At 49.1% G+C, this 121,896-nt stretch overlaps 1 protein-coding gene across 2 annotated transcripts; it reads right to left on the bottom strand.

Moving 5' to 3' along the window:
- Positions 1 to 316: 316 nt before the first annotated feature.
- Positions 317 to 61,158, bottom strand: AR (androgen receptor). 2 transcript variants are annotated; one of them, XM_054839514.1, is made up of 8 exons: positions 59,539 to 61,157; positions 31,685 to 31,836; positions 22,306 to 22,422; positions 15,640 to 15,927; positions 8,191 to 8,335; positions 7,177 to 7,307; positions 6,487 to 6,644; positions 317 to 5,471 (listed from the first exon to the last, which is right to left on the bottom strand). In XM_054839514.1, exons 1-8 carry the CDS (start codon positions 60,537 to 60,539, stop codon positions 5,316 to 5,318), a joined length of 2,148 nt encoding a protein of 715 aa, XP_054695489.1. In that variant the 5' UTR covers positions 60,540 to 61,157; the 3' UTR covers positions 317 to 5,315. The 2 variants fall into 2 exon arrangements, with proteins under 2 accessions (XP_054695489.1, XP_054695490.1); XM_054839515.1 differs by lacking the exon at positions 22,306 to 22,422 and having other exon boundaries at positions 59,539 to 61,158.
- Between the last annotated feature and the right edge of the window lie 60,738 nt (positions 61,159 to 121,896).

The following is a 121,896-nucleotide window of genomic DNA, read 5'->3' as shown; positions in this document are numbered from 1 at the left end:
TTTTCCGTGTCACGCGTGGGAAGCTGGCGGCTTAGCCCCCGCCTCGGAACCAGGCCTAGGGAAACAACCGCTTCGCTGTACCGGAAAGTCTTTCTGCCCGGTCTGTAGGCTACCCGTTCTTTTTTTTTTCTTTTGGTAATCCTGCAGAGTTTGCTTCAGGACTTTACTCAGCTACGGTGTAAACGAGCAATTGCAGAGACGCGATGTTTAGCTACTGTCACGACTATAGCCGTGGGCTGGGAGTCCTCCCCAGGCAAAAAGGCACCAGCAATGAGCTTTTTGGCTTATTACAAAGAAAATAAAATATATCAATATAGAGAACTCTTTTTATTACAGAGACATGTTAACAAATAAAAACAGCATTCAATTGCCACAGACCACAAAATACCCGGCACAGAGAGCAGCTTATTATAAATTCGCTGTGGTTTGATGTGTGGTGCAGATAGCCAGTTACTTGTTGAATCGCCAGTGCAGGCTCCCCTGCCATTTTAAAAGCGAACGAGCAAGAGCCCCTCCGTGCCGCCTGGGAGCGGGTGAGGGGCGCAGGTGGGTGCGGGAGGGCTGCAGCCTGCCCCGCTCCCCTCCGGACCCGTGCCTCCCCCCCCAGCAGGCTGGGGCAGCCTCTCGCCGGTGGCAGCAGGTTTCGGTCCCGCCGCCGGTCCCCGCCGCCCCCCCGCTGCCGGTTTCCAGGTACGCTGGCATTTGGTAGCGGGCGCCGGGACGTGGCGGTGCCGAGTGCGAGTCGGCCAGTCGTTAACGGTACAGGAAAAGATTTCTGTGCTCCGAAAAGTCTACTTTGAAACAGTTAGAAAACAGCTACCGCTTTGGAATTCCAGCATTCTGCCCGAAAGTGGAAGGACACTTTGTGCAGTCAAAGAGGGCAGAAACAAAGGACGCTCCGTTGTCCCCCAAGTGCAAATACTATCCCTGTCTAACCAGAATCAGCTACAAGAAAGCTGGAGAAGCAGATGCCGACACCAGGCTATGCCAGTGTATGCTCCATTCACGCCGTGAAAGGATGGACGTTTGAAAACTGGGCAGTGCCTAACCAGACAAAACTATTCAAAGTTTCCATTAATATTGGCACATACTGATTCATCTCCTGAAGAACATTTAGTTGCAATCAGTGCAATCAGAAAATAAATCCTCTTAGAGCACTACATTAAACAGATATCTTTAGCAATGCAAAACGGGGCATGCCATTTTTTAATACATATATATACGTCTAACATATGTTATTGAAGCATCTAGGGAGAGAGAGATCAGTAAGTGGAGTGACAGCCACACACAGCAGGGAGCTGTGGAGACGGCCGGCGTTGGCCCGTGACTCTGCCCGGGGGCACGGCCACCCCCCTGTGACACCTCGGGTACAACCCAGCGTCCCCACGGCCCGTGGCAACGACCCGCCGGCGCCGCACAGGGCAGAGCCGCGAGCGTGGAACAGCACGTGGTGGTAAAGGCGGTCAGCGTCCTGCCGCCCCTCCGCAGCGCTGACTCACGCGGCGTTCACCTTGCGTGCACGGTGCGCGATGCTCACTGCGCTGGCTTAACGCGGTTCTTCCCGAAGCCAACGCACAGGGCCTTTTGACTTCTAAGGGAACAGCGTTCAGATGCTGCCCGGCTCCAGAAACGTCCGCTCAGCTCTTCCTCCTGCCAAGCGAAGCTCCCTGCTGACCGCGGCCGGGGCTGGCAGGAGCCTGTGGAGTGAAGGTGGGCGAAGGTGGGCGAAGGTCTGCAGGCGCTGGCCCAGGAACGCTGCCTGCCCGGGCACGGAACTGCACCGCGGCATCCGGCTCACGTCTTCTGGCACTACACAGGCTCGAGGAACAGTTCCCCCTGCGCGAACTAAAGGCCCCTCATCTCGTACCCCTTATCTCACGACAGCCTTCCGTGCAGAAACGCCGCTCCCGGGCCGACGCCAACGTGTGTGTTCCTTCTCTTCCATCTGCTGCCGTCGGTGGGAGCTGACGGTCCGAGCCACGACCCAGCTAAGCCAGCACGAAAGCCCACGCATCCCAGCTAAACCAGAGCAGAGCCAGCGAAACCAGAGGGGGATGTGGAAGTGGTTCGCTCCCCGGCTGCGCGAGCCAGCGATGCCGAAGGGGGGGGTCTCCTCTCCCGGGGCTCGACGTCCCGAGGGAAGCCTCAGGGACAGCTTCTACATGATTGTGAAGATGGTGAAAATCTCTTTGCTTTATTAAAGCAAAAGCAGACAAGAAAGTGCAGAAGAAAACACAAAGTACAGAGATTTATGGCAGGACCTGGACTTTGGTATTTCTTAATACTCTTTTTTCCCCGGTTCCTGCAGCAGCCCATGAAAATAACCAAGGAAACGGTGTTAACTCTCCCCGGCAGATACACACACAGGTGCCAGCGATCCTGGTTCCCACATCCTCCAGTCATCTCTCTAATAATATCTTTTTTTTTTTTTTTTTTGAATAAAAAGTTCCAGAAGTTACTTGGATGCAAAGAGCCAGAGGACACAACTCCCTGCCCCGCTCGCACGCATGGGGGCTCTGGGTCCTTATGGAGGGAGGCAGCCTGCCTGCTCCCCTGCCCCATCGCCCGGCGGTACTCCCGCTCCCCTCTTAAAGCGGACGTGGCTGGAGAGGCATCGTACACGTGAGTTGCACGCACCTGGCAGATGATGTATGGGCAGTATCCCCTTCTAAACCGCTTTTCATTTGCACTACGCTTCCACCAGCAAATCAGTGTATGCAAATCCCTGTTCAGTTTGATTTCTTCCCAGTCTCCCAGCAGAAAGGTACCCAGCAGGATACCTCCACCCTCATTAACTAATGAAAACTTTAGACGGAAGCTTGCGCAAAATGCAAAGCTCTCCAAAGGAGTTACTCAGTTTGCTCATAAACATCCTCCTATCGATGACAGATCGGGCATTACCAACCCAGCTGTTCATTGTATTCGTCTGCCAAAGGCCAGAAAATCTCTGAGAAGAGAGGAACGCACCAGCAGGATTTTTTTTACCAGTTCATTTGCAAATATTAGTAGATCATATCAACAATTAAAATGCTTGCAAGCCTCTAAAATAGGAAAAGCTATTGAGACCACCGTCCTGTTGGCTGGCATTCAGGAAGGTTAGCTACAGATCCTGTCGCCACCTGCACGAAGGGATTTCAGGAGGAAGAGCGCGATCAAAGCCATCTCTAGCAGGGGAGGAAAACTCATCACAAATAACCGTAAAGAGAGATCCTCCCCTTCGACAGTTTTGGGGGTTTTTTTTCTTACCCATTCCCTTAAGGAAAATCCCATAGCACGATCGAAAAGCGTCAGGAAAACCGTTTGTTCTCACCGAGCGCCCAGACGAGCCGTGAGCGCGTTCGCCTGCAGAGCTGACGGTGACACTCAGCTCGTGGCCGGGCCAAGCAGCGGCGGCGTTACCACTGCTCTCTGCACGACGCGTACGTGGAAATCAATTGGCCTAAACCTCGCTCCCTTCACTTCCAACGACATCTGGCAAACACAAGTAGCGGGTATCACGCGGGGGGGAACGCAGCGGCACGGGGCCCCTTGCAGACGCCTGTCAGCAAAGCCCCGAGGGGCAGCACTACCCTGGCCAGGGCCTGCACGCGCTGCGCTCGCCGACCCCCCGGCCAGGTCTGACCTGGCGGGTTTGGAGGGCTCACAGCTGTGCGGGATGGGGGGAGCTGAAACACGGCGGGGCACGCAGGCTCGGCCGCTTTGTGGGAAGCGGAGCTCGCCAAATAAACAAATCTGAATAGAGGGGTCGGGTGGGCCTGCGCTTCCTTCTCGATGGGAGGTACGACGTGGAGCCAAGGCAGCGCGTGTGCCTGACGAACCCCGCCGGCGTCTCTCAGATCCTCCCGACTGCTGGGGGCCGCCAGCAGTGCAGACCCACCGCTGCTTGCTGGCTGCGGGCCGGGCGCCCGTCACCCGGGGCACCGTCATCCGTCCTCAGCGCGCAGCTGCAGCCCGCGCCGTGCCACCACCGTGCCACCACCGTGCCACCACCGTGCCACCTGCAGCTGCTGGGGACAGCCGGTGCGCGTGGGACGCTGCACGCAGGACCGTGCGCGCGGGACAGTGCACACGGGGCAGTGGCTCCCCGGGCTGCAATCAACCACCGCAATTAGCAGAAGCCGCGCGCAGCGCTCGGAAGGGCAGGAGGTCGGCACTCGCCGCAGCCACCTCCCGAAGGACGGGATTAACAGCCAGCGTCCCGTGGCCTCGCAGGACCCGCAGATCCCAGCCCTGCTGCTTTGCTCCCGGGACGCTGGTCTGCTGGCATCGGAAAAAGTAGCTGGGACAAACGGAAAACGAGTAGCGTGGCTGGGGACCCGGGGGCTGCAGACACCCAGCGGGAGCAGAGCTGCGGGGGGGCTGGGCAGGGGCCTGCGGGTGCCCACTGGAGAGGGGAGAGTGTGAGGTCCGAGGATGTCAGGCACTTGCGGAGGTGGGTACGGCTGTGTCGGGGGAGCAGCAGCTTTCGAGGACGGGAATGTGACTGCTGAGCGCCCGGGCATCCGCGGGGCAGACCGAGATCCAGTTTGACTGGCTGCAGGAAAAACATCCCAGGTGGAAAACAGCAGCCATCCGGCATCTCTGGGGATTTCCAAAGGTCGCCTTCCCCTCCAGCCCTCTTGCTGACAAGGCTCCACCAGCTCGTCCGCGCTGCTGCGCCGGCGGGGCTGTGGGGCCGCAGACGGCAGTGGCGTGCTGTCCGGAGCAGACCCCACGACGGCCGTGTCGCAGCTTTCGGAGCCAGCAGCGGGTCCTGTAATTCATCAGGCTGCAAATTCATCTCACCCCCCAACTCTTCTCTGTTTCTCTACCGTAATATTTTAGCTCATCTGCATCCCAGCACCATAATGCAAATAAAAAGTCCCAAAGGAGCCCAGTAAAGTAACCCGCACCCAAACTTATAGGTTGAACCTGCTGCTTGTCTTGCTCTGTTTAAAAAATAAACCCCAACCCAACAACTGCTGGCGTTCCTCCCAATCTCCGGTGGCTCTGGGCCGTAAGAGTCACTGTGGAAAACACACAAGCAAGAGAGCAGAGACACGGTGCCCCTGCCACCGTGCCACAGTCCCCTGTCCCAGCACAGCACGCCAGCCAAATCCAGGCAGAAACCGTGGTGGGTAGGTCAGTCCAGAGGTACCTCAGGAAAAATAGAAATCTCAGGAATCCCAGCAGGTAGTCGTTCGTTACTGTCCGTCTTCTTGGCACGCCGCCCCCGTAGAGGGGATTCCCCAAGGCACTGCAGTACAGTAGTGCAGAAATAACAGGCAGGAGATGGCTGAGATGGGGATGGCAGAACTGGGAGGTCCCTCCGAAGATCACTGTGCGTGGAAGTAGATAGGCTTGACTTTTCCAGACAGGATCTTGGGAACCTGCACAGAGATGATCTCGGCCATCATTTCGGGGTAGTCCACGCTCACCATATGTGCCTTAATTAAAAGGTCAAATGTAAACTGATGCAGATCCTTGGCAATCTGGGAAAGGAAGAAAGTTTGTTAAGCAAGACGCCCCCGGGCAGCGCCTTCTCTGGGAAGATACCGAGCAGGCCTTGGCAGGCACAGCAGGGCCGGGCTGGACCTTGCTGCGGCGGGACCCGCTTTGCTCTCTGGCCACCGCTGCCCCGCTAACAGTTACCAGAGGGCAGGTAGGCGCATCCCAAGGATGAGCGAGGGAACCACCCAGCCTGGGAGCACGGAGCGTGTTTTGCCATGGCCCTTCACGCTCAGGCATTACTGAGTCCCACAAAACCAGGGATGTATAGAAAGGGCGCTTTACTACTCCTACAGAAACTCGGCTTACTGTGTGCAGATGCTGCTGACTTCACTCACTAAGAATTACTTTTTGCTCATGGACATATAGCTGTGTGGGCCTGGAGCTGAGCCCCAGGGAAGAGGAAAGGTCTAGCTCACGTTACACCGGTATGACTTTAAGTCACAAACAGAGAATTTGTTTTCACTGCTATAATCAGAGAAGATTCATCAGGGTCACTGAGATTTTGAGTTGTTCTGCTAGGCTGACGATGGAAAAGTATCGTCCACAAAGAGCTTTTCATTGCTAAAAAGGGAAGCCCATAAACCCAAGCACAAGAGTGGTTATTGCAGGGAGTGACAGACACCGATAACTTTCACTCCCTCGGTAGAGTTGGCATCTCCCTTTTCTCTGTCGCTTAACCTGGGAGCAGACTGCAATACTGTCCCTGCAAAGGTGTGCCAGGAGTTAAAAAGCAAACCACAAAGGGTGACAGAATCATCGAACAGCCCAGGTTGGAAGGGACCTCGAAAGGTCACCTGGTCCGGTCTTCCCTGGGAACGGGAGCCTGGATGAGACTGCCTAGCGCCCTGCCCGATCGCATCCTGACACCCTCCAGTGACGGGGACTACCACGACCCCAGGGAGGTTGTTCCAGTGAATGATCGTTCTCACTGTAAAAGGTTTCTTTCGTATATCGTTTCTTATGTGTATAGATAGACATTTCACTGTCCTCTCTTACAGGATGCACGGAGTCCAGGACCTTGGTGAGCTGGTAAAATCGCCGAGAGCAGGAGGTAGGGTTCTTCCTCTTGCAAGCGATGATACGGTCAAGTTCCTTAATGTAATTCATTCGAAGTTCATCAAAGAGCTTCTGGTTCTTCAGGCCATCCACTGGAACTGGGTGGGACACAGGCAGGAAAGAGTGAGAGTTGCCCAAAAAGCAGAGAGAACAGAAGAGCAAGAGGAAGGCGGGAGACGTGATCAGAGCAGAACTAACAGGAAAGATCTGCCCACCAGCCCCGCTTCCGCTATGGCCCTCATCTGATCAGCTTGTTGGACTGCTGCTAGCCCAAGGACCCTCGTTCAGCACTCGCTATCAGACATGCAAGGTAACAACGTGCAGCACTATCTTCCTGCTCGGCGGGTGATGCTCGGAGGTCCCCACGATGACAGCAGTCAGGCTGAGGAGCAACCTCCTGCCCGAGCTGCGCTGTGCAGAGGTGGGGTGGGCTAGCTGTGGGGGGTGGTGGCACCCTTGGGCTTGGCAGCTCGCTGTCTCTGAGCAGCTCAGCTCGAAGCAGAGAGGAGAACATCCACAGCCATCCCTTGGGGAGTATGAGCACATGCACGGGGAAAGCACCGGGTACCTCTGGGGCGATACAGTGCATAGCAACTGGAGATCTGCTGAGGAAAGGACGTGAGTACTTACTAATACTGAAGAAGAGCAGAGCCTTCATACAGAGAAACTCCTGGGGTGTGATCTGAAGCCACCCGAACTCCTGAGAGAGGTGCCGCATCCTGACACACTGGCTGTACATTCTGGATTTGTGCATCCGGTACCTGGCAGGGCAAAACGCGCAACGCATGGCAAGGAGATCAAAGCTCTGCTGAGTGATGTGTGGGGGAGGACACGCTCTGCCCAACCCGGTAATCCCAGCCTCGCCTGGCACATCCCCACGGCCAAGAACCTGAGCTCTGTCTCGGGGGAAGCTGGCAGCAACAGGCTGCGTGCGGGAGAGGAATGTTTTCCAGAATTCCCATGTGTAATCCTCTTCGTGTGGAAACGGATGACTACCTGGGATTTGCAGGGTTCGCTTGACCCTCTGCCTTCCCGAAGAACGACTGCAATGATTCACCAAATGTGGCTATCCCCGAGGGATCCGACGCTGAGCTCGGGGCTCTCAGCGTGAGGGTGTGCTTGTCCTTGCTGCTGTGTGCATTTACTGGTTCTAAGCTCTTCTACCTTAGTGCCAACAACCCCTCCCCAACTCTCAGCTGATGGTACTTCAGGGAGAACCCAGCAGGAACTTGCAATACGGGCTTGTTCCTGTCTCTGCTCGCTCCAGCTGACCAACCAAGCTGAAAACAGGAACTCAGACCCCTCAGAAGAAAGGCAGGTCTGTATGGACCAGCCCCCCACACCCCGCACCGGCACCTGCTGCTGCCTTGGTGGAAGTCGAACCCAAGGCAAGGTTGAGGGAAAAGGAAGAAGGACCAGGAGAGCCACTGCACCTCTCCTTGTTGCTCCAGAGACCACTGGAGAGCAACTAGAGGGGAGCAGCAGGGCCCCCCTGCGCGCTGTCGGGCAGCTCTGACAGCAGGCTTTCGCAAGCCGTGCGTTTCATAAGCAGCTGGGAAAGCAGATTCCTTTCCTTGTTCTCATTTCTCACCTAGTCTGACCCAGACAAAGCACAATATTAGATTGTTGCTATTTCGCACTTACTCGTTGAAGACCAAATCTGGAGCGAAGTAAAGCATCCTGGAATTGACGTTGGTGAAAGATCTCCAGCCCATAGCAAAAACCATAAGGCCCATCCAAGAGTACTGGATTATTGACATCTGGTCATCCACATGCAGGTTGCGAAATCCTATTAAAAAATGAGAGGGATGTTACAAATTACTCTTGCCTTCCTGCAGTTACCAGGGCTGTTTTCCTGCAGATTCCAGCTCTCCTGCAGCGCTCCTGTTATGACGAGGTGGTCCACAGCCCAACCTCAGCTCGTCCCAGGACACGCAGCCGGAGACACAACCGCAGCGACAGCAGCCAGGTGCTCACACCCCGATGGGAAACAGAAACGGCCAAAGCACAAAACTGCAGCTGGAAGAGGAGAAGGGGGGGTCCCCAGACACAAGGAGGGGATAAACAAAAACGCAAGCAGCAGTGTCTTGAAGGAAGGCAGTGACAAGTGGCGATGAAGGGCATCTTCCCCCGTGAGGCTCAACGATCTCCACGAATTGTAGCTGAAGGCTTTGCGAGACTCAGCGAGGTGAGCAAGCATCGCTCTGCAACAGACAGGACAAAAAAGGTACAGCAGGGTGGGATTCAGTGACGTCCTGGAGTCCCGCAGGATAATACACCCAAATTCGGGTGCTGAGCGGGTCCAGCCTCCCCAGCACCAGGCTGGCCCCGCCACAGCCCTCATTTCTGGCGCTAATTAGACACCCAGACTGCCCGAGTCTTACTGTGCCATCTGCTCTGCAGTCATTGCGTAACCCCCAAAGTTACGCTCCAACACGCTCGCAATTACCGTGTGGGACACTATGTCAAAAGTGAGTGAAATAAATAGGCGATGAGGCTTTGTCTGCTTTGTTCTGCTCACAGAAACAAATCAGCCGAAGAGGAGCGGGAGCCCCAGCAGCAATACAGCGAGCCGTATCACATTCCCCAGGCACTGAGGCAGAAACAAGCCCTCATTAACAAATTACCTCATTTGGTGCAATTCTGGCAATCGAGGAAATAAACTGAAAAACTTCCTTTATTTTCAACCCGTTCAGACTTCACCAAATTTAAGTAAATGGATTTTAGTGCATAATGCTCAGAGCCAGCAAGTAACCCCGAGGCCTCATCACAGGGTAACAGACTGCTCCGGTTTCTCTGTCAAATACACAATGCATTTAACTAATGACTGCGAAAATGAGTATGAAAACCTCTGCTGAATCGCAAGCTAAACAAAAATATCAATTAAATTCAAATTAGCGTTCCCAGATGGTGGTTCGCAGTTAAATCCCAGGCATGTTTACAACACAGGCACAAACATCACCTCCAACACTGTACTTTTTTCCAGATACTCGTCAGTAGTCAAATGTAATCGGGTTTCAAGAAAATCGTATGTTATTTCAATCAAATATTAAAGCAATTCTAGCACCTCCAGCGTATAATTATAATCCATTGAGGCGAGCATCTGTCTCTTGCTTGGGAAGCCGTCAACTGCAAATGAGCACAAGTCATGTTTTATGGCTGACTAAACTCACTTTACGTGCATACATTTTCCTTTCAGCTTTCATGTCACCAGATTAAAAAAACTGAAGCTCGTGCGCAAACCGGGTCCGACCGACCCTGGACAGGTAATTCCTATCCGGAGGGCGCTCGGCTCCCAGCTGCACATGAACCTTCCGACAGCCAGAGTGAAACTCGTTAACAGCACACGAGTACGGACAAGGCACCTGGGCAACTCAAGGGCTTCATAAACGGCCATAGACATCTCTAGGACATGTCTACGTTAGATTTTCCTATTTAATTACAGTACTCCATGCTATAAAAAAACCTTTCTATTTATCCAGCAAATTTGGTCAGAGATGAATTCACTGCCTAGTAAAACCTAAGCTGTTCACAGTGACCGCTTCCTTGAATTTCCTCCTGTGCCGTACTTGCCACTGCTCTTTTTCCTTGCCGAGACTTTCTGAAAAGGTCGGAAGAACTTGAGTTACTTGAAGAGGAACCATGCTGCTGGCCCCCGCGGTTGAGAGTGCCGCGAGCAGGCAGCGAGATGGTGCAGGGAACGCTCCCGCGCTGGCACTGAGTGATGAGGATGAACATTTCGTCAGTCTGCTGCACACCCATACCCCCCAAATCCATAAGGTTAGGGTTCTTCCTCTTTTTAAATTGCTCTTTGAAGGAAAAATGAATCTTGTCCTCAGAGGGAACTGGCAGACAATGCTCTATAAAAAACAAGGGTGAACGTGAAACGGTAGATCAAGCTAAAGACTGACAGCCAAAACTTCTTCCGCAGGTTGAAGGAAGCTCTGAGGAAGGCTCAGCGCAGCCCTCCCGACAGGACGGCGAGGACACGCACCCCAGCGTGCTCGGGAGGAGGAGGAGTTCCCCAGGAAAGAGGCTTCTAACCACGCAGACAAGAAGATCCGGGGAATACGAACGTGTTTATGACGGCAGATGCCCTGCCTTCAAAAGAGATGGAAGAACTTCCCAACGAGAAGATGGGCCCCAGAGGTGCTGTAGGGCCAGAAATGAACTGCAAGCCAGGGCACGATGGAGAGGATGAGCTGGGGGAGGAAGGCGGCAAACCAGAGGTCTCTGACGTTTGGCTTCCCTCGTGCCTATTTTCTGGGAGCCAGGTCCATAAATCCCACCTCCAAAGAGGAAACCTATACTCTGTAAGTGCCTTGGAGACAGACAACGTACCCCTGAACAGCCAAGTCTGTGCATTTAGCCCTAATTCACACAAATGACCCATCCCCCTTTTGCTGGGTTCAGCACCAACAGGACGAAGCCGTCGGAAACGCCAACGTCCGCGGCAGAACCTCCCCGTTCTGCTCGCCCCGCCGCGACGCTGCGAGCGCTGCCTCTGCCCGTGCAAACCAGCGCCGAAGCGCTCCGCAGGCAGCAGTTCTCATCCAGGACTGGCTTTCCCTTCCCAACGACTATCAGCTCCCCAGCGTATCTGGGGAAAGCATTTGCTGCGCCTAATATTTGCTATGAGAAGGATTTTGGTGCATTTGTTCATTACCTTGCAGATATGTTCACCAAAAAAAAAAAAAAAATATTTGTGAAAGCTTTATCAGTGTTTAAGGAAAAGTATTTGAACACAACAGTTTTGTTGTTACGGGACTTAAAGTTTCCTTTCTGCTTGTCCACAAAATCAAGTTCTAAAAACACAGTGGCCGACTTTTCTAAAAGAAATCACTGCTTCCAGTTTCTGAGTTGAAATGCCTTGAAACCAAACTGATTTTCAGAAACCAGATACCTATCATTTCCTGGAAACCTCCCCACTCCAGGCATCTTAGATGATGTACGATCAAAACCAGCGTGAAGAAAACAAATGCAAACCCAATGCCACAATATGTTGTTAAATTTTTAGCGTTGGCATAGTATGAAGAGACCCAAATGAAGATACCTTCTACAGAGAGAAATCATAGCAAAAGTAAAATTAAATTTACTGATGACTTGAAAAAGATCAATGCATAACCTTTTTCTTGTGAATAATCTTAAAGCAGCACAGTTTGGAAATAAATTCCTTATCTTGTCTCTTGACGCAGTGCTGTGCCAGAAGGCTAGCTATCTTCCTAAGAGATCAGCAGCTGAGCACCTCGCACGTTACCACAAACTAACATTTCCAATATAGGCGAATACCCATTTTGTATCCGGAGACGTTCTTGTCTGGAGAATGGCAAGAGATGCACAGTTCATTGTATCCTTACAGCTAAAGCGCGAGTCGGAGAAGGCAGCAGATTTGAAACAGAAAAGCAGGCGAGCGATGGCCAGGAGCCCCGTTAGCCCCAGGGAACGGCAGGTACGCAGAGGTTCTGCAATAGCTCTAGGAAAGAGGTCCCTCTCCGTGCGAGGGGGCGCGGGATTTCACCTGATCCCCCCTGCACCGAGTTGCTAAAACGCGAAGGCTCTTCGCCCGCCTTCCCGTCAGCAGAGCCGCAGCCTGCCCGTGCCCTTCGGCTGCGCTGCTCTGGCGCGGCCGCTCCCCGTGCACTCCCAGTCCCGTTATTTCTTACGGACTGATTGCCTAACGGCTTCCCGAATGAACTGAAGACTTTCCATTTGCTGCCAGTTAAAACGAGCTTTAAACTAACGTGTCTGAGCGCTGACCTAAAGTAACTGTAACACCTTCACTGTATTTACATACATGGGAAAGGGAAAACACATACTCCTTCCACTGACCTTGAAGTGGACAGATTTTAATGGATTTAATTAGATTCTTTACCTCTGTGTTTCAGCAGCTTTCTTGGCAAGCCGTGGTTATTTAAACTTTTCCTTCCAGGGAAACCAGAGTTTGATTCTACCTTCTCCTACGTGGAATTTCAAGTGCACAGGGTCCAAAGGGCTGCACACGACATTTTCTCCACTGGACAGACGCTGGCATTGCTACTGCGGGCACGCCGGATTCGGAAATGCTCCCACCCGACCCACGCTCGTTTTTAGGATATCACCGAACCCGCACCGGAAGAAGTGCCGCAACACCTTGCTGCATGTTAATCACTCTTGGTATAGCGGCGATGTTCGATGCAGGATGCAAGGTTAACAACCACCTATTAACCAGTATTAATCTATGGCCAGTGTTACCAGGCGGAGGCTATCCCCGTTACAGGTGCGGGTCCCCCCTCCTCCCACCAGCAGCAGCCAGCGGGAAGGAAAACCTTTGCACCTTTACATTGGTATTTATCTTAGCTCACGCAGGGCTGCTTAGGCTTAGTTAAGCCGATGCTTGTGCCAGATATGCTTCGTTAACGGGGAAAGGGGAAGGGGGCTAACACTTCCACCCTTCCTGCGGCCCTCCTGAGGACCACGCAGCACTTCCAGCAGCCACCCGACGCCTGCTGCGGGGCTGCCCTGCGGGGCAGGGACAGAGCGAGGTTTGCCTGCTCGGCACCAGAAACCCGCTGAGACGCGCTGCTTCGGCTCTCGGCCTCGGGCAGCGTTCCTCCTCACCGCCGAGCAGGCTGTGCCGCGGCACTGCAGCGGCCGGTCGAGCCCTCCGGTCTGCTCCCGTTGCACCTCGCCAGCAACGGTGTTCATTAAACAGCCTTCAGTCTCCCAACAGACCGCGCCAAGATCTTTCTGTTTTGATAAAAGGAACTACATCCTGCTGGTTTAAATTGCTTGCGGTTGTTTTCCCCACTACTTCTCCCCCCGCCCGCATTCGCCCACGTCCCCCCTTCTCCTGAGCCCGCCGAGCACCAGGCTGCCTAGCCAACCTGCAGACCTGGGAACCGCAAACCAAAATATAATTTCAATAAATTATAGATAGCAAACTACCTCTGGCTGCGGGGTAGGATTCTGCAAGTTTACCCAAAAAGCGAGGCGGCCCGGCGCTGCCAGCTGCGCGCATCCCTCGCCCGGCTCCGGGGAGGCACCAGCGCCAGAGCAGGCAGAATGCGGCCTCGCAGCGGCAGCTGGACCGCTGCCCGAGCGAAGGGGCCGCGCAACCACCGCCCGGAGCACCAGAACAGCAACGGTGCTGCAGTTGTTTATTCCTTTCCTGGAAAAGAGCAGGAGAATGACTAAGCGGCACGTTTGCAGTTACTGCTGTTGAACCCCGGCGCTGGCATGTGTCAGGGAACGGCTGGAGAAAGCCAGGGAAAACAAAGTGGCTCTGCCTCTCGCCGCGGGGACGGTGATGCTGACGGTCAGGCCCCACAGGACGGGGAGGGCAACCCGGCAGCATCCCACCGCAGCGCGCCCCGGCAGGGCTCCGAGGAGAGCTGGGCTCCGTGAGGGACCCCCTGGCCTGCGGAGGGGATGTGGTCGTACGGCAGCCGCCCAGAGAGCGGTGACTGCTCAGACGTACGAAGACTAGAATTAATTTTGCCCAGATGCTGCCGCTGGCAGAGCGGGTGCCGGCCCCGGGAGGCAGCGGTGCAGCAGCTGGCATCGCCGTGCCACCACGCACCGTGCAGGTGCAGTGCAGGAGTGTAAAAGCCTTTGACACGGGGGTGGTTACGATGAAAAATGTTGTTGGAAGCACTCCCCTTTTCCATTAGCGCTCCCGCAACTCTACAGCCTCAGCCCCCGGATAGCCGGTCAGGTTTGGTGGTGTCTCCGTAAACGTTTCTGAAGAAATCTTGATGTCTGGTGTAGATAAGCCAGAAGAGACAGCATGACTTGTCTCTGGCTTGACAGGCCACATGAACCTTTTCTGACTCAAGAACATAAGAAATAGAATGGGCTATTCTGCATTTAAGCGTATTCAGACTAACAGCCCTCCTGGACCACTGGTCAAGCTGTTTCCAGGGGAACTGCTAAATTTCTGGGAACATCAAACATCTGACTACATTTCATCACCAGGTTTCGGCATATAGTGCCAAACTTATTTTGCCTCAGTTCCCTCCTTTGGTCAGGTCACCCCGCACATGAACAGCAGGAGCCCTCTTTTCTGTGGCATTTCCTGCGGAAGAGGAACAGGGTGAGGAAGGCAGCTTGGTATCGTCCCCACATCCCACTCTCGGGATGCTGGAAGGTGAACTGGATCCCGCTAGACCCAGAGTGACCTCAGCCTTCTGTAACTTCACTCACTCACTTGGCAGGATTACAACATGCGACAGGCAGCGTGTTACAAGCTGTTAAGCTCTATGCTGAGAACCAAGGAGCGTATTCAGTGAAACACACATATCATCAGGATGTTTTCATTTGCAGCACCTGATAGCTATTACCGCTCGGAAACTTCCCGACTGTAACGTACTCCCATATCACGACTATGACTGCATCGTAAATATATTCCAGCAGCCTGTCGCACAAGAGCAATCCGACTGCTAGGAAAAACCCCTTTGGGATTTTTGTCTCTCTCTTTTGCTATTTTACAATTAATTGGCTTGTGAAATACAAAAACGGTGAGGAAGGATTTCTGCTGTCTCTCAAGCCTCAGCTCCACCCAGCCTAGTTTCCCCCATCTCACTCTCGCATCACGAAGCGGCACGCTTCTGGGGAATTTACCCTTTTCACCACTTCATGCGGGTGATGGGACGGGGCTAACGCTCGTTCAGAGCAGACTTCCGCGGGTCTGGTGGGCGCAGCCCTGGAAGTGGAGCCGAACCCCCGCAGGGAGAGCGGGAAGAGAGCAAGACCCCAAACCCCTGCCCAGCGCCAGCCCTTCCCGCGCAGGGAAGCAGACGCGTGCCTACCCAGCACTGCGTGCTGGGGGCTATCAGCGGGGACAGACCCAAAAGCACACGTTTCTGCCTGCTTTGTCACGCCTTAGTCACCTCTCCCATCAACCAGCCGCCCAAAGGAGCCAAACCTGACGCTGCTCGGTGCTTTACCGAGGTATCGCACAGCCAGGCACCCCCAAGGATGCTCCCCCAAGGAACCGCGTGACGGTGGGACACAGGCTGCAGACCGTCTCCTTCGAAAGCCACCCCAGGTGACGCACGCAGGGGACTTCAGGAACGTGCCAGGGAGGGGACGGGATGCGTTGGGGTTTTAGCTCACCTGGCAAGGCCTTTGCCCACTTGACCACGTAGACCAGCTGCCTCTCCCCGAGCTCGTTCAGGCTGGTCAGCAGGTTGGAGAAGGAGTCTGGCTGGCTGTTGTCGTGGCCGGCACACACCACGCCAGGCTCAATGGCCTCCAGGACGTTGAGGAAGATGGGCTGGCACTCATACCCATCAATGTGCGTTATCACCATCTTGGGAGCTTGCTCCTCTGTGGGGCTGGACGAGCTGGCTGCATCAGCGTCGTCTTGTGTCTTCAGGTTACCCAGCTTCTTCAGCTTGCGGGCTGTGGAAATGGCACATTTTAGTGTGAGACTTAAAAGAAAAAGCTCGAGGCTTCTTGGCCTCCAGCTCCACCACGTATATGTATGAGAAAAGGGGAACCAATGGCCAGCAGCAGCTAGTCCTTCAGCGCACGCCGCCCACAGAGGACCTCCCCTAAGGACAAAAGGGAGCACACGCTGCGGAAGGAAATCCATTTGCTCATTAATCTTACATGGAAAAGAACAAGCATCGGTTACATCCTCAGCCACGACCGGCCTCACATTAACTCCCACTTAGAAATGGAGAGGAAGAACTGGGGAAAAGAGAGAAGAGTGGCTCGATTCAAACAGCTACTCACATGCAAGTAAAAAGGGAACCAATGCAAGCAAATAAACTCAGTAGATAGACACGTTCCGGGGAAAACAGCCATTGTGCTCAGATGCTCAAGCGGGATTGTTCCATCCCAGGCCAGAGTGGAAGCAGGCTGCAACCAAGAGAAAAGCCTTCTCGCTGCCCGGGGCTCCTGCAATGCCTCCTGCCCTATAACCAAGCTTTCTCAGCTGGGTTGCTACTCTGCAAATATATTATGGAAAATACATTTTAAAAGCTAGCAGGTGGTTCCACGGCTGTTTCCCTGGAGTCTCCCCAGCTAGCCCACCGAGGAGGAGAAGACTCGAGCAGAGGTGGCCTTGGTCTGCCGGCCAGCTTGAAGAGGAACCTCAGCAGCGTGGGGTAGGGACTGCAGGCAGCCAACGACTGTGGCCAAGTCACCGTGACGAAGTGTCTCTCCTGTGCACCTAGCTCTTAATTACAGATGCCACTCTGCTAGCAAGATACACCAGGAGCTTCAGATGCGTGACTTCAGAATTCTTTGAAAGTCAGTGTTCACCTAATCTGATATCTGCATGACGGTGTTCAGCACGACACGGGTTGGCAGGCCACTGCAGATGGGAACAGCTTTCACCCCTTACTGACTCCAAAAAACCCTAATGAATTAGAGAAAAAAAAGCCGATCGTTTAATTCAAGCAGAGTGTATAACATCAAACCAACTGTCCTTGGGGGTTTGGCTCCTTCATTACATGATACTTATCTCAAATTTCCTTTCAGCTGTAATTAGAAAAATAAGCAGCGAAACATAAAAATGTCAAGTTAAAGTGCAGCTTTGTAAATCAATTCAAAACACTGATCTTTAAGTCATGTACTTTGGATGATCTACTGTATGAGCAATTAAGACAGGCTGCGCTGTAAAAAAAGGAGGAGAAAAGAGTAATAAAAATAAAAGAGAGCAACAGGAACACAGGGCTGCAGTGCAGCCTGACATGCTCCAGCCATCGCCGGCGCGGGTGGCAGGCCACCAGAGCATCCAGCCTCCCCTCTCCCAGCCCTCCCGAAGCCGCCAGCAGCACGGGCAGCACCAGGACCCGGCAGGATCCCCACGCTCTCCTCTCCACCCCCGGAGAGCCGATCCCCAGGACAGGTACGGCACAGCTCTCCCTGGAAGCTGCACTGGAAGCTGCACGGAGGGAGAGGAGCGCGGAACGCTGACCCTGCGTTTCCCAGCACCCGAGGGTTCATTCGGGAAGGAGGGACCTGTGCTGACTCCCGGGGCACAAACCCTGTCCCGTGGTGTGCTTGGCACTGGGCCTTCAGAGACGGCACTGCTGCCAGGACAGAAACGCTCCCAGGCTTAAAAGAAGAACTAAAAACCAAACTGTATCTTCCAAAGATGAATAATCAATGCCCATCGGGTCCTGCGCGTAAATGGAGCCAAACCCACACTGTGTAAGACACGCATGGTTTGGTTTAAATGTGGGTTTGTTTTTTTTTTTTTCCTTACAATTGAATTATCTAATACTAAAAGAAGTTGAGTGCAGTGGGAACACAAGCACCCAACCATGCTGGCTCTGAGACTGCAGCTGTAAACCAGACCCCTCCGTGCTGGAGAGCAGCAAGGCGGATGATAACCGCTCTGATGAGAGCAGCCCTGCGTCCGCGCTGCCCGGGAGCAGTTGCTCCTCAGAGCACTGAAATACTGATGTTACTAGATGGAGAAAGGCTTCCGAGGTAAAGAGTAGCTAATATTGAGTCACCTGTGCAAAACCCCCATTTGGGGGTAGCTCCTACTCAGCAGTTACTGGGAACAAAAACAGAAATAAAAAAAGACCTCTGTTATACTTTTATCCTGGGATGAGCCAAGCCAGGAGCGTGCAGCGTGCTTCTCCAAGCCAAGGCGGGATGAGCCCCAGCGCACGTGACTGGAAACGCGCGGCGTGCTGGCCGGGCTGTGACAGGGACGATGGCACTCGCAAGCCTGGAAAAGCAGCAGCTGGCACAGCACGGCCCCCGCTCGGCGTTAACTGAGAAAATACCGTACGCGTTTGAAAAAAAGCTTAGGGGACGTAATCAGATGGCATCACAATAAAAAATTCACCAGTGCAGAACCCCCGGGGAGCACGCTGCAGAGCGATTATCAAAGCGACACGCATTTTAAGCACTTTAACCTGCCCGCCCTCCCGCCAGGCGTTTCTGAAGCTCGGGGCTCCAGCACGGATTTTCCAGGAGTGCTGGGACCCGGAGAAGTTCGGGGGGGGCCGGGAAGAAAACTGCTTTTGCACTGGCAATGACAGAGAAACCCTGCCAGCCCCAGGCACCGCACGCTGATATCCTGTTCTTTCAACTTCTTATTAACATCGACGTGTGGCTTGTCGAAACCAGCTCCTGTCAAGCCATCACTCTTTTCTGGCACGATAATTTTAGTTGATAATTATAATAGTACTGGTACAGCAGACATGTTTAAGAGATGTCAGTCAGTTTGGCCCATATGAATTAAAAAACCTCAAATGATATAAAATCAGCCGGTACAGCTGAATGATTTTAAATCACCCAAGTGACACATCTCAAAAGTAATTATAAATGTTGGAACAACATCAGACAGGTTTGTTTCTTACGCGGGTTGTTCACGGCCCTTTGCTAGTGAATGTCTACATTCATTCCAAGGAGAAAATGAACTGTTTCTACTAAAAAAGTCTTTATGACAACACAAAGATGGGAAAACAATAATGAACATTAAGGACTGATCGTTGGACAGACTGACCGAGGTCTGCGGATAAGCTCAGTCTATTAAAGCGAAGTCCGTTTCCCTGGAAGTAGATATACCGAGCAACTGAGAAAGTGAGCCAGGTTCAATGAACGCCGAACTCCACCCTCGGCAGCCTCAACTCGCACCAAAACCCGACGGACAAACCCAGGGGCCTGAGCTGGCAGCGTGGTTCAGCGGACACCGGACTAACCGGACCCCGCGCGCGCAACGGAGGAAAACGCTGGCCCGGAGAGCACCTTACCGCCGCCTCTCAGCGCTGATGCTGCTGACACCGGGAAACTGGGATTATTACTCACCGTACGAGGGAGGCGTTCGCAAACTGCAGGAGCCGTAAGAATAGTAAAGGCTAGGCAAGGCACCTTGGAGCAAGGAAGGAACCGATTTTACCTAGGTGGCTGTGCAGCACGCTAAAGGGTTATTCAATCACAGCCAACAAATACCCACTGCGGGCACAGAAATTCAGTAAAAGTAGTTTTTTCAATCTAGCGAGCAAAGACGTAATAAAGATTCAGTTGCTGGAACTCAAGGACAGACAAGATGAAAAATAAGGTACATCTATCACTACACCGAACGTAATTAACTACTGCAACTGCGTGGCAAAATGTGTGTTAGATTCTCCGCTGCTGGGAATGCTTACATCGACATCAAACGTTTTTATAAGACATGAGCTCTATTTTATCCACAGCAACGGGACCGGAATTAGGACTAAATACAGGTATGACTCACGCCTTGGGCTTTCACAGGCCATCGGCAGTTACTACAGTTTTCTAGCCCTACCATCGATGATACCAACTGAATTCTGCATGTTTGGGAAGTTTTGCCCCAAGACAGGGCCCACACGGAGCGCAGTCATGAGGCTGAGGTGCACAGCAGAGCTGTTGGCCGAGACATCCTGCAGCGCAGGCGGGCTGCCAGCTCCGGCCGCGGGCAGAGACGCTTGGTTCTCACAACAGGAACAGCCTACGGGACCTCGCACGCCAAGATGAAAATGCACTGCCGGCAAACAAACAGGAGGTGCCTTAAATCCAGAGCTCGGCAGCGCAGCAGGAGCTGTGCTGGCTGAGCGATGGGCAGGATCCGGACTGGAGCAGGACAGAGGGGTGCGGATGCCCGTGTGCGCAGCGGGGGCTGGCGGGATCCGTGCAGCGCGTGTGCGGCAGCACGCTTCCCATGCACGGGGGCTGGCGGGATCCGTGCAGCCGTGCAGGCACCTGTGCTCGCAGTAGGAACTGGTGCTGTGGGAGAGGCAGGACAGTGCACCAGCAGAACCAAGCACACAAAACCGGCGTTATCGCTTTTTTTTTTTGCCTTTTTTTTTTTTACTTTTTTTTTTTTACTTTTTTTTTACTTTTTTTTTTTACCTTTTTTTTTTTTTCTCTCTTCTCCTTTTCTTGGGCTTTACAGTGTTGATCAGGAGAGAAGATTCTGTTTAATGGATTTCAGCTTGCAGGTCAGAGTGATCTCAATCAATAATGAAGTGCTTCGACATATTGCTATTCTGCGCCAAAGCAGAGGCCTAAATAAGGTATTCAGTGTGTCACCTCCTCCTCCCATTAAACATACTGAGAGCCTCAGGTCTGCTGGTCACAGGGGCTCTATTATACCCTACAAGCGACTGGTAATTAACAGACAGTTAAAATCAACTGTTTGGAGCTTGGAAGCATTTTCAAATGCTCAAATGGGAGAAATAACTGTGGACAAACTCATAGCATGCATGCTTTTAACAATTGCCTTTAAACCGACATTCAAAACAAATGTAAAACAGACCAGGCAGAACAGGTCAGGGTGACCCAAAGAGCCTAAGGAAAAAAAATAGGGGGGGGCTATCAGCATTAGCATTAATTTTGTCAGCTTGTCCTGCAGAAGAAGGTTACACTGATGTACGTCTTCTCTTACTTAAGGAAATGTCACCAGAAATTAGCAGTTAAAAACAAGAGCGTGCTTGTTCTGGATGGCATTATGAAGCGGGGCTGGCTGCAGAGCAGGGAGCTGGGTTTGGCTCCTCACCCCTGTCCCCCAGCATCCCCACGGGCAGGGCATCGGGGGGGACCGGACACCTCCCGGGGGGCTCCCAAATCGCGGTGTGCCTTGGCACGCGCCCGTACGCCACATCGCTCCCGAAGCGCCGCAGCAGCAGCGGCAGCAGCACCCCGACAGCTCGCCTGCAACGGGGCGAGGGTGTAAGTGCGGTCAGAGCCAGCGCACGGGGCTGACATCGCGAGGTTTTAGGACTCCATTACCTTTTGGGACGTTTGGTTTTTCTGCTTGTTACCAGGAGGAAAGGCGCAAGCTGCACGTCGCTGCATCACCCCCCCGCCCCAGGAGCTGGGTCCCCACCGCTCAGACTCGCTACCCGCTGCTGCCAAAGCAGCCGACCTGCCGACCGGGAGTGTTTGTCCGCGCCTGAGCCGTTACCACTGTTCTGGGGAGAAATAAATTTAAAGCCACTGTGCCCCAGTGAGCCATAAACCAGAACTTTTTCAGTAGCACGTTCTTCAAGACAAGGTTCCAGCAGCCCAGGAGCTCCGGGAGGCACTGCCCATCCCCGCAACAGTGGAAGTCTTTAAACTAAAATGTTGGCACATCTAACTAGGCAGGGCTCCCCCGCTTCCCTCTGCGCTTTCCTTTCTCTATCAGCCGTGACTCCCCTCCGCTTCGCTCTCGGGGGCATTGTCATCGTGCGTCAGATCCATCAGCCCTGGTTTTCTGGGTGTTTTCCTCCTCACTCTCATATCGAGTGAGCTCAAAGATGAGCCACCCAGTGATCTACATTGTAGCTTCTAGAGTTCGAGCGAGCAGAAAACGTCAGATTTTGGATACTCTGGCAGGTTTTGGTAGAGCTACAGCTATTGGAACAGAGACAAACGGTAACGAGGACCTTTACCAGTGATACAGGAGCAACTGCCATTTGGCGAAGAAAAATACCGGGGCTGTAATTTTATAAAGAAATATGCCCCTTTCTGCCTGGGAAAAATCGTCTTAAAATGGGAGTGCTCTGTTCAAAGAGGCTTTGGTCTGAGTGAGAATCCAGCTCACCCGGCTGTTTACATTTTTTCAGATTAACAAGGTTTTAAATTAAGGAAAAGAATGTTTCCTGAGACTCAAACAAAAATTTAATGAAATTCACAGTTTTGGTATTAGAAACCTGCAAAGGTTTCCCGAAGCTCATTACCCTCCATCAGCCTCATTTTTCCAGCCCTTTACTGACTATTAATATGCCAAGTACACCCGTTACCTGCAGGGTTAGCCCGGCTGCCCCGACCCATCACAAGGACCCGGGGACGTTACTCAGACAGTACCTCCGAGAGTCATCCCAGCCTCGTAGCACTTCCGCAGGCGGCAGGACGGGCAGTTTTTCCTTCGGAATTTGTCGATGGTGCAGTCGTTCCGGCTGGCACAGAGGTATTTCTGTTTACCTACAAACATCAGAGGAAACAGCAGATGGGTGGTGGGTACCGATGAGACCAGGTTTGCAAGGAGAAATGGGCTCACGCTTTCCCAGTATCACCAAGGTCACTGGCATCACTGGAGGAGAGGAGAGGAGAGGAGAGGAGAGGAGAGGAGAGGAGAGGAGAGGAGAGGAGAGGAGAGGAGAGGAGAGGAGAGGAGAGGAGAGGAGATCAGTGCTGGTTTCCCAGTTCACCCCTCAGCAGAAAATTCTTCCCCGTGAGGGTGCTGAGGCCCTGGCACAGGGTGCCCAGAGAAGCTGTGGCTGCCCCTGGCTCCCTGGCAGTGTTCAAGGCCAGGTTGGATGGGGCTTTGGGCAACCTGGGCTAGTGGAGGGTGTCCCTGCCCACGGCAGGGGTGGCACTGGGTGGGCTGGGAGGTCCCTTCCAACCCAAACCGGTCGGGGATTCTGTTCTACGACAGTAGCCTTCCCTCTACAACCACAACTCTCTTTACAGTGCTTTTTGGGCTGAATTATTTTTTGTGCCACCCATCAATACTAATTGGGCTTGGTGTCTGCAGGTTACAGACATCGGGCTTGGGGAACCGATTGCACGGGGAGCTGCCGCCGTGCGTCTCATGCTGGGCTGGCACCCATCACCCTGTCCCCTGGGCTGCCCGCAGAGCCAGCCGGAGGAAACCCCCCTGTAAGGGAGACCCTGCGCAGCAGCAGGTTTAGGGGGGCTTGCACAAAATTCAGAAGTTACTTATTGTCAGAGTAACCGGTATCTTAGACTCCCCTTTCCACTGGTTTAGAGCACAGCTGTTAGAGCTCCAGATTTCAGCTTTTACTTTACTGCCTCATTTGCTAGACATGCCAAGAGTGAACTTTCCTTCCTGACTCATCATTTGTTTTCTTGTCAAGTCTAAACACGTTTGCTGGATCAGGATTTATCTGATGTTCTTCATACCACTCCAAACTAAACCGGTCTCAGTAAATAATAGAGCTGTGTACCTCAGACTCTGCATAAGCAGCTTACATGGGAAGTCAGTCTATATCCAGCTTAACCTTTATCATCCTGCAAGGGTTTGCTTTCTATATTCTTACAGGAATAGCCCTTGGGAGTCATCAGAGATCCATTAAAAGGACGAGGTTGAATCTAACCTCTTAATGTACCAGTTTGGCGAGAAATGCACCGGTTTTGGTGCACTGATTTAACAACTCCCCACCTCCCGCCCACACATCCACAACTTCTGAGGATATTAGAATCAGAAAAAGCGGCAAATTTTTAGCAGCCCAGTCTCGCAGACCTCACTGGCACCGTCTGTTGCTTCCCCATTGCCCTCCCCGCTCCGGGGAGCAGCTTTGTTTCCTGCGCCCTGGGGAGGGCTGAGCCCACAGCCGGTCCCACCGTCAGCACCGCACGGCCGCGGCTTCGCCAGCTGCGAAATCCCACCTGCAGCCTCTCATCACAGCGTCGCAGAAAAGTCATTATAAGGCTCGGTTATAATCAGCTCCTTCTCACGCTGTGTGCGCACGGGGCTACACCAACGGGCTGAAAAAATACCATACGTTTCAACTTCTTAGAATTGTCCCCATTAAAAGCCGATTACATCATCCCCAGTTAAGACTGGAGACATAATGGGGCACGAGCGCATTACCTGCAGCACATGACACCTTGCTAAATCCTTTTAACACCATTCTCATCAGCACTTCTTCTCATCCCCCTCCCTTTGCTCGTTACCAGTGTTAAGGACACTTCGTCAAGCCTCAGAAGCAGCGATTACACCAAATCCCAGAGAACACAAGCACCGTCCTCCCTTTCAACAGTTCATTGAGGAGGATGAGTAATAAACGTCAGCTGAAACTGGGTTACTTGGAGTTATTTTTGTGCTATGGGAAACGAGTGCTGAGGCCATACTCTCTCCGCTCGATCTCTTTACGTGCATATATCGAACATGATGGATGCCCTGCTTTCTCAGGCACGGGCATGGAGGGCTGTAAGGAGATTCTGTTCTCCTTCCCCTCCAGCTGCACTGCAGGATTCCTGTCTCATGACAACGTCTGACGTTGGGATGCTCCAGAGCCCACCAAAACTACCACGCGTACAAACCGGCTGGGGTTGGGACTACTGGGAAGGCTCAAGCCCAGCCCACGGGGCCAACTCGGCCGCTGCAAGCAGTGCTGCCCCGGGAGCATCCACACAACCCTCCTGCTCTCCCCCGGCCCGCCGGCTCCTGCTCCTTCCCTACCTCACCTCCCTAGTCTAAACTACAGCATCTTTGCAACAATAATAGCTCAAAATCCTTAAAAAGGTCAAGCTTCTCCTGTGAATGGTTTTAGTAAGGGAAGGTGGCATGTTCACTGCCCGAGACCCCAAGGATGCTCCAGGGTCAGGCACAGCTCTATGTAAATTCCCGTGCCAAGACAGCAACACCCACCAGCCCCGGCTCCCTCCTCTCCCCCCAGCTCCAGGCAGCGCCCTGACGTGTGGGCTCGTCCCCCACCCCACTCCGTCCCCCCGGGCACCCCCGGGGACCCCCGGGAGGGGATGAGATTTGGGAACCGGGTTCGAGCCTGGCTCGGTGAGACAGCCGTGCCGTTTCCCTTCAGCAGCACCCGCCACCTCTGGCACCGCTGGGAAGGGGCGCGGAGAGGGAGCGATCTCCCACCAGCCGAGACCAGGCAGGTGCCTCCGTGTCTGCGGCCCTCCCGGATCACTGTGCGCGAAACGGGCACGTGAGAAGAGGCTCTAGGACAACTCTACCTCCCTGCTGATGGGCTCGGATGAATGCAAGCTTTTAAGTTGCAGTCAACAATTCACCCCACGGTCATGGTACAGTGATTTTGCTGAAATAGCGAGGGCCTGCTTCCTGGTTCACAAAATAAACTCTTTGGGGCAGGAACCGATTTTAACTGTACATGCATAGTCTAGCACTGTTTATTTTAAGCTGTTAGCCATTAACAAAAAGGGAGACAAATGGTGATGCAATGGCTATTCACGAACCTGCTTCTGCTCCGCATGAGAAGAAGCTGCTTGCTCATCCTGTCCTAATTCCTGGGGATGTAGAGATTCCCCTTTTAATTACTGGAGAAACCCGGTGCCCTCATCACTGCTATCCCCAGCTGGGGGTACAGTTTGTGAAACGAAGCCATGACCTGGGAGAGGGACCGCACCGTGTCGCTGCCTCGGTGAAGCCAACCGTCCTGATCCGCCTGCGCTCGCCCCATCCACCGCGGAGAACCGCTACGGCCGGGACGCCGTGGACTGACACACCGTCGGACCAAGCATCTCCGGTGGATACGCCAGCAACAGCAGCTCCTCTGCTCCTTCCGCACCGGTGCACGCCGTCCCTGGTCTCCCAGCTGGGAGCACGCAGTACTTGACACGGACCCGAACGGCTGCGTAACCTGAGCACAGCACGGGCGTACGGAGGAGAAGGTGCCACGGGCTGTAAAAGCCCGGAGAACAAGGAAGGGTGGCTGGGATACAGACGGGTTCCGTCTCAAGTAACTTCTCATGTACAGAGACCTGGTTTTAATTCCAGGATAATTTACTCTCTTAATTTAAGAACAAGCTGAGACATTTGCAATCAGCTGTTATCTTATTTAAAGATAAATGCACTGTTTTTTCTTTTATTGAGTTTAACGTTTGAATGATTTTTTTTCTGTTTTTCTTTCCAGCAAACAATAGAGATGCTTTCTCATATTGCTCCAAAGCAGAGGCTCTTGCTTTGCAAACCTGCGAGTGCAGGTCTACGCTTTGAACACACTCTCCTGTTACACCCTGGTCCTGCTCCTTGCAAAGCCGATCGCCCAGGCTGTCTTTACACCGGGGGTGCTGGCAAGGCATCAGCCTCAGGTATAATTACGCAGCTGCCGACACCGCAGATGTATGCCTAGAGAAGACCCCTCTCCTTCCCTGCCGGTTCAGACCCGGCTTGACGTGCACGTGGGTGAGAAGTGAAGTTACAAAGGCACTCGGCACCGCTCTGCTGTGTCAGAGCAGCACGGGAATCCTAGGTCAGCCTGTACGGCCGAGGCTCTGGCAGGCTGCTGCGGTTCCCCCTTCGCTGCGCACCACGAATACGCTGCCGTACCACCGCCCCCTTCGCTGGGAACCCCCCCCGACGGCCCCGGCTCCCCCCAGTGCCACCTCACACCAGGCAGGAAGATGCTTCTGCCATCGCCGAGTCCTCCTGCTCATCACCTGGGACTGCAGTGAACGTGAGGAGCAGAGGAGAAGAGCAGTTCTCCAGTCGGGACTACAAATAAAGACTTACGGAGAAGGATTAGTTGCTCAATCCAGAGAAGTTATTTAACTAAAAGCCTGTTGCCACATGAATTGTGGCACCTAGTGTAGCTTTCTCTTCCAGAAAGCAAAGTAATCTATACAAATGCCTGGAGTAAGATTTACGATTGTGAATTGAATAGGCATTAAATGCCTTTTGGATGAGAGACATATCCTCATATTTCAGGGCACAAGCCAAATTCTAATCCTTGGGGGATAAGGCCAAGCTTTCCGAGAAAGCGAATCCCCAGGGTCTCACGTAACCGCAGGGTCTCCAGCGCTCTGCTGTAAAAACAACTAAGCCACCACTAATGAACTACCTTTGCAAAGTCATTTTCTTAACAGTCACCTGCATTTATGAGAAGACTAACGAAAACAAAAGGAAAGCGTCCAGCCATGGGCACAGTGCAGGCTCCAGCACCGGCTCAAGGTCTTTCTGGGGCAGCGACTCGGGCAGGCTGCGGCAGCCGGGAAGGCAGGCTGGCTCTGCGGGAAGAGCAAGGGGGAAGCTCTCCAGGGAGCCAGCGACCATGGTCTGCAAGGGAAAACGACAGCTAGCCAGAGAAACGCACGCATGGAGGTTACAGACGCTGGCGAACTAACAGCACGGGCAGATAACAGCTCCGTACAGAAGACAACCTAGCAAGAAGCCTGGAGCAAGCCAAGGCTAAACGACGAGCTTTGAAAGTAAACAGCTCTGGGACTGGCCAAATTGAAACGGCTTTATTTTAAGGATGGTCATATCCAGCAAGCAAAAATGTTTTAATTGCTCAGCTCTCTGGCAACAAGACAAACCATAATGTTTTAACTCCTGAGTCTGTTGGAAGTCAAACTGTCTGCTTCAGCCTCCAACCAATGTCACATCTGACTCTTCACTGACCGATGGCCGGCTCGAGCACGGGCTGAAGCAGCGAGCAGCTGCCAGTTAGCAGCACAGCACAGAGCTGGCACCCCTCAGGGCACCCAGCGGAGCGGGTGCTGACGTACCGGGTCACCCACGGAGAAGCATCGCTGTGTCAGGCTGGGGGGAGCTGGTCCGCGGACGCCACGGGCAGGGAAAAGCAATCCCACCCGGCAGGCAGCACGGGAGACAGGCAGCAGGCTGTGCCAGGAGGGCCTGAGCTTTCAAAGGTCTGGTTGTTCCACCTTCTGCTCTTCCCACAGACTTTTAAGGCCAATGATACCCAAAGGGTGGTGAGAAACCCACCACCGAAGCAGAGGCATCACGGTGCTGCAGCACCATGGGAGGCTTTTGCAGACGCGACTCTTTTGCCTACCATCCGATCAGCCTCGAGAAGGGGAAGAAAGCGTTTTAAAACATGGTGATGGTCTTTGAAAATGGTTCACTTTAACTTGCTGTCATCTTGAAAACTGGCAAGGAACCGTTGAGCTGGCCCAGAGACATTTCTCTGGTGCAAGGCTAATCCTCAGCAGGCCAGGATGCGGAACAACAATCCATATGGAGAATGACTGAAAGAGAACCAGAACAGACTGCACAGCAGTCTGGCTGTTAGCCCTCTAGGAAATTTGCCAAATACTGTGTTATTTTTTAGATTTAGCTCTCCGCTATTTAAAGGCAGTCCCGTCCCACCAGGAATACAGCTGAAGGTGTCCCAGTCCTGCGCTGCCAGCAACACTGCACGGAGGCAGCTCTGAACTGGCCAAAGTGGCCATCAGACCTCAAGCGAGGGACGAGGAAGGTCTACAGTTTTTCAGGGAGGGATGCAGGGGACACAAAAACGACTCCCTTCCTGGATGGGATGGTACCACAGGAACCCCTGGACTGCCAATCGATGTGGAAGTGTGTCGTGTTTGATGCGTTTTTCCGTTTCAGGGACAAGTGTGGTATCACGAGGACCAAACCCTCCAGTCTGTAACTCATCCGAGCCATCCAAACCACGCGAAGTGATGCCCTGCCTACGTGTGTCGAGTAAACACAAAACCTGTGCTGAGGTGGATGCACTTTTTGTTTACCAAACCTTTGCTGTTGTAGGAGGAAGAGGAATTAGGAGTCCTCCTCGCTGGCAGGCTGCGAGCACGTCTGGCAGCAGAAGAGCAGCAGTGCTTCTCGCCGGGGCAGCGAGCCCCCACCCCTGGATCCCTCAGCGCTGGGACCCCAGAGCGGGGTGACAGAAAGGGAGAGGCAAACGCCAGGTTTGATGACAAAAGTGAGGCTGGCCATCGTGCAAGTGAGGAAGTCCACATCAGAGCTGAAGAATCTGCAGGGCGTGTTTTAGAGCTTGCCTATATATAACCTGGACATCTTGAGAGGATCTATAAATCAAGAGAGTTGACAGAAAGAGATCAGGAAAATATTCATGCCTTTGCTGTTAACTCTTCCAGCATCTTTCTGGAAGAACCAGTTGGACATAAGCTTGAAAAAAACCCCAAAATTGTCAAACGTTTTATCAAAGCAGGAGTGATCTGCTGTACTGGAAACCACACGAATCCCTCAGCGTGTTTCAAAAGGGAAGAGGAATCAGTGTCGTAATTTTTCCTTTTAAAAATATCTTTTCCCTTTCTAATCCCTTAGAAGCCAGCGTATGTCTATAAAACTTTCTTCAATATCTGCATTACTGTCAAATAAGTTCAGTATTATATTAGGCAAAGAATACGATAACAGAAAAACCACGTGTCTAGCTGCTCTCCATTCCCTGCGAGGCGATCTGTTTGTGCTCTCCCCAGTTCCCAGCCCACTGCCCCTCCTGCCCCTCGGAGCCTGACGGTTTGCACCAGCGACACGAAGGCAGCGGCGGCACAAGAAAAGTTTCCTTTTCTCATCAGAGAAGCTTTCTGATCTGCCATTGTAAAGAGCGTCCAAAGGTGACCTAAGGTTTTCAGAGGCGCATTTTATGGACTTTAAAACATGAGAACACACTGAAATATCAGCTTTCAGTATTGCTCCTCAACTTTAAGAAGGAAAGGTCCGGCTGGAAAATCACTAAGAGTTAGGGTAGAAATCATCACCTACCGCTACCCCGCATTCAGAGGAGTCTGATTTATTGTCCCTTCCCCGAAATAAAAACTCTATCCGTGTACCTCAGGGTAACATAAGATGAAACCTCACACTCAGGCAGGTCCCCCCCACCGCCGCCGCTCCTCACCGCAGACGCACTCTGCTCCACGGTCTCGTCCAGGGGAAAGGCAAGGGGCTGCTGCCGCCCGATCCTAATGCAACCCAACATTTCCAACCCTCTGCAAAACCTCGAGGCTTAAAAACTAAGAAGAGGCATAAACACCCTTTAAATTAATGATATAACACAATGAGGGGAGGGAGCACCACCACAGCACTAAGAGCAGCGCGAGCAGCCCAGGCTGCCTCCTCTCCCCCCGCAGACACCCCACGGCCCCATCCGCACGCCACGCAGGACGGAGCCCACCCTGCTGTGAAAGGAGGACCACCGCTCCGGGACTCGCCAGCTGACACGGGGCATTTCATCAGCAGTTTATCTGACAGAGGGAGCCAAGACTCCACTAACTATAAATCAACAATAACTTGCTGACTTAAACAAGCATCTGTTATTTACTCTGGCTGCACAAGGCAATCCATTCGGCCTTACACAGAATCGGTGTCTAGCAAAGAGACATGTCTGTAAATTATTTACTTGGAAAAATATGCCAAACATTATCTATTCATATTATTTGACTGTCCCATTATGGCAACAGGATGCTGTTGTCCTCTATGGCACAGCCCCGATTCCTCCCTGACCCACTGCTGGCAAGTTCACTCCTGGCACGCGTGGCGAACGAGGGAAAATGTGACTCCGAAAACACGCAGCATAATGCTACAATTAATCAAGAATCAGTGCTCTGACAACGGCAGGTGAGCACCCATCGGTTCGGGACCTCCGCTCGACAGCGGGATGACGTGAGGCGCAGGACGGGAGGTCAGGGCGAGACAAGCCGGAGGCAGAAGCCTCCATCCCTGCCACTGGCCACCGGCTGGGAGCGCGGTGCCTCCCGATCCCGGGGGTGCCACGGCTGCCAACGGCGTGCCGGTGCACCGAGTAAATTACGTTAGCACCGAGGAAGAATGATGCTTTGTATTGGTTCATCCACTCCAGAAAACAAGTCGGATGTGTGATTTACAGGCACGTTACATTACCAGACAGGCTTCCACAACAGGGACTCTCATCTGCTGCCAAGGAATCATGACTCCTAAGTGCAGTTAGAAAACAGACATTGCTGACCCACAGCCCAAGGAAACAGCTGGGCTAGGTCCTTCTACAAGCTGATTTCCAAGGAAAGATGGTGGAAAGACCTTGCTGTTGAGAGGGAACATCGGGGCTCACACTTACCCCTGGAGAGCCTGGCACTACAGAGCTGGACATGAAGGAGAAGTTGTGTTCTCAAGGGTTGGGGAGAAGGATCATGGACACCAAGGCCAAAGCACAGCTCTTGATGGACAGATGGTTCTGCCATACTGCAGGTATTGAGAGAAGTGACCCTCTGAAAGGGGTACAAGAGGGGAAAAGCATCCCCTAAATTTGGGCTGGGTCTGAGATCACAGGAGAGCTCATGGGAATTTAAAGCACCCTTCAGAGTCAAGAGCAGAAGCAGGAACTGACTGCTCTGGGGTCTCCCTAGGTCACTAAGATAATCGGGCATTGAGAAGGATTGTGATTCAGCAAACCGGTTGGGCTACTTTTTGAGGGCAATCTCTAATGTGGAATGATAAACATAGGACAAAGAAACCAATTTATCCCTGAATTTTCTCCTTTACTAGTTTAAGAGACCTTAGAAACCCCCCACACCTTGTCCCCACCACTCTTGCCTCAGTCCCCTTGGCTTGGCAGGCTCCCCAGAGCAAGGCTGCTTAACCTTGTTCAACAGGAGGAAAATGCCACGATGCTGCAAATGACTCCAGCACTTCTATGTTAATGACTTGACTGCCAGCGAGAGAACTTGTCTCAGTGGCACCTGACTCGGGCTACTTCGGTAGAGAAAGCCAATGCTTGGCGGTGGGAGCGATTTTCCCTCCTCTCTCTGTAGGCATTACCTTCAGCCGCCCGTTTGAAGAAGACTTTGCAGCTACCACAAGTGAGGGCTCCATAGTGGCACCCAGATGCTTCATCTCCACAGATCAGGCAAGTCTTCTGAGGTGGAAAGTAATAGTCAATGGGCAAGACGTGGTCACGGCCAGTCTCCAACCTGCAGCGTAAAACAGAAAGAAAGCAAGGGAACGGGTCAGCAAGTGAGGTGAGGGCGAGCTATGGGTGAGCACAGCGGATGGCACCTGGGAGAACGTTCATGGCAAAGCCCAAAATTTCGGTGATGGGACAAGCCAAGCGCTGATCAGGAAGGAGGCAAGCAACGACTAAGCCAAACCTTGCTCTGGCAGCGCAGAAGACCATGCTGGGTGCCCCTCCTGACATTGCCCCTAGGAGCAAGGTGTGCCAACGTGTGACAGAGTACAGGCACGGTGACAGCACAGCCGAGAAAGAGAAGGTGACTGGCACTGGCTGTTGCAGCGTTCATGTAATTTTGGCTTCAATAGCGAGGCTGGTACATCAAAAAAGGACTCTGCATGCTCATCAAGTTACGTGATCCCACTCCATTAAGGTTGTTGTTGTCACTTCACTACAGATTAATTTATCCTTTTGATTCTTAATTTAAACAAATTAATTTTTCCTAAGCTATCAAACTCCCTGAAGCTATTCTTTTCTTCTAGCTTGTTTTCCCCCCATTCCCCCTTTCAATACCTGGCAACGGCTGGACCGAACCTTCTTCCAGGATGCCTCCTTGCTCATGCACATGACTACTAAAACCAGCCAGAAGCCTCTGGTGAAAACATAAAGCAGTTGCTGAGAACGTGTCCCAGTCGGCTCCTGTTTATACCTATCCCATGACCGAAGGCGCTGCCTCTGCGTCCCCCAGTCACACAGGGTACATTGGGATGGAGCCACCGAGATCCCTGCCCTGGGATGGCCCCGTGGGCAGAGCACAGCGCTGGCAACCACCGGAGGGTGAAAACAAACCTCAGAGCCAAAAATAAAAGTCGCTGGGTCTGCCATATAATAATTATGATTAAAGGCTGGAAGTGGATCACTGTGCATTATGGAGCTTCACGTTTTTGCACTCGCCAGCTCAGTGGTCTGGACGACCCATTTTGGGGTTTCAGTCCAGAAACCTGGAAACAAGGATGGGGATGGAAACCAGCTGTTAGCAGGGGCAGAGCACCGACTCCCACGAAGACCTGGGACCGCTTTCCCCAACGCCCAGTGTTGGCATAACCCGGCTCAGGTTCTGCTGGGGGAGCACGACTTGCCTCCTGCAGCCCTGGGACAGCCCAGGCAGGTGCCGAGCACAATGAGAGGACTGCGGCGGTGCCGGGGTGCTCAGGAGGCAGAGCTCCCCACCTCCACCCCTCCTGCCACTCCACGGCCAGCACGGCCCGCAGCACGCATGTGCTGCAAACGTGGGACCCCGCGAGCCGGGACCCTGGGGGAGGACGGCACCGCCAGTGCCGCGCCGCACCGCGCCGCCCGCGCCAGGCTGAAGCAAGGTGCCAACCAGCCGCGTCCAGCACGGCATCGAGACGCACCCGGAGCCAGCCCTCCTCTCTGACCACACGTTCCTCGTGCTTCCCTCCATCCGCCTGCCCAAACCCTTTTCTCTCGGCTGGTACCTGTCCTGCCGCCTCCCTCCCGACACGCTTGCTCGATCAGATCTATGGAGAAGCCGCTTTTTCGGAAGGCATGGCAGCAGGAGAGGTGCTTATCAGAATCACAAGTCAGCGCGTGTCCAGGCAGTATAGGGAGCAATAGCATTTTAAGTTATTTGCTGAAACTGGCTTTTTGTCAAAGCACCAGATGAGGCCATTAGCTTCTAACAGTCAGTAGGTCACTGCAACTTTTTGCTCAAAATTAAATCTGCTTTTGGTTTCTGGTATTGTTTGAATGCTTGCGGGTGAGCTCTTAGAAATCAAATTATATTAAGAGCAAATGTGACAGTGCTGGGACTTCTTGGAAAAAAATCTTTATACTCAGAAAAGCCCCATTTGGGGCCACAGTGTGAATAAGGCCCAGATCCACTGAAACAGAAAATAGCCCTGGGAGAGACGGCAGCTGGAACCCGTACCATGAATCTTCTGAAAAGTCTTGCAACTTTTAGAAAGAGGGGTCAAACACCAACACAGACCCCAGGGCAGGGGAACGCTGTCCTGCTTCTCAGTCCCCGAACTGCTGCCTGTGGCCAGCACCCCTCTGCGCTCTGCAAGCGAGGGGACATCTCACACGCCGAGAGAGCGGCTGGCAACGTGGAGGTTTAATTGAGGACAGATACGCACGTTGTCTGAGCTAATCACCAGCTTTTCCACCGAGGTGTCCATCGCTGCAGTAAGTTGCAATGCACGGCACCGCTGCCCTGCGCTTGCTGGGCTGGACTGCAGCAGGCACCGGGCCAGGTGGTCCCACACGGCCCCACACGGTCCCACACGGTCCCACACGGCCCCACACGGCCCCACACGGTCCCACACAGTCCCACACGGCCCCACACGGCCCCACACAGCCCCACACAGCCCCACACGGTCCCACACGGTCCCACACGGCCCCACACGGCCCCACACAGCCCCACACGGCCCCACACAGCCCCACACGTCCCCACACGGCCCCACACGGTCCCACACAGCCCCACACGGTCCCACACGGCCCCACACGGCCCCACACGGTCCCACACGGTCCCACACGGTCCCACACGGTCCCACACGGTCCCACACCACGGTCCCACACCTCTCCCATCTCTCTCCCACCTCCTCCTTTCACTATTGCCAAAACATCCTGCAACCTGGACTTGCACAAGCAGCAGCCCCAGGGACATCAGGACTTAAAACTACTTGTAGTGCAAGAGCTTAAAGAGCAATCACTGTTCAGGAGAACTGTGGCGAGGACAAGGATGCACTCGCGTAGGGGCAGCTGCCTGGTGATCATCTTTTGCTCGGGTATTTCCAATTCTGGTAATAAGAGCAGCTTCTTTAGTCCAAACTATCCATTCCCTTTTGTTCCGCTTCCCAAGAGACATAAATTAAACTGAGGAGAGCGAGCTTTTAAATGAGAAAAAAGTGTTTCCTCAAGAACAGATGAGGAACCAATATTTGACAGGTTTAAATCATACCATAGGCTGAAAAATACTTTCTGGTGCAGACAGGACTTAAGGACTGCTGCCGTCGTCGTACGAACAATGAGCCGGGACGCTTCATTTCAACCAAAGGCCACCCCCGTTACCAGAGCACCGGCGCGGGTTGCCTTTCCCCCAGGCCGGGGCTGTTTGCTGAGGTACGGCTGTCTTCTCCAAGCCCTTGAGAGGAAAGCATGGAACGGCACGGCCGCTGCTGAGACAAACCCAGGCTCACCTCCCTCCTCTGATCTTCCTGTCGGTTGTGGCCTTCAAGAATGCCGCTATCTTCTATTCCTCATGTAAGAGCTATGCAGATCCTGCCTAAATTGCAGGTTAATAACTGGAGCAGCAATTTTGTCCTCTGTTCTTAAGGCAGGAAACATTCTGAGTGGTTTCTCATCTTTTTAGCAGCAGCAATCAGACTCAGTGACTCATCTGTAGATGCTGCTCAACTATCCTTCCCTGACAATCTCAATTTCCAAGGCTTTTCTTGAATTACTGATTAAACAGAGGAGATACGGTCGGCTACAACATACCTGCCATAGTTAGGTCCTGATGCAATAAACATCTCCCTGCCTCGCGGTGCCCAGCATCCTGCCCGTCCTCCCGGCGTGCCCCCCCCCGGCCCCCCCGCTTCCCCGTGCCACGTCTGCACAAGCGCCCTACGCTGCACGGCCGTGGCACTCAGTCTGAGGTGCCACTGCGGAGCAGACGCTACGAAGAAATAACCAGCAGCACATATAAAAGCTTGGCTAAAAATGCCTTATTTATCCAGCAACGTCTAGATTCCAGCAGTACCAGACGTCTCCTCTAACGACCCGTTACCTTTTTTCTCCTCTCCATGGAATCAGAAATCTGAAAAGGGCTCATTTAGCTTTTCCCACGAGGCCTTCCCTATTCTTTGCACTATGTATTTCAGATAGGAAATGAGCAAAAGTGACTCTCACAGTAGCAGCTGTTAACAGAAGCAGGACCCCCAGAAGACCTTGGAGTATTTTTGAGGCTTAATTATTTAAAGCTGCAAAGTAGCTTAGCAATTAAAGCTTGAGAGGCTTTTTAAACAGCTTTTTAAATAGCTGCTTGCCCAGGAGAAGAGTTGTGCAAGCACAAACGTACCTTCTTGCATGTGTGTATCTAATGTACCTCCATACGTGCACCTGCCCACGCACGGTGCTGAGCAGAGCGTCCCAGAGGCAGCCGGGCTCTCCCCGCAAACCTGCGCCCGGCCAACCTCGCCCCCCGCCGCCCCTTTACGGGTGGAAATCAGAGGGAGCTGGCAGACTCTACACGTTAATCCTGGCTGTGAGACAGGCTCCTCCCGGGTGTAACGCTCCTGCCTTCGGATTTTGCCCAGGGGAGCTCTCAGCCCCCGCGTCCCGTCGTGTCCCATCGCGTCCCGAGATGGATGTTTCGGCAGCTGTGGAGCGGCTCAGCGGCTGGCTGAGCCCCGCGGCACCAACGCGATGTCCGGCTCTGTCCTGCACCTTCACCACCGGCAGCCACCATCCACAGAGCAGAAGGATTTGCCCAGGAACGCCCTTGATTTTAAAAAGGCACCAATCTGCCTTTTCTTTTTTATTTTTAGAGGGAAAATTCTAAGAAAAACTTAACTGGAAACGTGGGCAACTCAGAGCGAGTTGTGATAATGGTGCCTTTAACGATCTATTTTCCAGTTTCCAAGAGACCTTTTAAGGGTGTTCTCCAAATACGTAGGTAATAACACTGCAATAAGCCAAAAGGTGGCTTACGGAGCGTGGGGGCGTGCGGAGCAGCAGCTTTCTGGGCAGAGCCCCAGACACCCACCTGCACGGGGGTCCCAGCAGCAGCAGCAGCAGCGTTTGCAGCTCCTCCGCCCCTGCGCAAAGGACCGGGGGGATGGCTCGGCAGCAGGCTCACCGTGTGCCGCTCAGCAGCTTCCCTCTGAGCGCACGTTTTCACTCCGTCGGTACCTGCTGATTGCACCCGCTCCGCAGAGCCACAGAAATACTGAGGTGTGACCAGAACAAGCACCGAGCGCGCTGCGGAGGGCCGCAGAATACGCCACCATAGTTTGCACGATGTACGGCAAGCGTCACGCTGCCTCAGAAACCCAAAGCAGGGCGATAGCGCGGCGCGGGCAGACACAACTGGGGCGGCAGTGACGTCGGGCAGAGATTCCAGCCCTGGCGCGCGGCTTGAAGGCCAAGGTCAGGGCTGCTCACAAAGGAGCACGGCGGTTTTCGGGGAGGGGGGGGGAAACAACCTCGGTATCTCTCTTACGGCTACAGAAAGAATTTTACTGTCGTTTCAGAAGGGTTCTTTAAGGAAACAAATAGACTCTGTTGAGCTTCTGCCACATGCCAATATTTCTGTAGAGTAAGAACTACAATTTTGCAATACAAGCACTTGTTTGTCAAGTTAATTTCACCAAACAGCCCAGATTTCACAACACACCCAGAAAACCAAGAGTAATCACGGGTAAGAGAAAAGTCAACCACTTCTCATAACCCGCAAAGGAAGTTTCCATCTCCGCAACAGACGGCACACGCTACCCAAACGGAGCCCTGACACAACCGTCCCCCCGCCACCGCCCAGAACTTCCAACTGCGAAGACAGAGCACGACCACGTACGCTTGCTGCTCTATCTGCATGGCTTCCGCAGTCCGTGCCTACCTGCTCGAGTGAGATTAATTCGTTAAACAGTTCACCATGCTAATGTAACATGACACATACTTGTTACTCTCCCTCTGTTTTCCATCAGTCTGACATACCTGAATGAGCACAACTTCCACCTCCTTCACTCTTAAATCTGACTACATTTCCCACGTTAAAATCACTCCAACGGTTGCAGCAGAACAAGCCACCAGACTGAAGCAAACCGCCGCGGTGGCGGTCCCGGCACGGCTGTGCCCTGACGGCTGGCACAACCTCCTCGTGCCGTCAGCTCACCGCGCGAACTGCTCAGCGTCAGCATTTGCACCAGCGGGCTCGGAGCCTGCTCCGGGATTCAGCTGCCTTGTCCAGAAACACGTCTGCTAAAGCACAATGCGGTGGATTTGCACACACGGGGACTCAGCTGGACTGGCCTTCGGAGAATCCCTAACCGGGATTTGCCTGCCCAGCCCCGGCGGCAGCCACGCATCCCAGCTCATCCCGGCCCGACGGGCCGTCAGCTGGGAATGCCCGGAGCAGAGCACTTTTGGGCACACAGCCTGCCTTGGGGGAAGCGGCTGGTGGTTCTGCACCTGTACAACGCTCTCTCTAAAAATCTGCCTGGCCATAATGCTCAAGACGAAGCTGAGCCATGAACTGAATTAGCACTTGCACACTTGGACGACACAGAATCCTGCCCAGTCGTTTCAAGTACCGTCATTTCTGAGATGCTGGGATGTTGTCAGTAGTAAACGTTGCCTTTAAAATGCATCATCTGTGCATGACATTTTCAAACACAATATTAAAGACAACTGGCTTCCCGCCAATGGAGTTGCATGGCTCGTGCCTTCACGAAGGTCTATGGCACGCCGAGGCTCCAGCCCCACGTTCAGCTAAGAGCACGACTGCTCGTTGCAGGCACGAGCCTCCTGCCCTCTTTCACAGTCCTGTTTCTGTGCCGCTGGCTTCGGCCAGAGCTGAACTGGATCTTCAATCCGCAGCCATTAAGCCACGCTGATTCCAGTAACAAGGCCTGCACAGAAACTTTAAAGCATCCCATCTGTTAAAATGCTTTGAGCAGTTTAATCTGTAAACGTGCAGCCTCGTATACTGAATTTATTTCCTTTTTTCTAAATAGCCTTGAATATGTTTCTAAACTGACCATGCCTTGTTTTCATGTACAACTGCTGGAAGCGGAGAGGCAAGATAGCATCTCTGAGAGCGCAGAGCATGGTGCACACTGTGAACAACAGGGACAGTCCGTGGTAAACACATATGGGAACTCGATCATCACTGGATTTAAATAAACATTAGCAGTTGGGTTTTCCAAACATCCCTGGTGGAGGGCAGGCAGAGCCCGCATGCCCTCAGGAGAAGGTCCTCCCCCGTGGGGCTCAGGGGCTGCCTCCCAGCCCGGTGGGCACAAATAACTTCAACAAGCACAGCTGCACAAATCCATTCTCAAAGCTCCTGAACGAAACGTCCTTTTTTCTTTACAAATACCCTACTTACTTATTCTGACAGTTTATTTTTCACACATTGGGTCCCAGCCGCATCTGCAGCCCCACCTCCACCAGCCCAGCGCAGGGAAGCCCCCGGCTCTTGTTCCCTTTGCTTTCCTTCGCTGCGCACGGAGGCTGCTCCAGCCCGGAGCTGCCCTGAGACCAGCTGCCGTTTGCCCCAGACCCAGGGGACAGTCCCAGGGGACAGTCCCAAACCGGCCCCCCGGCCAGCCGAGCCACGTCATCGCCCGGAGCGCTGGGGAGTCTCCTGACTTCAACACCCATCATCGGCTCTCACCTTCCGGTCATCCCGAAGGAAGAAGCAGAAAATGAGGTTAAAAAGGTGAAAGGAGGCAGGTATGCTGTACCTGAAACGCAAAGCCTGGGGAAAGCCGCTCTGCGGCCTCTGCATCACACGGGTGGCCTCCGCGGTGGGCAGCTGCCTGCATCTCGGATGCAGTACTGAGACCAAAACTTCTGCCTCAAAACCTGATCTCCAGCCAGCGAGCTCAGGGAGCAGCTTAAACAAATCAGCTCTGAGAAGATGAAACACTTGATTTGCCCAGACAGAAAAGGTATCTATGAAAAGAGACGGTATAAACGTATTGCAAGGTTACCCGAGATGGGAACCCACCTGACTGTGAAGCATGAAGGGGACAAAAAGCAAAACAGGAGCAATGGAAGCGGGCGTCAGCCCTGACGAGCACCCCCGAGGCCATGAGCGCTGTACTCCCTATCGTCCTGGTGACTGCAGAGTCACCCGGAGCCTCCAAGGACAAGACCTTGGTGTCCTCGGTGCGCAGAGAGCCCTGCTTATTTCCCAAGGAAACGGTCTGTCCTGACTAATACTTTTTAAGTTAGTTTAACCCGCACCATAATCTTCCACTCTCAAATCCATCTCCTCTGCTGACAAAAAGAAAATGTACCTATAAAAAATCACACATGATGAGAGACTCCCGATCCATATATTTCACCCTCCAAGGGACAGTGCCATCACGCCAGATGGGGAGTACTGGCTTCCAGCCCCCCAGAAAGCATCCTGGCTGTTGCTGTACTTGGCAGGGCACCACAGGCACTAACAGGCTGCTCTTACAGGAACACGCTCAGCTTTCCCTCTTCAAAACCTGAGCGCAGCGATACTTATTAAACGCTTCGGAAGAGACGGCGTGAGCTCCTCGGCGCTTTTTCACAACAGCCCGTCCGAAGTGCGAGTCTCCAGAGGTAACCAAGGGTCTCCCTGCCGGAGCCAGCCCCGACACCCTGGCCAGGGCCACCCCTCGGCAGCCCACGTGCGACGGGGACGCGGGGACGCAGGACCCGCAGCCGGCCATGCCAGCAGCACGGCTCCTCGTGCCTCCAGCAGCGCCGGTGCTGCGCTCCCGGGCAGGAGGGGTTTCCTCGGCAGGGACCCCCGTCTTCGCCCGCGCTTGCAGGGCTCACACAACCAGAGATCGGCGTGGGGCAGAAGACCAACGCTACTCTCTCCGCACACCCTTCACGGGCAGATTAACGTTCCTGTTGGTTTTGTAGGACGCGGATCTTAATGCCAGCACCGCGTTTATGAATTAGACAAGTAGTCCCTGCTCTTGCTCACAAAGCCTTTGTAGAACAATACCTGCTCCGAGACTTTTCTTTTCCCTGGCAGGATGCAGGGATACGGGCAGGCTTGCGGAGGCCGGGCGGTCGGCCAGCACAAACAGACCTGTGTGCAGCGATGGGGTGCAGCCAGAGCACCTCGTGTGAACCGGCCACTTGGTCCCCGAGGTATCTCCACAGATCACTTGGCCAATCAACAAAGTACTGTCGTGTCCCAGCTGAAAACAACAGCTGCTGGAGGGAGAGATGATACGGTACGCACGGCGCTGGCAGGACGGGGACTGATGCCAACGCCACGTGCAGACGCCCTGCTCAGCTCCGCGCTCGGGCGAGGAGAGAGCCCCTCTCCCACCCACAGGCATCTCCTCCGCAGCCTGAGCACCGTGAGCCTCGTTCCCCAGCCTGGCTTTCTAACACAGGATGGGAAGCCCCCGGGGCCGCGTCCCTCCGGGCGCCGCGGGCAGAGCGCTCGCCATCGCCGCCAGCCCACGGGCAGCAGAACTGAGGCAGCCGACCCTTCAGCATCTCGAGCATCTCAACCCCCCCGAGCCTCCCACCGGGGTCACCCCGAGTCGCGCTGTGTCATCCCGAGAGCGGGGCTGACCCCCCAGCCGTCCCCCGGCAGGGACCGGAGGGGCTCGCCTTCTCCCGCGCGCTGGAGGAGGATGCCCGCCGGGACAGGACCTTCAGCTAACGCCACAGAACCCCGTGAGGTACTGCAGAAAGAAAACCAAGGTGCCCTGAATTAAAATGACGTCATACAGAACTTCAAATGTAATGAGAATTTAATTTGGCAACAAGGATCCCTCTACTTAAATAATTGATTTTCATCTTTTCTATATGCACCTTTTGCAACAATTCTCCCCGAAGAATGCATTCAGGGATGTTCCCTGCAGAATGCATTCAGGGATGTTCCCTACCTTCACATTTTCTCTTTGCAATGTGCAGAATGGGTCCATTGTAAATAGGGCCATGTTGATGCCTCTGCAGAGGGTGTGACAGCTCTTTTCGTTAGCAAGTGCCTTTTCCTGTTTAGCAAATATGCAATTGTTTTTAAGCAATTATACGGTTTGTCCTGACTTTTGATTTTCCATTCTATAACTTAGAAAATGATGTATGGCACATTTCTTATTTAGTAGACGCTGGGTTAATATTTTATTTGTGATATGTGTCAAGTTGAATTCAAATAGATCCATAAATTCAATGGAAATGTGAACATTTTAAATTGTTCCTCTCGTAAGTCAGAACTAAATTTACCAAAGCACGCTATATTTCAAATCAATTGACTACTACAGCCAAGTCAGGCTTATGTGTGCGCTGCAAACTCTGCCCCTTTTCTAAGGGCTCTCCATGATTTAATGTCTGTTGGATACCACTGCCCCAAGCCTCATTCTGTACACGGGTTGGAAGAAAACCTCCCACATTTTCTGGCTTTCGCAACTCCGAGCAGGTCTCAGTTTTGAACGACTAGCCTTTGAATCGAACTGGCTGAATAAATTGGATTTTCTCTACTTCCCGGAGCTGGTTTAGCAACACAGCGAATCCCTGGTGCAGAGGTGCTGACTTCTGCTGGGAGCCTGACCTCCTCCGAGACACCAGCAAATCCCGTGAACCACCCACCGTGACGTTTTACTGACCTCCCGTGAGTTTCACAGACTCCAGTAAACACAGGCTCCCACAGTCTTCCGTGATGAGAAAGCGGGAATACGTCTCCACACCTTGCCCCACTCGCAACACGCACTTCACAGCGTTCCTCTCGCTTACGGAGGATGGACGAACTGCCCCATCAGCATCTGCCTCCGGTCCTGCGGGAACTCGCGGAAAGCCGTCCGATAATCCCACTCCCCGGTTATTCCACCGAATAAGTCGGTGCACAGAGGGGCTGCAGACCAGAGCCCTCCCTGCCCCGCTCGGACCTCACACCACCAGCACCACATCCGTAACGGGAAGGCTCCCCGCCGGATTGCTGAGGGACGTCAGGATTCATTTCCAGACTCGGATATTTAAAACACATAATATTCTCCCCACTTCATTTGGCAGAATTATTGCTAAGGAAACCGGTGCCGCAAATTCTGCATTTTTATTTCTCTGTTGGATGAAGCATGAGTTGAAAATGGGCAGACAACAGAGGAATCCAGCACGGAAAAATGAGCGGCCCACAAATACCACTTATAGCGGAGGGACCCGACCGGGGAGGCACACCACGCGAGCGAGACCTGCTAGCACGGGCAGCAAAGCAAAAGGCAGCACCCCTGCAGTCCCCTTGGGCGGTCTGCCTCGCCGTCCTCCCCACTGCTGGGTGGGCCAGCACCCTCCTCCTCCTCACGGCCCTGGGGACGGATGGGGAAGAGAGGAAGAAACAGCAAGATGCGGCTCAGGGAGCGGCCCCCGCCTCCCGCCCTCAGCCCCACAGCATCCCCCCCCGCAGAAATGGGATGCCGGGACTCACAGCATCCCCCCCCGCAGAAATGGGATGCCAGGACTCACAGCATCCCCCCCCGCAGAAATGGGATGCCGGGACTCACAGCATCCCCCCCCGCAGAAATGGGATGCCGGGACTCACAGCATCCCCCCCCGCAGAAATGGGATGCCGGGACTCACAGCATCCCCCCCACAGAAATGGGATGCCGGGACTCACAGCATCCCCCCCACAGAAATGGGATGCCGGGACTCACAGCATCCCCCCCACAGAAATGGGATGCCGGGACTCACAGCATCCCCCCTCACAGAAATGGGATGCCAGGACTCACAGCATCCCCCCTCACAGAAATGGGATGCCAGGACTCACAGCATCCCCCCTCGCAGAAATGGGATGCCGGGACTCACAGCATCCCCCCTCACATAAACAGGATGCCGGGACTCACAGCATCCCCCCTCGCAGAAATGGGATGCCAGGACTCACAGCATCCCCCCTCGCAGAAGCAGGATGCTGGGACTCAGAGCATCCCCCCTCACAGAAACGGGATGCTGGGACTCACAGCATCCCCCCTCGCAGAAGCAGGATGCTGGGACTCACCACGGAGGCCGTGAGCTGCCGAGAGCCTGTGGTGGGGTTTGCGGGCTGGTCTCGGTGGGCACTTCAGCTGGTCCCATAACTCACTGGCACAATCGTTTTATTTTTAGGCATGTTTGTACCAGGACCAGACCTTTGCAGAGACACAGCTGCAGGGGCACAAAAATGCTTTTTCTTATTATGTCTGGAAATGGGTATGAGCTATATCTGCAAAATTTCTCCTCGGCTCTGCTGGCAAACCGCTTGTTTTCTACAGGAGACTTCACAACTTACGCAATAATATCATCTCCCCGTGCCCTCAAAGCAGATCATGCTTTGAGTCATCTCATAAAGAGTAAACACACAAATTATAACGAAGGTTTCACATATCTATGGTCGTCTTGGCACTCTTAGCCCTGATCTCAGCGATGCAGAGGCAAATTCCTCAGCATCCCGCAGCAACCGGCTATCATCCAGCCGGTCCCTCCTGCTCCGTGGCCTTGCCTTCCCCGGCAGCTGCCGTGAGGCCACGCGTGCCCGCGGCTCACAGCCGCCCACGCTGCCGGCTGCGGCAGCACCGCGGCACCTCCGCGAGGCCGGGCCGGCGGGACGAGCAGTGAGCTGTGCTGTGCGCACCCCGGCAGCATGCTCACGGCGAGCCCAGGGCGTTCCGGCACAGCCCTGGGAAACGCTGCCTTGATGCCAGTACGCCCTTTTAGTGAGAGCAGGCACGGACAGCCGGACCTGTCGTTTTTGGGGGCTGACAGCATTTCTTGGGAAGTAGAGAGGGTAGAGCCCTGTAGCAGCAGCGATCGGCTGATCCCAGGGGATTCCGTGTGCGTGGGAGGTACTCCGTAACCACAGACAGGCTCTGAAATCTGCAGATGTGCCGGCCCTGCCGCGCAGCGATGTCCCGAGAGAGCCGAGGAGCTTTTGCTATCGTTTACGAGCCCAGCACCCTACCTGCTTCACCTCTGCTTCCCCCTGCCAAGCAGGTGAAGAATGAAAGCAGCCAGGAGTTGTTTTCTTTTAAGCCCGCATGCAAGCCACAGCACAGATGCCACACCTGATTTTAGGGCCCCTAGCCTGGAGAGCATTCTCTTAATTCTCTTTTAGGCGAGCAGCAAGACAGTCATCTCAGGACAACGCCGCCGAAGCGCCGAGCGCCCACCTTCACCCCGACTCTTGGAGAGCCGGAGGGTGCGCGGGGGCACAGCCCCGTCCTCGCCTCTGCCCGTGAGGGTACGGCCGGGAGCAAACGGGTCACCCCTGATCCCAGGGGATCCCCGCAGGAACACGGACCCCCCTCCATTCACCGGAACAGGCGCAGAGGGACCGTCCCGCCACCCTGCTAACGGCCGGCTGCCCCCTCTTCCCAGCGGGGACTCGCAGCTGTTCCAGCTCGGGACGTAATTCAAGGGTTTAGGCACCAACGTGGCAGAACGGGGGGTGAGCTGAACACAGGGGGAACCACTGCCCCAGGCCCCTCTTGGCTGCCACCCCCAGCCCGGCCCCGGGGGACGATGCTCCAGCACACGTCCCGGCACTGCCCCGCTCTGCTCCTCCTTCAAAGCCGCCCCCCGAATCAGCCAAGAACCGAGGACCTGGCATCTGGCACAGGCTGTGCTGTGCACAAGAAAGGGGGAAAAAACCCCCCTGTGCTGCTATTTGTTTTCTAGCCATTTAAAGGTGTTCCTGGGGATTCGGGAGCAGACCGGGAAGTAACAGATTTCTTTGCAAGTGAAAGATCGTATTATCAGGGAAAGACTTTCCTCTCCAACCACAGGGGACACATAAAAACATGCAAATAACTGAAGGCCAGAAAACTAAACCCATGTGAACAAGCTGAGCTAACTGGGATGGCCGCACACGCTCTGAAGCGTACGAGCGCGCACAGCGACAGAGCCCGGCGCCAGCGCAGCCAGGGACAGGGTCCCCACAGGACCCACAGCTCCAGGCTTCGGACCCGAGCCGGACACGTGCCACCCAGACCTGCCCCGCTGAACGGAGCGGGCGCTTCCAGGCAGCGGGAGAAGGCACGGGGGTGACCTGGAGGGTCAGTTCTCAATTTTGCACCCGAGCAGTGAGGAGAAGAGGTGCCGATTTCCTGCCAAGCCCCGTGACGTCCCCACGCAGAGGCTTGCAGAGCCCCATCCAGCTGGGGGGGGACCCGTGACCAGCACTCCTTCCCACGGACAGGATGGTGCAAAGCGCCCGTTTCTCCACGTCTCCTCCACAGCCAGTGGCTGCAGACAGCTTGCTGCACACACCGGGGCAAGGGGTGGAGATGTTATTTATGCAAGAAGAGAATGCGCACACAAAACCCACGCGTCGTGTCCACGGGTAGAAGCGGCCGCACGCCCACGGATGCGCACACACACACACGCACACGATCCAAGAAAAAATGTAGATCATCTGAACAACAGTGGCGTGCGGTATTTCATTTTCCAGTTAATGCACCTAAGTGCCACCCAGATGAAAGCGATTAACCTGAGCTGCACACAAATTACTTTTCTCCTTTTCTCTCTTTTCTAAGACGAAAGAGGAGCTGCCGAGATAGCCCGTCCAAACCCTCCCCAACGGCACCGCAGAAAATGTGCGGACGCTGCTGCTGCCCGCTCTAGATAGGCAGGGAGGGGGAGGAGGCAGGAGCCTTCGCTAGGAAATTACTGATACAAAAACTTGTGCCCGGACTCTGTTCTCAGCACATGGGCCAAGGTCAAAGCATTTTTTTCTGCCCTTTCTAACCAGCAAAGAAGCTAGTGCAGCTAAAATATGTTACACCAGTCAAACTGCTGAAGGGTGGTGAGAAAACACCAGAAAAAGACGTATCCTCCTGGGAAGACAACAAGCAGCCGCCCTCGAAGGCCTTCCCCGAGCAGGGAGAACACGGGGAGAGGAAGCAAAGCCCAGGGTGTTCCCACCTCGTCCCGGGAACCAAACACATCCCAGTGACTCTGTAAAGTGTGTTTTAGGAAATCTGCGGTCTCCCCTCTGGCATTTCTGGGGATTGCTCCTGACGGCACCACGGCTGAAGATGCTCCTGTACCGCGGGATTTGCCCCCGAGGCTCTTCCCAAAGCCGCCGGCTGCAGCCAGCCCCCGTTTCCAGTCCCAGCGGGAGCACATCGGTGCGGAGGGAGAGGGCACCCACCCGCCTGCACCCACCCGTCCTCAGACGAGTCGCTGGCGCATCAGACCCCCCCAGGCCCCGGCAAGAGCTCAAGGCCGAGCTTTGCAGGCGGTGCTGCACCCCGGATCAGGCAGTCAGCACCCAGGGACACCCCTCCCAGCACCGCCTCTCGCAGACACCTGGAGTTGAAGGATAAATCATTACAACTATGCCTGTGCACAGCGCGTGAGCAGCGGCCAGGACGGCGCGCAGCACGCCAAAGCGGCTCTCCACACTCTGCACAGCACGACCAGGACTCTGCCAGCCCAAGCGCGCATCGAGTGTGTCCTGGAGGCAGTCCAGCTCTCCGTGGTGCAGACCCGCTGAGGACCGCTACGGTTACGTACAGTAAAACGTGCCTGGCTGCTCTCCCCAGCTAGCCCAGGGCACGGCTGCCTGCAGAGCTCCCTCGCTCTCGCAGAAGAGGATGCGCCGTACAAACAAACACTACCGGTGTCCCAGCATCGGCCGTTCCGCGCCGACTCTCTAAGCCTTGCTTAAGGACATCTCTTTTCCTCCCAGAGCTGTTTTGGAAGCAGAGGCCACCTTGCCTGCAGTCTTGAGGAGCTCAGCGTGGTCCATGGCATCACGCAGCCCCTCGGCAGCCCCACGCCCCGGGCAGCGTAACGGAGGCACCCCACCAGCCCCTCCAGCAAAAGCACGGGCTTATCCACTGCCCGTGGATCACTGGGGATTGTATTTGCTCATTACGGTGTGCTCCATTCTGCTTTTCGATTGCACAGAAAAGTCACCAGGAGAGCTGCAGAGAGCTTGGGGTGTGATTCACCCTGTGCGGATACCCGGGATGCCCGGGGCTGGGCGGCATCCAATTCCTGCCCAGTGGGACGGGTGCCTGCTGCCCGGGGAAAGGGCACCAGCTATAAATACCCCTGGAGCTGGGCTATATTTTTCAGATGATTGCTGCTACTGAAAAATCACTTAATCTCTGGTCTGTGTCCTGACAAATCATTCTCACCGCTTCTGAGGACGTGTCGGCATTTGACTTTGTTTGTTCTCATTATTTAAAAAGGCCTCCTCAGACGGGGAGCCGGGGAGTTTGAAACCACAGAGGAGCGCAGGTGACCTTGCTCTTTCTGGCTTCTGCTCCGATTGCACTAAACAGGAAAAAAGCAGAGGTGAGAGAGCAGCCCGAGCCAAGCCCGCCCTCCCCACCCGTCCCACCTCCCTCTGCCCCGCTGCCCGGGCAGGCATCCGGGGACCGCGGAGGCTCTCCAGCTCGGATCGCCCGAGGTGAGCACTGCATTCCTGTAACCCCTCTCCTGCAAACACCGTCCGCCGCCCGGGAGCTGAATGGGGTCAGACATCCCCGAGGACAGCGCTCGGGTCTGCTAAAGTAAATGGGACTATTGACAGGGCGTAAAGTCCAGTGCACAAGTACGCTTCTGCAGGACTCTCTCCCAAAACCGGGCACAAAACCCAAGCTGGCCCCCAGGAGCCCAGCTCCGACGGCTGCCAGGGAGCACGGCGGTTCACGCGAGCTGAGGGACTGCTGCCAAAGCCGCTGGCTCACAACAAACCTCATCTCCCCCATCTACGGAGAAGGAATAATACCTATTTTGCATGATTGCCTGCAGGCTAAATGAATTGCTGCTCCTAAGTGCTTCAGAAGCAAAGTGCCATAAAAACACAAAGTACTATTACCATTAATATTTTATTACTGTTAGAGGATACATTGAACTTCACTTAAAAACACCCATGAGAAGAATCGGGGTTGCAACCATTATTTTAAAAGCAGAATAAACCACAAACATACGTTGCAACAACTGCCAGCGCTGCTGCAGGCAGCGTGCCCGGGTGAGCAAGGCACCCCGCGCGATGCGGGGCTGCGGGGCGCTCCGGGGGCAGCCCCTCCTTCGCTTTGCCCCACGTCCAGAGCCGGCAGAAGGATTCAGCTGTAGCTGGACGTGGATGAGTAGCACAGCCGGCGCAGGCAGATCAGCGGAGACGGAGACAGCAGTGGACGCAGGGAAAGGGAATATGGATGAAGAACCTCCATTACAAGTCTTTGCCATGACAACTGGGTCAGGTCCTTTTTATTTTAATGAGCTTACTCAGATCGCTATTATTGTTAAAAAATAAAGCCAGTTCTGGTCCGCACAGCGTGCAGCGGCTAGCGACAGCAGGGCCACCAGCCTGTCTGAGTTAAAATCCCAAAGCGACCGAACTGCTTTCTCCCACCGCAGGAAAACAAGCAGCCCAGCTTCTGCGCAGCAGTCAGCCTCAGACGCCAGGTCAGGGCTGGCCGAGGTCGCTCCAACTCCAAACCCAGGAATGCTCATCCACACAGATGCAGCCAGGTGCCCCGTATAGCACACCCAAACCTACAGATACTTGGCCGTTACCCTCCACGGACCCCTAACGCAGTCCAGAGGTCCCCAGGGACCCGTGGACCGAATGAAGGCTGGTGCCCCAAGGCGTCGGCGCGATGCTAGCCGAGCCGTGCCAAGGCAGCCGGGGCTGGCGGAGCCCAGCACCCCCAGCCCAGCACCCCCACCGCCACCCATCTCCAGAGCTGAGGTTCATCTCGCCTCCTTTTCCCACCGTAACTGCCGGCGCTGACTTCTCACGGCCCTGTTATCACAACCAGCATCTCGAAATGCTGAGAATCATTGATTGACAGAAAATGACCAGCATCTCTACGTCTTTTTCCCTTCCCCTGCACCAATACTGCCCTGTACTCTGTAAATCCCAAGCCTTGAAACGTCTCCCTCCCAAAAGACAGATGTTTTCACCCGGTCAAGAGTGCAGCTCACCAGCCCAACCAGACCCCCGCTTGCCCGGCTACCAGCTTCCTCAGGGTCCAGATGTAACTCGCTCCGCCTGAACTGCAAGCAGAGGGTGAATGCCTCCCACAGCCTCAGCCCTTGGGATTTCCACTGGGATCACAGGAAACCACGAGGATCCTTTGCTGTCAGCACATGAGCACAGCAATGGGTGAGGCTCCTGCCTCGCTCGCCAGCAAAGCACCCGGTCAGCAGGACAGCGGGGCTGTCAGCAGCGCTCAGACACGCAGAGAAACGTCAACTTCTTCCACAGGCTCAAAGCAAAATTCATGCTTTCTGCTGCACGGCACAAATGTGAAGTTCACAAAACAGCTTCTTTTATAGGCTCTAGCTTTTTCAAGCAAACACTGTTAACAATCAGACCTGCTTTCCCACCCTGGGATCCCAAAACTCTTTCCAAAGGAAGGCTCGCCACTCTGCAACTGCAGCCCGAAGCTTCTGGATGTCCAAGCTGAGGCTCCTGCCACTCTGCTCACTTAGGTGCTAACTCAAAACTGTGAGCGATGGGGCCACTGGAAGTGTATTGTTCTCACCCCTAAGGATGTACACAGAATTTAAGATTTGCTGCTCACTCCCCAAAATAAATCAGCATTTTCATTCAGCTTTCTGTCATACGACCCAGCACCACTCTCACTGCAAAAGACCTGAACTACAAGGGATCTACAAGAAAACGAATGTGCTTTTGTGTATCAGCTAAAAGCTCCTTCTTCGTAAACAGCTCCACCTGTTCGTACTCAAAGTCAAATCCTAAGTTACACTTTGTACTCACGGATTTAAAGCCCTCATGCAGAGCGAAACGAGCCTCTGTAAGGCCCTGTGCGTGTGCCGATACTCGATGCACGGCGGTACCCCCTGCGCTGCCGGCACCCCAGGAGCCCGTGCTCGGCTCCCTCGCCCAGGGAGCGTGCTGCGGGCGCCGCAGCCATCGGGGCTCCCCTGGGCTGCAGAAGAGAAGCGGCGATGGTTCATGCACGTGCAGCACGGTGCTCAAACGGTACGGCACAAGCACAGCATCCTGCATCCAACAACCAAACCCAGTGAGCAGCGTGCCAGGCCCAGTACAGACGGGGGGAAGAACCCTCCGGGCTGGCTGCTCTGCCCTCGCAGCCGAGGGTGAGAGGGAAAAGAAGCTGGACGCAGGTTCGGTAGGGCTCCCACCTGAGGCGAGCTGCAGCAGGGCAGGGATGCCCCACGGGCGAATGCTGGATCTCGCTGTCGGTGTGGCAGCATCCTAACACCCGGCGGCATCACCCCTCAGCACTCACCGCGTCCTACCGGCGCGCTGGAAGGTAACGCATCCACTGCTGTCCCCAAGACTTCTTCAAAGAACACTAACGAGATCCAGACAGCGGCCCTGGGGCCTCCCCCCGCTCGTTGGCCATGACGCCTGGGCTGTAAGGAAGGACTCTGAGCGGGTTAGCGGTCCCTCTCAGCCCGCGCCGCTGCGCCTGCTTCCCGCGCAGAAGACTTGCAGTGGCCAGGGAGGATCTTCCAGGTGTTCCCTGCTGGTACCTGTGCGGGAGGAGGAGAAGGTCCAGCTGAAGCAAAGACTCACAGAAGATGCTGCTGGCCGTCTTCCACTGCCACAGCCGCGCCTGCTGCCGTGCTGGTCTGGGCAGAACGCGGCGAGGTCCACTCCGGGGCTGCCTCTTGCCCCTGGCAGCCACGGGAAGCTGCAATACCCCGGTTTAGTTTGCAATCCAGCAGCTGTGAAAACAAGAGGAGAACAGGAGGCAGAGACACGATGGCATGCCTGCGCTGGCCAGGTATTAAGAGATGACAAGCCTGTATCTGTCTCTTAATTGTGTACCGGGCATAAACGCTCCACCAAAAAGGGAGACAGGACATCTGCCTCTTGTGCATGCTGTCTCCCGGCTCTCTTGAGGGGCAAAAAGAGCTGGAAAGGATCTGGTACCCACGCAGAAAGCTTTGCCGCTGCTGCATTCTACGAACGTGGTGTAGAAATGGGTTCATCCAAGGCGAGAGGAGATCATTTCTGGTAAATGCTCACATCTTACCTAACAGTAAGAACAAAGACAGGCGCCCATGCCCTCTGCGCCACGTCACCAATTCGATGTGGTGTCAAAGAGCAGCCTCTCCCCAGCTGACACGAGCCACTTAGTCTGTCCAAGATGATTTTGCAGGATTCGCCTTGTGTCGGTTTCTGGTGCAGATGTCCCTTTTGGCAGAAAACATTCTTCAAAATAAGAACATTCACTTTAAATTGCAAAAAAAAAAATATTGAAATGAACTGAACAAGAGGAGGAATCTACCATGTCTCATAAGCCCTTCGGGCAGCTAGGTTCATCTGAAGCTTCTTGCTTAGCATTGCCCTCTGGCTTACAATGCCGTGCTGGGTTTTTTTCCACTCGCAAATGCGTTCAAGACTGCCAACACCCTGAAAATGCAACAGGGGAATGCAGGGGGGATAGAGCGAAAGGGGCAAAGCTGAGACCTCTCCGGGCACGTAGATCACCTTGCAACACACCAAACACTAAAATCCTCCTCTAACAACTCACACCGCAGCCCCACCTGGGAGCATCTCATTGGGAAAGATGCTGAACGTCTGTGCAAGGGGGAATTTCATTTTTTCTATCTATTTCCAATGGTTCACTGTCTGAGTCATACAACTGCTGCACAGAGCTTTGAGATCTACCAGAGCAGCCCAGAGAACAAATGGTTTTTACTAGAAGTAGTATAAAGTCTCCCACAGAATAGTTTTCTTTCAGTAAATGCTCATTTGATAAATTTAAAATGTTCCACTGGATGATAAAATAATACGATTTTTTTCTTTTATATTTAACTTTGTAATTTTAGCCTACAATCACAAGTGGAAAGTATCCATTTCAAACTAAACAGCCTACTGAAGCATCCCAGTGGACAGCCACCAGCGAGCGTGCCAAGTACAGACTGAAAGCCAATTAGAATAACAATGGCCGATACAGAAATGGCAAATTAGGACAGCCATTTTAAATTCAGCAATTTATAAAATATGAATGAAGCTCAGTGCTGAGACAAAAATGTAATTAATATGAATGACAGAGAAAGACAAAGACCTGAACTACTGCTCTCTACTACAAATTATTTTTAACTCTGTGAAACGAAACTGCTTTCGTCATACCAAAACAGAACATTCCCATACGACTAAAAAAATTTCCAATATTTTAGGAAATTTTGGAATTTCTTCCTGCAGGAAATGGCAACGTTTCCAGATTTCCTCCCAGTTCCAGAGCACACGTGTGAGAGGCATCCCTTCCAACCACGCACAGACTCCGGCTTCCGATCAGCTCCGGCTTTCGCCGTCCTTTTTCCTTGAGCCGCCCACCTGAAATCTGCTCTGGAAGTACCGCGTGCCTTTGTCTTGCATTCGCCCGAGAGATGCAACTGGAAGGTGCCACCCCGGCCCGGGCACAGGGCGAACTTCTGCCTCCCACCCGGAGCCAAGCGTGGCCTTGGAGGGTCCTCGGAGGGAGGCGAGGGGGGCCGCACGCGGTCCGGAGGGGCTGCCCGGGCGGCCGATGGCATCCAGCGTTCACCGCCTCGCTACAGTGTTTCTGCTTTAATTCTTGCCGGGACGGTCCCACACCTTCCTGGCTCTGCAGCAAGGGGCCAGCGGCAGAGACTTCCAGGAATCGCCCGCTCCAGGCTGCGGGGACGCGCTGGCGGCAGCGGCGTGCTCCCGACACGAGCACCCGCCAACCCACTGCAGGCTCCGGGCTCCTCGGCACGACACGGCCCCTGCCCCGTGCCCGCAGGTGCCTTCGGCAGCGCGGTGCACAGATCATCACCGAGCGTGGCCGCGCTGCCAGGGGCCCGCCGGCAGCACCGACCTCCCGCTCCGCGTGTGGCCGCAGCGCCGGGGAGACGTGTCCCGAGAGAGGGTGTGATCCTGCACCGGGGCTGATGTCCGTCCCCACGGTGCTGATCCTGCACCGGAGCCGATGTCCGTCCCCACGGTGCTGATCCTGCACCGGAGCCGATGTCCGTCCCGAGAACGAAACACGTGCGCAAAGACGCAGCTGAGCACCGGAGCAGTTTTCTTTCAGATACGGCAATATGGATAGCCCTAGGTTCCTACGCGGGCTACAAAACGTGGTTTATCCCTCATTCACAATCAGTATTTCGAAATACATTGCCCTTCTGACCTCAGAAAAAGCACCAAATCACTCCCAATTTTTAACTAGCCCTCTTTGGCTGGAATTAAGTTCTCCCAACAGGAAAACCAACGGGTGATACGATAGACTGGCTGCAGGAAGTAATGCGGAGCACAGCTAGCATCTGCCTAACAAATAAATACCAGTGAGCACTGCAGACAGCAGAAAAAATACAAAAGCTGTACAAGTAGGAGAATAGCTGTCACGGGCAAATCCTTTACTGCTTCCTGGCCAGGAATGCAGGACAGAGCACACAAAATGCCTGTATAACTCAAACCCATCAACACTCTTACAGCTCTTTATGCATTATTTCTTTGGTGATTTTTTCTGAATTCAGCCACTGTTCTCTACGCCAAGTGTCTTGCAGAGCTCATCCTGTCATTGCAACCAGCACTTAAGAGAAACTGGTGGGGGGAAATAATCACTGTTGATATCGAGCATAAGACTTTGGAACCAGTTTCCAGAGGGTGTAAGAGCTCAGAAATTCAAGGCATGGGGAGAAGAGGATGGGGCAAAGTCTGCCCTTGAACAGCTTTATAATGAACGGGTGAAAAAGCAAAGAGAGCGGAGGGGCAGGTCCCACGCAAACACACGGTGTGTCTGCCCTCCATAGCCCCTGCCTTAACAAGGTGACACATCTCCCCTTCCCAATGGTAAAGGGAGAGCTGGAGAGAAGGAGAGTCAGCACGAGAGGGAAGGACAGAAGAGGAGGGAGGGGGAAAAAAGAGGGAGACCATTTTATGATACTTGGTATATGCTACGGAAACACTAGGAATACCCCAGAACCAAAATCAATTGAGTGGAAGGAGCAAGTTGGAAAAGGAAGAACACTGGAAACAGTTGTTTTCCCTTCATTCATTGCCACAGCCACAAATGCCAGTTTAATGGCAAAGGAAAGGGCCGTGCCAGCCCCTCGGGCAGAGCTTCCACCACTTCCAGCGCTGCGCTCGGGCCACTGCCCCGGCACGCACAACCCTGCGTGAGGGTTGAGAGTACCAACGCTTTTTTAATTCCCATGGGCTCAGCCAGCGTGATAACACAAGGGCCGTGATCCTTCCAGTCTGGAACGTTTTTTGGGTGGTTCTGGGCATCTTCAAAAGAAAACGGCCAGGCTGTCCGCGTGTTACGCCATCAGGACCCAGGCAGCGTGCACCCAGTGTCAAGTCAAAGAGCCTGTCTCTAGAAAGGGCGACTCGCTGCGCTCACACCACTGCGTGCAGAGTCGAGGTAACTAGCTGTGGAAAAGGATAATCTCATGGGAAAGACTCAATAAATCAGCACCCTCAAAATGAAATGAAAACAAGTCAACCAGCTAAGCATGGGAGAAAATCAATGAGCTTTGGCTTGCACGCCAGAGTTCTTCAGATAGCAGCGCTCAGGAGCAAGAAAAAGGAACCGCAGGTGCCGTGCTCCCGGTACAGCCGCAGGGAAGCCGGTGGTGCCCGTCTCTGCCACTCTCCCTGGTCACGAGGGGTTCGCTGCACCCGCTGCTATTCTGCAAGAACAAGGCTTGAGCAGAACTTTAACATCCCGGCTACTCCAGTTACCCAGCCGCAGAGTATCACTTGTTTCACAACTTTAACTCAAGCCATGACAGATGAGCGTCTTGTCGTAGCCTGATAGCGTGCCAATTCACAGTTAAAGGAGTCCTGAGTTCCCTAGACCAGACACGGTGCTGGTGCAGGACTGGCGCTGTCTTCTGTGTCCAAAACTACCAGGAGGGACGAGAACTGAAAGGTGATGAGGAAGAGTTCTTTTTTATGCTTTCTCTTCTCCCTTTATCGGGAACCATCAAAAAGCTTTAGCACACTGATGACTTTCCCAGCCACTCGAGGTTCGCTGTCCATGGATCCGTACCAGCAGCTGCGGACCACGAGTACGTATTACGAAGCTGGCCAGAGGGACAGGCTTTGGGAAACAGCATTCTTCCATGCACCGCTTGTCTTCAAAAGTAATTTTAACATAATATCGCCATTCGCCTGAGCAGAAAGGTCATCCTGACAACAGCAGGCGGGAGGGTCACCCCCTTCCCGTGGGTTTTTGAGCCCCACCAGTGCGGAGATGAGGGTCGGGACCCCAGACCTCTCCTGGGGTGCCAAAGCAGCACCCAGGCGGGCACGGGACGGACGGCGGCTGGGCACCGGCTGGGAGCGAGGGCAGCACCGAGAACGGCCTCCTGCCTCGGCTGTCTGTTAGTGTAATAACCTGCCCCCATCTTTTTATCAGACACTTATCTCCTTCGGCAGGTAGAAATTACTACAGGTGTTATCTTTAAGCAGTATCACAATTACACAGCTGGCCACAAAAAGGATTATATAGCCATTATGCCAGGTGATGCATAAACACGTGGCACTCGCCCAAGCTGATTACAACCGAACTGAAGAAAGGAATCTGCAGGTAGGTGTAACCAGCAAACACAGGGACACCAAACAGGTAACAGTAGTAATAGCAAGCGCCACTTAAAAAAAGTCTGGAACTACCTGGACAGCTAGATTTTTCTGAGCCAATTACCCCTTAAATTCGTTTATCACCTTTGTTTCCATTGCTTCAGTCATAGCACCTTCCTTGATTCCACTATAATTTAAACCAAATAGGCCTACGCCACTTCACTGCCAGTGTGTTTTGATCTCACAACTCGGTCTGACGCCGTAACTTTGGAATTATTCTACCGGTGCTGCGTCTCGCTCTTAAAACAGGTTATTTAGTCACCTCGAAGACTGTTGGTAATAATTATGCAATAACCAGCGCGCAGAGATAAACAGCTATGAGCCCACAGAGTAACAAAAGCTTGGATTAATTTGCTAATTATACATAAGCATTACTGGCACAATCAGGTACACCATACCAAAAGCTGTAAATTAAATCAAATTGCGTTAATGCCTACTTTGTTTCCTCTGCAATGTTTCGGTGCCTCTAAACCCAGACAAATCCCGCCCTGCACAAGCAAAGGGGCAGGCAGCAGTTACGGATCTGCACCCGCGCCGCTCCGAGCACCCGTCCCACCCCGCACCCCCCCACGCTCTGCGCCTGGAGACCACCAACCCCGACCTGAGAGGGCGAGGATGGCTCCTGCCGAGGGGGCACCGTAATTCGGTCCTGTCGGATCCGCTGGCTTCCAAGGCATCGCCCGGCAGCTGACGGCATTTGTTTTATGAGCTGCGCGTGCTGTATCCCGGACCGAGGTGGAAGCCAGCACCCGATTTTCCCCCTCAAGCAATCCAGCTCCCCTCCCTCACGGCTTTAGAAGTAGAAACTCTCCTATTAGGAGCCCTGAAACCCAAACTGATAGTAGTTTACATAAAGGGAAAATGTAAACAACTCCCCCAACATATTAAGAAACCGTTCTTGCTTTTGGGTCATGTCTGAAGGGCAGAGCGTGTCTCTAACTTCTGAAAGACCCATCTACCCCCGCCCCAGCCTGCACCAGAGCAGAGCTGGGGTTTTGGAGGGAGGTTCACCTCGCAGGGAAGAGATGGGATCCCGCTAGCACAAAGCAGGACCGTTCAAAACGTGAAAAGAACTAGGTGCAACACACCTTAAAATGCTCTTTATTATTCTTCAGAGAAGATCGGGCTGCGCCTGCAGCTGCCGCTGCCAGCCCTGCGGGGATCTGAAGCGCAGATCTCCTTAGGCGGGTGACGCTGCAGTGAGCCCACAGAAGGGCTCTCCGCCACTCCCAAGGAAAATGCTGAGACTACATTTCCGAGAGCGGAAAGCTCTCTGTGCAGTGCCACGTAGGGCAGGAACCTACACCTAGCACTAGAAGCTAGCAGGGGAGTACAGGTCCAAAGCAGACCATCCTTCAGTGAGGGACCTTTACTACGAAGCGGTTTAATTCCCATGGCCTTCCCTCCGCACGAGCGCTGCTGAGCTGGTACGCGATCCGCTGCCATCGGCTCCGGCTGCAGCGGGGGCTGCTCATTGCACTGGCACTGTTGCGTATCCAGCAGAAAATTCAAAGCCAGAGCAATGGACAGGTAGCACACCGTAAAGTTAGTGGAGACTTTGTTAGGATGAAATATAAACCCGGCAGCAATTAACCCGTACGGCTTTAGCCAGACCACAAAGGAGCATTCCACTTTCTTTACAGCATTTTAAAATTGCATCCGAACACACAGAGGGGTATAAATACTGTCCGTCCATTGCTCGCTCGCAGCAGCCAGGTAACGCTGTATGAGCCACCGAGATCAAAGGACAAGATCATGGTATTTCAGAAGCTCCCTGGGCTAGCCTCGATGCCACTGACTCCTGCAGAAGTCTGCCGGCGGGAGCCCAGGCCCCTCGGAGCCGCTGTGCCAGGGGAAGCGGGAACACGGATGCAGCATGCTGAACAGAGCTACAAGGAAGATGAGGATACAGCATTTCCTACCGGAATAAGGGAGGACATCATTTATCTCAAAAGCAAGACTCGGGCAAAACTTACCTGCTGCCCAGGTCCAGCCTGCTGACCACCACGTAAGCCCAAACTTGTTCTTACCGCGACATTCCCTGTCTGTGAGGGATTCTATTGCACGGGTTTCGCAGGCAAATAAACCATCGCCAGGCTGAGCCTTCTGCTGTCAAAAACCTGCATCGTCCATTGACAGCGTTTGGACAGTTAAACTTTTCCAACTTTATTCACCCCTGCTCACTCTGCACTGATTTCAGCAGAGATTTACGCAGACGTCAGAGGAACGTACACAGGGTACACACAACTCCTGCCACCACACGACACTCACAGCTGGACTCATTTTGACCTTTCCTTACTTTTATCCCAGTTTTTTTGCGAAGCCCTCAACGTCTTCGTAAAATCCCCAAGTAAATTGTTGTGTGGATGATATTTACTGCACTGCCCAAATAAAGCTGTGAGCATTTTAAAGCAGCAAAACAAGCACAGAAGCAGGAGTGTGATGCATTTGCCCCGTGCTAATTTAAGGGGAAAATCTAGCTGTTCATTTCAGTCTTTGCTCCCAGCACACACACTACCACAGGGGAGCACGTGGAGATGAAACTCCAACGATGCAAACCCCGGCTGAGGCCGTAACAACCACTTGTGGCTGGGGCTACCTCTGACCAGCAGAAAAATCCTTTCGCAGTCACGTTCTCACTGCCGTTTCTCTCGGCTGCAGCGATTCTCACGCAACAATGCGTTTTGCCACGATGAAAGGTGATGATGCAATACGCCTGCTGGTTTAGATTGTGTATACCTAATTTACAGAGACCGTTAATCTCCTTTTCTGAGGAAAAATTACTTCTCATCGAATCCTTCTTCTCAAACACATAAACCTGTCCTCCCCTGCTGTATTCCTAAATACTCTTCTATCTCTACTTTAAAACGCATCTTCTATCTGCACTTAAATCAGAGCTTCAAAGCACACGCAGTATTTCTCTGCCTCTACATTCAGCAGTTTCAGCCTGTTCTGCACAGCGCATTCCCCATTCGTCTAGCTCACAGCGGAGCAAGGTGCAGGGAGAATTTTAACTCCATCTCAAGATCGGTCTGCACTTGAAGCGCAGTGTCCCGACTCCCGCACGCTTCCAGCAGCCGAGAGAAGGGGGATAACGGACCCTAATGAAATGAGGCGACTGCAATCGACCTTAACGGCGGAGAATACCGGGAGTTTAGCGCAGTATTTCTGGCACGGTCTTGCCTAGTAAGTCACAAGTGACAGCATTTCGGTGAAAGGGAAGGCTCCGACAGCGCAGCGATGAATCGAGGCGGGGGCAGCCAGGACAGAGGCGGCCGGGACCCCCGGCGTCTGCCGGGGCAGCTGCGGGAGGCGGCGGGGCGGCCGGGGGTGCGGGGTGCCGGCGGGATGTGGAATGCGGGGTGCCGGCGGGATGCGGGGTGCCGGTAGGGTGCGGGGTGCCGGTAGGGTGCGGGGTGCCGGCGGGACGCGGATACTCACCGGACATCGCCGTAGGCGCCGGCGTAGCCCTCGGCCCAGGGCCCCAGATCGCTCTTGATGCAGGCGGCGGGGGCGGCGAAGGGCGCCCGCCCGGCCGGGTACCAGGCGTCGGCGGGGAAGTCGGCGGTCTCGGCGGCCGGCCCGCGCCCGCAGCCGAAGGGCCCGGCGGGCGGCTCGGCGCAGGGCCCGTAGAGCTGCCCCTCCTCGGCGAGGAAGGCGGGCCAGGGGGGCGCGGGGCCCGGCGGGGCCATCTCGGCGCCGTAGCGGCACGGGGCGTCCCAGCCGCCGCCCGCCGCCGGCCCCGGCGGGCTCTCCAGCTTGATGCGGGCGGGCGGCAGCGCAAGGCTGAAGCCCGGGGGCGGCCGCGCCGCGGGGCCCGGCGAGCCCCGGTAGAGCCCCGGCCCGGGGGGCGCGTCGACGGCCAGCGCGGCCTCGGCGCCCGCGAAGGCGGCCGGGGCGGGCGGCGGCTCCGGCGGGTCCCCGCCGGCGGGGCGCGGGGCGCGGGGCGGCCCGGCGGGCAGCGCGAACATGCAGTCCTCGCGGGGCAGCGGCTCGCCCGGCGCCTCCAGCGCCTCCAGGGCCAGGCCCATGGAGGCGGACACGGCCCTGCAGAGCTGCTTGGCGCTGTCGCCCAGCGGGTCCTCCTTGGGCGCCGGCTCGGCCTCGGGCGGCGGCAGCAGCGGCAGCCCGCCCGCCTCGCAGAGCAGCTCCCTCAGCTCGCCGGCGCAGGGGAAGGGCGAGCCCATGGCGGGGCCGCCCGCCGGCAGCGCCTTCGCGGCGCCGCGGGGCTCCTGGGGCGGCAGGCAGGTGGGCGAGCCCGGCGGCGGCCGGGGGCTCGGCGGGCAGGGCGCGCACGCCGGCGGCTGCTGGCCGGCGCCCGGCTCGTCCCGCGGCGCCTGGAAAACCTCGCAGACGCTCTGGAAGAAGGTCTGAAAAGCCCCGCGGAAGGTCCTGCCTCCCGCCCGCGGGTAGACGCGGCCGACCCCCAGCTGCACCTCCATGCCCGCCGAGCGCGGGGCAGCGAAAATGGCAACGGCAGCCGAGGCGGGGGCGGAGAGCCCCGGCAGGCGTCCCCCGGCCGCCCGCCCGCCGGGCCGGCTAGCAGCGGCGCTGCCCCGCGGCGTCCATCCCCGGCGGAGCGGCGGCGCGGGGCGGGAAGCGGCGGGCGGGATGCTCGGTGCGCGCAACAGGCAGGAAAAGTTGGAGCCGAGGCAACGGGCAGGTGCGGCCGCCGCGGGCGGCTGCCTGCGGTCCGTGTGAGCGGCGGCGCGGGGAGCGCGGGCGGCAGGCTGCGGGGGAAGGAGGTGCGGCGGGGGAGACCGCCCCGCGCCGCCGGCGCGGTCCAGGGGCTCTGCAATGATTAATCCGGTAACCCGCCGCGGAGGCAAGCGGCGTCCGCCCCTGCCCTCGGCTCGGCTCCCCCCTTCCGCGGCGGCCGGGCTGGGCGGCGGGGGCGGCGAACGGAGCCCCGCGGGGCCGCAGCGCCGCCGCCGGCTTTCGCCGCAATTTCTGGGCTCGGTGCCTCACCGGCGCCGGCCCCCACGGGCGGAGAGGGACGGGACGGGGCCGCCCGGCCCGGCCCGCCTGGGGACAGCGCCCGCCACCGCGGCCTCTGGGCGAGCGCCCGGCCCGCCTCCCCGCGCCCCGGCCGGGCGGAGCGGAGCGGGGCGGAGCGGGGGCGGGTCGGCGGCTGCCCCGGTTCCCCGCCGGCCGCTGCGTGGGGAGGGGGGGAGGCTGCGGCCCCGGCTGCCGGGCGAGCGCGGTCGTGCGGCCCCGGCGGGCCCCGTCCCGGGACGGCTCTGCTCGCTGTCCCTCCTCCCCGGCCCGCGGAGTGCGCACAGCTGGGCGGAATTCAGCAGAAAAACCCGCTCCTTTTCCTCGTGCGCTGGCGTGGTCGGTGCTCAACAGCTTCCTCCGGCCGGGCCTGGCGGAGGGGTCCGTCTAACTCGGACCCGCGCACCTCGCACCGTACCCGGGGGCCCCGGCCGCCCTCTCCTCGCCGAGGGGGAGCGTTTGCTCCCGCCGTCCGCTGCTGCGCCTCTTGCGCTAATCCCCGCTCGCCAGCAGCGAGAAGCCGCAGGTCCGTGCATCCTGCGCGTACGTACCACCGCTCTGGTCACACGCAAGGTTGAAAAAGACCTAGCTAGCAGACATCGTTAGTGTAGGACCTACCATAAACAAGACTTGAGCTCCCCTTACTGGTCCTGTAATAACAGTCTTAAAGCAACTTCCAGTGGGCACCACTCCCAGGCAACCTGGTAGTGGAGTCATAGGCGTTCAAAGGGGGAATAGTAAGAATTTGTTGCAAATGGAGAAGTGGAGCCACTCAGGAAAACGAAGCATCACGTCCAGTCTTTTAAAAGCATTTTTACAAGCCATAGAAGATAAAAATAAATACGAACAGCCAAGCATAATTTGGCAGTGTCCTCCATACTGCCTGAGTGGCCAGAGAACCCAACCTCCCGTCCACAAAGTCGCTGGGGAAGCAGAGGGTCGGTGCGCAAGGCGAGGACGGCATCGCTCCCCTGGACCTCGCCTTCGGCCGGTACCGGTGGGGCAGGAAGGCGGCGGGCAGGGGCTGCCACCCCCCGGGGCAGTGCCGAGCCCGGGGCTGTGCCCAGCTCCTCCTGGCCGTGCGTGAGGGAGACCATCTGCGGAGAGACCTCGTAGGCTTTCACTATGGATGAAATACCACGTTGGCTTTTAATGACAAGCACGGCTAAAACCTGAAAAGGTAAAAATAGAGGGAGGCACTGTAAAACACGTGCAGAGTGCCTTCTTAAAGACTCATGGGTCTCAGCAGTTCCCCTTGCATCCCCGGAGATGGGCCCGGCCGAGGCTGGGTGCAAGGTCCCCCTCTGCGCGCAGCCCAGAAGCCCCAGCCCGGTGATTCGGGCACAGCCCGGCCCTGCAGCAACAGCGAGCTGCGGCTCCGGGAGTGGGGAAAGGGAGCACGACAAGGGAGGATCGGAGAGGTGCTTCGGAGGGATGCAAAGAAACCCGTGGGGACAAGGAGGATGTTAGTGTGGCCGAGTGTTAACCACGTTACAAATTGCTCTTCACGTACCCATGTGGGGAAAAGCCGGCACGTAGGATGCCTTTTCATGGGGCAGGCTCGTGAGAGAAGTGTCCCCTGCAGAAGTAAGGTTGTGTGCACCGCTTTTCAAAAAGCTGGTGTAAAGCCTTAATTAGATTTTCTGAAAGTTCAAAGAACCTTTTTTTTTTTGGATGCAGATGAGTGTTTGAACTCACTTCCTGCCAGCTACGCAGCAATAATGACGGCCTAGCTTCACTGCAAAGCTGCTCTGCGCTTCTGAAACCACGGCAAAAACCTAGAGGCACAAACCAGGATTCGCAACCGAATCGTGTTGTGGTATCCCCTGTCCCAGAAAATCAGCTGTTGCCACAAATCCATGCAGATACCTGCCAAGTGTATGTGCGTCCCGGTGTCTGCTCTGTCAGCCTCCACCGTTGCCAAGCCTCTGGAGTGGAATATACAGGCTCTGGGAAGCGTCACGGGGAGGATTCTCATGATTAGCATCGAGAAATGTATTGAAAAAAGCTGAGATGCAGTGTAATACCCTTTAAGAAACTGCTGGCTTTGCGTTTGAAACACAAAGTGGGTTATTCACACGTGCGATTCGGACAAGCCCCGGAAGAACTTACTTTGACACCACCACTCCAAGGAAGAAACGTCCTCAGTTCGTACACGCTGAAGACACCACGAGCTGTGAAGACCTCGGTACAAGTCAAGATTTTGTGTTCGACCAGCCTTTTCTGTCTGGGATGGGATCTGTCTGGGCCTCCGCGTGTGTCTCCTGGCTCTGTCTCTCGGGCTGGTGTTTGTCCTGCTGCTCTCTGTCTCTCCTGGCTCCCCTGTCTTTGCAGCGCCTGCGGGTACGTGGATTTTCCCACACTCCGAAGTTTTTGCTGCCAGGGTTTGGGAGATGCTAATCACAACAGATGCACATAAAGAGAGACTGCAAAATGGTTTATGTTCTTCTCAGTTTGCAGAGCCAACGCTTTAGTTTTGATGGATGGTCTTTGTGGTTAAGATGTATTATTTTAGAAGCAATTTTGTGATTAGATCTTTACATAAATTTGAAGAAGCTGGTAATTTTTCTTTTCTTTTTATTTCTTTTTTTTTTATTATATATTCCCTGAAAAGACATCTTGCATCTTTTCCCGGTATTCACATATTTCTTTGAAAAATTATTAAATGTTAACAGATTTTGTGGACGCGTACGTGTCGTGGATTTGCCCCAGCCGGCAACTAAGCACAGTATGTGTATGGCTGCATGGGCTATATTTTAAAGGCTTCATGTATTTTAATTTTTATACTTGGTTGACGAAGAAAAATCAGTACTGCTAATGCAGAGAGTGTTTTAGTTGCAGTTACTATCTTACAAATATTAAAATGTAACTTTAACCTTTAGTGTTTCAAAGTTCTTTTACTGGTTTCATTAAAGCTGAGTTAAATCCTTTCCATAAAATCACTTTCTACAGTTTAGAAGTCAACCGCAATCTCAGCTCAGCTCTGACATTCAGAGAGCTACATTTCAACACAGTAAAATCGGCATCGTTTATGGAAAGACCAGGCAAAACCTACACAAATGTATATTTGTCTGTGTGCGAGGTAAGCTGTAGTTTTGACTATCGAATTAGTGAAAAACGAGCAGCAGTATGAGCCTCGGCATGCTTCGGATAAGTGCCTTTCTCTGAAATGAGTCGGAGCGTTTCCGTAGAACGAGTTGAGGAATGCGTTATGGATCATTCGCTTGGACCTTGTGTGCGGCTGTCAGCGGTTGAGGCTGAGGTATTCGTGCATTTGATTGCGTTTTATTGCTAAAGCATTAAGGCGGGCTGAAAGTATTTTGTTTCGCTTTACTGTCTCACAAATACTGGAGCGTTCTCTTCCAACGTTCCAGAGGTATTTGAGTTTATTCGTTAAATCTGAGTGTAAGAATTACAATATATTGTTTTCTGTTATGTAAAATAGCATTAAAAGCAGTCATCGGGGTGGACATCCAATCTGAAAGTGCTGTGGTTTAAATCAGAGACGCGCGTTTGGGGAGACGTGCGGACGTTTCGCCTGTTTTGATAGAGCGAAGCCGAGTGTCGCCTGGCCGGTGGCCGCCGTGCCCGCAGCTCCTGGGGGGCTGCCAGCACCGACCCTGCCCCTCTCTGCCTTCTCCGCGTGGCCACTGGCTTTTCTAACTGAGTAACGCATCGTTTTGATGGAAAATTAGCCATGAGTGAAAGCGGATATTTTTTCAGCAGTTTCATTCTATCCGAGGTACATGTGGCTCTTATTATAAAATAACTTATAAAATGCAGCACGAGGGGCTTCTCTGAATATTTGCAGCAGATGTTCCTGCAGGTTGCCACGGCTGGGTGCGGAGTGAAGGGGAAAGGCTGGGGGGGCGTCGCAGTAGGAGGAAGGTTTGAGTGCTGAACCACGTTAGCCCCAGAGGCTCGGGGAGCTGGCAGCATCTTCCGTGTGCGCGGGGTGGAGGAGGCAGCGAGTGCCTGGGGTGCCGCACTCCGCTCCGGCCCGGCTCTTCTCTGGGTGCCCGGCATGGTGAAGATCCGCTGCCTGGCTTCTCGTCTCCGATCGGTCAGAGCTATCAGCCGTGGTGTTACTCTACATCTGTGAGTGGCGTATCGACGTGGTAATACCTGGCGTTTGGAGAGATGTGCATTTGTGAGTGAAAAGATACAAATACAGAAAATATTTTGACAATAAAATACGTAAAGTGCATAAAATAATTTTAAGAGAAACGTCACCTTTTCCTTTGTTTTATGAGTGGTTTACTGATGCAAACTAAATGCATATTGATCAATTTTTTTTAAAAAATTGAGACCCTAGATTCATGTCTAAACTTAATATAGTTTATAAAAATAAGTTAAATTAAACATGAAAACATCACATTATTCTCTGTCTTTGCTCCCAGGATCACAAAGAAATCTTTCCCATTTGCCTGGTGGAAGTCACTACCTGAGCACCTCAAATTAAAGTTTATTGAAAAGTTAAACCGTCATTTCCAAGTGTCTTCTCAAGGGACAGAGGGGATTTTCCATTTTAGTTCGTTCGACTAGTCCAGGTCAGTAACTCGTGCACACAGGCTGGGAAAGGCAGCAAACCTTCTGTTTCCATCCTGTGGTCAAGATGGGATGAGAATGGGTGAGATCAACTACTTCCAGCATCAGGAACAAGGCAGGGACCGTGTGCAGTCGATGCAATGCATTATACATGGATAGCGCTTTATTTATCTAATGAAATACTTTTTCACATTTAAATAATAAAATTTTTACATGCTCAGAATTTAATAGCATTTTCTTTAACTGTAAAAACAATCTTAAAATTCTGCATGTATGTTTTAACTGATTTTAAATGCAGTTTGATACAGCACACAAAGGAATAATCACACTGTAATTAAGAAATATTTCATTCACTGTTTTTTAATGTAATAAATGTTAAGAAAAATCTGAAAAAAATGATGCTGAACAACATACAGTTCAATGTTTGCGGTTTGTTTCTCTTATCTACATAGAGAATTAAAAGTCTTGATATTGATTAACCTTCTACTAGCCCGACCTGTTCAGCAGAATACAAGTTATTTAGAATACCAGCGAGTCGTATGTGTATTGAGTAGAAAATAAAAAGCAACCGAACGAGGTAACCGTGTGCTTAGCTGCGAAACAAGATGTAGGTTTACATGTTTGTTTGGCTGTTCGGGATGGGAAGAGCATTAGCGCAGTGCACTACGTGCACTTGCATGATCTGCAACGCAAAATAGACATTTAATAAAGGAACCCATTTATAAAAATTGAAAGATATTCTTCTCTATTCTCATAATTTAAAAAATCAGCTTGCATGTATTTTATTATTTCAGCTATACGTACCTTACAAGCAGATTCTCCATTAAAATATTTTAAAAGAACACATTCTCCTTGCCTTGAAGTTAGGCACTTCTTAAAGGTACCCAGGGAAACGGAAGCAAACTGTTACGTCATTTACTCCATGTTAGAAACCTTTATGGTTACCTCACAGCTGGATTTGTTAAACTTACTCCATGGAGGCCAGGCATATAATTAGAATCTCTTTGGCTACAGGGCAGTATACCCCTTACAGTGCTAAAATTAAAAAGGATTTCACATAACCAATTACTTATTACTGATGTCAGATTAACAGATGGTTTGCCCAAGTAGAATACAGGAAAATTTGACATAAAAACCTCGAGGACTTTGAAACCAGCTCCATGTTAGCTATACTGTATTCCTGTAGCTTCTGGTTTGGTACTTACACAAGCTTGTTCACCAACACATATGTCTCATATTTGCTTTCTAATGACCCTCGAACAACACCAAATCACTTATGTTTTAGTTTATCATAAAGAATGTTAAAATATTTATTTATCACTCAGATGAGGCGAAAAGCAACGTGAGGGATTTTAGTTAACATTTGACCTAATGAGCTTCCATTTTTGCTTCCCAAGCTCCTGTAGCTTTTTAGCGATTTTTTTAGCTCATCATTTTGTCTTTGCTAAGGATGCCGCTACCTCTTGCCAGCCATCGGGTTACGCTTTCTGCCCGTACACTGGTGCCTCTTTGGCTTCCAGTGGCGATGGCTCTTCGTGCTTGGAATCAGTTGGCGAAAGGAGTGGCAGCAGATCCTGCGGGAACAAAAAAAAATGTAAGTTTTTTGTGTACCATTGCTTCCTGACAGGTCCTTCTGGATTGGGGGGACGGGCAGGACTTCCAGCGACACCTTGTCCCTTCGCTTCTCCGAGAAAGGGGAGCGTTTGCTTCCAGTGCCTTGGACGGAACCCCACGGACAGCTTCCTTCACTGCCGGAGCTGCCTGTGCATGAAGACACAGATGGAAGGTATTAAACATCTACTTTAATTCTGAGCTTTTAAGCATGCTTCATCCAAAGCACCCGTGCATTCCCGGGTGTCCCTGTGGTCCGTAGCCCGGTGTACTGTCCGGGGTTGGACTTGGGCACTACGGAGCCCCTGGGCGGAGCCAGGGGAGCTGACGGAATTATTCTGAAACTCATATTTGCTGATCTCTTCCTGTGTGCTGAGAACCCACCCAAGCACTCCCACGTCCTCCACCCTCCTGCCACAGCACCTCGTCTCCAAGCGAGAGCCTCCTTCCCTCCTCCTCCTCCCAGCACTCTGCCTCCCATGAAAAAGAAGTCAGCAAACAACTTCTCACTTTCCATTTTTGTGCTTTTATTTAGTGCTACCGACCTCAAGAAGGCAGATAAATTTGAGAAAAATTATGTTAAATCCAAAAGCACGATGGTATTTATACTGATGCTGTGCATCACTGCCCTTTAGAGCCCCAATCGTATTCACATCGTAATGACTGACCTCACTTGCCCATGGAACGTGCTTTAAAAAAGAAAATGTGGAATATTAGCCAGAAAAACATTACTGACAGTCAGTAAGACGAAACCCGTCACAGTGTTGGTAACACCCCTCCGGCCGTTCCATAAACGTTTCTTACGCTCCTTCTGCAGCTTGTTTCTGCATTGCTGATGCCGGAGGGGCTTTGGCATTGTTTTCAGTAATACCTACAGGCTCACAGAGTTAAAAGCTTGACTCTTGCAGCTCTATTAGCGTTTACCATTTTGAATCCTTAATGCTGCTTTCTTTTACACTACCGAGAATGCTTTGGCTGTCCTCTAACCGCAGCACCCCTCGGGAGAAGCCTGGGCAGGACCACACGGTCACCATCTGGGGGAGCGGGCAAGAGGAAGGTGGGGGGGCATCGGAGACGGATTCTTACCCCATGGAGACAAAAGCCAGTCAGACCCGATTACCTGCTGCTTCTGTTTGGTGTGACAGTGAAAATGTCTCTGCAGAGACTTTGTTTTATTCATCTGGAACATATATCTTCTCTTGAAAGTCAGAGGAGGTAATTCTTCAAGGAGGCTTTTCCTGGCAAGCAGCTGAATTAGATCAGGAGTTTTATAACAGATGAAAATGCTCTCTGGAGACATTATAAAATTGCTCATCCCTGGAAAGATCAAGGAGGCATTGACTTTTCAGGATGGGAGGAAAAGAACAGTACAGGGGTTTCTTGCAGTAGCGTGATAGTTACAGTGGATAGGTGCAGTTTGCAGCTGAGATGCATGATTTGCAAATATCAAATAGATTCTTATCCTTGCGCAGCATTTTAGCTGGCTGAGAGAATTGCCTTTTGGTTAAAATTAAACACTGTCAGAAGGAAATGTTTTCAGAGTTTCAGCTCTATTCCAGTACACGAGTTTCCCGCATTTGGGGAAATCGCAGGGGTCGGCACACCTGGAAATGCCGGTAACACCACAGAGTATGTCCTGAGAGCTGGGACTGGCCTCCACTGATTGAAGGGGGGTTCCCTGTATTTAGACATGTAATCATATACAGAGCTAACGATATGCTGCAACCGCTTCAGTAATAAAATCCTTTGGGATGCCTTTTCTGACTGTATTAACTAGGGATCTTTATTTTATTAGCCTTTCCCTTTTGGATGACTTACACGTTAGAGTATGATTTGGCAGCAGAGTCTTAGTATCTGGGTAGGTGAGAGTTAGAGCCTGAGTATCTTACACTGTAGGACCTTACTCCAAGGAGATGATTGCAGGGCTATTCAGTGCAACCCCATCTATTAGAATCTGGCTCAAAATGTTCCCTGCTCTGAGGATACAATAGGACGACAGCTATAAATACTCTTCAGGCTGTGCTAAAGGACAGCAAACAGTAAATTGAGGATAGTTAGTTATTCTTGAATGCAACTGTCATAGGAAATTAGGCAGTTTCTTCTGCCACTCTGACCACAAGCAGAAAATTTTATTGTATGCAATTTTCAGTTTCTTTCTACTACGAAGTCACACATTTTCAGCGAGCTGATTGTGCCTGTCTACAGCACACAAAGTGCTTTTAAAACTTCTGCTTTTAAACTAACCACAAGAAATTAGTTCCAACCTCGTCTGTAAAATTTCTATTTCAGGTTAAGCACTGAAATCATAGTTCTTGTTCGAATATTTTAGATTTTATCATCAAGATTTCAGGAACTGAAAACTGCAATAGCCATCTCCTTTCAAATCATTTAGGCCCTGCTATAGCAAATAGTACTCATCTGCAGTCAACTTCAGACAAAAGAACTGTTATGTTCAAGTCTACAAGGCTTACAATTCAGCGTGTGTCCACCATGCTTTATTCGATAAGGGCCTTGCACAACGAGGGAAAACTTACTACCTTCCGTGAGAAGATTTTTCTATATTTCAGTGATCTGCAGTGGGGCTTGCCGTAGCAGAAAACAATACAAAGAAGGTGCGACAGGCATTTGCTATTTGGGGTATAAGTAACACAAACAGCATCCAGCGCTGACCCGATCGGTCTTAAATTGAGTCCTGCTGTGTGGGAGCTCCGTCCTGCTCCTACTCGTGTAGTCACCGGCTGCGCTCAGGATTCGTCCCATAACCAACGCGACCCACTGAGGCCAGCGGTGCCCTTGAGACATGGAGAGCTCTGGTCGAGGAGAATTACTGGGTGCTGGTTCAAGACTGTGACTATTTAAAAACATAATTCTGCAGTTCTACAGGGGAAATTTGGACATGCCAGTTTAGGCGGGGTCTGAAGAAGAGCTGGTAAATAGTTCATCTTCCCCTGTACCTGCCCCCTGACCCATCCTAGCAGTTCAAAAACCGAGATTCAATTCTCTACAACTTTTGCTCGTGTAACTGGCAACACTCCAGTTTGAGCAATGGGCTGGGTGCAGGTGTGAAGGGTGGGTAAGAGCATCCAGCCGAAAGCAACAGAGAAAATAGGAAAATAGGTGCCATACCATGGTGCAGGCTTCCCCTACGCTCACCCACATTCTCTCCAGGGCTCAACTCTCCTTGGCAGCAAGCGAGTTCATTCCCATGGCCACAGGCAGTGTTTTGCCTCTCACTGAAATGGCCAGCTAGAGCTATTGGAAAAAAAACATTAAAAAAAAAAAAAAAAAGAGAAAAAGAAGCGATTCTAATGAACACGGTAGTTTTATTAACATTTACAACTTACTAATACTCTAAAACACTGAACTACCAGGAAGAATTTCAAATTAGCGTCATCCCATCAGTGTTATTTGCTGAGATATCACCCCTGGGAGGAATTGGATGGGAATTCCCACCTTCCTTCACAGAACCACCTTTGCTGTCCCCTCCATGCCCCTGGGTGCGGGGGATATCTCCCTTTTGCTGTCAGTCTTTTGGGGGGCTCTTCCCTCTCTGCTGTGGGGAGCAGGTAGGCAGGCAGTGGAGAACTGTGCATCCCTAAGACGTGAAGGGAAAATCAGTGGAAATGCAGAGGGGTTAATCCTCGTTCAAGGAAGGTTCGGATCTGCAGCCTTTAGAAATTTCATCTCTTTGATCAAATAGGTAGAAAACTGTCAGACGTCTCTGCTTTTCCCATTCCTGCAGTTTCCCCATTTGTGAGCACCAAAAGGCTTTACAGCCTTCTCAAACTGAACCTCCATGCAGATCTGGGAAGAGGAGGCGGTGGCACCACTGACTGTGTCCCAGATTCCCGCCCGCCGTGGCTGTGCAGCGGCATGACCTGGTGGCCAGCAGCCCGTCGGTCGGTGGCGGGGCCGGGAACAGCACTCACAGCTTTTTGCTCTTGTGTTCTGACGCCAAGCTTTTTCCACATATGGCTTACTGCAAATTGGTCACGGTTAGAAAAGTTATCATCTATCTGGGTATTTCATATTTCTTCTGCCTCAGTCAGACCCAGAGACAGCTTGCTTGATAAACAGAGCAGGATTCTTCCAACTGACAGGACTGCCAGGTCAAGTAAGGATAAAAACAATTCCAGCTCTCTTTTCTCCCATGTTCCCCAACCCTCAGTGAGAGCGGAGGAAAGCAGAGTTCAGAAGCCTGCCTTTCTCTAGCTGCATTGGCCTCTCCGCTTTCCAGAAGGCAGAGCAGAAACCTGGGCTGCCCAGCAAAGGAGGCAAACAAAATATCCCGAGAGAACAGCATGGAAAAGAACTTGTTCCCTGGCCCTCTTTCTGCTTTAGGCATCATGCAATATTTTGGAGATGACCTATTCTCAACTTGATTTTGATACGATTTTGAATTTTGTTTTCCCATTCTCTCAACAGCATGTATTGAGGCAATTTGTATTTATTTGAAAATATTTTTTTAAGGGTGAATTTTAAAGTCCCCTACAGATATTTATAAGGGACCTTCACCACAGGCTTAGGATTGATCTGTGGATGTCACTGACAGTTTTGTCTTTCAGCTCAGAGAAAGTCAATTTAAATGCACGAGGAGGAAAGAAAAATAAAAGATGATGGACTTGATTCAGCATTACTGAACAGGGACTTCGTCTGACTTCATCACGAGCAGAATGAGATCTGATCAGGGGCAGAGGGAGATGCTGGAGAGACCTGATCCAGCAAAACGCTTCAACACATTTTCGTCTTTAAGTATATAAATAGTCCGACTGAAATCAAGGGAACACTCGTGTGCTTAACGTTAAGTATTCACTTAAGTGCTTTGCTGGATCGGTACCAAAATGATTATTTATGAAGTGCTGTCAAATACGTCAGGCACCGAGAAAATACTTTTTCTGATAAAATCTTTTGGCTCAGAATATCCTATGTGACTGCTTCAAATTGCAGCAAATAACATTTTTCAGATAGATAGGGGACATTCCATTAAAAATTTCTCTCTAGGCTCAAGATCAACAGCTGTTTCTTTGTTTTGTTTCCTGAAAAAAATTCAACACCAGGTGATCTTTAAGAGCACAAATCTACAGCCATTGAGAGCTCAAATGTTATCATAGTCCTGTGGAGCTTGCCAGGAGCAGAATCAATCATTTTTTTGCCATTAATCTCTAGTAAAATAGGCTGATAGCACACAGTTCAACACTTTTGCTTCCACTCATCTGAGGCAAGTTGCAGGCATAAGCCATTAGCCAGTCGCTTACAGTATTATCTTGATTGTACTACTCCTTCTGCGCTATCCCAGCTATGAGGTTATTAACCTATTTACGATATAGCCGCAGAAGACCTGCCTGATTAATGCCCCATAAATGTGGAAATAATGAAGTCCTGTCCAACTACAGTAGCCAGTATGGGAAAATTAAGAATCCTTCTTGCGGTGCATTTAAAATAATGGCAAATATTCAAAAATAATCTAGAGCACAAACGGCCTCCCGCTCTCCGCCTGGGGCAGAGGCACTGTCAGCTTGGGGCTGAGCGCTCGTGCCTGTGTGTATTTGAACTTGTTACGGTTCTCGCCTAATTATGAGAGGGAAGCAAGGATTCAGCGGCAATGAAGACCAGGTAATTTGGGGGAAGGAAACATGCAAGTAGATGAGAGAGATCTTATTTGTACCTCTCCTGGATGCTGTCGCTGAGGGAACCACGGTGGGAGCTGATGGGTTATTAGGCTCCGGAGAGCCGGTACGGCGGCAGCAGCCCCAGAGACCTCCCGCCAGCCAGCACCTACAGACGCTAACAAGGCAGAAGTCGGCAGGAAACCAGGCTTCGTTATTTCTACCACCCACAGCTTTTCCTCCTTATTTGATTGAGCCCGCTATTCTTAGATTGCCTAGTGCTACACAGAAGCAGCACATTTCTTAAAATTCTAAATATTTTGGCCATTTGTATCAATCCTGGACTGCTAACTTTGCCTTGTCAGATAGACATGTGAGTTCATGTGGGTGGGTTAAGAGGCTTTAAAAATTGTCTTTGCAGATGGGTGCAGAAAATGTTTTCACTTCCATCTATTTTAATTCTGAAAGGTAGGAATGTCTTACATCTCTTGTGGCTCAGTATGTTGCATCCTTCTGATTTAGGACCGTAGGTTGCTTAACTTTCCCCTGTACCTCTCCTTGATGTCCAACGCTCACACTGCTTTTACCCAAAAACGCCTGAACCTCACATGCTCCTGGGAGAGGATTTGCCTGGCTCCTCGCCACTGCCTTCAGTGAGTTTTCATCAAGCTTAGGGCAGGGATTAGTGAGAGGATCCTGCTCTGTCCATCAGTCACCCTGCATGCCCTGTCCCGGCGCAGGGGGGGGAATTGATTGAGCATCATTACCTCTCAAGAAGAAAGCACTTAGGAGAGGAGGAGTTTGATCAATTCCAGGCATGCGGCAGGATCCACCGGCCCGGCCCTGCCCAGAAGCAGCATCAGGCCAGCGCCAGGTTGCTCAGCAACCAGCAGCATCCTTGCACAGAGAGCGGCAGACCTGCACGGTGGCTTTCAAATGCCTTTGTCCATACATTTTGAGACAAATCTTGCTTTAAAAACAGGACTAAGCAGATGTCTTGGGTAATATTTCTGGAACAGTAACAATCACCTGAAATGTTATTCTTCTCTTTGCCCAAATTCATCCCTGTCACCTCCAAAGAATCACTAACATACTTTCCTTCTCTTACAAATTGGAGACAGATTTTCAGAACAGCCTGTTCATGCACCTTAATGAAATGACTGAAGTGCCTGGTCCATTTGATCAACGGCAATCGTTACGGTGCCGAGAACTTTAAGAAACTTCATTCCTAATGAAACACACATTTGTACCATTTATCGTGTCTTAGACAATTGCATTTTGGGCAGAGTTTGAAGTCACAACATGGGGTTGTGTCTCTTCTAAGTTCCTGTATGAAGTTCCTGGTCCAAGGCAGCGATGCTGACAGATCCATTTTCCCAGCGTACAGCTGGGAGAAGCCTGGGATAAGGCCACATCCATTGCCGGACAGGGAGGCCCACCTAAGGTGAGATACCAGAGGCTGATGGAGGTTCATTGACTCCACCAAAGTCCATGGGGGCTCTGCTGCTGCCTTCAGCAGGAGAGCGTTTCATCCAGGCTTAAATACATAGCTGATGTTAGGTTGTTGCTGCATGTTTGAATAGTCTGAGGATCTCAAGGAAGCATTAGAACATTTTCCTTTATCTGAAGTTTCTAACGTTGCCGGTCTTTGTCCCATCTCAGCAGGCACAGCTGTTCCTCAGTACATCTCAGAGGTTGTGACGTATCTAAAGAATATCACAGAGGAGGGATGTGTCATGGCTGAGCTGAGAGTGTGATTGAGGGGATTAGGTTGTGCCGATCGTAGTATGAGCTGCTGTGGGAAGGACATTCCCCACTGGACAGTTCAGTAAAACTACACATCTGTATGACGTTGTTACAGTACAGGTCACAAAAACTCTGATACGGTGTCCTAGAGGTGTAAGACTTTGCACAATTTACTTCGTAAGCATATTTTCACTGGTAGTTGGACACTGAGGAGTCCATTCTTTCTTCAGGTAAGTATATTGTGCGACTGAAGAAGTAGTTTAACGCCTCCTAGATCTTTATTAAAAATTGAGGCAGCGTGGTACACTTACTCCTGCGCTAACGCATTTTGCCTTTCCTGAAACTCTGAATAGCAGCGCACGCAGACTGGGGCACTGGAAGCAAAACCCTGCTCAGGACGGAGCTGATCACCGCTCCAGGCAGCTGGAACGTGCTAAGGAGGAGCGGAGAGGACGCCTATACAGATCCACTGTCACAGAGCTTGCTGATAACACAACCGTTAGCCAGCAAGAGGCTGTAAATGTCCCAAACGCTATGACAATGTGCCTCAGCTGCATGAGAGGAGAACAGATTTTTCTGATTTTTTTTTCCCTTTAGTCCTCTTATCCATCCTTCTTTCTGAAAAATCTTTGCCCGGGCCATTTGTGATCCAGACATCAGTAAGCCAGCAATCAAATGTGCAAATGCAAACTGCCTGGTTGTTTAATCTACCTGCGCACACTGCACCGAGATAACCTGCATCGCTCCCACGCCAGTTTTAAGTCATTCCTCTGGAGTTCTCTGTACAGTCTCTCCATCTACTGTCTTTTCTGAGCTCCTTGCTCAAAGCTCCCCGCTCCCCTTACCCAAGCACCGAGCTCTTCCTGCAGAGCACTGCATGGGCCGGTATGAAAAGCACTCTTTGTCCCTTACAAAGCAAGGCAAGCTTCTGAAGTGGATGGTTTCTGTCCTGTTCTTCTCCATGTGTTCTTCTCCTTTGCTAACACGCACCCTGGGGCACCGACCTGGAGGCAGCTGCAAGGTGGCTGGAGGAGCTGCGCAGCTGCAGCTGTATTCCACGCTGCAGACCACGCAGCATCCTGGAATGAGAGCTACGGCGGATCAGATGTGTCCTTGGGCTTGCCCCGGCCGGGTAAATCCGGGCCTCGCTGGTGTGCACTGCTCATGTGCGCTTTCTGAGGAACTGCCCTGACTCTCAGGAATAAGGAAGAAGCATGCTCGTGTAATAAATTAAAAGGAAAACTAGAATAGTGCATCCCCAAGGGAGACAGTAGAGATGAAAGGTATCTGGCAAGGGAAACCTCACTTAGATGACCTGGAAAAGCAAGCCATAAATAGCAAAATGCTGGTAACACACAGGTGTGGAGAGCTGTCTCCTCCTCCCCCTTTTGTCTTTTTACACCAACTAAGCACAATGATGGGGGACATGCCAGCTAGTCTGCAGGAGAGCTATTTACACACAGCACTGACACGTCTGGCAACAGCTACGTCAACTGATTCTCACCCTGCTCTATGTATTCTGCAAGGACAACCCACCGAGGGTGACGTGACAGCGAAGGCCACCACAGTTGGTCCGAACCCAACTTCTCTGTGTGGGAAGCTAAAATGATGGTGGCTGTTGATAAGACCCACTTGTGACGATGAGTTTTGGGGGGGGGGGTGTTCACCAGAAGCAGTACTGGCAGGTGTCTGTCTCCACTGCCCAGGACCAGACGCTCAGTATCCCAGAGGATACCACAGGCCTCACCTGCAGATTTGACCCCAAAAAAGCACGTCACATGCTCAGTACAAAAGGGAGCTGTCTCTGGTTCATCCACTGCACTGATGCTGCAGCAATCACTTGCTGTAGATAACCTCCGTGAAGTTCCTATTGGCCTCAAGTCCTATTTTTCTTTTTTTTTTTAATTTTCTGTAGCATAAGAAACAGCAGAATGCAGCAGGGAATCACGGATTGAGGATCCACGTCTTAAATCGAACTCTTCTCATGCTGCCCAGCAAATTGTGCAATCTACAGCATAGGTGGTGCTGCATAGAAAGAATCAAGAACTTTAAGGATGGCAAAGATCAGTGAGTTCAGGTGCAGGTATAGATTGTCATAAAAAGATGTAATAGATTTTGTCCTGCTAATTGACTTAAAATCACTGCATGGGCAGTATAGTGTCTCCAAAGTGTCTCCAGTGAATCAAAAAAAAGAAATCTTTCTGTGCAGGAATCTGAACTGACCAGGACAAATGCAATACAGTATCTTACCCTTAACGGAGGTGAGGATAATCTAAAGAAAACTCTGAGAGGCTGGATAGGTTTATGTTCACCAAGTGTTCTTCTGCTGTACAGAAGCAACCTGCTGGTGAAACACGTTTTTGGTGATTTGCCTCCTGCTGCCCTTCAATTAATATTGAGAAGTTTTGGCTTATAGTACAAAAAATTGTTAGTGACATCATTATAGGGCCGTAAATCTTGGCATAAGGAGGCAACAGAGACTTCTAGCCTTTCTGCATCCTGAGCAGTATTTCTAGAATACTGCTCCCATGGGGAGAGATATATTGTCTTTATTTCTTAGGCTTTATCTTTGCTGCCCTGATCCCAGCCTTAACGGCACACATAGGCACACAGAGAGACACCCAGGCACGGAGACACAGACACAGACACACAGACACAGACACGCTGCAGTTCTTTCAGCCCCTGCGAGTGACAAGAACCCAGGAAATGAAGGAGGTGTATGCATGCATATGCATTACAGGAGGTAGCTGGATCAGACAATACACTTTGTTTCCAGGTTTCTATTTCTCAGTAGATCTCATACTGCCTGTAGGAATGTCTAAATCTGGGGACTCCAGCAGCACTTTCCCTCTCTCAGGTCTGGCTGCCCAGTTTAGCAATGCCTTAAGCTGAGAGCAGAAGGCGGCTGGGGCATGCGATGCTCTACTGCCAGCATCCTTTTCCCCCGGAAAGGCAGCTTGGGTGCAGGAGCCAGGCGGGAGCCCTGTCACATTTCAGACAGGTTCCTGCTCTGAAGAATGAGAAAACTGCAACGCCAGGCACTGCAGGGCACACCCGCTGTGTGTGCACACAGCAACGGACATATTAGCAGGACTGTGCAATCAATACTCGCTCTGATAAATGGTTGAGAAATATCTTACTAGGCTTTAAAATGTTGTGAAATCTCAGGAAAGGCTTTAACAGACAAAAGCAACCTTCTCAAAGTCAAGTCTTCAGGGCTAGGTTTGCATTTGAATGGCCACAGTCCTGTCCCGTACTGGGAATGGAGATAAGGAAAGCTGTTAATGGCTACAACCCTTCTCTTACCCTTCGGTGGACTGAACAGGGAACAGAAATGCTGCAAAGTGGAGTGTTGGTCTGTGCCTTGCTCAACCAACAACTGAAGTTTATTGGCTTTAAAATTTTACATAACCGTAACTGGAACCGTATTGTCCAAAGCTTTCTTTTTCGAGCTGATTATTGTCCATCATGTGATGTTCTGGGTACTTTCATAAACTGTTGTTGCAAGTTCATTTGGGGAGTCTTTTTGTGCTTGTAAATTATCGGCAGATGTCTCATTTTTCTGAAACATCAAGAAACTGGCAGCTTTACCAATAAAAAAAAAAAAAGAAAGAACATTGTTGTTGTTGTTACTGTAGCTCCCGATTAAACAAGAAAAGTCTTCAGTACTTGCATATATTTGTATTCTGTTGTTTTTCAGTTTTTTCCCCCTAAGGAATCTAGTCATTTGATATCGAGCCCTATTTTGAGAGCAGACTAGAAATGCCATCTCTGTCCAGTCAGGTTTTGAAATCCTGACCTACCCTCGCCATGGAGAGACTTCACTAGCCTAGCGTCCACCCCTCCCCAGAAAGCCCTGCTCATTATCAGGTTTCTTCTCTAATTGCCATCCTTGTGACCAGCCAGCCACTGGTTTGCAATGCCCGTCCCCTGCAGAAGCAGCATGCTGCTGTCCTTGTTCTGACTGAAGGGAAGCCTGATGGTGGTGGTCCTTGTTCCTCTGCATCAAGCACTGCATGTCATTCCTGGTGCCTGGTCTCCTCTCCTTCCCCTGAACCTGGGACCCTTCTGGCTGTAGTTGGCTGGAAGGGGTGGTGTTGGGGAAGCCACGTCTTTCTCTGTAGCTCTGCTAGCTCCTTGTTTTGGTGAGTTGTGTTTCATGTTTTTAATTCCACCAGACACAGTTGTAACCCATCAAAAATAAACCGATGCAGTGTCATGTTCTAACCTGCACAGGGTCAGCCTGCAATACTAACTTTCTGGTCTTGTTTGCACCAACAGGCAACTGTCACTGAGCCACAGAGAATATAAAACTGTTATATGATTTTCCTTGCAGCAGTTCGGCCCAGGCATATAACAAAGCTGATCCAGCATATCAACGCACACTCGACATTTCTTTCAAGCTGGTACATTCTGTGATCCCCTGAAGCACACACTCTACAGTGTCCATCAGTTTGGCTGAAAGCAGAACCTTTTGGACGTGTAGAAATGTGAAGCCAGCTACATGGATTTAGAAGAGCTGCCTTGCTGGAGGGTGAATATTGTGTTTGTACATCTGCAACAGAAAGCTAGGCAAAACATCCATGTTACAGAAAACACAGCGCAGCAGGAAAATGGAATTCCCTTGTGTCGGAATCTCTGTCAGTTGTCTGATAACCTTGTTTATACTATTTTCTGGGAAGCCAAGAGTTTCAACCAATTATTTAATGCTTCCTTCCTCTCTACTAGCGCTGCTCACACCAGCTCATCAGGGGCATCTGTTTTTCTGCTCCATTAGACAAAATCCTGTCTGGCATTAACAAAATAAAGTGGAAACAAACAAGATGAGTAGTCTAGTTCAAATTGATTGCCACTATTCAACTGATCTTTGAGTACCTTAAATCTGTACTGTCTGTTGAACAGGACCTGCACTGAGGTGGTCCTCACCAGGTAGGCAACAAAACAAAACAGAACGAAACAAAACAGAACGAAACAAAACAAAACAAAACAGAACGAAACAAAACAGAACAAAACAAAACAAAACAAAACAAAACAAAACAAAACAAAACAAAACAAAACCAAAACCAAAACCAAAACCAAAACCAAACCAAACCAAAGAAAACAAAATCCTTTTCAGCCTGGGAGAAACAAGCTTAGAAGAAATGCAAAAAGTGGATGTCCCACAGACCCCAGTGTCCTGGTTTCGGCTGGGATAGAGTTAATTCTCTCCCCAGCAGCAGGTACAGTGCTGTGTTTTGGATTTAGGAGCAGAATGGTGCTGATAACACACTGATGTTTTGGTTGTTGCTGGCGATGTTTACACCAAGTGAAGGACTTTTCAGCTTCTTGCCCTGCCCTGCCCCGCCAGCCAGGAGGCCGGGGGTGCACAGGAAGCCGGGAGGGGACACAGCCAGGAGAGCTGACCCCGGCTGGCCAAAGGGATATTCCATACCATATGACGTCATGGTCCGTATAGAACGGGGGGAAGCTGGCCAGGGGCGCAACCGCGGCTCAGGAACTAGCTGGGCATTGGTGGTCTGTGGGTGGTGAGTAATGTGCTGTGCATCACTTGTGTTCTGTAATATTCTGTTACTGTTGTTGTTTTTATTATTGCTATTACTATTTTTGTCCTATTAAACTGTCTTTACCTCAACCCACGAGTTCTACTTTTTTTTGTTTTTTTGTGATTCTCTCCCCCATCCCACTGTGGGGGAGTGAGCAAACAGCTGTGTGGTCGTTTTAGCTGCCAGCCGGGTTAAACCATGACCCACAGTAAAGCCAAGCAGCTGATTTTCCCCCTCGATGTCCACGACTTTACCACAGGAAAAGGGAAAGGCAAATGGCTGTACAATTTTTGGCAGCCAAAGAAAAGAGAGATAAACTAGTAGGCTGCTCTCCCTCTTTTTATTTTAGTGGTGGTTAGTCCTTCCTTTCCCTTTTTTGATCTTCCTACAACACTGCATTAGGTTTGTAATCCCTAATGGCCTCAGTGCTTCAGGGCATTGTGCTTTTTATAAGACAAGACAGCCCTGCCTAGTTATCCTGGTGCAAGCAGTCCAGCTGCTGTCCTTGTACTCTGCACTGTGCTCACGTGTCAGATGCTTTCGTCTCACAGGCACAGAAGTGTAATCATCCTGCTGTGTGTCCACAGGAGCTCGTAAGATTCTCCAGCCCTAAAACTTAGTTGTCATAAAACTGGACTCGATCGCAATGAGAAAACTGATCTGAACAAACAAGAGTGGAGTTGGTTTAAGTATAAATAATCTTGTTAGACCTGGAAACACAAACACATCTAGTATTAGATCCAGGAGCCACATGACAAACAACAAGGAAATTTGAATTGGCTGGTTTTACTCTCCAGTGTAACTGATACGCAAAGAGACAACAAAGGATGGGAAGGGAAGTCTAAGAATGAGATTTTTACATGCCTTTGAGCCTCCACAATCTTTTGAGCTCTGAGGTTTGTGTAAAGTCCAAACCATCTGTACTTGTTGGTGGAATCTAGCCAGGCCTGAAGAATCAGAGACCTGACTCAAAGAAGGAGGAATCGGAGTGTGCAATAGTGCTGCAGATAAGATTGAGGTCTTATCCATGATCTTCTTGGGAAGAAGATTTAAGAGCTCAGAAAAACAATGAGCTGAAAGGAATCAGTTGCTTTCACCAGTCCGGCAGCAAATATTTCAAGTCCCATTGAAAAATCCCACTGTGTCTCAAAGGTATTAACAGAGCGGGCCAATGTAGTATTTCCAATTAATCTTCTTCTCTGCAAAGAAAGTCTATTTTCAAAAAACTATCTATCATCTGCTTTTTTTCCAGACCTCAGTAACGACACTGCAACCCCATATTAGCTGCCGGTTAGGTAATATGGGACATGTTGCCTCCATACTGTCTTATCTGTCTATCTGCAAGAAGGTGCCAGGTTCTGCCTCATGTTTACTGACTGATTGTTGGCTTCATTGGGTCGGCTAATTTGGCAAAGTGAAATACAATTCCTTATCCAGCTCTATCTTCTTCTCAGCCACACAAGAACGTTTTGCATGCAATCAGTTTCAGGGAATGGTTCCAGGCATTTTTAAGGGTGGGACTTTATTAATATTGGATGATATGGTAAATTTTGAGAGGAAAACGGGGGACCAACTGCTGCGGAGACTACAATATAATAGTAAATAAAACAAAATAATGCTGATGAAAGAATTACAAGCACCCAACAGAGAAAAGAGACCTTCCATGTAAGCTCTGCCCTTCCTTAGAATGGTTAGGGTGTTGCTATCTTGAAAACGTGTCTTTTCAAGATGAAAGAAAATTCCTTTTCCTCTGTGTAAGGCCACTGGCATAAAAGACAGAATTCCCTCCATAAAGTTCTCCAGTCCCTCAAGTGGGCCAGCCCCTCTGCTTCTGTCAACAACTCTTCCCCTGGAACCAAACTCTGGCAACAGCCAGCCTGGAAGACACGAGCACTTTCTATGGCAAAGCACCACATCCTGGCCAGCTTCCACTTGCTCCGTGAAACAGGAGGTTCCAAGGATGTGCATGAATTCTCCCCAAACCCAGAGTTACTCCTGCATTTCTGTCCGTGGTCTTGGGTATCTAATTTAATAGCTTTCTGGTTTGAACTTAGATATTTTGCACACTTCAGTGACACCCTGGCCGGACAATCCATCATGGTGCTGACTGCTCATGCAGTACCGAGCTGCCCGACTTCCTTCTCTCTTGACAAAACCAGCTCCTTTACTTTCCTTATGGTTGCAGAAGGTCCTGGCAGAGCTGCCGGTATCGGCTTCTTGCATCTGAGCAGGTGAAGGAAGAACAGGGGCAAAAAATTTGGTCGCTGTGACGGCTTCCTACATTTGTTGCTCATTTGGACAATACGTTGCTAATGGCTCATTGCCTGTGATTCCTGTCACTAGATCTACTTCAAATGCTCTGGTGGCTAATGGGCTAAAGGCTTTTGCCCTCACTAGAAGAATGGGGTAACATAGTAATTATAAATTAACTCAAAAATATAAAATCCTTTAGCCAGGCTGCCAGCCAACAGCGAGGGAGACAGGTAGTTTGTAGACGTAGACAGGTAAATAGATAAACAGACAGCTATATGGACATAGAAGATTTTAGCATCTAGGGTCTTCCCACTCTTTTCTGTAAAGCACTCCCAGACATGGATGGAAAAATGCTGGTGTACAGATTATTTGTATTTAGCAGACAGGTCCTGGAATCTGCAGCTAGAGATGCTGCAGTGGAGGTTTCCCGTTTAGCCAAATTTCTAGCTACTGAGCTAATGTAACGTGTATTTAGGCATCTGACTCTAGGCACATGATGTATTGGAAACAGTGGCCTGTTTTCCTTGAGATTTTCAAAATGACACTGTTCGAAAGATACAGTTTCTTGTGAAACAAACAGGAGTTCTTTAACTTTTGCAGAATTTAAACGAAATGTATCCTGAAATAAGTATCAGTTTGCTTTCAGTCTACTGAAGTTATTGAGGTGTAGCTGATGGAAGAATTTATTGTTCTCTGATTTTTTTTCAGTTTTTAAAAAGAAATAAAGGCAAGTTAGAAACAGGGTTTGTCTCAGTGAAATCCATTCATTTAAAGTGAGTTCTTCTATCTGACAGCATTCAAAGTCTATAAAGACGATGTTGCATGAATGTTGTTTAAAGACATGTTATGAATACCTGGAATACAACTCTAGTGCAGAAAATAATGATTATTTTAGGATGAACATGTAGGAAGACTTTCACTTCCCTCATAAATTGCCAGCCTGTGTAGGCTGGGGACAACAGGGAACAAGCAGGCAATGCTGAGCCGTGATTGCCGTGGCTGCTAGAACTTCATGTCCAGAACCTGGTCGTGTCTCCTGTGCACCCGGTCGTACCCAGCTCTGCCCGTGCGACGGCGCTGACCGTGCCCAACGCAGGACTCCAGGCTGTCCCAGAGCCAGTCTTCACTCTGCAAATGGCATATTAATACCTACCACGTTATACCTTAACCTTCATTTTAATTTAGCCTCGTGACGAGATCTTATGCCCAGTATTTACATGTGTTTTAAAGTCTCCGTTTTGTTCATTACCACTTTACATTTTTGTTTATACTCTTTTACACATCCCATCACTTTTGTTTCTGCTGCTGATGTGGCTGGGGAACGTTGCACAGTGCTCCTTGTTCAGCCCATCCCAGTCATGATGTGTGGGAGCAGCCATGGTGAAGAAATAAGGGGGAAATCCATTTTTGCAGATCGTGCTCATTAAAAACACCCCCAAACCTGTCCATTGGGGTTCCTTGAAACAGAAGTGTTGTAAAGTCACATTTGAACTGATCTCATAAAGCCTTCTGGAGGAAAGGTCTGCTATTGCCACAACCCTGTGGGAAAGGCAAAGGTGCTTATTAAATATAATCATAATTAAGGAGTTGGGTATAAAGCAAGATTGCCTCTTAAGGCACGCAGGTTAGAGAGAACTTCCAAAGTAAACCAAAATGGCCTCTGATTCCCTCTAGTGCTTTGACATAATTACAAATCATCTGGTTTGGCGTCTGGTGGACTCCTTGGCAATGTACTTTGGCAGAATGACACTTCACCAATGCACATCGGCAAGCGCGCGTGCACAGGCTAATACTCTTTAAGCCACTACAATCAACTTGCATTGTTGGAGAAGAGAAATTTGAGTATGATGTAGGTGGGAAAGGGAAAGAATAGGACTTTTCTATTTCCTGCAGCTTCCGATCTCAATAGAAGATCAAGTACACGATTTAGGCTAAACAGGATCTGAGCAACTTCTTGTTTCAGAAAAATTCCAGGAAGGGTTTGCATAAACTAGCTGAGGAGTTCCTTGCTCTACGGGATGGACACTTTCCAGAGAGAGTTCAAGCAGCTAAAAGAGATTACCAGCTCGCTAATGGTAATTCAGAAAAAGCCAGCTTATATAAAGATATGGAATTTCTAATGTCTTAGAAAAACAGTTTAGACTGGGGAAGACAGGTTTCCCTACCTTCTGCAAACCCTTTTCCTTTATTGATTTTCGTGGCGCTGGACTTGACTGTTGAAGAGCACAGGGTAAAACTTTCCCCAGGAGTACCACTCCTCCTAGGTTGCACAATGTGTCTCTTCAGATTTACTCCTGAGCTGTGTTGGCTTTCAACACATGAGAAGCATTCCCTATTCCCCTTGCTTTCCCTAAAGGCAGAGTACTCTTCTTACAAGGCAAAAAGGACCATGCAGAACGCCCACTCCTGAAAAAAGAAATCATCACCACTGAAAAGTGGCTTCAGGACGTATGCAACTCCCTGAAAGCTTTCTTTCTTAGAAAAGCGGCAAAATGGAGGCCTGTCTTCAGCAGGAGAGATTTTTAGTTGCAGGGGACTGTTCTGGCTTCTTACCTCACGCATTCTTACAGCTCTCCTCCTCCTGCTTGCAGGTGAGGAAGATCCTTGCCTGGATTTTATTTGTCAGGGAGTATTTCTGCAGTCACAGCTCTTCTTTCTCTTTTTTTTTTTTCCTATTGTCTACTTCTGCAGGAAGAGTGCTGAACTTTATTAAGTCCTTGAGCAAATCCAGCCTAACAAAATCGATCTCTTCTCTCTTGTCTCCACTCAGAGTCTAAGACTGGTCCATCAGGTCCTCGCTGAGGAAAACTCCATGGGATATCTTGTAAAGTCTGTGGTGGTCCCCAGACCAGCCGGAGGATTCTCCCCTGAGCTGTCCCTTCCATGTTACTGCCAGAGGCACGTTGCCCCTGCTGTGCCCTCGCTCGCCCAGCACCGGAGCTGTAAAACCGACCCGAAGGTTTTCACCTGTGAAGCCGTCTCTATGGCATCATTTGGGCCAAGTCGTAGTGTTCGAAATTAGCTATGGGCAGTCTTTATACGTAAGGAGATATCAGACATGGGGAGGAGCGCGCAGTGTGTTGAAGGGGATCTCTGTGCTCTCTTGCTGGGCCTCAGTCCTACTCCAGGCAAGGATTCATTACTTTAATTTTAGCCTGTTTAGGAATTTTTCCTGTGAGCTTAGCTGAGTGCTAGGGACTGACAACTGACAGTCAGTAGAGCTGCTAGAAACGAACCTGGGACATGAGCATCTGAGGTTCAGAATAGATATTCTTCCTAGCTACAGGTGTGCTGAGAGCAGCTCCTTCCTCCGCTTTTACACCAGGCGAGGAACTGCTTCCAAACTCCCTGACGGCTCCTGCCTGAGCTAACGCTCGAATCTGCAAAGCTGTGGCCAGCGTCAATAGTTGGGAAGACGGAAGGAAAACATCCACGTGCAGGCAGGATCTCTGATTCAGCCTGAATAAACCGACACCACTGTGTTCCACCTCCTTGCCAAATTGTGTGGCTGTCATTCTTCCTCAGCCTTAAGCTTCTTCATATGGCTCTTCCAGTGACTCAGCACGACTACAATATTTGTCCAGTGCTGATGTGTATAAAGACAGTTCCACTGTCTAGCTTGTTTTCTTTTCACCTGGACTTCTATTCAGTGATTATTTCTGAGGACCACTAGATTGATGTCAATCTTATTTTCATTTTCCATTCTTCCCCAAGGCATAATTAAGCTCATTCAGCGCTGTTCAGTTTAAATCTAGATTCAAGTATCAGGCACCGGTTGCACAGTATCCTTGGGAGTCCATTTGGTAATTACCCGTCAACCTTAAGAATTAACGTCGTCAGTGGTGGAAGCGAATGCTCTAACGCTGTTGCTCTTTGGCAGCCTCATGACCTACAGAGAGACGGTATTCAGAAAATGGAAATTGAGCTGGTTTTCTATATTATTCCCATTTCTTTCTTGTATCTGAATCATTCCTGTTGCTCCCACTGAATTTGCAACAAATATTTTACAGCTTTCTCAGCTGTGGTTTGATCTGAGGCCTTTTGTAAATTTTCTTATCAGGTGTATCTCTTAGCACCCTTCACGTGCAGAGCACTGTGAAAATAAACCCTAATTAACCTGCAAAACTTCCTTGTACGGTTGGTGAGCTTTCTGATCCTTCATCTATGTGCGGTGAAGTTCTCTGTTTTCTCCAAGCTCATAAAAGTCAATGTTAGAATCAGGGGTAAAACTCAGAAATCCTTAGCTCCAGTCCCTGGGATCTGCCCTTGCTCCTCCTGCAGAAAGCAGAAAACCTCCCCATTCGGTTTATACATTGCACGATCCATTCCTGCCCACATCAACAACTACCGGGAGACTTTCACCCCTTCCTGTTCCCACCGCAGCAAGGAAAAGGCTGCAGGTGTGCAGCAACGCTGGGTACAGACTATTCCTGCCTGCGAAGATGGGAGTTTTCCCCGAATGTTAGAGGGAGCTTTTCAGCTTAGCATAAATGTCCTTGTTTACTTTTACACGCTCCGGAGTGGGCATCTCTCATTTGCTCTTAGAGTCAGTATAATTACCCTCCCTGTAAACAAAGAGTTTAATACACCGAGGGGAATTTACTTAACTTGGGCCATGGCAGATTTATAGTTTTTAAATGGAATGCCAAAAGGTTGTTGGCACTTAGGGAACCCTGGTTTGTTATTTCATAATCACATATTTATGGTTCCCACAGCATATTGTTTTTGTCTTGCTGTTCATTTATTGCAGGTCTATTAAGCTGTCACTGCTTAGCTTCAAGGCACTGTACTGTAATTCTGGCCATTGCCTGATTGTACTTTCAGTCTTCTGGGACTGTTCTGATGGAGATCGGTATCAGCGCCGTGGAGAATACATAAGGAGCATGTTCTGCACTATGAAGCAGGCCCAGAAAAAGCAAAGATTGTGAATGAGCTATTGTCTGAGGAACATTCTCCTAATAAGAAGGATTAATTATCAGCAGGCCCAGGTGTTGGCTCTTGAGTGTTACTTGCTGATGAACAGGGTCCCACGTATCAGGACCCAGTCACACAGTTACTTAGTATTGCCATTGGCAATTTTTAGCAGAGAAACCAGGGTTAAAATAGGTCATTGATATTTAGCTCCCCTGGAAAAAAACTACCACTTGGAAACCTTTGTGTGTTTCTTGTCTAGGCCAGGACTTTGCAGCTTGTTCTCGTCCTTGATTTTTTTTCTCCTCCTAATGGGCACTCACATTCTTCACTCAGTTTCAGAGAAGTAGCTGCCTGGTTGTTCCTGTGAAGATAAAGGTAAACCAGACTCCTATGCCGGGCTGCTTGCTGCCTGCAAAAACACCTACTTGAGAGTGGAGTGAAATGCCTTGCTTAATAAAAGGTTGTGTGTGTGTAATGATGAAACCGAAAGACCTGAACCCAGGAGTATGTCCAGTGGCAGCTCTCAGCATGGACAGAGGTGAGGTGTTGATGGCACCATCTCCTGACAGGGGAGCGCAGACAAGGAAATGTGCTGCAGTGACCGCGCCGCTCCCGAGATGCCCACGGGGCTCCCCGTGAGGCGGGAGCTGCTTGGCAGAAGGGTGGTGAAGTGGCTGATGGTTTGCCTGTTGGCATCGGGACCTGCAGTTTCCAGCCTGGCGGGCTGAACACGGGATGCGTTGCAGAGCCCTGGCGAGGCGTGAGTGGACCCTGTCTGCTGCTGACAGCTGGCCTTGCATGCAGAATCCTCGCGGGCTTTCTTACCCAGCACTGCCGACACGTGTCCAGACCCACTCTTTTACTGTCTCCCTCCACCTCTTTTTAGGTCTTTCAGTCCAAACTTGCAAGTCTCGGTTGCTTTAGTTTTTTCTGCTACTCATTTATCTCTCCCTGTCCTGCTCTCTTTCTCACTGTTCTCTCCCTCTCCATTTCCATTAAGGTCTGGGGTGTCTGTGAAGCTTTGCCAGAACACCCAACACCAAAACACAGTAGTCTCAGACTCTGCCACCAGCCCATGTGCTGGGCAAGCTTTTTCGTCCACTCTCCCCCTCTGTGATCAGCCCTTCCCAAGCACTACAGCAAGCCCGGTACAATGGCTGAACACCAGCAGGTCTCTGGCAGTTCCCAACGTAATTGTCTCCTCGTGAGCTTGTTGCTCATCAGATCCTACATATCTATCTGCCATATGGAAGTGATTCTCCCCCTCCTCCCCTTCTGCTAGAGCATTTCTGCTGCCTTCTAACCTCCTTCTGTAAACGCTCTAACTCCGCCGGTCGCCCCTCCACGGGCCCTCTGGCCCCGCTGCTCTCCTGATCTCATTCCGCATTCCTCCCTGCTCGCGCCAGGCGTGCCCCAGCTTTATGCGCTTTGCCAAGCAGCTGGCTGGCCTCCTGCAGCTCTTCTCTTGCTTGTCCACACCTCAAATCTCGTCCTCGGTCTGGTGAGGCAGCCTCCTTCTTCTTCCAGACCTTCCTCAGAACAGATGTATACACTTGTATCTGTATACACTTATAGATACGTAAGTTTACCAATAGTGATTAAATCTATAAGCTTTTTTTTTTTTTTTTAGAATCGGACTCTATTGACACTGTCTTAAAATGCCCATTTAGAAACTGGGAGAGTCTGATATGTACGTGCCCCCCAATACATACTCTGAGAGAGATCATATCCTTAAAAAAATCAAATAGAAATTTTAAACAGCTATCTTCTGTTCCCTCCTTTAAATGTCTATAATGCATAGTCATGGCAGCTCTCCTCTATGCACAGCATCATCTTTTTCCAAACTAAAGTGCAAAGGAAGTTCAGGTCTTTGACCAGTACGAACACATTTCAGTATTTGATTTGTGCCTTCTCCAAAATCAACATAATCCGTTTCTGCTAGAAATTCAAACGATCAGTTGTGATCTAACTCAGTTCGAGCATTAGGACAATGTGATGACAAGATTGATCGTTTCCCAGAGGAAGACTATGAATTACAGTCTGCCACTGAACTATCAAGATGAACCAGCAGCAACCTGCTAGACAATTTCCCTCCATGGTAGCTTGGAATTTCATAATTATTTATGTCTGGAATGCTGCTAATGTCACAGATATCTAGTATAGCCAGCCTAGAAAATACTCATTTGATGAACACTATGGATGCCAGGAGAATCCTTCATGCAACTGTTTTTGAAAAAGTCAGTCCTGAGACCTGGTCTTGGTGCATTGCCATGCCAACAACAATCCATGATGCTTTCCCTTTGGAATATCGCTTTAGAATGAATAGGCGCCCGTTTGTCACAAAGCATTTCCAATCTCTCTTTAGTAAAACAGAAGGGAATGGGAGAATGTGTTCATGCACATTGGTTTTTCCTAGCTCTGCTGTGGCTTCCAAAGGCTCCTTTCACTGCAGGGGTGAACTATCTCCTACAGGACTCTCCAAGATACCACCTGACATGAAGTTGTTATCACAGAGACAATTACAACCCTCTGCTGCAGAACGTCCCAGTTTCCACATTGCAACATATTCCCTTACCCAGTCTGATCTCATTCTGGTCTGACTTGACTTGTGTTATCTGATTTGCTCCCCAGTATTGGCTGGGCCACAGCACACAGTGTTATCATTCCCGTGTCTGGGCCAGAGGTCTCCACAGCAGCTAGAAGCAATGTTGTAGAAAGAACCTGACGGGAGTGTCTAGGCTAGAGCGTGCTTCCGATGAGGTAGCTACCAGACTCCCAACAGGTCTGTACAATGCAAAGGGCTTATCCTATGGTCCTGATGGGGAAATTTTACTTTGGACCAGTACGGAAGGGACATCCCTTGCTCCATGGCAATCCTCCTGTCAGATTTGACCGGACTCGGCTCTGCGCTGAGGTTGCTAAGTTTTGGGTCGCCAAAGGAATCAGTTCAGAGGACAAGAGATGAAGGTGGACTCAGTCATCTGGGACAAAGAAGGCTGAAAGAAGAGCAGCAAGGAACTGCTGATGTCTCGTGCCCTTCACAGTTTTTCCTGAATAATTTACCACCTGCTTACTAGTGACTTTTTGGTATTTAATGGCCACTGATTTCCCAAACCCATTTCCGAAGTAGAATTTCTGTCTGTGTGGGTGCTTAAAATCACCTGACAAAACAGTGCTGAGAACATATAGGATCGATCTTTGCCCCCAGACTGTCACTACGAGTCTATGAATAAAATGTGCCACAATTCCTGTAAGCTGCCAGGCAGATTTCAAGCTTGCCAGCCTGCCAGCGCTGCTCAGACAGACGCACAGACTCCCGAGGCTCCCGTGACAGCAGGGACGTATGGACAGCGCGGCAGGCACGAGCCCGTGCCCTGCGCTCCACCTGCTCCCTGCGCTGGACCAGCCTCACAATGGGAAGGGTGGCATAACTGAGGTCATTCCTGAACATCTAAGAGTATTTTTTGGAAGATTAGGTACCGAGTTTGACCCTCGCAACGTGGGGGCTCTCTAAAGGATGTTACAAGATGCAGCTTGTTTTAAGGAGCTTGAATGGTACAAAGTCTTCCAGTAAATGACCCCGTCTGAGCCATTATCTCACATTACCCCCTGAAGAAGCACAGGAAATTCAAGTCAGCCCAAGTCAGCATGGGGATTTTAGAGCACTTACAATGGTTGACCTTTAAGTAGAGAGTGATGTTCAGCCATAGTTACAACATGTAACTATGTCATTCTGCTCTACTAAAATCCCTCTGCCACAGAAAGGAGCACCATGCCATGCGGTCCTGCTCTGGCTCCTGCCAACAGCAGGGCTTGAAGTCGGTGTCGACTGGGGTGTCAGTGTACGACTCAGCGTTTCTGCCTCATCTACTCGCTGCTTTTGAAGTCACGGATGCTTCTTTGAGCTCAAGCTAAATTGGGTTTTTTACCTTTTTTGGAGGAGGATTAGAACCCTACTTTGCTACCCAAAAGTTAGGGAATTAGGTGAAATGAGGTGAATTTGTAAACGGCTGGTACATTAAGGGGCCTGAAAGAGGTGGTCTTGTCTCAAAGGCAATTCTAGTTCAGGAACTATCTCAAATTCAGGCTGCCAGTGTGCAACTGCCCTTCAATGAGGACCACGTTTAGGGCAGACCTCGGGAGTAAGCTGCACCGCCCACAGATGGAGATGTAGGAGATCCCCACATTGCACCTCAAACAGCAGCTGCGATTGTCTGAGGTTGATACTCCAGCGCATTTTATCAGCCTTAAATTAATTAAAACTGCAAACAAAGAATCATCCTTCAAATAGAGTTTTTTTCTTTACTTATTTTCTTTTTCTTCAGGAGTTAGAGATTCAGTGGATGTACTGAAAATCCCAGTTCAAATTTCAAATGATTTCAGAAACTTTTTAAAGACAGGATCTTGTGCTGTGTAGTCTTTCATTTCTCTCTTTAATACCTCCATCCATTCTTTAGAAAAAAACATTTTGAAGTTAATGGGTAATCTAGAACTCTATAGCTCTTCAGACAAGTTTAAAAAGCAAGCATACCAAAAGAAACCCAAAATTTCCGCTTTTGTTTTGTACCCAAAATATAAAAAATAAAGCAAAGCACTTCATTACGGTTTGGATCCAGCAGCCAGCTTACAGACACACCTGTGCACAAGGACAAACAGACATTTCTCAGAGCCTGTTTGTGATCTGATGTGAGCAACTTATAGAGCCCCCCATGCCTAGTGAATCTATGGCAGTGATGGATCATAACTGCTGCAAAGTAAAATAACAAAAGGCATATATTGAAATTTTGGGAGTCATTTGGACCATTTAAAACGCAGAATGGACCAAAATAGCAGAAAATAGAGCAGAAGTCTGGGATTTATTCAATTGTTAGAATTCCTAAACAGCAGTGGAACCAGGGCCAGAAATCAGAATCACATATTCAGCTATGTTCCTGTCCTTGAGACTATCAACACGTTCTGTTTTCTCTGCAAATCTTGCATTTGTTTCTAGGAAAAGAAAAGGAATCAACAGGCATGGTGGAGGCTGTTCCTGTCTGCATATAACCGGAGACGTTACTCTATAAGCACTGGGGACGTGGTCCTTTCTTACAGGTTTGGATGCCCCTGAGTCGGGAAATAATGACAAGTATAATAATAATAGTAATAAAGCTAATAGTAGTGGAATAAGGCAAGTGTAATAGCTGCCCTGCCTGGAACTAGTCTTTTCACTAAGATGACATGTTAGCCAGCAGAACCAACACCACTGTCAGCACTTCAAAAATCGACACAGAAGCTATTTGATTTGCAGTTCTTCAGTGCTTAAGCTTCTTGGGCTGCGTCAGTTTGTCTTGCCCAGAACTAGACTCACACATGTCCAAAGGAACTTTCAGATCAAATGAGGCATCTTCCCAGTTAGAGGGATGCTGAGAGAGGCGGAACTGTTCTTCTCATTAGGCTGCAGTATTTGCATTAAGCATCTACTGCCTGCCAGTATTTTGACTGGGATTGAAGTGAGTGACTGAGGTCCACAGATGGACTCAGAGGCAGAGCTAGGAGAGAACTCGGGTGTGCTCAGCTTCCCAAATGCTGCTATGTAAGGTACACGTCATAACTTGCTATATGTGATGAGTTGCTTTGGGCTTTTTAGTTGTCATCCAGCAGACAGCATGAAGGTTAGCTCTTATTTATTAGCTTATTAGCTCCTTTTTCTGTCTGGCTTTTAGTTTCTTTCTAGTGTGAATACAGGAACTGGTCTGTATGTATGTGTGTAAAAGATAACAATCCATTTAGATATTTACAAAAGGTTTAAACTATTTCTGCTTAAAAATTGAATTGATGCAATTGAAATTCTGCTCAAGAATGCAATTAAGTAGAGGAAATAGTGAATATTGTGTTTGTACGAAGGGAGGGTAACAAATAACTGAGAGTGCTTAGCACTTACTGATTTGAATTTCCAGCATTTTGAGGTTTTATCCATTCTGGAAGTTTCTCTGTGAGGCCTGGGCTTTCTAGAGAAACTTTTCTGTACCCGCAAATCAGCAATACTGGTGCTGCACAGTGTCCCTGGCCCTTAGCATACTGAGATCAGGATTTTCTCTGTCAGCGATGGATGGGAAGTTTTCTCCAGGTATTTCTAGCATCAAGGCAAAGCATTTCTTACGAAACGCTGGGTCAGTTCTGGGCTCTCGTTAGACAGGCTTGGCCCCATCCCAGCCCTCCCTTCAGTGCCTAGGTCAGCTCTAGTCTCTGTAGGCATGTGCTGGGCTGGCTGCAGCTCTTTCTGGCAGACGGTTAGCCCTGTCCAGCCTCGTTACGAGCTGAATGTGCTCAGCTCCTTTCCAGCTCCAAACACCGCTGCTCTTGCCTTGGCCTTTTGCAAAAGCAGCCCTTCATCAAACACTAAAGGTACACCTGGGAGTGCTCCCATGACCCCTTCTTACTTCTCTCTTTTCGATCAGCTAAAGTAGTTTGAGTTTGCAAAGCCAGTGCTGAGGTCACTCCTGGTTTTGTGTTGGCTCGCAAGTTCCTGTAGCGCTGTTCCCCAAACAGCTCGTTCCCATGAACAGCAGTCCTCGTGTAACACTGGTACATGCCCAGTATGATCCAGTAATCACTGAAGAACAGATAGAAGAAAAACACCTGGCGCACAGTGCTGCTCATTAGCAAGGAATGTTCTCCAAACCATCTTCCCAGATACTGGGGGTTTCTTCTTTCCTGCCATAGTAAACACACAGGCTCATAGTTGTGCAGGCTTTTGTGCCGTTTCCATCTGCGTGGGATTTGATGCACTTTTATCTGCTAATAAATCTATTAGGAATAATTTTTGCACAATTAACATCAAACGTAGTTCTAGATTTAGAAGAACATGAGCAATTTTGAGATTCAGTAATCATGGTGCGTTTGGAAATGGGACACACTGAAGTCTATGTTGTTACAACAGAGAACTGATAACCTAACATGAAGCAGACAGTCAGTACTTCTGCGTGAGACACACCTACAGCTGTGATTCCTACAGTGCTCTCCACTGCACAGTCTGTTCAGCTAAAGCAATGTCTAATTTCTGAATGCATGGGTTGTTTGAGGGGTTTTTTGCATTTACTTGATCATCCCAGAAACCTTTCAAGACTTTCTAATGAAAATATTTATTACTTACATGGCACAAGCTTAAGTTTTGTTTGAAATTTAAATCCCTTTGAAAATATCACAGAAAGTAAAAACCTGTTGTGCAAAGCTGCAAATAACATAAAGAACTCTTCATGGAAAAAACTCCAGCAATACTGAGTATCGTGTGCGTTTTGCTCTCCAGAGAGGTTTGGATGTTCAATTTACATTGGAAAGCAAGAAGATTTAAATAAGCTCTAAAGGAAGTAAAAAGAAATATTTTGTCATAGCCTTCTGCAATCTTGATGCTGAGGCTGGCAGCTGGGTGGGACAGGGCCAGAGTGATCTGTCCCAGCCTAAGTAACGACGCACAGATGTTTCAGAAAGGCATGCTCCCTGGCCAGCACCGGCAATGCTGTGCAGCTTGGATGTCAAGAAGCATTCAGGGAAGAACAGCTGCCAGGTTGTTTGTAAATAGCTGGTTTCTTTTTACGTGTAATGGCAAACAGAAGATTATTTTTAGTGTTGATAGAAAGTACCAGCCCACCGGCACTGCCCGGCTGGCCAGGTGAAATGCTGGCCGGCGTGGAGGAGCAGCAGAACTGCCCTCTATGGCTTCCTGCAAACGTGCCAACCCCAGACCTAAAGGGACCATCAGTAACAAGGCAATCGACCGCTGCCAGACATTTCACCCCAGCTTCCCAACTGGGAGAGCTTTACTGGGCAATCAGATACTGGCTCCAACACCGCTGAACGCCCTCTGCTCTGGGGCAGGCTGAATGACCACCGGATATCTGTTGGATTTGGGAGTGACCCCTCATAGGGTTCTCCTCTGAACCAGTGGCTTGGCTCAAGAAGAGCTGTTTAGTGCATTTCCAAAATCCTCACCTATCCAGTGCATGATTCATGTTTGGCAGATTGATGCATGTGGGTATGGGTGGAGACAATAGGATCTGCTTCATCACTTCGCGTTGTATCCTTGCTGGAGGTGAGAAGGGGAAAGGAAGGGTAAGAATCTCCCTGCTAGCATCCAGATACGCTGGGCAGGGTGTAGGACAAATGTTGAGTGTCTAAGCACCTTCTGCTCGAAATTGTTTACAGGCTAAAAGACAAAGAGCTAAAGCAAAATATGCCCAGGCCAGGGAATGTATGTCTTGTCAGTGAAAGGTCTGTTGAGGAGAACAAATAGCACGTGAAAATTGCAGAACAGGGATACAGCCATGACATGTACTTCATATTTAGAGTCTGAGAAATTTATTAGCTGCATCTCATTAGCTCTCTTCTGCCCACTTCCTAGCTGGCCAGCTTCTTGCCTGTTTTCTGCTTCAAGCGTTTGGTCTGTCAGCAGGGAATTGAGGCAACTAGCCCCAAAGCTAACAGAGAAAAGGGGCAGACCTTAGAGCTGGTAGTTTGGAAACCCCCTTCTTTATGTGAGCCCTCACATCTGCGCCTGGGCACAGCACAGGGGATAAGCTGGGAGGGGAATCTGCTCTCCTGGGAAACAGTACTAAACAACAGAGGTTCCTTCCGGGTGTTTTTTTGCCATTCACTTTTCAGTCTGGGTTGGTTTTTTTTTAAAGTCTATTTGTGTTTCAATCTAAACTCCCACATAGTTTTCATTCTGTTTTCATGTTGGACTACAAAACAAATTAATTCCTTGTTTGCTTGTTTCCTAAATCACTGACTTGGGAAGGTCAGCTGGTCCTTCCTCATCCCCCTCTTCGTCAGCCTGTTTTCCTAAGGAAATGCAATGAATGCCGTCGTGCTGCCTGTGTGCGTACATCCATACACATGCAGGTCTGGGCATCTTCTCTAGCCTCCAATTTTTTTGATAGAGAAGGACTATTGCCGGGGGAGGGGGGTGGGGGGGGCGGGGATGAGGCTAAATCCTAACAGTGTTGTGAAAAAAGTGTATTTGTAGAGATTGGAGAACCGTCTAATGACTTGCTGGGTGAAAAGCTGCAATGTGACCTCAGCCCCTTTTAGGCAGTGAAGAAGTCGCATAAGGGAAAGGTATTGCACATTTGTTAAACATGGGAAAGAAAAGCTTCATTTGAAAATGTTTTGCTCGCTGACACCTAGCAAGGTGCAGACTCGTACCATTGCCTCAATACGCTTCACTTGGGGAGCAGCAACCACATCACCCAGACCGAGAGGAGGCCGGGCATCGCTACTGATTCTGGGGGAATCACCCTGCTGTGAGTATGGCGTGGATGATACCTCAGGGTTGTACGAGCCAGGATTACCACATGCAAACTTCGGCTTTTCAACAGATCTTCCAGCAGAGTCTATACTGCAGAATTTAAATGTTACAGTGTTTGAATTGTTTATAAATTCAGATATTTCAAGCTTTCAAACATGTCCAAAGGCAGTCACACTGAGTGGGACTAGTTCTGGAGTAGAATAAGTCACTGAGTCATGTCCATAAGTCTAGTAAGCCCTCAGTAAATAATTGACCCAGCATGTCACAAACCTCCATTTAGGAGTATTTAAAAGCAAAATCATGCACATAATCAGTCCAATCACTTAGTCTCAACAAAGCTAATGGTAAAAATAGCATTTGTACCTGGACTTTTGCATGCAGGTGAGAAAATTATATATTTAAGGGGAGTCCCACCGTTATGATTTATTGTGACTGTATGACTATAACATTGCTGCTCCATGATGGCTGTACACTAATGTTTATGGATTGCCTGGTATGAATTTGTATCACATAAATCACATAAGCACAGTAGGAAGGATGTTTCTGCAAGGGGCACTTACAAATTCCAGCAAGAGGCAAGGTGCAATGCGTGCAGGCAAATTGTACCAGGGAGGCTGAAGTGGGTAACAGAGCAATTCTGTCCCGTTATTCAGATTCTGCTCCACCGTTATGAATTACTTGTCTGCTGCAAAATACCTCTCTTCAGCATCTAAAAATCTTAAATAGGCAGCACTATCAGCAGCATTAGTTGGCTGATTTAAATCCTTATCTGACCAAACATCATCTGTTTTGTCTGAGGCCCCCATTCCCCACCTCCGTGAAAGGAAAAGATAAGTGATCAAGAGAAGACTGTTTCACAGCAGAGAAATGAGGAAAGATGCCTGAATCTATCCAGCTGAAAGCCCTGTGAAACCTACACTATTCTAAATAGATGTTAACCTCTTTCAAACTAACTAGTACTTTTTATCATGCATAATTCTCAGGACCTTTCTCAACTGATGAAATATTCATCCCAAATCCTCTGCGTGGGGATACAAAACCAACACCTGTGCTCAGATAGATCCTCCTCCTGTCGTTCTGCACAGGTTCATCAGAATTCACAGCCTATACTGAGGATCAGACTCACAACTCTGAATTCTGTTTCCAGTTTAAAAAAATAGGTATTCTATTATACACGCTTTGTTTCGCATCTCCGCTCTTTGGCTTAGGCTTGACAGCTCACCAGAAAATGTTTCCAGTATGTATAGAATCTGATTATATTAAACCCAGGTCAATCTATTATGCCCATTTGATAGAAATTTTGGAAAGGTTGTTAGTTTAACAGATAGGAATCAAACCTCCATTCCTGGCTTTGCCACTGGCCTGGGAAAATCTGCTTTCTGTTGCTCTTTTAATCTCCAGCTTGTAACCTTTCTTGTCTCTGAATGCAAAGTCTTAATAAATACAGTATAAATACTGTCCACAGGCACAGTGCCTCGAAGACGCTGATCTGTGTTAGACTCTTCAGACTTTCTTGGAATACTAACAATTACAAAATGCACGCTCAACACATATACTATTTGTATTGCAGTCTGCCATGTTCTGGTATTCAGTGAAGGCAGGAAAAAATCAAGCCACAGTTCATTTGCCACCCCTCTAGAAAGGGATGTCTGGGGCACGTCAGAGCTCAGGCTACCGCCCTGACTATCTGTCTTGGTAGCAAGAAGGATTGTCCACAATCCAGGCTGAAATTCAAAGCAAAAAAATCCTTATTGTCCGTTACACTGCTAAATTATTCAGAAGTTCCTGTTTTCCCTGTAAATAAGCTGAGAGAAGAAACTGAACAAGGTAGGAATGTCAAAGGCACTTTCCCCTAAGCGTACCATACAGCCTCCAAAATTTGAGGTGCGGCACAGTTACTTTGTGATTCCTCCGTTCCTACCAGAGATTTCGGAAAGCAGAAGCCTTGTCTAAAAAAAGACAACCTTGGCAAAGCACATCGTTCCAGCTAGTGATTTCTGTCAAGGCAGCCCGCGGTCACAGCAAGGCCATGCAGCAGGAACAGAGTGCAAAGAAGCAAGAGAGTCATTTTTGTTGAAGTAAACAAGAGAGAAAATACAGCCCAATGGTGAGAAACACATGTAACTACCACGGGGAATGCCTTGTTACTGTGTCTGGAGGAAACACTCCAGGAACAGTTATTTCCAGACAGGCTGCTCTCCAGAGCAGGGGTTTTCAATCTATTGCCTTTACACCCTTTCTAAATCCCTGGTCTAACTCTAGACAGCTGATGTGAACAGAAGGAAAGCAGCACAACTATCTACATACATACTACGTACATAATGGTGCTACATATGTAATAGCGCTACACAGAATCATAGAATCATAGAATTGGTTTGGGTTGGAAGGGACCTTAAAGATCGTCTAGTTCCAACCCCCCTGCCATGGGCAGGGACACCCTCCACTAGCCCAGGTTGCCCAAAGCCCCATCCAACCTGGCCTTGAACACTTCCAGGGATGGGGCCTCCACAACCTCTCTGGGCAACCTGTGCCAGTGCCTCACCACTCTAACAGTAAAGAATTTCTTCCTAACATCTCATCTAAATCGACCCTCCTTCAGCCTAAGCCCATTACCCCTTGTCCTATCAAGTCCATGTAGTGGACTATCTATGTTCATTTTCTTATAGGATCTGAATTTCCCCTGAAAATTTTCTACGCCTTCATGAATTCAAAAGAAGTTGGGTTTCAGCTTCATGACTCAGAGAGAACGCAGAGGGTGAGCACTCTGTTTCAGACAGAGATTTGCGACAGATATGGTTTGGTCTGGCAGCTTCTTTCAGTCGTGATGTGAGCTCTGCAAAGGAAAACACACTCAGACTTATAGTTTGACACAGAGGCCTTCTTCCTCACGCAGCCATGCGGCTGCACACAGACCCTAGACTCATTTACTGCTCCTAGTCAGTACCTCGGAAAGCAGAATTGTGCAACGATTTTGCTGCTGTTTAATACAGTCCCTAGATCGATATAGTCCCCAGATCAAACATAACTGCAGTTCAAGTCACCTGTAAGTTCTGTCTGTGGAATTTATGATAGTTCCTTCTGAAAATGGGATTGGCAGGGAAACGTTTTTCTGAGATACTCTCAGCAGAAGCTGGAAATAAAAGAGTTAATAGCTGAACAACTGCTTTTGCACTTCAGCAGGGGTTGGCAGCAACAGGAGTAGACAGAAAAGTTTGTCAAACTGATACTTGGATGCTCTTTCTTCTCCAGAAACATGTTTTCTCCTACCTACCTAAAGGGAAGAAGAGTGTAAGTAGGGTGATAGGGGACAGGGATCCCACCCAGGCCCCATCAGGCTCTGCAGGCAGACAACATCCTTTAAGAACTACCACCCTGTCCTGCAGCTCATCAGACATCTAAATGGCCTGCAGCCTGTTCCAGAGACTTGCATGTTGCTTCAGTTATGAAGAGGCTTCTGCAAATTTGGTTGTCCACCTACAAGAAACAAGAAAGTGCTAAAATTTAACATTTAAAATATTTATGTCTTTCCTCTGGTTGAAGACATAGGAAGTCTGTCCATAACTTCCTACAGAAAAAGGGTCTTAGATATGTTGAGATGTATTTTAAGAATTCTCTTTGCCTTTTTCATTAATCTATTGTGGAACCCTTGTTTAAAAAATTCTGTGAGAAAGAGTGATGTCAAATATCCAGAACTCAAGAATATTCTGTTCTCATAATGCTAAACCATAAATTCCTAATCTTCAAGATCAGGAGGGATATTCTGTATATCCTATTCTCTCGAGTTCAGCAACTCATATTTGATGGACAACCATATCCTAGTAAGTTCAACCCATGGTCCAGAAAGAAACCTAGTGAGAATGCAGCATCAAGAATGAAAAATTCATTCTTTGTTGAGGCTGTCTGTTCCAGTGTTTAATCACTTAGTTGTGAAAAATGAGTCCCTTTTTCTTATTTAAGTCTCTCTGACTCTGGAGTGACTTCCAGCCATTGTCTCTTTTCAACCCCATTAGACTAGGCAGGAATGGGCCATATACTCTACACAAAGAAGTGTTTAAGAATTTTTTTCACCGTCCTTTGTTGTCTCTTTGATTAAGAAATTAATTGAATACAACTTGAAAGGCACATTCCTTTGCAGAGGTTGTAAATTACAAAATTTTCTTGGCTTTGCAGCATTTCTAAAACTATCTGCTATACAACAGTTTTGTTAATCTTAGAGTTGGTGACATACTCATGACTTCTTATAGAAGCCACATGTGATAAACTGACAAAAGAATAACACATTTGGCAGTACAGTGTAGATCAAACAGCCTTTCTCCTCTCTGCCCCAAGGTATCATCATTTTTCTGTATTACCGAGATGCTCTGAAGACAGAACCCTCGAGGGGTTTTGCTCCTCAGATGCTTGGCCCAGCACTGGTATTAAAACACTGACCAAAACGGCAAGGTAGCAAGGTCATATACTTCATGGTGTCCTGTCAATATTCAGAATACGGTCCCATGGGCACTGTGAGGTATATGCAATTACAGAGGAAAACAGAAACATTTTCTTCCTTTGGTCAGAGGGGGTTTGTGGCTGTTGTTCTTTAGAAGACAAATACTACTGTGTTCAGGGAAATGAAGTAAATGGAATCCAGTTGCTAATTTTGTACTGGATTCCCACTTAAACTTCTGAAAAGAATAGCAAAAAATATCCAGCCCAAGCTCCGGAATGAATACAAATAAATAAAGAGGCAAATTCTGTAATTTACCAGGGTTGCAGTGACTGCAAAAAGACTACTAAATTTAACAGGATAAGTAAAACTTTACAGTTTGGTTGGCATTTTGGAACACTGGGAACAGATATCATCTTGCAAAGAAGAGTGATTCATGCAAGTACTTAGAGGATGGGAGCCATGTATAGGTTCTGAAGCTGTGACCAACATAAACAGGCTGTAAATTTAGTAGGTAATAGTGCAAGTTGGAGAAAAACAGGGAGAGAAAGAAAACATATAGTCATAGTCTGAAAAGTGGATGAAAGTTTGAACTGGGAAAACAAATCCAGTAATTCAAACAGGGAAATACTTGCTTCTGCTTAAGCATATACAATAACTCACGTTGAGAAGATCGTGTATGCCATTATTTGCAGGCAAACAGTTTGAGAGAGACTCCACTGGAAAACTGAGTTCTGGATGCCTCTGAACATAATGTGATTTGCAGACCTGCATCCGTATTAAGCACCAAGTAGGCACTTGACTTGAACTCTGAAGAAGTCCTGTTGCAAATTTTGTTGCTCTGACCGCTCTCTAACAAAACATAACCTTTAGGCTGTTCTGAAGTTAGCTCCATTATCTGATGAAAGCTGACACAGCTCAGTAATTACACCCAGATGTTAAAATGTTGTGAACTGAAGCTTTCTGTTCAAGAGCTTAACCAACATGGAAGCATGAAAGAAGTTGTGCAGATTGTAAAGACATGACTGATGTTCCTCTTCAGCTGACAAAATGGCTGGTACCATGTGCAAGTGGTTTCACGTTAAAAAAATTCTGTCAGGTAGGCAGCATGTTATAGAAACCTTTCTATTTTTTGCATGTTACCTGGTGAGCTACAACTTCTCTGGAGGGGACTTTGCACCTTAACGTCATTTAATTTTGGTCTTTACGACTACTAACTTCTGTGGTCAATGAGAGCATTTGTCTGAAAACAATCAGATGTAAGTAGCTTTGCAAGCCCCTGAGCATATCACTCTGAATGGCAGAGCAAATCCAGTGCTGATAATTAATCTCAGGTATCTCTGAGATCTCATGACAAAAATATTGACCTGGGAACTTGTATTATAGACCACAATAACACAGGGCAAGATATAGGCAGTGACACAGTTTCCTCCGTGTAAAATGGTATGGTAATATGAAGTTTTTCCCCTTGATGAAAAAAGTTAGTGGAGAAATTGAAGTGGATTGAGGTTGTGGAGCACTGACAAATGCTCGGTGTAGTCTGTGTAGCAAGGACACATCTTGAGCATTATCACACCTCTAGTTTGCGTCCCTTGCCTTTCAGGAGAGCGATGTTTGAGACTCTCTCCACACTGCACTCCGACCAGGGCATGCCCAGTGCTGAATGCTCACTCTAAACGGCCAGGATGGTGGCTACTGGGGCTACCGTGACCAGAAGCAAGCGACGTGCTGTGTTTCCTCAAGTACTCATCCAGCAGCACTGTGTTCCTCAGGCAGCACAATGAAAGCACCTGGTTATGCTGAAAAGAAGGAACCAGTCTGGATCTGCTAAGCCCAGTCTGGGCTTGCAGTCTGCCAGGAATAAAAGGGTTAAACGCACAACAGGGATTTACAAACGGCCAGCTAAATTTCCAGGTAGGCAGAAGGAGGAGTTGAGGTTGACGTTTGGGAGAGTCGATGCTGGCAGAAGATAAGAAGATATCAGAGTAAGGAATTCAGCTTGGAATAAGCTTTTCTTGGGAAGAACTATCTGTATTTGCAAGCACGGTGCATATTGATTGTCTACAGCTGTGGACAATGGCTGAAGTGTAGATCTACCTCCTGCTTGAGCAGAAATCATGGTCTTGGAACGTACTTGTTCTGGCAAGCAAGTATAGAAATCATCCGTGGGCGTAGCTGGGTGGCACAGTCACAAATACAAACCAGAATTCATAGTTAATTGTTAGTGTAGCTTTACTCTTTGTCCTTATTACTTTGCCTTTAAACAGACATAATAAACGCTGCTCATTACTCAGATTTATTCTGAAGGAGTCTAAACTTCCCCAGATCACTCTTTAATCATCCTCTGGCTTACGCTTTTGTCCTTCCTTCCAAAATGCTAGTAATAAATAAAGCTGTTGAAATGGTCACAGCACTGTGGCAAGCCTGCTAGCCCATACATCTTTCTGTATTTGTCTCTGGGTTTTTTTTAACTGCGTAATATATAGCCTCTGTATCTCTCAATTTCAGAGACTCGAGAACTTCAGTATTTCTCAGCTTGCGTTCTGCCTCAGAAGATGTCTTACGAAATGTCTGCTAATAGCTTGTCTCTTAATATTAGTAGGAATGACAGTGAAATAAGAAAAACAAGAGAGCAGCTGCTTGATGCTTGGGCCAAAGGACAAGGAGTCAGGGAAATGTGCTGCTTATTTGTCTCCATCTTGTCTTCCATAACTGAACATGAAGAGAAGGCACGTGCTTATATCTGATGTAGATTTGGGGCACAAACTAAAATACATTTAAACCTAAGTAAAAACTTTTTCACTGTAAGGATTATCAAACACTGGAACAAGTTGCCCTGAGAGGCTGTGGAGTCTCCATCCTTGGAGATACTGAAACCCTGCCTGGACATAGCCCTGGGCAGCCTGCTCCAGCGGATCCTGCCTTCGGCCAGGCAGGTTGGACTAGAATATCTCCAGGGGCTCCTTTCCAACCTCAACCATTCTGTGATTCTTTGATATGTCTTCACTTGTGAAATATTAAAAAATGCTGCATACTGTTGCTTTGAGATGTTATTTTCTAATCTGTAAAACAGCCATTACTTGTTCCTTTGCTCTGGTAGTGATTGAGAGTCGTTACTTATAAGCTTTTTTTCGAAGTATGTCGTGGTTTTTGGATGGAAGCTAGCAGAAAAGTTCAAATGACTTGGCTGCTAGCTATCTGAATCATTAATGAATTTGTCCATCAGATGATGTCACCTGCATTTACACAGACAGATGCAAAACAAACTCAAGACTTTCCATCTCGGTGAAGGTAAGTAGGACAGTGTCAGAACAATTTTAGGGGCATGGGCCCATTACATGCTGACTTAGGACTCAAACAGATGTGAGACTTCTTCACAACTTTGTATATCCAGCTAAATAGTATTAGTAACACAAACTATTATTTTTAAGGGTATTTTGGACAATGGAAGCTCCAAGATTCTTCAGGTAAAAAGGCAGGATTTCTAGAAATCTGTGACTGGATTCAGAGTGGAGGAACAAATCAAGATAGAAGTTCATTGGCAAAGCTATGGAGAAATGTCACCTGCCTGGTTCCTGGACAGCTCAGACACCCAGGCATGCACGTTACAAGAATACATTTCCAAAAAAAGGTAAAGTAATTGCTTCCTTTCCTATAAATCTCTGTTTAGATTTTCTGATTGGTTTTGAAGGTATTTTAATAGCTAGGTCTTTTAAAAAGTCAGGCATTTCAAAAAGTCAGGTGACTGTTTTAAAAAAACAGGTGACTAGCACAACGTGCACGCTTGCTTCAAGTGTTTTGTTACAGTTGTCATAAACTAGACTGAAGGAGAAATAATAAAATCTTTTTTGCAGAAATTTAAAGAAGCCCAGCAAGTCTTGCTCTGAGCATATGACCCAGAGAATAATGAAAATTAGTTCCTCGGAGAACTCTGACTGTTGTTTAGGGAGCTTTACTGGTAAATAATGAACATTAGTACTTTCTTCCTATTTGCAATTTTGTACTCTGCATTTGTACTGATGACCTCCACCCGGCTCATGTGTAACTAGAGGAATCTGCTCTTAAATGAGATGCAAACATGCTGTTATGCAGCTTCCATTGCTGGGTACTTCTGAAATTATTTGTATCGGTAACAGATGTTCGATAATATACCCAAACTCACAATTTTGAAAGTAGAATACCATGATTATTAGTGGGTATTGAAGCTCTTTGTGTATGCCTACAGAGACTTTGTTACCCCAGCAGTTCTCAGACATCAGCTGGCCATGCAATAATGTTGTCTTCTCTTTTCTTCAGGCAAATCTGTCATATTTTTACGCCAAAGCATGCAAAGCAAAAGGGATCGCACACAATCCCAAAAGAGCAACTGAGCCATCTACACCCAAGAAATGGCAATCATATCAGAGAGCAGCTAGTATATAAATAAGAGAGGAGAAAAGGCTATGATACAAAAAGGAATCATCACTACTGTATATTCTTTCAAAAAATATCTGAATGTGAAATAGGAGCTAATGTCTTAGTAGCAACAAGGGATAACAGCACCCATTCATCAACCAGACTTCAAAATTTTTGTCGATTTGGAAAACTGAAAGCTGGAAAGGCTGCCAAAATCACCTAAGATTATCTGAGGTAGAGCACAGAACAAAGAGACTTAATTAATAACCTCCTCCTCAAACTTCTGGCATGATGGGTCCATGACTAATTCATTGCTGTGGTGAGTTCCCCTGGACCCATTGTGTCAGCTGTACTGCTTGCCATGGATGGGGTTCAACAGCATGCGTGAGGAAATGTTGGTAGAGAAATTCCATGATGAAAGGGAATTCAAGCTTTTAAGTTACTTAGATTATTGGGAAAGAGTTATTCTATATAGCATTGCTTCATCCAACTTGCGCTTTTAAGTTAATGAACTCTGTTATGCAATTGTAATTTATCCTTTTTCTGGACTGCAACCATCAATCAATCAAAAAATAACAGTTATTGGACTGGAGAACTACTGATGGCAAATTGCTCCCTTGGAGAAGATCTAGATATTCACTGAAACCTGCGGAGAACTCCAACTGCCTAAATAAACTTCAGACCTTACACATCGCCAAATCATCAGCTTGGGACTGTTCTAGGATATCTCTGAAGAATGGAAAGAACATTATCTGTTTGGCAGACAGCTGTCAAGCACTGAAGAGAGAATTCCTTTGTTTGGATTTTTCTGGCAAAGATCTCAAAGATCTGATGCTGCTCACTAAGTATTGGGCAAGTCTTCACATGAATTGCAAATCACAATCAAAATGCCAAGGAACTGCAAGGTCCTGGCATACCCTCTAATTATTTTCCAAGCATTCACCAGAGTTAAAACTTTGAATCCAGTTCCTCCACAGTCTGCCTCAGTCAAGTTGCTTGGTCTAACTGAAAATCAGGGATAATATTTACTCAGTGACCCCTAAACACGTGAATGAAAGTGTCATAATTATTCCATGTGATTGCAGTTCCCAAGGTACTGGGCCTTGAGCTGATTTTCCAATCATCTATTCCTACCTGACAGTATGTTTCCATAAGCACTCAGAGCTGCACTCAGAGAATCCTTTATACAGTCAAGTCAGAAAAGATTTTGATTTTTGGAAGGAAACCACCACCACCACCCCCCCAAGGTCTTGTAGGAGAGGTTACTGAAATTCCTTAGATGATGTAAAGAAGAGTAGACAACTAACTTTTTCTGACTTCTTGAGACTTGGAAAAGAAAACATTAAAAAGAAGAGAATGTTAGTTTGACTGAAAACAAATGCCGAACTTGCTCTAAAGCCAGAAGTGAGCTGGCGTTTCTTTCCAATATATGCAAAGGATAATAAAATGAAACACCAGGAAAATATCACCTCTCACAATCATGACTATAATTACATCAAACTTTCTAAATGAAGCTTGATGAATATGTTCAATAAATACAGAAATAAAAACGGGGGAATGAAAGTTATGTGAGTTTAGATAGAAGAAAGCTGAAAACAATTAGGAATGGCATCAGCACTTACACAGAGATTTTCCAAGAAGAATGACAAAGTACTTCACAGACTTGAAGTAGATGAACATCCTTTGAAAAATTTGAGGAAATATATCCCTTTGAATGGGAGGTAAGTGAGACATGGAAAGCCTGGGCACATCAACAGAGGTGAAGGAGTGATTCAGTGGCAAAGGCAGGAAAAGCGTCCTTTCTTTCCCATTCTTGATAAAGTTATGTTGGCATAAAACTGAAGTAAAGCAGCTGTGAGCCAATGCTCTAATCTGCTGCAGGCATTAGCAAACACTGACTATCCTGATAAACCATTTTTATTGTTTCCTTAGTAAAATGGCTTATTCAGGGCAACACCACTATTTAGGAAAGGTATGTAAGCACAGGTGTGAGAACCTGTAAGCAAAAATTTCAGATGGCTCACTCACATATTTTAGAATGCTGTGAACTTAGACTGTTTTAAAAAACAATGCTGCATTAATGCTATGCTTAATCTGTGTATGAATTGTGTGAAACATGGGGGAAAAGAGGCAAGAAAGAGGAATATTTGTATATTCTGCAGGCAGTGAAGGCCTCAAAGAATTGTCTTCTCTATCCTAACAATGGAAGCTGCAAATATTCTTTTGTTCTGAATCAAGGCCAAAAAAAGTGCAAAAGACACAACCTGAGCAAAGAGTAAAGATACACCTACGGTGGTCAAGAAGAGCAAGACAAAGAACCCCAAAATCTCTGTGTGTGCTCAGCAAATCCTCCAAGGATGACAGGTAATGACCAGATTCTTGGCAGTTTTATGCTGCTTTTTTTCTGTGTTATGATGCAATCCGCAAATAAGTATCAGCAAGTTTTCTGAATGATAACACTTTCTGTTTAATTCAGTCTTTGTCCCTGATAAATAAAACCAGCAGGTGCTGTCCTGCCTTCAGATATGCTCGGACGGTCACAGCGTAACATGAAGAGACCGCAACACTATGCCTTCAGTGAAAGTGGTGCTGCGTCCTCCCCCGAAAACGGAAAAGGCTGAAAGCCTGCGTTCAGAAAGGGACGCCTGGGAGCAGCCCCGGTTTAGCTCACCCAGACTTGTGCAAATGAAAACATTTCTCAGTCTCAGGGAAGGAAGGCAATGACGTACATATTTAGAGCTCACGCTTCATTCACTCTGTCTTACCCTCTGTCATGGATGAGGAAGTGCTTCCTAACTCGTTTTCAAGAACACTATGTTGTTACCAACTATATGGCATCATTTAATTCAGTTTTACTATGGTAACAGCACACAAAACAGTGGCAGAAAGCCTCCCGATACTTCTCATGGCTGGCTTCCTTTCTGTATGATCTGCAAGTTTTCATCTACATCAGTCAAGACCAACAGTGTGTTGACGTGGCTCATTGCTCTTGACTTTAATACCTGTCCCGGGCTACTTAGTTTCTACTGCTTTTGGCTCTGTCTTCATCTCCCCATTGTTCTTTGCAGCTGCTGTGGAGCATTTTTATTTATTAGGAGATGGCAAAAGTTCCAAGATCAAAAAAGAAATAAACCATTAATGATGCCTGTACCAAATTAAAATCGCTAATCTTTCTACTTCTATCTTTGTTTATTCTACTAATTTAATGGCTGGAACAAGTCTAAATATAAACAAAACTTCCTCTGTTGCCATCCACGCAGACTAGACACAAGGCTTCAAGGAAATGTGCTGGCGTTGTTAAAGAAAACCTACAGTATGAAAATCCAGCAGTTTTCAACCTTTCCTAAATAAATCAGGAATTTTCAGCCCACTAAATAACATAGAAAATGGATCATGTTCATCATCCTCTGACAGGTCTTCACAATTCTTCTGAGGGCTCTCAGAGGGCTTCTTCCAGGGCGCTCTCAGGCTGCAGAATGCAGGCAGATCCGACTTTCTTCTCCAGCCACTGTGCATTGAATTCACACAGCAGATAGAAGGGGCGTTTCTTTTCTCGTAGGGAAGACTGTCAAGACTGAGTATCTGGAAACTCTTCATAGCAACGTATTTTTTAAGACAGTGGAATTATCTCTTATTGAAAGTGGTTGAAAAATCCATCCAGCAGCCTTTCAGAAGTGAACATCACAATGTTATCTAGGGATAGACAGACAGATGGATGACTCCATGGGTTCTTTGTATTTCCAAACTCTGTAATTCTGCTTCTTTCTCTGCTCAGGTGCAACATTAGCTAGCCCACACTCCAAACATTTCCTACAAAAATAGGAAATGCATCAAGGCAGAACTTCTTAAAAGTCCCTGAAAAATGGATTCTAAAAATGGATAAACATGATTGCGGTGATCTAGACAAACAGAAATACTGGGAAAGACTTTGGGTCTACTCGTAGGAAACAGTTTTTGAGAATGACTAATATGCTCTTTCTACTGGCTCCAAAACATGCAGGCACAAATTAATACACAAGATAAGGAGAACTTTTGTTCTTCCCCAGGCTATTAGCTTAAGATTGTGAAGTCTGTAATCCTCAATTTCTATCTATGCATTAACGACCTGCGTATGTGCTTGATTGACCAACCATGCCTGGCCACAGAAAGGAGAGGTTTTGTTGTGCAGTTTATTTTCTTCTAACACAGCAAGAAAGAAATTTGAGTCACCTGGGTCATCATGGTCCTCTGAGGCTCCTCAGAGAGTCACCATAGTCGATCTCCTCAGTAAACAGTAAAACATAAGGTAAATTGCATCACATTGATGGAACTTTTACAAAAAGCATTGTGGGAAGGAATATTTCAGTATCTAGCCATCGTCATTTTCTATGTATATGTCACTGTAAGCTGCTTCTACACTACACAGTTAACACAGTCATTAATGCTCTTTTACAGGAACCAAAATCTATCGAGAATGTTTCGTGGGGATATGCTAACTGCCTTTATTTATTCACACAGCTATACTAGTTACGGCAAGTCTATTATCATATTATCATGCTAATGTCCTATAATGGTGGTGAAAATCTGCCTGTTATAAGAGAATACTCATTGCACAAAAAAGTAGACCTTTGCATTTTGCCTCTCCCATACCCTTCCTGTACTCTTCAAGGCTAAAGGAGGCTGCTGTGAGTATCTATCTAGATCTCTGAAACACAAGCTGTAGCAATTTTGCTCAGTAACACCTGCAATGAAGGATATTAGGATATAGTTGGCCTTGCTCTGCAAATAAACTCTCATCAGGCTCAATAACTGCTCATGGAACTAGACAGCATCTTTCATAAAAGCTTCCAGTCCCGATTTACTTATCAGAAGTGCTGAAAAATTAACAACTTTTCTCTTGATAGCCTGTTCCAATGGCTGCTCACCCCACTATTAAAAATCCATGTCATGTTCCTGAATTGCATTTTCCTAACTTGAGCTTTCAGCCCTTGCATTTTGTTATGCCTCTACTAGGCATAAATAATGGTACAGGCTGTTCTTTCCAGGATTCTCTCTAGCGATATATCTCTGAGATACGAGTTTCATTTGCTTCAGGCAAAAACTATGGTGAAAGCTGATTGTTTTCCAGCTCAGATTACTGTGCACTACACTGCACTTGGTATGAAGACATGAGCTGCAGCTTAGTATCAAACCATTATTTTAAAAATTTCCTGTTACACGCACAGAGACACTACGTGATTCCCACAGGTCCAGTGCTGTCGTACCCGTGTCCCACTCCTGGCATTGTTGCACTCAGAAAGTTATCCTTTAACAGATGTTTTTGTGTCCCCGGGCAAATCCACCCAATTCCATCCACTTGCAGCTTTGGCTACCCAGCTTCTGTTCATTCTTGTGTGGGAAGCAACAATTGCCTGAAAAATGAACTGAAAACTTGACAAAAATATGCGCATCTGGGGGATGGGGTGAGGTAGTGTGGGAGGAAAGAAGGAGTTACCTTCTCTTTGCATTCTTCTCTTAAATGACTTGCATGGCATTCGTATGTCTCTGCCTTCTAGTCGGTCTTTGTTTTTATAATATTGTATTTGTGTGTACAAATCCAACAGGCGTTGTGTTGCTGACTTCTCAATTCCACTGTTTCCTTCTTTTGGATTACGTTATTTGGGATTTGATCCTCTGACTTCATCTGGGATCAGCTGCTGATCCCTAAATTACTTGTACTGGAGAAAGCATTCCCTGTAGCCAGCTAGCAGGAGTCTCCTTCCATCAGAATGGACTGTGTCTCTCTCCCACACACACGTAAGCACACAATTCCACCTGCACAGTATCTGCATACCCATTCTTTTTCTCTGTTTGCTCTCCCCAAGATAAAAATATGTCATCCCACTTCTGGCTGTGAATGCACTCAAAGGTTAAAGCCAGAATGTCAGAGAACTCCGTTTCCTGACATGTTCAGAGGGTCACATGGCTATCTGAAAGCAAGAACTATTATTTTCCTCTCCACGCTCCCCCAGATTTTCCTTCCCATGCACAATTCCTATGCAACAGCTGATGCAACTGCTACACACGGTACACATTTTCACCATGGTGCAAGGATGGAAGGTGATGATAATGAAGGACTAATGAATTTTTCTGACATGGTCATGGCGATCTTAGAGCAGGATCATATCTGCCTCGTTTTTCTTGATGAAAACCCAAAATACAAGTGAAAACTCCCAGAACACCAGCATCAGAGAGAAATATTCATGTTTCCCTTTTTACAGATACACCAATTCTGCCCATCAGAGTATGTAATAGAGCAGGAACTCCAGCATCATTGCTGTTTTGTGGAACTGGTGAGGCTCAATTATTTTATGCCTTTTAAAAGTGGACAGTCCTCGCTTCAAGGCTCTCCAGTCCAGAACAGAAACACAGACTGGTAGCACAAATTCACAAGAACAGAGGACTAGACATATCACAAGTCTACATATAGTTCTTCATATTTTTTGTCACCATATCATATGACCCTATTCAGAAATTCACCAAACGCAATTGTAAAAAGTAATCGGGTTATTTTTTCCTCCTCCTTTCTATTCCTTCTGGAAGAGGAACAGGGCACATTTATGCACAAAGTTTTCTTTCTTTTAGCCTTCAAGCTATCGAGTTTAAGGATAACTCAAATATCTCAAGCCCATATGGCAGCCTGCACTTGAGTACACTCTTGTGTCTGTATATAAGGCTCTTTGTTTCCCTGACATCTTAATACTCTTTCTCTGCACCTGCTCTAGTTTGAATTTTAATTACGAAATCTACTTCTAAGATAAACACATTGGAACAATGGCACAGGACAGAGTTGTGACACCATTTAATTCCCTTTCTGATCTGGCTTCTTATACAAGTCATTATTACTTAACACTGACTGAGAAATTCTCATATCGGACATACGAAAGGCAAAGCTCAAAAATATAGCAAAGAACCACTGGGGGAAAAAATCCCCCAAAGCAAAACCCTGATATTCATCTATTTCTTCCTCCTTAGCCTGTTGGCCTACAGAATTATCAGTTCCCATCAGATCTCTCACAAACATCTATCCGGTCTGTAGGTTGTAACATTGCTTTCTGCTGAGGACACGGTGACAAACAACAGCTTTGATCAACTAACCACTGCAAACTTTTGTTTATTTATTTATTTACTTTTCACATAGCAGGCATGGTTTTGCAACCAAAGGTCGTTTGAATAAAGCAATTTGACCAGTGCCCAGTGCAGCAATGTTTACCACAGTACACTCTGTTTGACTGTATTAGTGCTAGAAGTATCCGTCCTATGTCTGTTGGGGGGTTTTATTATCATTATTATCATTTATATTTTTGGCTATGTTATTTTTTACTTCAGCTTTTTTGAATGGGATGGGATGGGAATAAACCTCTGCCTGGGAAGTTTGGTAGATGCCTTTTACATGCTTATTGTCTCAGTGCCTGTTTCATTGACCATATCACTTCAGTGTCTGTTCTGTTTGATTTCTTTTTAACTGATAAATTATTTAATTTCAAATCCATGAGAAAACAAGTGATGCAGATAACTAGGGACATTGGAAGGCAACCTGAGTAGTGTAGCTGTATTTGGAGGCAGGTCTGCCACAGGCATTTCACAAACTAGTACAGTAGCACTAGAATTATCTTTGTGGCATGAAGAAAGAACAGAGTGAGTTTCTTTTTATTTTTTCTAGTTCAACTTGCACCTTTAAAGCAGTGCTCTGTTACTTACGTCCATTCTTACACTGCAGATCTGCTCCCACCGTGGGCTCAGAGTCCCACTTGCTTCCTTGAAGGGAAATAAGGTGTCACTATCTTCTGTCCTGGTGAGCTTCGCAGGCAACTCGGGAAGAGTCTGTTCCCGCAGGCATATCTGCCATGGAGCTGTTGGCTTCCTTTCAGTGAGCCGTGTATGTGCAGATCCACAGGGAGCAGAGTCAGCTGAGGCGGCACCACATATGTCAGTGGCTCAGTATTGTATCCAGGTGATTGAGTTGGCAAAATGGACGCCCTGCGTTCTCCTAGACCCTAATGCCATCACTGATGAAAAAAAATGATGTGATTTCAAGCCTAGAAAAAGACATGCCAGGAGCGGAGGAAAGCAAAATATTTAGATCCATTATCTTTCACTAGAGATGACACAAAGACAACAAAAGTTCCCTGCTGTCCACTGATACTCCTTGGTCTCAACTGAATCTTTTCCTCCATCTTGTACAGCTCTTATAGCACTGATATCTGAGCACCAAGGAAATCTTAAAGCATTAATGCTTAGAACATCTCTAAGGGAATTTGCTGAGTAATTCCCAAATTATTCTTCCTGTGGATTCTGCTGCAGACTGAAAACAGTTCCACTGCATAGCGATAAATCAAATTTTTCTTCTTTATGAGTAGCGGGAGCACTTGAAATGTTGGACTCATAAACCTTGGGGAAAAAACGAAAAAAGGTATTTGAAGTCTTCCACTGTCTCCATGAAGCCTGAGCTTCTTTCTTCTCATTAACACATTTATAAAATTTTTAGCAAAGATGTCAAATATATCAATAAAGCAGCAAAGTACTACTGAATAGAAACAACATGATCTTTCCTTTAACGTGTCCATTTGAGAAGGACCTCACACACAGTTTAGCTCTCTTTAGAATTTACTTAGTAAATCCTTTTATGTGGAAGAAGGGGTCCTTCTGTGCTCTGCTGGGATAAAAGTTAACATGTTACCTGCTATGTAAACGGCCCTCTGCACCAGGGCCGACCCTTTTTTTTTTTTTTGCATAAAGGTCTTTATCATTCATGGGTGACAAAAGGGAAATACAGCAAAATGATGGCAAAAAAGCCAGCCTGGCCGCAAGCTGAATGCTTTCCAAAGCTTGCCAAGAAACTGGCAGGTGTTCAGTAACCTTAATTTAATAAACAAGGAAAAGTAGGAGAAGTTTAGTTCTTACTGTTACAAAACAGAGGAGGTGCTCCTTAATCTGGCTAAACCCACTAAGACGTGTAGGGTTTACAACAAAGATGAATTTAGTCCATTACATTTTGCTTAAACAAGCAGCTGCAACTCGGTCATTATTACAAACAGATTTGTGTATAAAAAGCAACTGTGTCAGCTACATCAGAATAAAGCCAAGAGAATACGTTTTGTGGAGATAGTTACTGATTACCGACTTCTCTGTGGACAGCAAATTAATTTATTTCGTAATATCCACTGCTGGAGAGAGGGACAGCCTAATTTTCAAGCGGGGAATCTACTAAAACGTACAGGGTTTGAATCCAGAGCTGATCTCAAAACTCTTGGCGTTTGGATTCTGTTTGGCTCTGGCAAGTCCTGGGCTGCCTTGCATTTAATTTCATTTTGTAATATTTTTTTCCTCCTGATTACTCGAGAGGCCATAACATTTTAAGACAGAGAGCTAAACTGTGTATGAGGTCCTTCTCAAACAGACACATTAATGGAAAGACCATCTTGTTTCTATTCAGTAGTCGATTGACTGCTGCTTTATTGACATCTTTGCTAACAATTTTATAAATGTGTTAATGAGAGAAAAGAAGCTCAGGCCTCATGGAGAGAGTGGAAGACTTCAAATACCTTTGGGGTTTTTTTTTCCCCCAGGGTTTATGAGTCCAACATTTCAAGTGCTGCCGCTACTCATAAAGAAGAAAAATTTGATTTATCGCTATGCAGTGGAACCATTTTCAGTCTGCAGCAGAATCCCTAAAGGAAAAAAGTTTTGGAATCTCACGGTAAAGAAAATTCAGCTCCTGAAGTGGAGATGTAGAGGTGCTTTTGAAAACTGCATTCTGAGTGTTTCTAAGATTATGATCTTTTGAACAGAAGTAAAACATCAAATATGGAAACCTTGAGCCAGAAAGTCCTGTGTCTCTCTCAGCAGAAAGGAGCCTCTTGATTTTGATTTTATAGCTTCAAATTATAGAAGTCAATAATAGAGGGCACAAGATGCAATGATAAAGTTGACCTACAACTATATTTGCAGGACTTAATTGTGGCTGGATTAATTTTGGTTGGGAAAATTGAATAGTAACTGTATTAATGAAAGGGAACAAAATAGGAAAAAAATAGGCAGCAGGGAAAATAACATCACTTTAAAAAAGTCACAAAATCTATTTTGCAAGAAGAAAAACTATAAATCTTAACATTGCCAAAAAGTATAAAATGCTAAAACAAAATAAATAATTCAGACGAGGATGGAGGAGCTGCTCAGCAACTTGCAGCTGAAAAGTCTACTTTCAAAAGAATCAGAAATTCAGGAAATAGCAATTCCCCAAAAAATCCGTACCAGAATGGGCAAAGGGGCTAGTGCAGATATTGACAGAACTGCCATCAGGAAAATCCGACTCAGGGATGTCATCACTGCTCCAAATATATTAGTGGAATGCAGAAAGAATAGAAGCTTTGCAGTATTTACTCAGGACAACAGTGCCAGCAAATAAGAAGGTGGACAGGGTTAGGCAGCAGTGGAGGGACAAATCCACATGAAACAAAGTTGTTGTGTGTTTTCTCTTATTACTAAGGGCATGCAATCAAGAATCATTTAGGTACTTACAGCATCTTTGGGAAACGTGCTTCCCAAAGCACTGTCAACTGCAGCACTGGGGATGTGACGTGAGTCAGTCTGATAGGGACCACAACAAGCTGTTCCAACCTCACCTGCAGCACGGTTGGTGTTTTAGAATGCTCACAGTTTTATTCAACAAATTCACTGCTCACACAGGTCCTAGATCTTACCGCTTTTCACTTAAGATAGCGTTTGGGCTGTTGGTTTTACAGAGGTTTAAATTTGTTATAGGATGTTGGATGACTTGAGTGGAACAAATGCTGTATGTTCTACTCTAAATTAAATCTCTTGCATGGTTACGCCCCTGGCAAATGATACTGCCAGAAAATGGTGAGTTGGAGAGGAGGAGCAATCTAGGAATATTTTCATTGTCACTGAAGAGACTGTTAGGATGACTTCCTGGAAAAAAAAGTCATGTCCCTTTCTCAAAGTCTGCAAAAAACTCCACAATACCAAATGAGACAAGCTAAATGAAAAAACAAAAATGAGTAATTTAAAAAGAAGAGAGCAGAGAATATTTCAAGGGCCAAGAAAGAGAAAATAGAGGTCTTTATTCTGAAAGTTTCCTGAAGTGACTATGTGGATTGTCGCATTTCTCTCTGATTACCTGTAAAGATAAACCATAGCACTGCACATATCAGAAGAAGGGCTGGATATTTACAACCATCTAATTCATTTCCCCAAAAGAAACTCTCATCTGATGAGAGTGAACATTACACCATCATAAAGAAGAAACCTATACAGAAAAGAGTCCAGACAGTCTTTACTGATCATATGCAATAACCCCTGACAAAATTAAGTGGGATGCCCCTAAGAAGAAATGCATAATAAACATCCCAAACTTTTCTGGTCAATCATAAAGACACCCCATAAATCTCCAATGAAACACCAGACCTTTCTGTCAGCTTGCAAAATTTCAGCAAGGGAGAACAGGAAGCTCACAGAAAATACTGTGCCAATGCCAACACTGCTGCAAGGAGGGAGTCTGATTTAGGGTGTATCAGAATTTCAAAGGAGACAAACAACCTGTCAATACTCTCATTTAGAAAATGAACAATGGCACCGGCCAGCAATTGTACAGAATGGCAAAAACATACATGATTTTGAGGTTTCATAAAAACATCTAAGCTACCCTATTTCTGTGGTGTCTTGCATAAACTCAAGAGATCCTTGATAACTTCATTAGTCTCCACTCTTGATTATAGAATTTGTAAACAATGGCAACACGCACTTGGCAGTGTTCGCTACACCATGAGGGTTAGAAGAATGAGTTCATACTCCTTACTAAGTCTCCTACAGCACGCCAAGACCACAGGGAAGAGTGCTACAATGATATCAGATAAATGGTATCACAGAAAAGCAGAAGGGGCCCCAGAGATCAGATAATCCATCTTTTTACCACAAACCAAGTTTACTCAAAGCCAATCACTCCTGACAGATGCATGTCCGACCTGTTCTTAAAGACCTCCAGTAATGGAGACTTCACCACCTCCCCAGGCAATCTGTTCTAGCGATTTCATTGTCCCTTGCCAATACTTTTTTTTTTACTTTATATCTCACTTTAATCACTCTTGCTGCAGTTTAAACACATTATTTCTTGTCTTATCCAGCATGAGCCCAAAGAACAGATTATTCCCTTCTGTGCAACAGCATTTTACATATTTGCAGACAATTATCTGCCTTTATAGGTTATAAAGACAGGTTATAGGATCTCTGATGATGTTTTGTTATGCTGCCTAAAGGCTATCCAGCCGGCTCGTATCTTCTTTGGAGAGTAGCCCCAACTAAGTGTTTTATTTGAGGCTTTACCAAAACTTAGTTGAGTCACAAGATTACTTCACCTGTTTTGCTGGCTGTATTCCTAATTAACATCATATCATCAGTCTTTTTTAAAACAGTAAGACTTTATTTTGTGTTCAGCTTGTGATCCACTCCAAGTCTATATTCTTCTCTGGACAGCTATTCACTCCCCATCTTGGATCCTGGCACCTGGTCACTCCTTCCCAACCACATTGATCTCTATTTGTCCTCCCTGTACTACATCCTACAGCTTCCCAGTCCTTCCTACTCTTCTTACTTGCCAAGAGTATTAAAAACTCTAATATTGTCTTTTAACATCTGCCATGTTGTCCAGTTTCTGCAAAAGGGCAGTTTCTGCAGCTGCCATTTTAGTAAGCATACCTCTCATTTCTTCATGCAGTACATTAAAGGAGACAGTAGTGTCATCAAGCCTAGAACAGATGACTTTGAATTCCCATCTGAAACATTTAATCAATAATTGTTGATAAAGCTGCCCTGAGTACTGGTTCCAAATACTTTTGTGCACAATAATTTTCCTAGAGATCATGTTTCCCTAGCTTGCTTATGATAATATCAGATGATACATGTCCAACCTCAAATCACCTTTAGTCATCCTCCTAACCCATAATGTCTATTTAGCATGTCATGACAAGAAATTTAACAATTCTGACATGATTTATTTCTAGCACCTTCATGTTGGTGGCTATTCCCCTCTGTTACCTTCCAATGCTTCCACTCTTCTAGTGTTTATATACAGCAAAGACTTAAGAGAATCATGTGGGTAATATTAGGAAATTCTCAAAAGTCAGAAAAAAAAGTAGGATCAAATTATGGCCAAGGAGGAAACGATGGGGGTTTTTGTCATTGTTCTTGCTGTGCTTGTTTCAAAGAAAAAAGTACACTTTTTAGGAAGGATGGTGTCGGCTGAGGAATCAGAATAGATACATTCCAACTAAACAGCATTGTAGTCAGAAGTACACCAAAGAGTGTGGAATGGTTGATTCATGCTCTGTTTAGTCATGGCATACACAATGTATAGAAAACATATACTTGGTAAACTGATGCCTCGAGAAGTCTTGTATCAATGTCAAGAGACTACTCCGAGCTACTGGTTATGAATCCAGAAAGTCACAATGTGCAAAGGCACACTACAAGGCAAATGTTTTAGTCACAGTTATATTCTGGAGTTCTCAGATTATTGCTTTGCCATAAAACATCATTCAGGGACAGCAAACATGGAGAACTGTTAATTGCTCACAGACAGTGTTTATTTCCACAAAGAAATGCATACAAGAGTGTCCCCAAAAACATTTTAGCTTTTCTCCAAATAATACACATGCAGGATATGCGAGGACAATTTTTTGCAATTATGCCATCCATTATGCCAAAACTATTTGCTAGTAAATGGCTTCACCCTATGGACTTTCCTACTGTGGAAAGAAGTCCCGATGAGCTAAAACCAGTTATTATTTGTGATCCAAGTTGTAGAAAGTGAGAAAAAAGAACTGCACTTTCCAGAACAGGGGCTTTTTTTGTTGTTCCTGCAGGAGTACTCTTGACAAGCTAAATAGCGGTATTCTGCAGAAATCTCAGCCTCCCTAAAGAAAAAAGACCAGATTGCCAGAAAAAGTAAAATTCTCCTTAAATAATTATTGTATTTGAGATACAATGTGCAAGTATTAGGCACTGTCATGCCTAAAGGCTAGATTAAATTTGATTTTCAGATGCCTAAAAATATATCTTACAAGTGAGATCTAGAACTCCAGACTACATGTACAGCCAAACACCTCAAAATGGGACCCAAAGCAGCTTGTGCCAGAAACATTCAGCTCGCTCTTCACTAAGCTGCACAGATGGAACAACAACAAAGTTCAAACTACTCATTCATCTAAAATCCCATGTTTGTGTGGAGCTTATGAAGCAATGCCATGGCTGAAAAACTGTTGCTCCGACTCTCATCCAGTTGTGAATGACAATACTTATAATCAATCTAGCACTGAGAATAGCGTGCCCACATCTTTCACACGCAGAAGTGTTCTTCAACTAGGTGGTGACAACGACAATGCCTTTTTGCAGACTGGCTCAGCAAATAATGCTTTTGTCTGGGAAATCGGACATCTGGGTTCAACTCCTTTTCCAACTCCCAAGTGCGTAGCATGAAGGACATTTCAGACATTATACCTTCTTCACTCCACCTTGCTGAAGTAGTGCCAGGAGGCAGTAGGCAGCTCAAGACATCAGTCACGCTGCATGAGTATCCTCAAGACGATGAACCAAATCCAAGAGTTTCACAATCTAATGTGATGGCCCTCAGCAATAAGGTACAGAGTTAGGCGCACGCGCTCTCTCCTTCAGGCTCAGTATCAGCTGAACTCTTTCCTGTGCAATAGCAGCTCCGTCGGCAGGGAGAGGAGGGCACCTGTTTTCTCCCAGGCTAGTGATCGGGGTACACCCGCATTTCAGCTATTTACATTTTCTAGAACTCCTGTGCTAGGCAGACCCGGTATCCTTATTGACTGTAGTTCTAGCAGTGGAAAGGCACCTCTTTTTCACAAAGGACTATTAAAGTGATAGCATACACACTGGCAGCCCATTTTCTCAATAAAAAAGGAAAGCATTGTAAACCCATAAACAAGGCAGGTAGGTCACAGTATTCAGACTCAGCTCTTGATTTGCCTAGCTTAAGGTTGCTGTGAGGTCAAAAAGCGAGGAACGTACAGAATGTCTAAGTGAGACTGGGTAGAGAGCCTGGATATCTGCAGAGAAACTTGCTCATCTGAATGCTGTCAGAAATCGTTGCGCACCACACAGTATGCACCAAGGACGTCTGACCAGGCACCTGATCGTGACTTCCTTTGGTCACAAGGTAGAACATGAAGACCCTGAAGTAGAAAAGGCACTTTTTATCTTTTTATGCAGTAGCCTAGTGGTTAGAGCGACTGTTCCCAAAGTACTTTCCAAGCTTTCTAGGCTTTCTCAGCCACAGATGTTTCTTAACCACCTCTTCATAATGTCATTCTCAAATGCTCTAACAAAAAGGCTCTCCATACCATCTTATGAAGGCAAACAACTGTACAATTATGAATGCAAGATGAAAAAGGTCAGCAAGTGACTTAAGCCATTCAATGACTCATTGATAGACTTAAATGTGATGGAGCTTTCATTAACTTAATCCAGGTAAATGCTAGAACCAAACCATTTGGCTCTTTTAAATGAGAAATGGGATCTAGTGCCTAATTCCTTTTGGAAAGAAAAAGGCATCTGAAGCTTTCTATGCAGTCAGCAAATGAACACCTGAGTTTAGTTGTGCAACTACCCCACATCATCTTTTCATATGGTGAAATCAATACATCATGATTGCATTGTCCTAAGAAAAGCTAATGTTATTTTCCTCCCACGTCTTTTTTCAAAAGCCTGAATTCATATGTTGCCGAGTACCACATGCTGTTCAGATTGAACAGACAAAGAATGTCAGACAGTTCAAAGACTTACTTGAAATTCCTGTTGCTGAAGTATCCAAAATGGGTTGGGAAAACTTTTCCATTAGGATGCTATTGGGATCTCAGTTTCAAAGAAAACTTCCAGACTTTTTTAGTTTCAGCCAAGCCAGTAACAGGAGAACAGCACTCTCCCTCTAGATCCTTTGGTGCTTTTCCTTCTGTTCCTTAGCAGGAATTTTAAGATCCATGTGAGAACAAGGAAAGCAGAAAGCGACTAAATATATTTAGAGGCTTTTCTGAAGCTCTTGACATGTGGATATAGTGAAGGTGTGGGACACTTTTCATTGTTTCCATCACTCTTCCTACTGTCTGATATTCCCATGATACAGTATGTGTTATCATCCCAATTGCATGCTTGTATAAATCTACTGATTATGTCATTAAGTTATTTTGAACTCATGTCCTAGATGCACGTGAGGTACAGGGAATGCCCTTATTTTCCCCTAACTCTTAGTCATCTGCAGAGGTTATGTAAAAACCTCTGTCTTATGGACAGACTGCTGAGCCAGGTGATACAGGTCATGGTGACATCTGTGATGCCACGCCTGGACTGCTACTGGTACTCAAGTACTGCTCGCTCAGATATCTCTGTACTGCACTACAGTCACGTGTGAAGCAGCAGGCT

The sequence above is a fragment of the Grus americana genome, chromosome 12, assembly GCF_028858705.1.
Source record: "Grus americana isolate bGruAme1 chromosome 12, bGruAme1.mat, whole genome shotgun sequence".
In the NCBI taxonomy this organism is placed as follows: Eukaryota; Metazoa; Chordata; class Aves; order Gruiformes; family Gruidae; genus Grus; species Grus americana.
Note: the sequence above shows the minus strand (reverse complement) of the source record. Positions and strands in the feature narration are given on the sequence as shown.

Coding starts and splice junctions, on each gene's coding strand:
- AR (XM_054839514.1), bottom strand. CDS start 60,539: ATGGAGGTGCAGCTGGGGGTCGGCCGCGTCTACCCGCGGGCGGGAGGC. Junction 31,837..59,538: donor GGCGCCTACGGCGATGTCCG/GTGAGTATCCGC, acceptor TTTACGCTGCAG/GTTGGAGACTGGCCGTGACC. Junction 5,472..6,486: donor TCCTGGACTCCGTGCATCCT/GTAAGAGAGGAC, acceptor TTCCTTTCCCAG/ATTGCCAAGGATCTGCATCA.